This window comes from Euleptes europaea, chromosome 14 (assembly GCF_029931775.1).
Source record: "Euleptes europaea isolate rEulEur1 chromosome 14, rEulEur1.hap1, whole genome shotgun sequence".
Classification (NCBI taxonomy): Eukaryota; Metazoa; Chordata; class Lepidosauria; order Squamata; family Sphaerodactylidae; genus Euleptes; species Euleptes europaea.
In genome coordinates, this window is record NC_079325.1 from 34,811,229 (window position 1) to 34,936,815 (window position 125,587).

Here is a 125,587-nt window from a genome sequence, read left to right on the forward strand (position 1 = left end):
TACCCTCCTTCATGACTGACTGAGGATTTGAACCCATATCTCCCAGGCCTAAAAAGTACATAACACTGGCTGTCATTTAATTAGCTTATGTTTAATTCTTTGCCTTGGAAGATATAAATTATGGTAAACTCGAATGTATGCTTTTCTTAGGGAATGAGACGTTTAGGGTCCTGAAATCTGAGGCTTTTCTCCCCTGTTCCTCTGGTAGGTGAGAGCTGAGTGTTATGTTCCACTCCATAAAGCTGCCTGCCTGCCTGCACTATGTCTGTTACCTGCTTGTGCTTCCAGGGTTAAGTTTCCTTAAGTGCATATTGAAAATGCCTCATGAGAACTCTAATAAGCAACAGTAATTATGATGTTGCCTTTGAAAGTCTCCATCTCTGGCTGAATGCCATGATCAAAACTGGCATTTCTCTAGGTGGAGGTGCCATAGCTGGCAGAAACCCATCTTCCCTGTTCAGATACTCACTGCTATGCCTGTGGGTTTTTTTTTTAATCAGCCCTTCTGGAGGTAGTGAGGCACTTTTTCCTCTTTATTTGGCTAGCAAGTACCTGGCAGGTTTGCTGTACTTTCCTATAACTTAATTCTGTGTTTGAATCATTCCCCTTGCTACCCACCTCCCATGTACGCAGACTGATACAGTTAAGGGTACCCACAGTAGTCTTTCTGCTGTTTAGCATGCAAAAGGGCTAAATAAGAAGAAGCATGCCTTCGTCAAGATTACATGCTTTTGCTAATGTAGTTATTAATTTAGTGTCAGAATGACTGTGTATCATACATAGAGGTGTGAAGACCCTGGGGAGGAAAAATTAAGGGGATAGCCTTTTCTACCCTTCCCCACCCCCAGGCCTTTTTTTCAGTGGAAAAACTGGACATTTGGGGGAATACTGAAAAAACTATGAAATATTTTGTTTTCGAATGAGTGAAATGCTTTTAAAGACTTATACAGCTCTTAAATCCAAGATGCATTTCTGCCCCTAGAAGGATACTTAATCTTCATGAGGGGAGCATGCAGGGCTTCCTCTGCTTCTCAACAGTTTTATGCCTTCTGTTGTCCTTCTGACCTGACTTGGTTGACCTTTTCACCTCTCCCTCAAACCACTGTGACACATTTACCCACAGACTGGGTAAAAAGAAGCTTACTGCCCTACCTAGCCAGAGGGACAAAAAAGATCAGAAGGAGGTGAGGCAGAAACTGCACCAAAGCCTCACAGGAACACTGAAAGTTTTGTTGAGAACTGAGCTCTCTCTAGCCAGATAGCAAAAATTAAGGTACATGTCCATGAGCTTGTATTTTTCTTTCCAGTATTGGGTATATGTGCAATTTTGCTAAGGGATTTATAACTTTTCTATTGATTAATATGTCAGATATTGCAATTTTATATGCTCAGTAAATTATAAATGATGCATTTTATGTTGTTAAAGCAGTAAAGTTAGTTTAGGTTTGAAAGGACAGTAAATATCACATACGGTATATTTTAAATTTTCCCAATATTTCTGTTTCCCCCTGAACCCCCCCCCCCCCCGGTGGCTTCAAAATTTCTGAAATTTTTACATCTCTAGTTGTACGTAGCACAAGTGGCATGCGCTTGTGTTCCCTAAACATTACAAGAGAAAGGTTGGATGTGTTTATGCCTGTCAACGTAAGTGAACCTGTTGATATCTTGTGACTGGAACTTGTCAATTCTTGATGGCTTGATTTGTGTGTTACACCTCTGCTTTTATTTTGTTCTGTTTTGGGAGGGGGAGATCAAATCCCATATGCCAAGGGCAAGTTGGGTTCACAGACCTACCAAAAATGTATTGTTTGCTGAAGCTGGTTATTTCTTTCAGACAAAGTTCCAAAAATATCTGGTTAGCCTCTGTTTGAAATAAAATGCTAGAATAGTTGTCCTTGTGTTTTCATTAAGCAGTGCTAGGTGCTGGTGGGACAGCAAATCCCAGCATCCTTTGGCCTTCTTGTGCTAGCTTTTTGGGGGTAGACAGTGTTTGTCCAAGTGTTGCTCTTTTCACTCAACCCTTCAAACAGCTCATCAACTCATTTTCAGAGAGCATCTCTGCAGCCCATCCAAGATCCTTGCTTTCCACAGCTCTCTTCCCGTAGTCAATAGATTCCTGTAAAGAGCCATCACCCACTTCTCCCCACCCACTGTGCCATTGACGTCCATGACTGTTTGCGAGTGATGCTCAGGAAAGTGCGAATGTAGTTACCATGCCGACAGTGATGGCATTTTCAAATGGGCTAAAATTGCTTTCTTGGAAATTCATATTGGTACGGAGCCTGGGTGTGTCATGAAATCCATCACCCCAGTCAGTTTATAGGGACTGAGTTTGAGAGAAAACTTCTAGGGCAGGGTTGGGGAACCTTTTTTTCTTCCAAGGGCCATTTGGATATTTATGACATCATTCGCGGGCCATATAAAATTATAATCTTAAAAATTAGCCTGCTATATTAGGTCAAACATTTAGCCAAGAGGCACGACCAGAGATGGCTCGAAGTGTCTGCCACATAGAGCGACTTGCTTTTGAGCTCTGCCGTCCCCAGCTGGGCCCAAGAGATTCCGGCAGGGCAGCATCCTTCTGAGCTAGAGATAAGCCAGGACCCATGGAGGGCCAGACCAAATGATTTCGCGGGCCTTATAGGCCCCCCGGGCCTGATGTTCCCCACCCCTGTTCTAGGGCATGTTTTATTCCATGCTTAATAACACCTATTATTGTTATTTTATTATTCCTACTATATTGGTGCATGTGGCACTTTACAGAATAGCTTAAGCAAAAGGACAGATGCCTGCCCCTAGGAAATTTCAGTCTAAATTTTGACAGAAGGGAGGCAATAGAGGGATGCAAGGAAAGGATGAAAAGGGATGAATGACAGCAAATATTCATGCATATGTAATAAGACTTGGTTCTTGTGGTGGGTGAGAACTAAAGGCTCAGGAGAAAAAGTTAGGCCTGTTTTGGAAAGTCTTAGAGGTGGTGACTGTGGGTTATGGTTTGGTTTGGTTTGGTTTGGTCTCCTGCTGTGGATTAAGTGATGTAGCCCTAGTGATGTGTAATTTGGATATGAACAGAAACGTTTCATAGATGTGTTAAGTGCCATCAAGTCACTTCCAACTCATGGTGACCCTATGAATCAGTGTCCTCCGAAATGTCCTATCCTTAACAGCCTTGCTCAGATCCTGCAAATTGAGGGCTGCGGCTTCCCCCTAGAGTCAACCCATCTCTTGTTGGGTCTTCCTCTTTTCCTGCTGCCTTCAACTTTTCCTAGCATGATCGTCTTTTCCAGCAACTCTTGTCTTCTCATAGATGTACAGGCATGGAAATTTCCCAGTGAGCCGCTGCCCTGGAGGGTCCTTGGTCGCCGGGAGCAAGTAGAACCCAGTAGCTCTAAGGCCCGCTTGGCTTGGCCCCTTCAGCAACTGCATTGCTTGGTGCCTGTTCAGCAGCTGCCTCCTTTTGAACCACTGCCAGTGTGTGTGTGTGTGGGGGGAGGGTGAGCCAGTGCACATCATTGGTCCCACTGGCTGGAACTGAGCTGAGTGGTTCCTGAGGTTCTGGTTTGTAGGCTCCTGGGCCATTTTAACTTTCTAGTCCCCCACAATTCACAGGTCTGTGATGGATCATCTGGTGCTATTTCTCTAACCACTCAAGATTCCAGGATCTTAGGGACAATAGTGTTCTAATGTGGAGGGAAATGTGAAATCTCCTGTTACTAGACTGTCCAGAAAACTTCAGCATATATTTGAAGTGTGTGTGTAGGGGGATTGTCGTAAGCACAGTCCAGCAAATGTTTTCTGTATTCCCAATAAATATATGTTCAGTTAAAGAAGTGGAATATTTCCTTCTCTGATATACAAACTGTTGGATTTATTGTAAGACTAAAGGTTTTCTTAGGTAGCTCCTTTTGCAAAACAGTCTCACAGCCATTAGGTGCTTATCTGCGGAGAGGCAGAATTGCTTCCCGATGAAATGCACTTATCTTGTGCAGCATCCATACGTCACTGAAATGGAGCTATCATAGTGCTATAGCAATAATTCCCAACTGGATTTTCTTTGTGTGGGCAATATAATTATGTGTCAGAAGGCTACAGTAGCACAATAATAGAGCCATATCCAATGGTGTGTGGATGGGCCTCTTAAATCCAGAAGACAAATGTGGAATTCTGCTTTAAAGGCCAATGTCTTTACCACCAGGAGGGTGAGACCAAACTGCTCACAAAGTGCATTTCTAAAAAGAGTTACAGAGTGTGCAGTTCCAAACAAAGTATCTGTGGATTTAGAAGTGTGTAACTCTGTTTAAGATTCCACTGACCAAGATGGGAAGTCTGTTTCTTGAAACGTTTTGCTACCTCGTTTCTAAAAAATTGTACGCCTCCAGTAAGTGGATTTTTCTGCATGGTTTTTTTAAATAATCTCTGGCCCCATACTGCTTTGGTTTATTCCCTGATTTCCGCTTGCATTTTTGTTCCTTTAATGTTCACTTTTTAAAAAATCCCTCCACTTCCCCCCAGCTCTTTTGAGACCACTTTAACCCCAAAAACATCTGGAAGCCGATTTTGAGTCGGCTTTTTCCTGGTGCATAATGTTTCTACCAGTTTTCTTTGTCCCACCCACCTCCAGTCCGCTTTCAATGATTGGACTATGGTTATTATTAAGCAACTCCCTTCCCGCCCCAGATGAATGATTTTGATTTTTTTAAAGGCCCTAAAGTAACAATATAACACTGCAGTATTACAACGATAGTTTAAGCAGGTTCTCTGCATTTCCACCTTTCATTGTAAAAAGAAAAGTCTCTATCCTCTTCCCACACGGAGATATAAGGGAAAAGGCATTTCTCTGCAAAGGGAGAGGACAGACAGTTACTTTTCAAAAAATGAAAGCTGGGAATTCAGAGAACCTGCTTAAATTATCAATGCAACACTACTGAGTTATATTGCTCTTTTAAAAAGGTAAAGGTCCCCTGTGCAAGCACTGGGTCATTTCTGACCCATGGGGTGATGTCACATCCCGACGTTTCCAAGGCGGACTTTGTTTATGGGGTGGTTTGCCAGTGCCTTCCCCAGTCATCTTCCCTTTACCCCCAGCAAGCTGGGTACTCATTTTACCGACCTCAGAAGGATGGAAGGCTGAGTCAACCTTGAGTCGGCTACCTGAAACCAACTTCCGTTGGGATCGAATTCAGGTGGTGAGCAGAGCTTGGACTGCAGTACTGCTGCTTACCACTCTGCTCCACGGGGCTCTTTTTAAGGGCTGTTTAAAAAATAAGGGGGGGTGCTCTGATGCCACCGATAACGACACTGATGACAACAGCATCCTCCCTTGAAAATCCTCATTATTTAAGCCATGTGTAGAAGAAAATAGACTCCACAACTGTAAAAATGCACAGGGGGGCAAATGTGCAGGAGACCGTGCCCAAATTGATTCCAGTGCTTGTGGATTGACTCCCAAGAAAATCAAGAGTAACTCCAGAGTGCGGAAAAGGTAACGTAATATGTGTGTGTGTGTGTGTGTGTGTGTGTAAAGTGCCGTCAAGTCACAGCCGACTTATGGCGACCCCTTTTGGGGGTTTTCATGACAAGAGACTAACAGAGGTGGTTTGCCAGTGTCTTCCTCTGCACAGCAACCCTGGTATTCCTTGGTGGTCTCCCATCCCAATACTAACCAGGGCTGACCCTGCTTAGCTTCTGAGATCTGACGAGATCAGGCTAGCCTGGGCCATCCAGGTCAGGGCTAACGTAACATAGCGCCTGTTTAAACTTTAGTTCTTTCTACACCATTGTTTTAAAACTACTGGTTTTACATCCTCTCTGAAACATACCATTTTTAAAAATCTTGTGATTTTTTTTTCCTGTTGGTTGACCGTGTCTGCAAAAGAGCTCTGTATAATTAAAAAAAAACCTTGCTTCTAGCAATTTGTCTGTGAAAAGTTCACTTGCCCCACATCTTTTGCTCAGCTGGACAACAGGGCTATAAAAGATGGGGGGGGGGGCCTTCAGCTTTGATTTTTGAATCACGTGGCTCTTTCAGTGTTGTCCTGAGTGTTGATTAAATACAAGGTGGGGAAGATTGTTAAATGCAAAATGTGTCTGTGGCTAATGGGAAGGATTTTCAGTTGTGGATACGTTTGAGGCAGGCAGGGGCCAGAGACCTCTGCAATAGAAAAGGGGGGATGGCTTTTTGTTCTAAAGGTCACTATTGATTAGAGGGGAAAAGGTGAATGGTCACTGCTTTATTTTTTCCCCAAAGGTTCACAACAGGGGTGGAGGGATCTTCAGTGTGGGACACTAGTATTCACTGACCCATGAAGACTAATTCCTCTCCCCCTTTACTCTTCTTCCAATGAGACTTTCTCATTCGCTTGCATTGAGAAGCCGATGAATGACAAATCAGTAGCTCAGCCTCAAGATGCCTTCTTTAGTTAGTGGGTGATGGTTGTTGGCCAGTTGGATCTGTGAACACTGCTGCTGCATTTTGCTGCTATTGTGTGTGGCTTTGTACGTGTGTTTAAAAAACCTAACCAGCTCCGCTAGAAGGTCATTCTTGAGTGAGATGACAATAGTCAAGTGTTTTTTGTTTTGTTGTTTGTTGTTGTTTTTGTTCAAATACCAAGAGGGCAAAGAGATTTTGGTGGTATTGCCAGATAGGTAGCTCTGTTAGTTAGTAACAGCACAATAAAAACAGGAACCCAGTGGTGTCTAAATAATTTATTTCAGCAAAATAAGAAGTGGTCCCATTTATGCTAGAATAAATTCTATTAGTTTCTACGGTGCCGCTGAAATCTTGTTTTATTTTGGGTCTGATGAGAGCTTGTCACTGGAGAAATTGGATCTGTATTTTGTATGACCAAATAATATTTATACTAACTGGTCATGTAAACTACCTGGCTGTATTTATTAATCCATAGGAACTCCAGTCAAATAGAGTGATTAACTGCACCCGAGCTGTTCCTCAATGATATTAACTTCTGTTTTTAGGATAATGGAAGTACAGTACAAAAAAATAATAGCAACTTCTCACCATTTATGTTCATTTTTGATAACCCAAAGCATTTAACATACATTCAGGTAGAAGCACAATTTTCAAATATAACCTGTTAAAATACCCAATAAATAGTAGCAAAAATAACAAAGCATTTCATAAAAGCCCTAATAATTAAAACAGTACCTTTAAGTAAATTACATAAATAAATATAAATGATGGTGGCAGCTAAAAATCCTAATCCAATTTATAGATTCCACTAATTAAAAGCTTGACCAAATTAAAACTGTCTTGGGCTGGCAATGAAAAATAAATTCAGTGCCTGGTGGACAGAGAGTGGAAAGCTATTCCAAAACTGGGGCTCCGCACTCAGGAAGAGGCTGTGAGTCAGTTGTAGAACATCTGCTTGGTGTGCAAAAAGTCCCAGGTTCAATACCTGGCATCTCCATTTGAAAGGGTCAGGTAGTAGGTGACGTGAAAGACCTCTGCCTGAGACCTTGGAGAGCTGCTGCCAGCCAGAATATATAATACTGGATAGACCAGTGCTCTGACTGGGTATAAAAAGGTCCAATCCCTTGTGACTGCCTGCCTCACTTCTGAAGATGGGGGGTGGGAGGCAGCAGGATATGAGAGTAATGTCCTGCTGTGATGAGAGTAATGCATTCATAGGCTCATACAGGAGAAGACAATCCTTCAGGTATTCTAGTCTTACAGCGTTTAGAACTTTAAGGACCAAAACTAGAACTTTGAATTGGGCCTAGACATGAGTAGGCAGTTAGTGAAACTCTTGAAGCACTTCTTTAATAATTTGCCTGTAGTGTATGCCTGATAGCAGTCCAGCTAATGCATTCAGGACTAGCTGAAATTTCCAGTTAGTCTTCAAGGGAAATGCAGTGTAGACAGCGGGGGTTACCGCACTTTGTATTCCCAGCGATTTATTAAGAGTTTGAAAATGTTGTAAAAAACATCACTTTAAAAGGGTTTTTGGATACCACGGCTTATAAAGGGTTGGAAGACGTCTTCACAGCTAAAGGGGCCAAACAAAGTGCGAACAGTATTTTTTATAAAAATTTTAACTCTTAATACATCGGTGGGAATACATAGAAAGTGCGAACAGCATTTTTTATAACATTTTCAAACTCTTAATACATCTCTGGGAATACAAGGGCGGTAACAGCCAGCATTGCAGTAAGAAGGAAAACCGAAATGCTCCTTCAGTTAAAGTGGAACTTCCCAATTTATTTGAATTATAAAATTTGTCTATTGATTTGCATAATTTATTCTGCTTCCACTAATCATTCCCAAAGGCAAAGACTGATGCAGGGCATTTAAGACTATGCTCCCGGACAGTGAGAGAAATCTTACAGAGCCCTTCATCAGGCTAAAGAGATTTTACCAGGCATTGCCCACTCACTCACTCTGGTCGCCTTCCTTATCAGTCATGAGTGCTAGAAACTTGGTTCTAAAAAAATGAAACCTGAGAGCTATGAATCTAGCGGGAGCCAGTGTGGCTGGGTGGTTACAGTGTCGTAAGTGGGGAGAGTTGCATTTGAATCCCCATTCGGCAATAAAGTTCACTGGGTGATCTTAGACCAGTTATTTTTTCTTAGCCTAACTTGTTGTGAGGATAAAATGGAGGAGGGGACGAACTGTGTGTCTTTTCCCTGAAGGAAGGGCAGAACAAAAATGTGATAGAATCAGAAAGTCCCTGATCTGAATCTCTCTTCTGTCATAAAGACTAAATCCACACCTGGAGAGCAGGAAGTCCCTGCGTTTAAAGAGAATGACCACATAAGGTTGTGCTCATTCTGAGTATGATTCGTGAGTTTCCCAGGTTTCCCCCATTTAAACTGGATCAAAAATAACCTGTTTGATCAGTTTCAAGGGGGAACTTTGAGTGGCTGCAGGACAGGGAGGGGGTATTTTCAGAATAGTGCCAAGGAGCTTGCTACCACACACCATGCCCCCTCCGCCTTAGCCCTTTAAATCAGGGGTGTCAAACATAAGGCCTGCAGGCCGGATCCGGCCCCTTGAGAGCTCTTATCCGGCCCGCGGTTTGATTCCCCACTCTTCCACATGAGCAGCGGAGGCTAATCAGGTGAACTGGATTTGTTTCCCCACTCCTCCACACGAAGCCAGTTGGGTGACCTCTTAGAGCTCTCTCAGCCCCAACTACCTCACAGGTTGTCTGTTGGGGGGAGGGGAAGGGAAGGTGATTGTAAGCCAGTTTGATTCTTCTTTAAATGGTAGAGAAAGTCGGCATATAAAAGCCAACTCTTCTTCTGCTGCTTCTGCTGACGTATCTGGCCCTCGTAACAATTCAGTTCGACACCCCTGCTTTAAACGGCACTAATCCAGCTGCATTGCAGACACATGCAGTGACTGACGGGGAGAAATGGGGATGGGAGCCAGCTGCAGCAGCAGGCGGAGTGAGAACGGGTGTGTGCAGACCCTGTTCTGACTCGTTCGTACCCGGCTTGCTGCCGCTGCCATACTAGGGGAGCATTTTTGCACTCCCGTGTATATCCCACCATAGTCTTATCAGATATCCTTGGACAAGCCACTCACTTATTCTCAGTTTCTCATCTGTAATATGGGGATAATAGTTCTGATTTACCTTGAGTGACTGTTATAAGAATTGCAGCTAGATAATGCTTGTGATATTTTCGGTCACTAGAAAGCACCATATGGCTGCTGGGGTGTATCAAAGCCACTCTATTCAGCAAAGTTTGAAACCTTCCTCCAGCCTGTGGAGACTTCCTCCAACTTAAGAGACTCTTCCTTTGAACTTAATGTGTGTGTAAAGTGCCATCAAGTAAAGTGCCATCAAGTCATAAAGTGCAATCAAGTAAAGTGCCATCAAGCCAATTTATGGCAACCCCGTAGGGTTTTCAAGACAAGAGACTAACAGAGGTGGTTTGCCATTGCCCTCCTCTGTGTTGCAACCCTGGTATTCCTTGGTGGTCTCCCATCCAAGTACTAACCAGGGCCAATTCTGTTCAGCTTCTGAGAACTGACAAGATCAGGCTAGCCTGGGCCATCCAGGTCAGGGCTGAACTTAATACACAATGCTAAATATGCTTCTTCTTGGAATACATGCAGATCTGGTGAGAACTCTCCTGGTGTACCACTGTTTTTGAAGAGGTACAAAGTAGGTAGGATGATAACTTAGTTGGTCCTTAAATTGTTGTAGGAATGTTTGTGGCTTCCTAGAGGCACCTGGTTGGCCACTGTGTGAACAGACTGCTGGACTTGATGGCCCTTGGTCTGATCCAGCAGGGCCTTTCTTATGTTCTTATGTTCTTAATGTGAAAGCTTTGGAGTTTCACAGGATTATTTTCCAGACAACTATGTCTGCCTTATATGTTGATGGCCACTGCTCCAGAGTTTCCTGTAAAACTTTCTCATCTGAGCTGAATTCAGCCTCTGGCAAACACAAACAGGTTCCACAACCAGTTGACCTGAGTCTGCCGATCCTAGCAACATGCTGGGTTATGAGATGGTGAATTCTTTTAGAGCAGGCAGCTGATTTCGATCTGGGAGTGATTTCTACAGATGATGGGACAAGTCTGAGCAAATTTTGTAGGATAGAATGTGCCTGGGTATAGAGGTTTCCCTTTATGAACACAGTGCAATGTAATTTTGAATGTCTGCCTGAATGTACCTGACAGACTGAGAGGATCCTTTGAATATGCTGAGCAAATGTGTTTGGAAGGTAGGTGCCACCCTTCCGTTTCTACTCTGTTCCTGTAGAAGTCTTTGTGCACAAAAAGGGGTGTATATTTTGGATGAGACCCTGATCCTCTTGCATTGCCTACAAAATATGCTCTGTCGTTCTGAATTCTGCTTCCTGCCCCATCATTTTACTATATGGAGCAGAATAAGTAAGAGAATAAGAAGAAGAGCAATGAGAATATTTTGTAGCATTCTTATGAATAGCTCTTTCAGGAGATAATTGTGTTACCTCCATGGATTGCAAAAGTGTGAGAGGTCAGTAAGGAACTGCAATCACTTGTCAAATTCCTCCCCACTATTTAACTGCACTCCGGTTTTTATTTGTGTGCTGCTGGAGGCAATAGATGAGATACTTTCTTTTTTTCCCTTTCCCCATGTTCTTAGACCAAGGTCTTGAATAATAAAACCATAAAACTTAAATAAGACCCATCTTTAAAAACATCTCCCTTCGTCTTCTCTGCAGCCTCCTTTTTTTTTTTTTTTTGCTAGCACCTGGAGGTTGGCAACCTTATTAAGAGAAGAGTTCTGTTAAGTTACTGTAGCTGCAACATTGGAGAGAGAAATGCCTACCTTCTGTAAATCAATGGATTTGAGAACCTTAGAACTTTATCAGTATTTGAATGCAGGCATATAGATGACAATTGTGTATTGGCACTTGTGTATGGTTTCTGTAGAAGGCACAATATTTTAAGATGTCTTCTTTTCTTAGGTCCTCCCAATCAGCTTTCTCAAAGGGCCAACATATTTATTTACTTACTTAGATATTTATTCCCTGCTTCTTCCCCCGTGTGGACTCAAAGCAGCTTACAAAATCTCCCTTCCTCTAGTTTATCTTCACAACAACCCTGCGAGGTAGGGGTAGGCTGAGACAGAGAGTAGTAATTGGCCCAAAGTCACCCAGCAAGCTTCCATGGCAGAGTGGGGATTCGAACCTGGGTGCTTCAGATCCTTGATTTGAACATGTGCTGGGGAACCACAATGGCCTCAGCACCCTGGCATGTGCTTCTTGCATAGTTGAGATGCGCATCTCTCTTTTCTCATTTGACGCATGTAACACCAGCGCAACCAGAGTAAATGCAGACACTGCAATATACGAAGTTGCCTTCCTGGGTTCTGAAAAGTGCCTTCTTGCTTGCAGTGTGCAGGCACCCCCATCCCCTGCATTTCTGCTGAAATTGACCATAGAATGTGTTCATGCAGGAGGAGAACCTAAGTCTCTTCCCCATCCGTCGCGGAAGATCCTTTTCTCCAGCTGGTGCGATGGGTCAGTAGACCAGCCTGTCTTTGGCTGCGCTCTCCGGCAGGTGAGAGCTCTGGAGAGAGGCGGCTGCAGCAGCCAGACTTCAGCCCTCCCTCTCTGCCCTCCTCCTCCTATGTGCTGCTAAGCCTGCAAGGATAGGCTTAGGCTGGGCATGCATGTCACGTCCACCCTGTTTGTTTCTTGGGGAGGGGAGGCGTGGGGGGGAGGGAGAAGGGCTGAGAGCTCAGCAGTATGATAATGACTCTAGCGTCTGGCAGAAGAAAAGCCCCTGAATGCACCAGGGTGTCTGTAACGCGGCTTCAAGTAGAATGAGGCAAGATGGCTGCTTGGTAGCCGCGATGGATTCGTGCTGGGGCTGAGGAGGGCTGGGGTTGGTCTTCTTGGGGGAGCGTGGGGGCAGCAAAGGAAGCTGGCCAGCCGAGTGGGAAGGTGCGGGAGAAAGGCTCAGACAGGTAAGAAATGGATTCCTTTGGTATGTTGATGTCCAAAGACCTTTTAAAATGCAAGGGTTCTCCCCCCCTCCCTTTCTCCTCCTCTTCGGAGAGGATTATTCTAAATGGAGGACGCACATTTAAATAACCCACTGACGAATAAAGCCTCTCTCCTCTGTACTGCTGGACAACGGAGGTCTGCAAAGAGAGTTTTGGACTCCAGCTGCTTTTTAAAACAAAAATATGTTGATAGGTTCCTTCTTTGCAGGTGGAAATAAAGGACAATAAAGAAACCAGGGAACAGGGACGGGTGCCAGCAGGAGAGGTACCATTTCTTCTCTTTTTTTTTTACGACAAAACTATTGAAGGGGATTTGGGGGAGGGGGGAACTGGACCACCCCTGAGCAAAGGACATGGCAATTTAGTATTAAATCTCTGAATGTCTGAGCCTTGCCCCCTCCTCTACACTTGTTCATGTGTTTGGTTTTTTTGCTGACTAGTGGTGGGTTTCTCTGGGTATACTTCCTCTTTTGACAAGGGGAGTGTTTCATTGAAAGATAATTTTTTTTAAATTCCGGGTTTATGACAGAGAAGCAGGGACGTGGGCTCTTCCCTCCCCCAAGTCCTGAGTATGGCTAATAAAATTAGCAAAGAGGAGCCTTGCATGCTTTGAACCAGGCATGACGACATCCTGACGTAACCATGGCAATTGTCTTAACCTTTCTGTAAGGTGGCTGGAGATGATAGATGCGCGGAGGAGGTATAAAACAGCAACTTTGGCTTACTTAATTTTCTTTTGGGGGGTGCTTGCATCGAAAGGATATTTCAAGGGGAAGGTGCATTTAGTTTCATCATTGTGCTTGTTCAAGACTGAAGCCCCTACCTTGTGTAATGCTGCTCCAAGCAGAGAGTAACTTGACAACAGAAGACCGCGCTTTCCCCACTCACCCAACGCAGTTCAGTCTCAAGGGCTCTTCCATATCTGAGAGTAGCTCCGTGGGAAAATCTCTAGGAGTAGGCAGTAGTGATGATGAAATACTACGTGCAGCATTACGACTTATGTTGGTGGGTGTTCTTGGTAAACAGAAAATGAAAGGGGGGGAATAAATCTGAGAGGCTGGTTTTTGGGAACAGTTTGTTAAAATGCAGTGCAGAACTCATAACTTGAGGACAAAAGATTTGCAGCCCTACAAACAGTGTGGGGAGAAATGAGGGTAGCATCCCTATTGTCAAGTCATACTGTGTTCCCGGGGCTTTGTCTTCAGCTAGACTGTCACTGTGCCATGCTATGAGGCTTCCATTTCTGAATGAGTAAAGACCACCCCATACTTTTTGCCACTGGAAGATTCTGTCTGATCTGTTCTTGGGACTGGAGGGGGGGAATCATTAAAGGGATGAAAGCTGGGGCATCTCCCTTGATGCTTTCAGAGTTTCTGAATATTCCTTTGTCACTGTTTTAATTCACTATGGTGATTACATCTCCATGTTTTCAGATTACTTAGTTGCATCAATAAGGTGTTTGGCGAGGCCAGTTTAAGGAGGTTTGGAAATGCTGCTTTGAAATTTTGAAAAATGGCTAATCTTGTAAATAAATAACTAAAAACATGTATGTAGCATTTCAAGAAAAGCAGCACAGAGAAGGGGGAATATGGCAGTTCCTTTTAAAATTGTGGAATTGATCGGGTGCTCCCAAAAATTTGTACAGTGCCATACAGTAGAATTGAAGACTTCTTTTTTTGGCTGAAGCCGTAAAGTAAAGTAATTTCTTATTCTCCCCTGCCCCTCCCATACTGGGCAATAGGAGTTGTAGCTGTTTGAAGAATTTGGAAATCCATCAGGGTATAATGCATATGGCTGGGCCCTGGAGCACTCATATGTGTATCCAAAATTTGGCTGTGTAAAAAAAAAAGTTTGATCTTCCTTTTTACATGGAACATGGAAAAAAGTTTGATCTTCCTCTTTAATGGTCCTATGTTTTTGTCCAAGGTTAGCTGAAATGTATTGACAACAACAATACAGTATTTAAATCATGGATTTAAAGTGTCCAAAGTTCTACATGCATGTGTTCTTAATAGCCCAATTCTAAAACCCTTCTACATCCATTGAAGTCAGTGGGCTAAGAAGGATATAACAGTTTTTAGGATTGCACTGTTAGTAAGCCTAACAATAACCTAGCTGGAATTATTATCCCATTTTACAGGTTTCAGGAGGGAGAGATGCTGGGCTTTCTAGCAGACCATCTAGTGAGTTTGTGGGTGAGGTGAGACCAGCTCTTCTGTTGTCCTGCTGAGGCAACAGTTTGCTGGGTCAGGTTCTGAGACTTGCATCTTAATTTTCCTACTGCAAGATAAGGCACCAATTATTTTTTTAAGGGGCATGAAAATTTGCAGTGAAAACTGGCAATTCGTTAGGCTGGCCAGCCCTGGACTTAATGGCTGAGAGCTGTTTCTTTGTACTGACCCAGTGGCGGATTAGAATCCACAAATGCGGTGTTACATATTGCAATGGCAAAAGTCAGACTGAGGAGTCTCATTTTGCAAATGTTCCAGTCAGAAGGGCTCTTCTGGAAGAACTGGGCCCAGCCCAGGATGTTTTTTCCTGCCCTGTGGAACTGCTTTTCATGATGAAAGACCACATCGTTCTCGGAGACCTGGTAAAGTATCCCTAGGGGTGTGATGGCTTTGTTGGTGCCCTAAAAACTTTGCTACTCTAAGCAGCTGTTTAGGTTCCTTGGGTAGCTCCAGCCCTGATAAGAATGCTTTAAACTATGTGTATTACTTTTATGTCTGATGTCAAAACAACCCCCTCCCCCCAAGAGACAAGACAAGGAAGATAAAGGAATATCATTTAAAATTGCCTCATCCAATAGAGATGGCAAAGGGGCTGAAAACAGGGGATCACTTTTATAGCATCTCTGCTGTCATGCACCGAGAGATTTGGCTATGTTGATGAAGACTTATACTGTTCTAGTGTCACAGAGGGGCAGGGCAGGCTGAAGGGTTTTTAGCTGCTATTGGCTAAATTCCATCCAGAGGAGGAAGACTTTATAAAAGGCTAAGCTTGCTGGGGGTTAAGTGTAGATGAATGGGGAAGGCAATGGCAACCCAGCCTGTAAACATAGTCTGCCTAGTAAACATCGGGATGTGAGGTCACCCCATGGGTCAGGAATTACCCGGTGCTTGCACAGGGGACTACCTTTACCTTAAGCAGAACAAGCAGTGCACCAAAAAGACAAACAGCCAAGGAAGATGGGTCTGTTGTGGGGAATGGAAGAATGGGGGGTGCACATGGGCAAGCACTGAAGAAGAGGGCAGGGATGAAGTTCACTTATTGATTTAAAATGAGTAACCAAATCTTGAACTCTCTATATAGTGATTTTGTAAAAAGGTTAACTTGCACTCCCGTTTGCATTCAGTCTGAAGAATAACCATAGGCTCTCATTATCTGTGGGTATGGGGTCCGTTTCTGGATCATTGCAAATGCAAAGTCTGTCAGTACCTGAAGGTGTGTGTGTGTAAAGTGCCGTCAAGTCGCAGCCAACTTATGGCGACCCCTTTTTGGGGTTTTCATGGCAAGAGACTAACAGAGGTGGTTTGCCAGTGCCTTCCTCTGCGCAGCAGCCCCGGTATTCCTTGGTCGTCTTCCATCCAAATACTAGCCAGGGCTGACCCTGCTTAGCTTCTGAGATCTGACGAGATCAGGCAGGGAGTGGCAAAACAAACCAAATTCCTCGCAAGATGTAACAATGCAGTAATTTCGATGATGCCTTGGTTGGAGTAAAAATAGGCTGGAGACCTCATCATGTGGTCGATCTGTGAATAAGTGCAGTCATGAGTCACGAATCAGTGAATGGCGAAGGTCGACTGTACTTTTCTGAGTTATAGGGGTGGGGAAATGATGCTACATGAATTGGTACCCTCTGGGCTGACTGACTCAAAAGCAAGCCTCACAAAGACAGAGAAGAGGAGTTGGTTCTGTTTTGACTTCGGGAGTACAGTCCTCTGCACAAAAAATAGAACTGGATCCTCCAGAACTAAACTTTTAGTTATGTGGAAGTTATACTGCAAATGATGTGATGCTATATTTTTTAAAAAAATATTTTATTAAACAAAATACTGCCAGTATTTCTTGTTGCACATTTCCATTACATCTGTTATGATTATGGTGTACAATAAACCATTTCTGTTGATCAAGTTGTGTTATCTGGTCTGATTTGTTCTTGCCCATAAATGCCTGTAATAAACCAATTTAATAATTACTATAGTTTGTCAAACTCTACATAACCATTAAAGGTAACAGATTCTTTTTCCAATACATTGCTAAAACAGTATTCACTGTTATCAACAAATTGCCCTCAAGAGCTTTATTCGGTTTGAAGTAACTCTGGAGAATTACTAAAGGGTTTAATTACATATTCTACCCACTTACATATTTCTTCTTATCTGCTACAAGCCTACCCAGTGCACAAGAAAGGAAGGAACCTTCCCAAATTGCAGTGGTCCCTTCTTGCCATTTTCTCAGCTTGAGAATCTGTGGAAATAAGCTACATTTAGTAACAGTCTAGTACACTTAACAAAGGAGAAGTGGACCAGTCATTTTAGATAAACGAATAGCCATCATTGTATCTCCTGAATTATCCCTTTTGAATACCTTTCAGAAAGATTCCTGAAAGCAGGCAGGGGAAACAAAGCAGTTGGCTTTTATCCACTGAACACCCTTCCCCTCCACCGCCAAAGTCCTATCCTAGAGCAGACCAGGCAAGAAGGAACCACTACAATTTGGTATTAAAATTTGCAGATTGATTACTAGGTAGTTTGGGTTTCAAGACAGATGTGTGTTTAGTTTTAGGAGCTTAGTTTTCCCAGGAAGTGGATGGTGGGAGTCTTGGGGCAGGCTGGTGAGGAGATGCAAGGTAAAGACATCACCTGCCCTGAGGCAGCTTCTTTACTATGGTTGCATGGAAGAGAGGAATTGTGACAACCTAAACCCATCCAATGTTTTGCCCTCTCTCAGATTTTAGCACATATTAATCCAATAGGTATCATTTTTTTCATTGTGGCAAGGTCACATGATTTATGTTGGTGGTGTAATCCTATAGAGTCAGATCATCGATCTGGCAGGGGCTCTCCCATGTCCCAAGTAGGGATCTTTCCCAATCTTTGTTCCCTGAGACCCTTTGAATTGGATGAGAGACCAGAAATTGTACCTTGGGACCTTGTGTATACACTAGCCACTGAGATAAAGCTCTTGGATATGGAGCGGTGGGAAGAAGCGGGGAACCGGTGAGGGATGAAGCCAAGCCATTGGATGCAAAACTAAACATCCAAAGTTCCTGCATGTCCAAGAGAGGGTGTGTGCATGCACTCAAGATCAAAGTGTTGTTGAAATTGCAAGTGGTCCTTTAATTCTTCAGTTCAGGGAGCTTCCCTTTTTGCAGTCCCACATGAAGCAAGTTTGTATGCATGACAAGCAAGCATGTAGGAAAATGTTCACAGGAACCAGATATCCTATTTCTACTTAAAGGGCAAGTTGGAACTCAAATGAATGTGCATATAAGATGAGCCCTCCTGCCTATGGAGCCAGACTGTCCCAAACGCAAAACTTCATCAATTTATTTATGCACGTGCTTTGATTTATAATTAGGACGGAGTATAAGCTGCCATTCTGTCTACAGAAATGGACTCCCTGAGGATCTTGGATTTCATCTTTTTAAATCTAAATTTCTAGTCTATATGTTTGAGAAGGTATACTTAAAACGTGGGCAATGCTTGGTGGACTCTTGAAAGCAAGAAGCGTTGCTGACTAAGATTTCTGGTAGCTGGGGATGAAGCTTTGGTGCCCATTGTAGCTTCTCACAGTTTCCCATCCCTTTCCTATGATTAGTAGCACAATGAATTATACAACGTATCTTGTACATTTCTGTGATTTCCTTAAACAATGCAGGTCAATGAGCCCAATTAGACAACTTTTTTAGTCCATCAATGTCAATGCAGGGTAGCAGCATTTCCTTATCTTGTGTATCTCATTTCACCAACTTTGTTCCCATTTTACAAGTAAGGAAACTGAGGCTATAGGAGTGATTTGCCTGAAAACAGATAGTTGGAGAAATATGCAGGAAGTATGCAGGAGTTATCACTGATGGGCAGCTTCTGGCTGCTGTTTCCTCTTACTGTGTTTAAATGTGTCCCATCCTATAGTCAAGTTGACTACAGTTGGCTTATGGTGAGCAGCTCCTCTGACTTTCTGGGAGTTGTTCTGGACCGAATGAGCTGGTAGCACTATTATGTTTAGTGTAGGTGTGTTGAAGGGATTAATATTTTTGAATGCCCTCCCCTAAAATGCTCCCTGTATGTAGTAAATGAGTGCATCAAAGAAGGTGTGGTGTCACTCTCCTTCTGATGAGTTTATTGCATGCAGGGTGTTTTTTTTTTTAAACCAGAGGAAGACATTCAGTAGTATGGTACCCATCACCTGCAGTCTGAAGTTAGGCAGTCCAAAATTCTGCAAGCTCAGTGTACCCTTCTAGCTGTCCTTGCATGTAAATACAGCCAGTCTCAGTAAGTGTGGAATGGTCCTGAGCCATACGTGTATCTTCTTTTAAAAAATGTTTGAAACATATCTACCTGACATTTTTAATACAGGTAATTTTACTGTGTATTTATCTTGTGTGGAACCTGTGCCTACATTTGGAAGATGCTGATGCATACATGGAGAGCAGGGTGGAGTCAGGTTCCAGTGGAGTCTCCCAGTCAGGCTATGGCCAGATCCAGCCCTGCTTAGCTTCAGCAAGCTATCTTTTAATGTTCCTTCACGGTGTACGCTATGCCCCAGAAATATTCCCTTTCCAGGTGTATATCTGGATTCAGTATTGCTACATGCAACAGTATTTGTTGTTGCAACAATATAAAATGAAAAAAAGCTGCAACTAGTATTTTGTTCACAGAATTGTCATCCACATTCCAGCCATTTTGTTAAAAGGAAAGGAGTGGGAAAGGGTTCCTTTAGAATGTTATATCTACAGCAAATCAGATTGTATGTATCAAGGGAATGGGTTTCTCTTCCTGTCTTCTCATGCCCGTTTCCTAAGGCTGCCCTTCTGATCAAATACACAGAAGGACATTGGAAGTGGCTGTACCTAATTTTAGACCATTGAACAATTGAAGGAGCACCTTTCCCTCCCCCACCCCCTGTCTGGAGATGTGGCCGCCGGATGCAGTCGGCAGCCAGAGCTCACAACTGGATGGCAGTGCCTGCTCGCACGTGGCTTTTTAGGTTTACAAACATTGCAGGCTGTGCGTACGCATCTCCATGAGTCAGCAAACCCTGGCACAGTAGTGGGGCTTGCAGATTATGGACGGGAAGCGGGAAGGTTAGGTGGAAGCAGCATTTTTTCCCTTTCCCAGGTTCATTCCCTGGGATGATGGCAGCACCCAAATCTGCCCTGATCGCAGTGTCCTTAGTTCAGTGGGCTGATTTGGAAATGCAGAAAGGGATCAATGGAAGCAGTGTTGCTACCCAATGGTGAATATGACTCCACTTCATGAAAGCGGTCTGTTGGAAGCAGACCAAGTTCATTTTTCTCCCTTTGCATGGGAAGCTGTTTACCCTCCTCTTTTTTCAACGTTAATTCCCATCGTTTTGGAACATAATTCTTGGAATATGGGAGTATATGTGGAATAATATACATTGCATAGTAGAACCTATTCAAAACATCCTTATGAGTCATTCTTTACGGCAAGAAAGGCAGACTAAAATGTTATAAAAATAAATGTTCTTAAGTTTGTGTATGCATATTTTAATTGACAGATTTTGATAACAGTGTTGGAAACTGGTAATGTTTTTTTTAATGGGATTTAATAGCTTCTGGCTATTACATATTTTGCTGTTTTTTCTTTGTTTGTTTTTGTTTTCCCCTGGAAAAGGGAAATGAGAGACTGGAAAAGGGAAGAAGCAGAGGGGGAAAGGAGAAAAATGACATGTGTAAGAAGAAGCCTGACCAGTTGGGAGTCATATTAAATTGTGTCCCTTCTTACCCTCCCTTATAGAAAAGGGAGTGAGGAGAGACGAATCCAGTTGGTGCTTAGTGCTTGAAGGACGTGGCCTGGATCTGCTGCGGGCTGCATTGTATTTTATTTGCAGCCCAAAGCTTTAGTACATCAAGCGCATGCAGAGGCCCTCGTCTCCCTCCCGCCACTGCAGCATTGGAAGAGTGCTTCTTTCGTCTGTGCTATTTTTAGACACCCGTCTCCAGGCATTAATGGCGAAAGGAGTGACGGCATCTGTCTCGTGCGTGAGCAAGATTTCCCTTGCAGCTCATAGTTGTTGCTGTGGCACGTGGGGGCAGGAGGAGAATCGGGAAAGCTAGTTCTATGGTTTAGCTGGGACCTGCCCCCCATCTCAAGGACAGACTATCTTTTTGGTTCTTTTTGCATTGGTGATGTTGACTGTTTAAATTCGTGATCTGCTTGGAGAACACAGTCACATACCAGCTTTCTCTTAGGAGGCAATATGGCTGTTTTGAGAAGGCAGAGGAATTCTGCTCACAGCCGTTTCTAAGGCCTCTTAACCATATTACTTCTTAAAATGCATTAAATGCAGGTTGCTTAGTTTCCAGCTGCATTTACAGTTGTGGCTGACCTGCACTGAACTCTTCTGCAGAGGTGACCTTAACATAAGGCAAGGTGAGGTGGTGTATTCTAGGGCTTGTTCAGGAGAATGTACTGGATGATTGTGCCCCATAAATTAGTAGTAGGAAGGGAAGGAGGTGATGTGATTTGGATTGTGCAGGCTTGGGCAACAAAATATCTTGCACCAACCCTGCCCATTATCACATGACAGCTAAAATGTGGGTTTGGAAGCTGCCAAAGAATTTCAGAATGTTTGTATCTCAATTAATTATGCCTTTTAGTAACATTAAGCATTTACAGAATGCAAATGTATGCTTCACATACATTAATCGGAACTGGGTTCCAGTTTGGAATGGTTTATACAAGCATATTTGTTGTTCATGCACATTTATTTCAGAGGCTGGTTCATACATGCATACTCCTTACTTCATGGCTGTCGTATGTCTTGAATGTGAGAATGGGCCATCACAGATCTATTGCCACTTTCATAGCACAGTGCTTTCTGTGCATTTTTCACATTCTCAGCTGCCGGTCAACTGCAAGGGTACAGCAATAAAGTGGCATTCACCTGTGTTTGAACCATACCCAGGGGAGGGCCTGACAAGGGAGGATAAAGTCTCCTTTACTTTTCAATAGTCATGGAGCAGATGGAATTTTGGGAGCAGATGGAATTTTGGCAGGAATTTCTCACTTCCACGCAGCACTGTGGCTTGACAATTTGTACCTGCTGCACTTCCTCTTCTGCACTACTGTTAAAAGGGCAAGGGAGCTGCTACATCCTCTCTTGTGTTGGGCTACCCTTTGTGATCAGGGGTTCCATGCAGGCTCAGGCTTCCCATGATGTAAAAGGGTAATAATGGGCCCCACTGCTTTTCCAAAGTAGCAAAGCAGGTGCAGCAAGACAAGAGGCTATTTCGAAGGGGAAGCCTTTTCCATCCTTCACTCAGTGCCACCTTAGGCAGCTGCAAAGGCCAATGAAGGGGAGGGGTCTTATTAAATGGGACCATAGTTGCTGTTGGTGAGGTATCTCTTGACTTGCTGATAGTCGCAAATGTGAAAGCAGCGGGTATTGGAGAAACCATGTGAAACTCATGCAAGTCACTGAATGTGGCATATCCAGAAGCTATCATGAGAGGGAAAAGGACCATCAGGGGTGTGTGTGGGATCACACTGCAACTCACCTCTTTCACTCTTTGGGGCTCTTTCCCCAAAGCTAGTGCGGCTTCTGGAGTGAATCCTGTTGTTGCATGCATGCTTGCACATGGAAAAAAAAAGTTCCATCAGGAATTGGATTCCTGAAGGTCAGGATTATCAGTGAACAAACTGTAGTGAACCATTTACATTAGACACTTTCACAGGGGTGCACCCATGCAAACCACTCCAAGACAGGTCCTTTGGATTCTAAATATTGCATCGGAACTGACCCCAGAGTGCTGCCCTGCTTAGGAGGAAACCCAGAGGATTCTCAGTCAGGGTGGATTAATTTAAATAATGATTTAAGCCTGCTTTCAAAGAACAACTTTTGATTCCTATCTGCTTCTGGCCACATTTCAACTGCTGGTGTTGTCCTTTATCTCCCTAATAGCCCAGGGTCCAAAATACTGGCTGGAGCGTTGCAAACTTCAGTGAAATATCTTCAGATCTAACCCTAGGACTGGGGAGGCACTGAATCCTAAATGGGATGGAACTGTGTGTTTCTGATCACCCCTAGTTTTTAATGCTGTAAATTGACCCAAGGACTCAGATAGTGTTGTGGTAGAATATACCGTACATTTCAAAATGAATTAATAATAATTTAAAAATCAGCATTCTTGATTCTTGCAACATTATCTATTCTAGTTTTTTTTTGGGGGGGGGTTGGGAGAGGTAAGCAGATGGTTCAGACTTGGGCACAAGTGCTTAAAGCCATCTTGGTAATTTCAATTATTGCAAAATATGGCTACTTGTCTTTAAAGAACGCTGGTATGAACGCATAATGGCAGTTCCAAAGTATATTTATTGGGTGCTTGTTTGTTTTTGAGCTCATTTTAAGGTGCTGGTTTTTACTTTTCCAAGCCCTTCATAATCTGGGGCCCACAAATCTCAAGGACCATATTTCCTGGTATGAACCCATATGCCAGCTTCATTTCTTCTGGTAGTGTCCTATCACACCACTCAGTAAGATCATTCTTGGCCTCCTTTTCCATTATAGCCTTGTCCATCTGGAATGTCTCCCAGAGGAGGTGAGACAAGCACTGCCTGTGGATATTTAGAAGAAATTGAAGAAATAGTTTTCAGAAGGCTTTTTGTTGAATGAACATGATTGTGATGGGCAGTTTCCGCTTTGTCAATGGATTTGGTGATAATATTTTTGGCAAAATTATGGTAAAAGGTATGCTTGGGGGAAGGTGTGTGTTTCTTTATTATGCTGTATGTATATATCTGTAAACCGCCGTGTCCACATTTTCGGGTAAAATTGGGCGATTCCTAATTTTATTGGCCTTGGTGTAAACATCTACTCAGTATGGTCAGTTTCTGTTTTATCTTTTATCTGGCATATTAGCCGCAAATAAAATTTATTATTTATTTACATTTTTTAGGGGAAAAGGTAGGATTTGAATAAATAAGGACTACATACAATTCCATATGTTCTCTTGGAAGGAACTCCAGCTTGGGAAATTCCTGGAAATTTGGGAGTGATAGGGAGGGAGCTCATTGGGAAAGTGTTGCCATAGAGACTGTCCCCCGAAGCTGCCATTTCCCCCAGAAGGGGGGGGTTTGATCTTTGTAGTCTGGGGATCACTTGTAATTCCAGGAGAACAGGTCCCATCTGGATGTTGGTAACACTACATGTAAGTGGATATAAGGTTACTGTGTTTCTGGAGGGGAAGGTTTGTGATAGAAATCAAAGAAACTTCTCTCTTCTTGAAGGGCTGGGAAAATAAAATAAAAAAAACTATTTGTTCACACTTTGATTCCACAGGAGTCTCTGTGTTAAAGAGGTTACACAGGTGAAGTATAAGGAAGGGTAAGTGAGAACTGAGCAGTTTTCCACATCTGTTCATTCATGTACTTCAATGGGGTTGCCAGCACAAGTCTGACAACTGGCAGGAGACTCACCGCTGGGAGGAGCCTTGCTGGCTACATAAAGATGTTGTCAGTTGTGCACTGACAGTCACTTCCGGGACAAACAGAAATTATGTCAACGTGTCAAGGCTCTGGCCATCCCTCACCCCCATTTCCCTCTCATTTCCCTCCTGCTGCCTGCCCATCCATGCACAGGAATAGCCCGCTGGGAGCAGGAAATCCCCACACACACAGTGGGAACTTGGCAACCCTTGGGGTTTCACCACTTTGGAGACCCTGTATTTATGGCATAGAAATGTTTTAAATAAAATAAACCCTATCCGGGACCTACCCAAATTACATTAGAGAACTTCCTGTATTCCTTGCTCAAAATCCCTCAGTTGTTACAATGGTTTACACTAGAAACTGTGCGCAGGATTTTGTGATGCACATGGTTTTGTGATTTTATGGACCAATGTGTCTACTTGCAGTCTTGGTCTTTCTGTTTCTCTAGCCCATTCCTTACTGAGATGCTTCCCACTTAATTTCTTAGGAGATACCAAGATGTGTGTTTCTTTTTTAACCTACACAGTTTCAGCTGAGCTTGGAGCGGGGTGAGACCCCTGGAGAGGCTGCCAGCGCCTTTCCATATACTGTTGAATATGAAAAGCAGAGGTAGTGTCACATTTCAAAATGATGTGATTTCCGCCCCCCTCAGGGTGAAAAAAGAGTTATTTTGCCAACATTATGAAACATTTAAGAGAATTACCCTTCTGTTTGAATACTTGCAAATAAAATATTTTGTTGTACCTTGTTAAGGTAAAGCAAAATTTATAATTGTAACCTGAAGAATGCAGACCTCTTACATAGTTGGTGTTCGTAATGCACGATAATAAACTGGGAGAGTACCTTAGTAGAAAACATGGGTTTTTGGATCCCATCTCAAGTCAAACTTTTGGCTGCCACTAGAGTATCATTGGCTAAGAACAGAGAAGTGTATTGCTGCCAGGACTGTTGGAACACTGAGCAACTCTTCTATGTGGTGCAACCCTAGGGCTTCCAACCTCCAGGTGGTGGCTGGAGATCTCCTACTATTACAACTGATCTCCAGGCTACAGAAATCAGTTCACCTGGAGAAAATGGCCACTTGGAACGTGGACTCTATGGCATTATATGGCCACTGAAGTCCCTCTCCTCTTCAAACCCCACCCTCCTCAGGCTCCACCCCCAAAATCTCCAGGTATTTCCCAGCTTGGAGCTGGCAACCCTGCTGGAAATGTGTGTGAAGGAAGTATATGAACAAACCCACTGTATAGACATACAAAAAGAAGGGAGATTAAAAAAATTTGTTAAAGGCTGGAGCAATTTAAGTTCTTTTTGGAATGTCTGATAACAAAATTGTTTTATTCAGGACCACATACTTGCTCTTGTGTGTGTGTGTACACGCACCTGCGCGTTTCTCTTAGTCTGTATTTCACTGAGACTCAAAGTGAAATACATGCAGCCAACAATGTAATAAAACTAGATTGCAAAGGGAATGGAACACCAAGAACAGGATAATATATACAAGAAAAGAGCGAGGTATATATAACAATGCCACAAAACTGGATTACAAAATTAGAGAAACCATGCAATGGTATAATATATATACAGCAAGCAAAGCAGTTAAAGCTGCCTAAAATTTAAAAATTATTAGCCGTTTACACCCCTGCCCAGTCCTGCCAACAAAAAGTAGTATTGAATTGCCCATTTAGAATCAGACAGTATTTCTGTTACAGGAGACAGCTGGGTTGTGTGTGAGGAAAAGGACCAACTCCAAAGTCTTTTTAATTCCCTTGGAACTGGCCCCATCAAGTTCTGACTCCAACAGCTGTTGGAAGGAGTTTGGAAAGCTGGAAAGCTTGACTTCCAGTTGGCTTTCCCCACAACACACTTACTTCTGCTGTGTGCTGTGTAGACACTATAATGGGGAGCTCGAGTTACACTTTGGGCACCGGCACGAATGACCGCGTTTTTGAGAAGATCCCTCTTCTCCCCGGCAGCTCTGTGTTTTGACATAGTGGTTTCCCTCTGTCAACAGGGGGCTTGTACACATGATAGAGTTTGTAGTAAGATAGATCAGCCACTTCCTTGCTGGGCTAGAATGAGGGCTCGGCTATCTAGCACTCTCATCTGACTGCCAGCGGCTGTCCAAAATTGTCAGCAGAGGTCTTTTTTCTTTCTCTCTCTTTTTGTGTGTGGCTCGCCTGAAGATTAGGAGCCTCACATGGGGAGCCACCAAAACATGGTTTGTTACTGCAGTGCTTCAGGTTTATGTGCTTTTCATGAGGGTTGGCAGATTATGCAGACTGAAATCTCGGCACCCATGTCAAGGCTTGCTGTAAATGTGGGGTGCTGACCTGGAAATTATCTACACATAAAAGACTTACAGGATCCTCCTGTGACAGAGTTTCAGTAAATTCATGTCCCCTTACTGCAGGCTGTGGAACCCTCTGTACCCTTTGTCCCAATTCGGAATCATCCAGAAACCCTGGGGTTGTATGGTGTGTGAAGGAGATATACTACAGCTTGACATTGTTTCATCCAGGGAGGCTGCCTAGCAGAGGTGAGATGACAACGTTTTTGAACTTAGGGATAATCTGCAGTGTGTTCCATGTGCAGATGAATAAATGCCATTCAGAGGTTGGCATCTGTTCACTCCCCGTTAAGGAGACCCTTGAGCAATCTTTGGGTAGGAAATACTCTCAGGACTATCAAAATGGATTGCCAGTAGGGTCAAGACAAAAAAGCAAAGGAAGTATTTCTTTACTGTTAACTGCGAACTTGGCTATGTCACTGTTCACTAATGACTCCATTGTTTATGAGGGACTAACAATATGGTTGCCAGGCCATCAGTGGCAACCATAGTTTTAGTTCTAGAACCACCAAGGAATGCTTGGCGCTGATATGGACTCTATTTTTAAAAAAAAAAAAAGAAAAGAAAAAAACTGCTGGCAGAATAGGAAGGCTTCTTTTAAAATGTCCTCTGGCTTTGTCTTGTACTGGGATCATAAGAACATAAGGAAGGCCATGCTGAATCAGATCAAGGTCCATCATGTCCAGCAGTCCATTCACACAGTAGCCAACCAGGTGCCTCTAGGAAGCCCACAAACAAGACAACGGTAGCAGCATTGTCCTGCCTGTGTTCCACAGCACCTAAAATAATAGGCATGCTCCTCTGATCCTGGAGAGAATAGGCATGCTCCTCTGATCCTGGAGAGAATAGGTATGCATCATGACTAGTATTCATTTTTACTAGTAGCCATGAATAGCCCTCTCCTCCACGAACATGTCCACTGTCCTCTTAAAGCCTTCCAAGTTGGCAGCTATCACCACATCCTGGGGCAGGGAGTTCAACAATTTAACTATCATTGGAGTCATGGCTTGGAGGAGGGTTTGCTGCCTGTATGCACTCACCCATCAATCCCAATCCCTCTGTGTATAAAAAGATGCTCTTTAAAATGTTTACACCCCACCTTTCCCCCTAAGAAGGGGTCTAAGGCAAGGTTGCATGCATACTTAAAAAAGTAAAACATTGAACACCTCTTAGAAAAACTCAAAACAGCTTCACAGCAAAATAAAAAAAAATATTTTGATAGTCAACAAGCATTTTGAAAGGCAGCTAGTGTGAAGCAAAGCTTCTGGGCTTTATTTCTCTAACCACCAAGTGTGGGTGTATGGATTGCTCCCTTCCCAACCTTAGCCAGGAATTCTTGTGTGGGTGATGTGCTGGGAGCACAGAAGATTGTGCTGGCTGCCAGGAGTCAACCCCCGGAGGATCTCTGCCTTCATTTTTACCGTCTGCGCTTAGAATTGCCTGCTGAAATCCCAGAGGTCAGTGCCATGGCCCTCTCACAGTTAGCAAAAACAAGAATACATTGTGCAGATGAGCAGTTTTTCTGGATTTATGCTAAATGAGAAAGAGTGCACATTTGTTCAATTTGCCGGGTTTATGTATGCCATGGAATCTGGATTTTCTTAGCACAAAGTGTGGAGTGCAGGCTCTTAAGAATGGCATAGTCCTGCCACAGGGCAGGATCAGCATAGCCTCTTCAATGGCAGGCAGGGCCCTTCTTCGCATGGGAAGAGCACAGAGGTTTTTATAGTAGCATAGGACATCCAGTATTCTCTTGCTTCCTCTGTACAGGGCTGCAATCCCGTTTTGCAGAATATTTCTAACAAGCACTGAGCAAAGGCTTAGCATGTGAATTGGGCGTAGCAGTGACTGCAATTTGTGGGGCTTGGAATGCCTGCCAGTTGCTTGTGCTGCCCTGAGCTTTCCAAGTTTTTTTTTATTTTTTAAGCCTCCAAAGCAAATTAATAACAGATGGCTTAAAATACCCTCCCTGTGTATTGGTAGTGGCAAAGGGAATGTTTCATCCAAGCCCTGCAATGTCTGTTACTAGGTTCTGGCTTTCCCTTGCTGTATCCAGAACTTTGTTGTCTGCTCCTTGAGGAGCCCTAGAATTGCTTTAAAGCTGTAGCCTTAAAAAACACGGCTTTTGGGAATTCTGGAGGGGCCAGGATAACAAGAAAGCTGGGAGATCGCAAGGGAGTATTTCTAGTTTAAAAACAGGATTGCCACTCATGGGCTTCATTCTGCTGTGCAGAAAGTAAAAACCTGGGAGAAGAAATGAAAGCAAAGGATAGAAGAGGGTATTCCTGCATTTCAGGCTTTAGAAGTAGTGATGCTTATAAATTCTGCTGACGTCATCTTTGCTTTTTGCTGAACACAAATTATCCAACAGCATAAATCCACCAAACATGTCACTAGTCCTCACACTTGTGTTAGTAGTTTGTGAACTTAAAGAACCAACTTGTGTGAAGCTCACTGGGCGCAATTCTCAAGATTGCGAGCAGAAAGTTCTACCAATAGGTGCTTTCTTTTACTCTTTCCTCCCTTGTTGTTGGTTGTTAAGATTTCTTCACAGATACAGAAACAACTGACCATTTCAGTACTTATTCTCTCCATACTCAGTAATTCCCATCACGGTAACATGATGGTCTCTATCTTATAGTATGGTCTACTCAACAAGCCTGGGAAAGGGATTGGGCTGCTAAGGTGTGAGTCCCAAGGGGCATTGAGCCTTTCCCAGGGTTCTCAAGGTAAAACGAGGCAGTAGTTTTGTCCCCCAGTGGTTTGTGAGGAGGGGAGGGTGGATCATGGTCTGCCTTAAACGAGTTCAAGCCCAAAGCCAAATTTAAACTGGAGACTTCCTGGTTGATATCTCCAACTAGCAAGTCTTGTCACTGGTGGTAATTTGCCACTTGTTCAACACTTTTTGGATGGATGAATGAAGAATATGTAGTGGTTACCCACTGGACATCTTGCTGTTCTCCTCTTGAAGCAAATTAGTACTTGGTCTCTCCTTGCCCCCCCCAATTTCATATCTTATGGTCTGTGGGAAAGGTGATAAATCTGTTTTTCGGGGGGTTTTCCTCTAAAGGGTGAAGCAATGAGATCAATATTTTTTTTGGGCAACTAATGATAACCAGAACTTTCTTTCTTATCTTCCCCACATCCATGATATAGTTACACAGTTTGAGAGTGGCGGGAAGGCTGTGGACAGCGGATGCTGGCACACAAATAGGTTAGAGAGACAGATTCAGTCTAGCTGTTCCCTGACATACTAGGGTTTCGCGGGGAGAGGGTTTTTACATAAGGAATTGTGTGTTGTTGTTTTTTCTTGTAGAGGATCATCCAGTCACACAGGCTTCAATCTTTGGCCTGTGATCCAGAAAAGTTTTACTGCTTGCCATTGTGTTTAGAAGCTGGCCCTTGAGAGAAAAAAATAAGTTGTACTAACTGCTTTTCTTAGCTTCACCAGAACAAGGGTTATACTGCCAACACTTGTGATGAAATGGTGTTAAGGGTGCCAGTTTAGAGTAACCACAGACTCAGGGTCTGGTCTGGAACAACTCAATTTTCTGTGTGTGCAGAAACCCCAGGCAAAGAGCCAAAAGGTCTCATGCCTTTTGGAAGACCGAACTGTCTCATGGTGTGCATGTCCTTCTATGTCCTTCACTGACCTCCTGAGTATCCTCTTGTGGTTAGCCAATTTCCTCCTGTTGCCAGAGTTGCAGTGCAGAATAGAACTTTGCTTCTAACCAGTCAATGCTGTTACATGAACCTTTACACTTTGCCTCTTGAACTTTTCCTGGATCTCATCTCTGTCCCTTGTCAGATGTTTTTTTAGTAAGAGAAACATTGCTTATATTGGCCATACCAAGGGACATATAAAAATATCTCCCCTTCAGGTTTGCAACCCAGTAATAGAATGAATTAAGTAAGAAAACAAACTATTGAATACAGTTTGTGTGTACGTAAAGTGCCACCAAGTTGCAGCCAACCTATACCAACCCCAGCAAGGGGCTTTCAAGGCAAGCAAGAAGCAGAGACATTTGCCATTGCCTTCCTCTGCAGAGTCTTCCTTGGTAGTCTCCCTTCCAAGTACTGACCCTGTTTAGCTTTCGAGATCTGACAAGGCTGGGATATATCAAGCCACCTTCCCTCCCATTGAATACAGTTTGCTTCTGGGGGGCGGGGAGGCAAACCAAAGATGATGTCAGACGGGCTTCAGGTTAAGGCACTGATTTAGGGCTAAATCACTCATCCATATTCATCACTTGATCACTTGCACGTATACTGTTTTAGATTTTACCTGCCTATGGCCTTATGCAATAAACTTGACTTGATACTTGCACATCATCATCAGTTCTACCACAGAACTGCAAATCCTGTTTGTTACTGCCTTACATGCTGGATTTTTGGAAACTCCATTTGCAGGAGATAAACCCGTCCTATGTGCACAAGGCAGCAACATCAGAACCTTCCCTGCCACCTTGAGCACAGTGCTTCCCTGTGGAGCCTGTTTTACATGTGCATCGGAGCCTGTGAGTCATTGAGGTGTATCATAATTATGATCATCATATATGTGTGAAGCAGCTTGGGTTGTGTATATCTGAGTCCCCCTTGTTTAAGACTCTTCTTGAGACTGGAGGAGCTGGCAGGTGGATGAAGAGAGTGTCATTCAGTAAAAAAAAGAGTTGGGCTGGATGGTGTGTTCAGGCAGACAGATGCAGACACCCCCATTCTATAGATGCCCCTACACCTTCCTTCTTGTACTCGTCGGCTGGTCCTCTTGTGTAGCTCCTGTTTGTTTCAGTGAGACTTGCACAGGAGCACAGTCTGGTAGATTGTGCCCAAAGTAGTTGACCTGACCACAGTACAGGGCTTGCCTCCTTTCTGCTTTTCTTACCCTGGCTCACTTCCATTCCCCTCCCCAGCCTCTTGCTGGCTGCTTGTCTGAGTGAGTGTAGTTATCAAAACCGGCTGGTGCAGCCCCAGCCCATTAGAATGTTTCATTTCCCTTTGTTTTCTTTTGGGGAGTTGGCAGGAATGCTCTTTGGCTCTTTAAAGACTCAAAGCTTGCTGAGGCAGCTCCAAGCTCTTTCCCTCTGTTCCACAATCTAGTGTTTGCATTTGCCTTAACAAAATAATAATAAAATAAAAATAAGTGAGCTATTAACAGACTTGGTTCAGCTTCAGAGCTGCAGTTCCAAAGTTGCTCCTGATTATAGCCTTGTGGGGAAAGGAGGGGACTGTTTCAAGGCTACAAATTCAAGCCTTTTGGCTCATCCCATAAGACGAGTCTCAAAGTTCTTGGGATGGGGTTCCTGGGGAAATGAATTCTTGCAATAACTGTTTGCAACTTTGACCTTTAGGCTGAAGACAGACTATTCTTTTCCAGAAGACTGTCAGCTTTGAGTGAGGGATCCCTACTTCTCTATGTGCCATACCCCATTTGCCTGTTGTCAGACAGGTTTGCATGTTTTCCCTGATGTTCCAAAAAGCAGCAAAACATGTTCAACCAGAGGTGTCACTGGGACAAAAGGGGTGTGTATGCATGTACACCATGGGAAGCAAAGCCTCTTTCAAGCCAACTTTCTGTAACTATTACCTGCCTTCAGTCTTACACTAATGTGCAAATGCATTGCCAAATCTATATTTTTATATTTTATTTTGTTTCATTTATACCCTAACTTTCTCCCCACTGGGACTCAGAGGCTTACATCATTCTCCCCTCCTTTTTATCCACACAACAGCCCAGTGAGGTGGGTTAGGTTGAAAGAATGTGACTAGCCCAAGGTCAACCCAGCAAGCTTCCATGGCAGAGTGGGGGTTTGAGCCTTACAACCCATTCCTGAGCTGGCAGCGTTTGGAGACGGGGAAGAGGCGCAGTCGCGCCTTCTCCTCAGCTGTTTCGCGCACGCCGCAAGAATGAAAAAAGCCTTGAGAAGGCTTTTTTTGTTTTCAACGGGGCTAAAAAGCAGGCACAGCACCGCCGTTCCCGGTGCCGGTGTAACAGGCCGAACGGGGATAGGAAGCCGCCTAACAGGCGGCTACTCCCCCCGCCCCGTGAATGCCCCCCTGTGCTGCCATGGCCATTCAACACCGTGGCCTGCGCCACGGAGAGGCCGTGCTGGCGGCGGGGCGCAGTGCAGCTCCACGGCGCTTGGGCGCCAGCGCAATTGCCCTCCCCGCCAGTGTAAGTTCGTGTAATCGCGTGATTACATGCACTTACGCTGGCTGCAAGGTCATGCTGCCTCCAAAGAAGACTCGCCCCCCCCTCAGGAATGGGCTGTTAGTCTCCCAGATTCTAGTCCGATCCTGTGACCACTACACCACATTGGCACTTGATTGTTTCACCACAGTGGTTCTCTATTGTCTATTTACTTATTTATCATTACATTTATATCCCACCTTTCTTCCATCGTGGAGCCCAAGATAGCATACATGGTGGGGTTCCCAAGAGGTCTCCCTTCCAGATGCTGACCAGACTCAGTCCTGCTTTTAGTTTCAGCAGGTTGCCCTCCAATCATGCCCCAAACGCCACCTCTGTTTTCCACCACCTTGTGAGATACACAGCATAAAATGGTAATGGCTGTCTGTTGCCCTTGTCTATTGCCAACCTACCACCAGAGACTCAATAGTATCACCATTCAGACTCCTAAAATCCCCTGGAGTGTTCTAGGAACCATCTTTATTGGTCCACCACTCTTTAGGAAGGGAGGGCTGATATCACCCAAGCCTTCAGCAGATAATGATCTAACCACAACAGAAACCCTAGTTCCAGCTCCTTAACCAGAAAGTCAGAAACTTAGTACAGAACAGTAGATTGAACACATCATGTCTAGGGGGACCAACAGAACCTGGGGCAGTCTTGTAGTTGCAATTGAGGTGATGAAATCCTCAATGTGGTCATACAAGGGGGATTCCACATTGATATTTAACTACCCAGGGACAATAAACATCAAGGTCTCTAACATCAAGGCCAGATCAGCCAGGGTACTTACTGGTGAGCCCAGGTAGCCAGCACCCTAGTAAGATCGATAGCTTGTCTCTGTATTCCAATACAAGGAGTACACAATTGATGCCTGCCACTGTCTGTACCAGTTATCATCAGAAAGCGAAAGACACTTGGGGGATTATAGCACTTTTCTTTGCCTCGGGTAGGGTTGAGGAAGGACTGTGTGAGAAGATGCTGCTGATGTAAAAACCAAATATTTTATTTATGTATACTATTTGAATACAGCTCTGGTTTCACCTGCTGTGTTCCAGTGTAATGCCTTTGTCATCAAGTAACAAGCAGGCTGTCAAGGCCTCCAGAACCCTTTTCTCAGGCTGGATGGTTGATAAAGAGTGGTTGGGGGGTGGGGGAAGCAGAGATAATAAAGATATTTCAGAGCATGGTTGAAAAATCCCAGGCCTGCCTTGGGACCATCTCCTGTATCATCTCCCTCCCTTATCCATTTTGTGTTTTGAACTAAGCATCCAGTCTGATGACGAGTTCTGGGAACTCAAATGTGTGCTCACTGTCTCACAATGTGTTAATTGGTCCTAATAAAAGGGATTATATGACTCCTGCATCTTAACCAATTGCTTTTTGCTGTGACATCTAAAATAGACTGGGGTAGAGGGTGGGATATACATCAATAAATAAATAAATAAATAAAATAACAAATTGTGGCTTGTTTCTTGTTTACACACTAGGATTCTAAACCACAAGAACTTTGGCTCATTTTTGTCACAGGCAAACTCAGGTTTGTTTGGATGTCTAAACCCAGCCTGCAGCCTTAGATGTCCATGGCAAGAAGGTTGCTTTATTGCAAAATGTACATGAGGAACTGTTCTCCAAAGAATGTCCAAAATACCAGGAAACCCCTCAGTCTTCATAGTTCTCTTGAATTCATGTGAACTAAGTCAGGTTACTAATAAAGAAATCATTTTGGCTGGCTTTATTCTCTGAGTTTCATATTTATGTACTAATTCACACGATGCAGACTTCTAGAATTCGCTTCTAGAAGATATGATGATGGCCACTTATTTGCTGACAGCAAAGTGATTAGACAATCATCTGTTGGTGATTAGTAGCCATGATTAAATAGAACATCCATATCTAGAAGCAGTCTACCGCTGAACAAAAGAGCCAGCATGGTGTAGTGGTTAGCATATCAAACTATGACTGGAAAGATGTGGGTTCAAGTCTCAGCCGTAAACGGTCACTAGTGACACAGTCCTAAGCAGAGTTACACCCGCTAAGTCCATTGAAATCAATTAGAAGGATGTAACTCTGCTTAGCACTGCAGTGTAAATGACAAGGGGCCATTTGTTGTTTATCAGCCTAGCCTACCTTAAAGGGTGGACAAAATGAAGGAGGGGAGAGCCAGGTATGGATCTCCTTGAAGGAAGGGCAGGATAAAAATGAATACATCAGATGGTCTCCCTTTTATTTATTCCCCTCATGATTTCCACATCCTCCAGATGAACTTCTGGAAACATGTCTACTGGCTATGTTTAGAAACAGAATGCTGGACTAAAGACTTCTGGCATTATTATGAATGCTTGCTGGCATTTTCTTATAACTGCATGTATGTATGTGTGCATAAAAATAGTAGTGGTGAGCAGCTATGGCAGCTGTTTTTTTTTACACCAGGGAAGGAAAAGGGGAATGGTACTGGGGGCTTAGGAGAAAAGAGCTATTCCAGGCAGGGACCCCCCCCCCCATACACACATATTTGCAGACACTTGAAAGCATCCTCAAAATATCTGCCTCTGTGCACTGCCATAACATGTATAGAGTATTTTATTTTGTTAGCTGCCCTTAGATACCTAATATAGAAAAGTGGGATAGAAATATTTTAGTAACTATTTCTATTAATATGTTTAGACCTCACTGACTGATGGAGGATCTGAAATTGTTAGGATTTTGCGGATCTAAAATGCCAAAATCTGATAAATATGTTGTCCAATTGCAAGGAAAATCAGACAGCAGGACATTCTTGTTTCTCTCTCTCTCTCCAAACGGGGAATTAAAAGGGTCAAATCGAATGTTAAAGGCAACTGCAACTATGCAGGGTCCCTGACAGAAAAGGGATTTAACCTTTCACCCTGCATGGTTTTGCAAATCAAAAATGATCCCCCACACTGTTGTTACCCTTTTCAAGGGAAAAAATATGGGCGAAGAGTGAGCCTGTCTCACCCTCAACCCCCCCCCCACACACACACTCTTTACTGAGTTGCTAAGTGCTCACTTGTGGGGGGAGGAACGGATTGGTAAAATCTTGTGGAGGCGGAAGAGTTAAACTCATTCTCTTCTCCTCCCCACCCATGGGTGCAATTGCTGTGAAGGTCTGGTTAAGATATTCCTACACTGGCACGGAAGCCAAATTTTGATTACTAGAAAACTCGAAAAGAGTGTATTTTTCACCTAATAGTCACAACGTGGGAGGTGAGCAGACCGGCATTCCAGCAGAACAAACCCAGCAGCCTGTGGGGCAGAATGCTGGAATGGGACAGGAGCGCACAAATCTGTCACCTTTTCAAATTAAGGCTTGACTTTGTGTGAGGAGGAACCTCCAGCGGCGGCAGCCGGCACATCTTCGTACTGGCAGAACGCAGGCTTCAGTTATTAGTGTTTGTATATCTGACAGCAGCCTTGAGGTGGAGACTGATAGCACGTGGGTCCTTGGAAGGGTAACAACTTGACTGCTTGATACCATGGCAGCTAACTGGCCGTAGTGGGGAGATGTCAAGCTTTGGCCTCCTGACAATTCTCGATTCCCCCACTTTCTGCAACTTAACGTACTTTGACTTTTCCCGCCAACGGTGTCAGCAACTGCGTCTGAAGTCACATGGCTCGGGACTCCTTGCCCCATGATATGTGATTGGAGGTGTAACCGTGTAGGCGTACGGGGTGGAGCGTTTCTGCAACCCAGGGATTTCCAAATTACAGTAGGGGAGGAGAGAGAGAATGAAAGAGGAGGGAATTGTGGCTGTGCTTGTATTTTCTGCATCAATCCTTGACGCGGCCCTATGCTCACCTTGGAAGGAGGTTTTCATTATGAACTGCCGCGCGGCTGCCTTAAAAAGAGCGAGCAAGTGAGGGAAAGAGAGGGCGAAACGTAATCGGCCAGTGCCATGTTACCACATTTCAGTTGTAATGAGGGCAACCGGTGCTTTGAATAGAACAGTCAGGCGGGTCATCTGAGGTAGTTCTATTAAAGTCTGCAGCAGAAAAACACAGAGTTTGCAAATACACTGGCCGTAGGATTTGATGGCTTCTTCTGGGTTTGTGTGTTGGTTGTTTTCTTTCTTGTGGTTTTAGATATTTCTAAAATTAAAAAAAAAAAAAAACCTGGAGTGATTTTTGCTGACTTTTAAAAAGACGAAGGCCTTCCTGCCCTGAGTCTCCTGGGGTGTGGCTCCCTCCTCCCCAGTTTCGAGAAGGGAAAGTGCCTTCCTGCTTCCTGCAGCAATCCAGTCCTCTGTGCAGTACTGCAGCCATCCTGGCGATGTACGTGCAATGTTCAAGAGGGATAATGGCCCCCACAGCTGTTCGGAGAGGGGAGGGGGAGGTCTGTGTAGGCTGAAGAACTGGAGCAGCTTTGCCTCCTCTGAGTTCGGTCCTTGGTTGTGGTGAATCGTGTTTTCCTCTGGATTCCTCCATGCTTCCCTTTCCTTCTGCTTCTCCGGGTTTGGTCTTTTCTTGGCAGATTCTGCAAGTGTAAGTGTGACCGTGCGGTATGCTTCTCCCTCTCCTCTTCCCTGCCTACAGTTTCCCAAGATGTCCGTCTGTCTCTTTCTTTGTGCTGCTAGAGAAGCTATTGACTGGGCTGTGCAGTATGTGGGGCAGCTAGCCAAATGTTGCTGCCTTGTGCACATAGGATGGGGTTCTCTCCTGCAAACGGAGTTCCCAAAAATCCAGTGTGTAAGGCAGTAACAAACAGAATTTGCAGTTCTGTGGCAGAACTGGTGGAGAAAATTGAGGCACTGTCGGGGGAGGCAGAGTCCACTTTGGAAACGGTGAAATGTGAACCTTTAAATGCCTCTGTCAACATTTTTGATTGCAGTTTCTGCAGTGTGGCATAGGATCACTGCAAGAAGTGTTGGGACAAGAATGTCTGTAGATAATAATTCTAAACCCAGAGAGTTAATTGTGCCAAAACAATCCAGAGTATGAGAGAAGAAAAGCAGGCATTCTGTTGTGTGAAGGTTACCCTGTCATTTTTTTAAAATGTCCCTTGCATCCACACAGTGGAGTTTTCCCATAATTACACTGAACCACAAATGGCTGCTAACTTTTTGAAGTAGATTTGTTGGATGTGGAATCTTTGCCAAAATCCTCAAGGGGTTTTTCATTTTTTATTTTTAAGTTGGCAACTCTTTAAAAAAAAATTTTTTTTTTAAGAATGTGAAGCTTTAATGTTGGGCCGGGGTATGGCTTTTTTATTTTAATGTTTTCCTTGTATTATTTCCCTCTGCGATTGACCAAGAATTCTTTTTCACAATGAACAATGGCCTGGAATGGAGAGGTTTTATTTTAGCAAATGAAGATGACTTTGTCTGTGGGTTATTGATTTCTCCAGGATCAATTAGGCAAGGGAAGGGCATGTATAATTCTTTCTCTGGGATGCACATGCTCTCCCAGTGGATTTTTGGATGCAGTTAAGAAGAGGAAACCAAAAGGTTTGTGCTGATTGTGGAGTTTTTGAGGGGGGTGGGAGTGTGTCGGGGAAGGAGATGAATGCACAAAAGCCTCCAGTCGGTTTTGCTCTGCTACGCTGGGAAAGAACAAAGAATCTGATCAGGGAAAACCATGGATGTCCAAAATTTACTGAACAAAAGAGTGTATTTGATAAGCTTTGTGTGCAAAAAACAAAGAATCCATCATTGAGGTATAAAAGACACTATGTTTATAATCAGAATTTTGGAAGCTGGCCAGCCCAAGTAAAAGTGTAGTTCTAAGGCTTTAGAAATTCTCCTCACTTTGTTACCAGGATTGGACTCCAGCTTGCAATTCTAACACAAGCTGAATATATTAGTTGTAAAACACTCTCTTTTTCTTCCTCCTCCCGTTCTCTTTCATCATGGCCTTCCGAGGACAATTTTGATTTTCCTGTTTTGAGATTTTCCCATATGAGGCTTCATTATTTATACATCTTCTGCAAAAATCCTCTGCAAAAATACTAGTTTCGTATAACATGGGTCTACAAAGCTTCTTTACATATGTGGAACTTCCTCTGCCCAGGGGCTGTGTTATCTTCTGTGCCTTGGGCACTAATCCATTGTATGTTCAACAGGGAAATCCCTCTTGCATACACAGGGGGTTCCCCCACATGGAATCATCCATGCATGCAGAGATCTGTGTGCATATTGGTGTTCCCATGTGTACATTGTCCTTGATTCAGGCCTTGGAAGGTGCTTGTTTTGGTAGATTTTAGAGAGGTTTCTGCTCTTTCCTAAGACAATATTGATCTCTCTGTGTGGCATACCAGTCACATCTAACATAGATATGATTTGGACCAGGTAATATCCTTTCAGGGGTCTTTGATGACCAGTCAGAATTTATGGTCACCAGTGAGTGTCCCAGTCTCCAGATTGCTTCCAAAGCCGACCACGAGGTCAGGATGAGGCTCTATCTTCTTCATACCAAGTGTCAAACTCAGGAGGAAGATTATGTATGGGATGCACATGTGCATGTGTGTGTGTATATGGCTTTCCTTCACAATAATTTATCACTAGGAAGATGCATCTCTCCCTCACTCCAGCTAGTACTCCAATTGTGATTTCTGTAATATTGTACAAGTGCTCTTTTGGGGTCTTTGTGACATCATTAGAAATAAGTTGCACAACCTCCCCTTCCTCCCCCAAAAAGTCTGCATTTTTTGTTTTTTCCTAAAAAAACACACCCCAAAAAACTGGTTTTAAATAGCTGTAACTATGGCAAAAAGTGATGTACATCTGAAAGTTACATCTGAAGTGTGAAACTATAAAACATTTTGATTCAAGTCCAGTTCAGCTGATTTTGTTGTGTGAGCGATTTCATTCTGGTTCATTCCAATCTAAATTTGATAACTGATTCTGCACTCCACCAGAGTCAGTTCAGTTCCAGTTTGTGTGGGGAATCTTAAAGGTAATTTGCACTACTGTGCTCCTTTGTGAAGTGGGGTGAAAGTAAGTTAATAGGCCTGATTTGATGTAACGAAGGCTTTATCCTCACTGATGTGGTGGGCCTGCATCTGAACTGTACTAATTTAGACCGCAAGTTAAGGGTCACATGAGCAAATGTTCCTCCATGCAAAAAATTTTTAAAAATAGCATTGGTAGAAGAAGGGTTCCTGACAGTCTTTCCCCTGGGAGAATAGTTTGGGTTTTTTAAAAGTGGGAGGAATGTCTTTTCTTCGTAGCCGGGCGCCACGCGGCTTCCGGATCGGCCGCCGGAGAGATCTCTGCGCCGCCGCCCTGTGGAGACCACGAGGGCCGGGTCCGGATCTCCCTCGGACAGGAGGTCCGAATCCGAGTCCCTCCTGCCGTCCGCCATCTTGCCGAGAGGCGAAGTGGGAGCGGGAGAAGGCTCGGGGGGGGGGGGAAGGTTAGAGGGTCCGGGAGGAGGAGGACGCGACCGCGTCCGGAGTTGGAGTCGGGAGGGAGGGGGGGGAAGGCTGAGGCCCCCAAGAAGGAAGAGGTCAGCGGAGGAAAAAAGGGGTTAGGAACAGAATGCCCTAAAGACGGAGCTCCCACTAAACCCTGCCACCCTAAACAAGGCAGGACAAAAAACTGGGCTTCCCGCCCAGGGAGACAGGAAACGGAAGAAGAAAAAATGTTAGTCCTGCCTCCCTGGGCACGTGATGATAATACCCGCGGTTCAAGATGCCCTTCAACCCAGAACAGAAGGAGCCGTCACGGTGACTACACAAGGCTCCGTTCTGTGGAGGTGTATTGTGTCATCTGCAGTCTGAAGAAGTACAGGCTTATGTCTTTAATGAGGGCCAAACTAGACCAGTTTGTGGGAGGTTCATGAATGGACCTCCCATGTTAGAAGGTTCAAAAAGAAGCCCCAGAAGCACTTTGTTCAGACCAGAACTTCAATACTAGGAACAGGAGGGTTAAACTTGTTCCTTCTAGGCTGTTTTCCTGATGCAAATCACCCCTGGCCTGATAGCCACCTCAAAAAGGGCCAGAACCTGTATGCAGGGCACATAGAGAGGAGAGTGGTTTGCAGTAAAAATGACTCCGGAGGAAGGTTTAAATCTCCTCCCAGTGTAAAGGCCCCAATCTGAATTATACCTTCCTAGGTGACCCCAGTAAGGGCTTTCAAGGCAAGTGAGAAGCAGAGGTAGTTTGTCATTCCCTTCCTCTGCAAGAGTCTTTCTTTCTTGGTGGTCTCCCATCCACCTTCTGAGATCTGACAATATGAGACTATACCATGCTGCCATCTTTCCCATAATGATGATTAGCACTGATATATTGTTTCTGAGTGTTCTAAGGCCTTTTCACAAATCACAAAATCACACAAGGTTGGAAGAGACCACAAGGGCCATCCAGTCCAACCCCCTGGCATGCAGGATCCCACAATCAAAGCACTCCCGACAGATGGCTATCCAACCTCTGCTTAAAGACCTCCAAAGATGGGGACTCCACCCCCACCCCCCGAGGCAGCGCATTCCCCCGTCGAACCGCCCTCACCATCAGAAAGCTCTTCCTAATGTTTAGGTGGAATCATTTTTCTCTTAGTTTAAATCCATTACTCCGTGTCCTAGTCTCTGAAGCAACAGATTTGCTCATGTGACTCTGAAGCAACAAACATGGTCTGTTTCTGCTGGATCTGCTGTTCTAACTTCACAATATTTGCAGTCGAATTCTCAAAAGCCTATGCACAGAGGCTTTTTGCCCCGAAGAAATTCCAAGTGTACCTTGTGATCAACTATGCATCCCCAGCGAAAATACGGAGCTTCTGAACCATGTGTGAATCCCTCCCCCTGAAAACACTGCTTTGTTATTGGCTGTGGTGTATTTTTTCAAAATACATCACCAGTCCCTGCCAGCCCCGCAGCGGGATTCTTTCATTTGATCTGAACCGAGTGCCCATTGATCTGAACCGAGTGTCCCATCAGCCAAAGCAGAGAAGGTTCTGGACCAACCCCTCCCCTTGACCAATTTGTTTCTGCGTAACTCAATGCAGGGGTCATAAGAACATAAAAACACTTGCATGGTCATTTGTGACATTTATTGTTCCATCAGCAGTCTTGCAAAAAAAAAAAAAAAAAAGGCTTTCATGCCTATAAGAGGATGAGTATAAGGGGAGGGCAGCAAATAAGCCTGGCTCTGTTCCATCCTATTGAGAACTGAAACTGACCCACACTCACTGTGAAACTGACCAAATAAGAAACCTCATGGTATTTCAGCATTATTCTCTTGCTAGTACACTCAATACTGGCTTTGAGGGGAAGGGTTGGATGAGGGGGACAGACCCCTGAGAGGGAGAAGCGAGAATGGGCGTGGGGAGAAATACCCAAAGTGACAAGTATGCATAGGACCGGCTTTCGATTTGGGATTGAGGCAGACTTTAAACTTGGGGTAAAACAGCATCCTGAAAACGCGGGGGGAAACATGAGGAGAGAGCGAGGTGACTTTTGAAGGTTGGAAAATAGATGCATAGTTAAAACGAAGCCTCAAAGTAGTGGGTGGGGGGGACCATGACAGGAACAACCCATGCATAAAGTGCTTTTGTGTTTCACATATATTGTCTTTTTGTAATCCTGACAGAAACTCTATAAGGTAGGTCTGCTTGACTAGTTGGTGTGGTGTAGTGGTTAGAATGTTGGACTAGGACTGGAGACCCAAGTTTTCATTCCCACTCAGCTATGAAGCTTACAGGGTGACCTTAGGCCAGTCCTTTTTTCTCAGCCTCACAAGGTTGTGTTAAGGATAAAGCGGAGGAATGAAGAATGCCACCCTTGGAGCTCCTTGGAGGAAGGATGGGATCAAAATGTAACTGATGGTAGCTCCATGTGAGCCTAGGACACTGGCTTTTATGCTGGCTCCTTATATTTGAAATTTTTTCAAGCCTGGATAGTTTTCCTAAGACATAATTTTAACTTGAGAAGGAAAAACACAAATGTTTGGCTGTATTTTTGTTTCCTTTTCAAAATGTAGTATTGTATCTCATGTCTGCCCTTTGATGTTACAGCACTGGATAAGGACAGAGTTTCTCCTGGGCCTTACCAGAGCCCCCCCCCCCTTTTTTTTTTTGATGAAATGGCTTTCTGAAGGCTCTGGGCAGTGTCTTTTGGAGATAGTAGACAACTTGTATAGCTTACACTAGAGTACAGTATGCAGTTAATAGAAGGAAGCTGCCATTTTCTTTTTCTATAGGCATGCTCACAAGATTGCTCTTTTGCTGGCTGGTCTAGGGGAGACTCAAAGATCAATCTCTTAACTGAGGTGGCATTTAGCATTCTGGAAAAGGAATTGCACAGATGTTTTTCTTTTTAGGAGGACTGTTTCTTTGGCTGGCCTGACCATAGAAGTCATGGAACTAGTCACTTGGGGCAGCAGTATTTGCAGAAGTCCTGGTGCACCAGCAACATGTAGTTGAAACATGGGTCCCTTGCCATATCACAGAGGGTGCCTGAAACATCTCTCAGATCATATGCAATTTTGACATAGATGTTTTGCTCTCTTTTGGCTTCCTTACAGCAACACTGTCTTTAGGAGTATCCACATGATGTCATCATTTGTCCTGCTTCTGTGTTTTCTCTGCTTTGCTGCGACTTTTCTAAAGCCTAGTTTCGTCCGATCTTTTGGGAAAGATCACAGTCAAAGTGCCTTTGGACACCATATGGATGGGAAGGGATGCATTAATGCAGATCCCAACTACAGTGGTACCATTTTCTGTGCCTCAGTCCCTGTGGTCACCATGTCCTCCCCCATGTTGGTTGGTTTTTCTTGGGCTTTTTTTTTTTGTACTGCTGGATCATTATAGTGTCACAACATTATAATGATCTTTTGCCACGATCTACCAGCTTTCTTTTTTTTAAAAAAATAAATCTTAAAAGGCCTCTTTTGTTGTGGAGTTATAAGGGGAAAGATAAAGGCTCGACATTTCCCCTCTAACTGTCTATAATGAAAATGCTTACCTTTTAAAAATAAATGAAAGCTGGGAACTCTGAGATCATGGCAACAATACATTATATCCTATACCCAGTCTAGCAAGTCCTGATTTTTTTTTTTAAAGCCCTCTGGTTGAGGGGAAAATGGTAACTACATGGGATGAGGCAAGGATACTGGAGATATACTTGTTCTGGACGGTGTCATACTTTCCAATAAGCCTTGATATCTAAGCTGCCATTTTTATTATTTAGGAGCATCCACATGACATTGTCCTCTAATCATCCACTTCCTGGGCATTCCCTGTCCTTGGTATGTTCTTTCTGAAACCTGGTTTGATATAGTCTTTCCAGAAACAATGTAATTTAAGTACGTTAACAAACCATCTGAATAAGAAGCTATGAATTTTAGAAGGTCCTACTCACATCAATGCCATTTTACTTTGGCCAGCCCCTCATGGCAGACATTTTGCCAGCTGCTCCACTGGAAGGCTTTGTGAGTGTTTTTTTAAAATCAGTAATTGCTATTTTGCTACAGTGTGATAACTTATGTAATGATCTATTGCCACAATCTACTTTCCTCTGAATTTTCAGCTTTCGTTTTTTTTTAAAGTATGTCTCTAGCCCTTTTTGTTGAAAAGGTTCCACAGAGGAAAGCCCCCCCCTTTTAATGAAACCTAGGAATTCAGAGGAACTAGTAAAATGTGGCAATAGATTGTTATAACGTTATTGTGCCGTATCACCATAGCAATTATCAATTTTTAAAAAGAGGCCTACCAAAAATGTCTCCAGTGGCACACTGGGGAAGACATGCAAAGGAAATGGCAGCTGATGGAAGGAAGCACGAACACAACTCCCATGTAGACACACTCTGTTGCCGGTGTTGATGACAGGGAAACAGAGAAGAATGGTCACCATGAGGATGCAGCCTTAGTGCTGGCACAAGTATCTTGGGACTCCGTCCCAAGAGAGATCTATTAGACCTCCTTGACTATACTTTTAGTGGTAAAAAGCAGCCTTTCTGCCAAGTCTTTTTCAACTCAGTTTGTGTTGCTGCTTTTAGTTTTAAATTTTATGAGTTTTAAGAATTCTGTTATGATGATTAATTTTAAATGTTTAATGGTACAGTATCATTACCTTCCAGGCTGCTTTCGGGAGTTTTTGTAGTAGAAAAGCGGCATATAAATTGAAATGTCAATCAAATAAAAAGGAGCTAAACACGGCCCTGACTTTAGTCATGAAGTCAGGGAGTGCGGTTGGAAGAGGTCATGTCAAAGCTTCTTTTTGTGTACAGTTTTATGTGGGAAATTTGCAGCAATAGAGGATGATCAGCTTGGCTGCATCCAGGCAGTGGCTGCCTGGACTGTTGGTTGGTGATTTAGTGCTGAACCACACACACGAGAGACCGTTCCGCAAAACAGAGGGGCAGTGTTGCATGGGGCTTTGTGGGTCAATTCCTCCTCCATTGGCTTATTAGGAGTACTGGCTTGAGAGTGTTGGGTGGGTTGAATTTATTGTATTTTATTTTGTTCATTTATATCCATCCTTTCTCCTCAATGGGGACCAAAGCAATTTACATTGTTCTCCTCTGTGCCCTTTTATGAGAGAGCCAGCATGGTGTAGTAGTTAAGAGCACTGGACTCTAATCTGGAGAACCGGGTTAGACTCCCTACTCCATGTGAAGTCTCCAAATGACCTTGGGCCAGTCACAATTCTCTCAGAACTCTCTCAGCCCCACTTACCTCACAAGGTGTCTGTTGTGGAGAAAGGGAGTGTGATTGTAAGCCACTCTGAGACTCCTTAAGGTGGAGAAAAGCAAGGTATAAAAACCTACTCTTATCTTATAACAACCCTATCAGGTAGGTTAAGCTGAGTGTGTGACTGGTGCAAGGTCACCCAGCAAGCTTCTATGGCAGAGTAGGAATTCACACCTGGGTCTCCTAGATCCTGCTTTGACCATGTAACCACTACACAAAACTATCTTCGTGTACCTGAGGGAATCTTCCAGCTGGGAAAGACTTCAGCACTGTGCCAGGAAGATTCTCAGGTATTTGCTGGCTGCTGTAGCTCAGATGCCTGTTAGAGCAAGTTGCCACTGAATTCCCACCAAACTAGGAGAGTCCAACAAATATTTCCAGGGAGAAAGCGGGGGATTTGGGGGGGTTGCCGTTGTCTGTATGCTTGATGTGAAGCAGTGACTTCTTCCTCTGTACTAATACACATGCTCTCTGCATGAGCAGTTGCCAAGGTTGAGAGAGCAGATAAGGCAGGTCTGGAGCTTCTTGTCTCTCCTCCAAGTCGGCCAGGGGATCCACCAGCTGCCTGGGAGTCAGCCTGGCCTTCTTCCCAAGGAGGCCTGTTAACATTCCCTAATGCGTCATGGGCGCTAGCATTGCTATTTGTAGGTGTGGCAGTGAGTTCTGGTGGACTGGGATGGCAAGGGGTGCCCCACAGCATTACAGATAATCCCTGACTGGCTAACATTTAGAAACTGTAAGCCTTGGCAAGGGTTGCTGTTTTGTTTCTGTTTTGCTGCTTGGGACATGTGAGCTGCTGTAGCTAAGAAACCAGGGGCAGCCCAAAAAACATTGATGGCTGAGGCAGAAAATCCAAATAGCTCTCCCCCTTAGCTGTGCAAATAGTGAATGAAATAATCGGAAATGGTGTGCTTTATAATAATAACTCCACAGCCTGTTGTTAGAGGTGCCTCCTTCACCCTGTCTTGTGGTACAGCGAAGTCTTCAAGAGTCTCAAATCCCTGGTTCAAGTCTCATTTCAGCCATGAACACAGTAAGATGACTTTAGGCAGCATGCTTTTTCTGTTAGAGCCCTTCTGCAGCATGGGGAGGATCACTGGCCTACCTTAATTAGTTGCTGTAAGGATTGTCAAGGTGACATATGCAAAGTGCTTTGAATGCTGGAGCGCTATATGAATGTAGGGTATCGGCTATTTTTAGTACATCTAAGTTCATTCATGCAGTCCTCACATCACAGACTTCACCCCCTCAGTAATTTGCCTGATACTGAACCTGCAAGCCGGTTGTCTCCAAGAGCAGGTTACAGAAGTAATGCCAACCATAGGGAAGGGTTTGGTGAAGCTAATGTAATGGGGCAGAACCAGAGTAAATACGTTAGACCTCTTGTGGATGTGAATGCTGCATACACTGACCAAATAACTCTTCTTGAGGAAGTGCCTTTTGGTTTTGCTTCTCCCAGTGGAAACATCTTTTGATCAAAATATTTTAGTACAACAAACTAACATGATCTTGTTCTGCTTGCAAATAGATGTAAGTTTTATAAAGGAATATATAAGGAATTGCATACATGTTATAGAATGAGCTATATATGAAGCAGTGGTCTTTCCCAGAATGGGGCAGGGGAGAGGGGGGTTTCTCTCTGGATCCCAAGCTGCTTCTTTGCAGTACTACCTTCATTCTGTTTTTATTTTTTTTAAACATTGATTAGCTGCCTTTTTCATAGCTGGCAAGCTGAAACGTTATGCCCCAAGTAGCATATAATAACCACACCCCAAAAACTGAAATGGAGCTGCTAGATACATCCCCAATCCAGTTTTTGAGATATGCTGATCATCATTTCGAGAGCTGAGTTGCACAGGCAGGAAAGCCAGAATGGGAGAAGATGAAAAGGGCAGGCAAATGTTCTTCTGCATAAGGACCAGTGAGAAAAGGTGGGATTCTAAATGATTAACCTTTGAGCTGAGAGAGAGATGGAGAGATTTCTGCTGAGGGGATCCCATGTTTATATTTGTGGGTTTAGCATCTAGATGTCATTGGTATATCAGAAATTCTTTTGCCATTTTCTGTATTAGAAATTTCAGTGGCTCACACTTCAGCCACACAAAATATGATGCCCTCCAAAGCCTCAAGAACAACTCTGACATTGTAGTCTGTAACTGCCACACATAGTGCCACAGTGGTCATGACCAAGTCAGATTACAAACAGGAGTCTGACAGCAATTCCAGCACCATCTTCTATATGTGTGTGTAAAGTGCCGTCAAGTTGCAACCGACTTAGGGCGACCCTTTTGGGGTTCATGGCAAGAGACTAACAGAGGTGGTTTGCCAGTGCCTTCCTCTGCACAGCAACCCTGGTATTCCTTGATAGTCTCCCATCCAAATACTAACCAGGGCTGACCCTGCTTAGCTTCTGAGATCTGACGAGATCAGGCTAGCCTGGGCCATCCAGGTCAGGGCCATCGTCTGTATACCACTGTCTTAATTGTTAAAGGTCCCCAAGACTCTTTATTGTGCTGCCCACAACAGGTGATAGGGCTGCCCTCTGGAATCTCAGGACCGTTTCTTCCTAAAATAAACCATTTTTTTATCAATGCCACTCTTTCTAAGAAATGTAATGTGTATCAAGAAGTAAAGGAATCAATGCTCATTTCACAAAAGCTTGTGTGGTAATCAGTTTGTTCATCTTTAAGGTGCTCTTTGTTTGTTATTATAAGAGATGAACATGGCTACCATTTTGGAACTAAATTTCTTTCTGTTTTTCTTTTCTCTTTTCAGACTGGTTTGGAGTGCAGCTCAGTTGATGGACCCAAAACAGGCCAAATGGAAGAAGGGCCATTTAACCATGTTGAAGAAAGAAGGCTGAATGAGGGCAATGGGCCTGACTTGACGAATGGTGGGAGGGAGCAAACGGCTGGAAGAGGGGCTATGATAATGGAAACAGGTACATGGCTTGGCAGCCCACACACCAAGCAAAAAGCCAACTGGGAGGGCATGCCTGCTGACCGTAGCCAGGGCGATTCTACCAATGCTAACTTGGAGGATGCTCAGAACCTGGTGGCTTTCTCCGCAGCCGCCGAAGCAGCCATGTCTTCACATGGGATTGCGCCTCCGGCTTCTTTACTGAGCATGCAGCTGTATGAGAAGTTTAATGCCGAGATGAATCGAAGTGGTGCAGGGGAGGGTCTGGCCATGCTTCCTTCCAACAGCTACCCTGGCGTTGAAGATCTGAATGCTCTGAAGGCTGCCCTTGCTCTGGCAAAACATGGTATGAAGCCGCCCAATTGCAACTGCGATGGACCTGAGTGCCCGGACTACCTGGAATGGCTGGAGAAGAAGATCAAGTCAGCCACTGGAGAGGACCAGAGTTGTACACCCCAGTTGCTCAACCAAGCTTCTGAATCCCCCTTAGACAATGGTGCTAATCAAAAGCAGGTGCCTGCTGCAGATGAGAAGCTGACTCTGTGCCCATCAGAGGCCCTCCCCTTTTCCCAAAGTGCACTGAATATTGCTAAGGAGAAGAACATCAGTCTTCAGACAGCCATCGCCATTGAAGCCCTCACACAGCTATCGTCGGTTCTTCCTGAGGCAGCCCAAGAGGCTCTACCCCCTCCCCAGAGCCCTCGGCCAGTCATGGCTTTCACCTCCAAGGAACAACAGCCTTCCACCTTCCCGGCACACATCCCTAATTCGGTGCTATCTGTGTCCAGTGCCGAGCTGTACCAGAGCCAGGCCTCGAAAGCGTATGCCAGCCACAGCCTGCTCCAGGCTCCCATGTCATTGGCTTCCTCCTGGCAGCAGGGTACAAAAGTTGCTCAGGAGTCAGCTCCCTATTGCCTTGATCGCAACAACGGCCACTTGGACACTTCAGGTCTGTTTCCCAACTGCACCTCCACCCCACAAAAGGCAGATTTCCCTGAGCAGTGGAGTGAAGAAAGTAAGCTCAAAAGCAACCTCTGGGGCCTGAACTCCAATGCACCCCCGCCATCCTTGGCAAGCGATCCCATGGCTGAACTGGAGCAGCTTTTAGGCACTGCCGGAAATTGCATCAAAACAGTGTTCAAACGACCTGACATGATGCCTGGCAAAGTGAAAGCCGTCAAAGCAAAGCAGGAGCAGCTAGCCCAGAAGGAAGAGAACCCTGGCTACCGCAAGCCAGCCTCCTCAAGCCAGCAGTTATCCCAGCTTCTGCAAGAGACAAACTTCCATAAGAAGACTCAGAAGGTTCTGCAGCAGCACCTCCACCACAAGCGTAGCCTCTTCCTTGACCAGAACCTGCCTCAGGGAGACCCTCAGGAGCAGCTGCCGAGCTGGTGGGCTCCCAAGTCACAGGCCCAGCCTCAGAAATCATCAGAGAAGTCCCCCAAGGAGAGGAAGAAGAAGATCCCAGCGGAAAAAGGTGCTCAGGTCAAACCAGCTCGTAAGCAGGTCCAGATCAAAAAATCCAAGCAGAAGGACTCTCAGCCCCTCTTCCTGCCTGTGAGACAGATCAACTTGGAAGAGTTCCGCTCAGCTACCACTCCGGAGCGCCTAAGCAAAGAGATGCAACCTGAACAGCTGGTCTCTGGGACTCCTGCCAAGCTTTTGTCTCCTTCTCCGTTTACATCCAGCCCCGGAGAGCTGTCTCCCCTGCAGAAGCTACTTGAAAACAGAAGTCCTGCTCCCAACTCTCAGGAAATGTGCCATCCCAGCCAGGAGGACAGCCACTGCTACTACCCAGAGAATGCTGCATGCAATTCTGCCTCCCTCAGCTCTCTTGTGCCAGGCTTTGCCCCATGCTCATCCACAGGTGCTTGCAGCAATGGACACGAGGAAGCTTTCCACAGGCCAATGAACTCGACAGATCACCCTCTATTTGCCCACAATCCCATCACTGTGGATGACAAGTTGGAGGAACTGATCAAACAGTTTGAGGCTGAATTTGGAGAAAATTTCAGCTTGCAGAATACTGAGCTTCCAGCTCCAGTTCTGCTTCCTGATGGGCCGTCGCCAGCCCATCCTCCTTCTCCCTCACATCCGTTGTCTTCTCTGAGCCGCTCGCCAGAGCCTCCTGGGGGCTTGGATCCAGCTCTCCAACCTTCAGCTGCTAACGATTGCACACCGCCTTTGATGGGCACTCCCAATGCGGGTTATAAAATGTTCTCCCTCTTGCCGGGCGCCGAGCAGCCTTTTGAAAACCCTTTTGCTGCCCGGTCACCCAAGCAGATAAAAATCGAATCTTCTGGTGCTATTACTGTGGTATCCACCACGTGCTTTTACTCCGATGAAAACCAAAACACAGACACTGCTTCCATGGAAGGGACCCCAACCAAGGATAAAGTGCCACTCACACCTACTCTCAGTGGATTTTTGGAATCTCCCTTGAAGTACCTGGACACACCCACCAAAAGTTTGCTGGACACACCAGCCAAGAGAGCACAAGCTGAGTTCCCAACTTGTGACTGTGTGGGTGAGTCATGGCATGCGTGAACCTCTTACATTGAAAGGGAAATTTCCTGAGAATGGGCTTTACCAGTGTGTGTTCTGCCTACATGAAATTCACTCTCCCCCCGAGAGTGTATCAGGATTTTTGATTTTTAGCCCTTTCAGCATTACTGTGCTGAAAGCAAGTGCCCTGAAATGGTGTACATTACCATTCCTGTCTAAAGAATGCCATGCATGAAGGCTGTTGCTGTGTAATTCAGCTGGGAGCACGTCTGGGAGAGGGAGTCTATTTCCTGGGCTTCCTTCCTTTAAACAGTTTCACGTTCTTAAGAATGTAAAAATGGTCTTTTTGGACCACGCCATCTAGTCCATCATTCTGTACCCACCATTGACTACCCAGCTACTTCTGGGAAGCTCTCAGGCAAGGTATGAAGACATTACTTACCGTCATCGTTGCTAACAGACCCTGATAGAACCTCTCTTAGAAAAAGCTAAGTCAGTGGCTATCATAGCATCATGTGGTCATGAGTTTAGTAAGTTAGACTTTTTTTTTTTTGTGAAGAAGTACTTTTGTCTGTCTTGCAAGCAAGGTCCTTGTTTTCTAGTGCTGTATGAGGGGTGCAGCTCCATTTCTAGCTTTGAGAAATTTTTAAAATTGTAACATTCTTCCTGGTGTGATAATCTGAAAGGGGAGTTGTGGTTTCAGTTGTGGGATTAACCTGTTGGGAGAAGGAAGTGTATTTGCTTCTATGAATAGGGAGGAGCCGTGGCTCAGTGTTAGAGCATCTGCTTTGCATGCAGAAGGTCCCAAGGTTAGTCCCTGACGCCTCCAGTTAAATCAGGCAGTAGGAGATGTGAAAGGCCTCTGCCTGAGCTGCTGCTGCTGCCAGTCTGAGTAGACAATACTGACTTTGACAGACCACGCATCTGACTCGGTAGAAGGCAATTGCTTCCTGCGTTCATGAGTACAGGAGGAGGAGAGGCTTTGTAGTTGGGGAAGGACAGGACAAATCACGCATGTGGAGTCGCCACTCTCAGTGACGGGTGCTGCCTTTGTGTCTGTTAAGCTGCACATGCAGGTAGGGCTCTAGTTTTTAAAGTGTGCAACACCTAAGAAATTTCATTTAACATGTGTTTAGGAATACATTTAATGGTTGTCACCTGAGTCTTCTTGGAAGCCGACCCTAGTGTGCGCACTGGAATTGTGGCTATTGTGCTTGAAATCCAAAACTGGGATGCAGGTTTTCCAGTCCTTGGTCCCTGCTATCTGTTCTTGGAAAGGGGACTCAAGCTGGAGGGGAAGCTTGAGCTGGACTCTTAAGTGCAGTGGACAGGAAGCACCTCTCTCTCTGTTGACTAGGTAAACGCATAAGGCAAGACTTTCCAAGCTCAGTCAGTCTAGAACAGTGATGGCGAACCTTTTAGAGACTAAGTGCCCAAACTGCAACCCAAAACCCACTTACTTATCGCAAAGTGCCAACACAGCTAGAAGTCCACATGGGGCTAGGGGTTGCCAGGTCCCTCTTTGCTACCTGCGGGAGGGTTTTGGGGCGGAGCCTGAGAAGGGTGGGGTTTGGGGAGGGACTTCAATGCCATAGTCCAATTGCCAAAGCGGCCATTTTCTCTGGGTGAACAGAAATAGCAGATCTCCTGCTACTACCTGGAGGTTGGCGGCCAAGCAGGGGAAGGAAAGCAGCTGGAGCATAGCCCCCACCCCATCAGTTTGATTCTTTTTCCAATGGTTATCTTCATACGATTAAAAAAGACTGTTATGTGGGGGGGCTGATGGTGGGGACAGCCCTCTGTACGTGCTCAGAGGCATCTTCGGTTGCATGAACAAGCAAAGTGGAAACCCGAGCTAAGTGAAGGGCTCGACTCCAGCACAAATGCCAGACGGGCCCCCATTCAGCCCTCACCGCCAATCCCCTGCGCTGCAATCACCAACCAGCCCGCCGCAGATGGCCGCCCAGGCGTCCCACTCCCGGTCCAGCCCCGTCCTGGCTCTGCCTCTTCCAGTCCTCGGCAGAAGGCTTGTCGTTGTCTTCACTTCTGGAGTGTGCAGCCGGCGACTGCAGAGAAGGTGATGGGAAGGAGTCCGGCGCTTCCCAGAGGAGCCAGGAAGGCACCGCTGGTCCCCAGCCTCCTCAGCCGGGGGAACGAACTCAGGCAAACTCTGTGCTGGGGAGACGGCACGCATGCCCACAGAGAGGGCTCTGAGTGCCACCTCTGGCACGCGTGCCATAGGTTCGCCACCACTGGTCTAGAAGCTTCATACTGGTTACAAGTTGCAGGGCTCGATACACACACCCGTTCCTTTCTTTGCCTAAAGAGGTCTCAGACACTTGAGCACACACAGTCCCAAATCACTACTGAGCCTAGATCTACACCCTCATGTCACAAGATTGCACTTCAAGCTCTCTGACAGTGTGCTGCAGTTGCTGGTTCTACTTAAAGTAGGAATGGCAATGCCTTCCCTTGAAAAGTGTGCCAGTGCCCTTGATAACCACATAGCGGGGTGGGGGAAGTTTTAGCAGCTTTATCTTTTTTGGCCTTTCCTGCTGGGGGAGGGGCAGAAGAACTCACATCTGCTTGATTACTTTCCCTGCCAAGCAACCCTCTGAAATGCATAGGCACTCTCTTTGGGTTTGAAGTTGGCAGCTCTGACTGCCCCCTTTTCACCTATGGATTATGGTCTTGGGGGACACATGTTTTTGCTATGCAGGAAAAAATTGCAGTGAATGAAGAGGGAAGGCAGCCAACGAAGAGCTGAAACTAGGGGCTTTGGCCAGTGCCTCTGCCGTCAGCTGCCGTAATAAAATCCGAGGGTGCTGCATGTCCGTTATTGATCTTTGTCTGAATGGCTGCTGTCCAGCTGAGGCTTGCTTTCTCTTTCTGTTGACACCATGCCACAAAGATGTGTCTGGAATAAAAATTAGAGTTGGGAGAGCAAAGAGGGAAATGCATTCGCCAAAGCCCAGTCCCTTCTGTTTGGGCAGAGAACGTGCCAAGTTAATTTAGAGTCGGCCGCTTCCAACCTGGAGAACACCACTGTCATTGTTTAAAGTTTCTATAGCACAAGCAATGTGGCAGGTGCTGTATGGGACAAGTTCTCAGACTTCCCCCCCAAGATTTCTGCTCCAGCAGCCACAAGTGTGAAGGGATTGGTCAGGCCTGATAGAAGTGGCTGTTGCCTCCACCATGAACAATGAATCCTGAAGGTGTCCACGGGCCTGAGCTCATTTACTGGCCCAGTGCAGACATAATGTTTATTAATTCACAGTGGGTAGCCGTGTTCATCTGTCTGCAGTAGTAGAAAAGGGCAAGAGTCCAGTAGCACCTTAAAGACTAACAAAAATATTTTCTGGCAGGGTATGAGCTTTCGTGAGCCACAGCTCACTTCTTCAGATACAGCTAGAATGTGAATCCATCTGTCTTTAAGTAGAGGAGAGTGAATTCAGACAAGCATTAGTATGTAAATGTTAACTGTATGTAAATGTGAATAGCAGGCGTGATGGGATTAGGTGTGGTATGCAGAAGAGTCTGTGATGTCCAGGGGAGAGATGAATGTGGAGAAATCAGCACTGGTAATGAGCCATGAATGCAAGGTCTTTATTCAGCCCAGGTAAATGCATTGACTTTAGTTTGAATATCAACTGTAATTCAGCAGTTTCTCTTTCCAATCTCCTTTTGAAATTCCTTTGTAAGAGAACTGCTACTCTTAAATCTGCACAGAATGTCCTGGAAGGTTGAAATGTTCTCCCACTGGTTTTTGAATATTGTGGTTTCTGATGTCAGACTTATGTCCATTTAATCTTTGTCTAAGAGACTGACCTGTTTGTCCAATGTAGATTGTGGAAGGGCATTGCTGGCATGTGATGGCATAAATCACATTAGAATATGAGCAGGAGTATGAACCTGAGATAGTATGGCTGACATTGGTGGGTCCAGAGATGATGTTCCTAGAATCTATATGAGGGCAAAGTTGGCACCTTGGTTTGTTGCAGGCCTTGGTGCCAGAGTCCATGTTCCTGTTAAGTAGTTTATCATAATGGGTGAGAAGTTGTTTTAGGTTAGCCGGCTGTCTGTAAGCAAGAAAGGGACGCCCCCACCCCCAGTGCTTCAGCGAGGGAAGTGTCACAATCCAGCATTGGTTGTAGGTCCTTAATAATACGTTGGACTGGTTTTAGTTGGGAGCTATAAGTGACAATCAGAGGTGTTCTGTTGTCATTCTCTCTGGGCTTATCTTGTAGTAAGTTGTGCCTGGGTATCATTCTGGCCTTCTCAATCATCTTTCTCACCATATCAGCAGGATATTGTAGTTGCAAAAATGTTTACTATATCTGAATTACTATACATCATGGCTTCAGATTGGCTGCCAATCAAGGTATGGAGTGATAGTTTGAAGTGGACTGTACAACAAGGCTTATTCCAATAATGTTTATTGTTTGTATTCCTAAAACATGGGTAAGTATTATATCTGAATTACTATACATCATGGCTTCAGATTGGCTGCCAATCAAGGTATGGAGTGATAGTTTGAAGTGGGCTGTACAACAAGGCTTATTCCAATAATGGCTAAGTGTTATGTCTGCACTGTGCAAACCTGGGTTAAGGCACTTCCCCCATCTCTCCAGGCTGTTGGCTTGCAAGGTGACCAGTAAGGTCTTGCCAAGCACCACTGTATATACACCCTCCAGGGGCACAGTTTAATATTTTTTTCTTTGCCACTTTGGGACTTTAACCAGAGATAAGTGCTAACAATGATGTTGTGTTTCAAGATAATGGTGAGGATATGATAGTGCAACATGTGGGACTGATTCAGCTGTATCATATCAGTGACACAAGCCCCCAGTCTAAAGTGCCTAAAGGGAAAGTTCTTCTTTTACCACCACACATCAGTTATATACATAAGTAAAAGCAATTACACATAACATCTCATTACACCCTATAATCTCATGATATGAATATAAGAAAAAAATACCTTAAATTAAAACCCCTTAATTATTTTTAAATTTGATAAAAGTTAAACACCACTACAAACAAATATAATTAAATACAGACAAAAAATACAACAAGTAAAGGTATTTAAAAAAGGATTCTTTGAAATTATTGCAGTCCACAATTGTTTTAGATCCTGAGCCTTGAAGGCAGCAAGAGGAATTGAACATAGAGGGAAGAAAGAGATTACCTTGAGTTACTGTAATCTACAAATAAAACAATATATGGTTCTTGGGTCTCCTTGCAAAAGGCAACAGTGTTATCTTCAAGATAATGTCTCCTCTTTCTTTCATAGTTACCTTCCCTTCTGGGAGAAAAAAAACAATCACTTCTCAACTGCCAGATTCCGGCTGTCACTGAGCCCAAACATTCTAAGTTCATGTTACTTCCCAATTAGAAAGAATAATGCCACACGTGCACCCAGATTCCTTGTTTGGAAGGAAACCCTGACTTCTCACAGACCTTTGCTTCAATTTGCTGCTAATGAAATAGACTACTATAAGTGGGTTGATCTTTTATGGCCTGAAATACTTGTGAGGGCATAACTTTGATGAGTTCCCTTGAGCGTGTACATGTGAAAATGCTGTTCAGATGACGATTTGCTGAACTTTTCCAAAGCTGAATCTGCAAGCATGAATATGGGAAATGGTTTGCAAAGCCATATAAGAAAAATAATGTGGATAGTCTCATGTGGTGTTTCCATTTGGTCTTGGGGTTGCCAACCTCCAGGTGGTGCTTGGAGATCTCTTGGAATTATAACTGATCTCCAGACCACAAAGATCAGATCCCCTGGAGAAAATGGCTACTTTGGAGGGTGGACTCTATGACATTATACCTGCTTGTGCTTAGCTACCAGATAGGACTGGAAGGGATCCTGTGTACAACTGAGATGTTGCATCATCAGGCCCCATCATTGTAGGAGGGCTGCTCTTGCTGATTACCTGCCCCAGGTTTGTCATTTTGCTTAGCACCTTCCCATGTCACCATCACGGTTGGATTCATGTTGTTAATTACTGCTGTCTGCTGCTATTCATTCTATCAACCCTACCTCTCCATCTCCCCTCCCTGCCATGTAGCCAGCATGCTTTATCACACCCCAGCAGCGATTGGGGTGTGGGGGGGTGAACACTCAGGAGTGTGCACCTCACTTGTGCACAACTGTGCAGACGTTAGAAGACTCTTCAACTGCCTCTAGGATTGCCAGCTCCGGGTTGGGAAATATCTGGAGATTTTAGGGGTGGAGCCTGAGGAGGGCAGAGTTTGGGAAGGAGATGGACTTCAGTGGGGTATTATGCCATAAAGTCCACCTTCCAAAGCAGCCATTTTCTCCAGGTTAATTGATCTCTGTTGCCTGGAGATCAGTTGTAATCCCAGGAGATCTCCAGGTACCACCTGGAGGTTGGCAACACTAACCACCTTCCTGTGCGAAGACAGCTTAGACTAGTAACAAATAGGAGGTGGGCCTATATCCCTACCTTATTCTAGTAATAAGAGAGAGAGCCAAGAAACAGTCCATACATTTATTGAATAGCATAGGAATTGAGTGCTTCTGAATGCAAGTCATGTGAAAGAGGTTGCCAACTTTCTTGTTCTAGCAAGGGTCATGTGCCTTTGAGAACTGCAAGTTGAACTGCAGTGGTGCAGAATGGCTAAAATAAGAGATTTGGAAACCCCACAGTGGAGCAGATCGATGTACTGTGGGCACTGCAACTTTTGGTTATGTTGTAGGCTCAGCAGATGTTTGCTCTAGACTGTGAATGGGTCCATCCTCACCTGTTGTAGGGCTGCCTAGAAATAACCAAAAGAGACACTTAGTAATGCTCAACAACAGCAACAAACAGCATGTGGGCTCAAGCACTATGCTAATAGTACAAGTTACAGAAGTGAGATAATGGCACTACTTAGGTTCCCTACACCTCCCCTTGTTTCCCATGCTTTAGGACTTATCTGTTGGCAGAGAGACAATGAATTAATTGGGAAAATATTTACCCATCCCTTGCATAGTTTTGCACTGGAACTCTGTGCAGTTTGATATGGGCCGCTCCATGAGGGTCTGCAAGACAAAAGGGGGACGTGGCTAATGGACATTTGGAGTGAGGCAGCTATTGTTCATCCAGACATGTGTTGGTGTTCCCTGGTTCCTTCACTTGAATGGGAGGTTACACTAGCATGTCATCGTTCTGACATAATGATGTTCTGCTAATGTATCTCCATAGGGAGGGCCCCTTTCTTCACTGTGCGTATTTACCATGCACTTCCTGTGTGGGAGATACTACTATCAGTTATTGATGGAGAAAGGGCTGTTGCACCAGTATGCAGTAGGTATCTGTTGCAAGGTGGTGGTGTTGGGGAGATTTGCAGCAATTAAGAGTTGGAGGTAAGGGATTCCCCCTCAATTGCTTACCTGTAGGGGAGCCATTGTCCTTGTGTACCCATTTTGAAGAGTTCTGAACAGAGCACTGTTAGTAATATGCTGTGACAACTTTTGCTGGCTGTGCAAAGTGCCCTTTCTCTAGGATTTCCATCACCAACATCCTTCCTCCTCCTGTGTGTATTTTCAATATGCACATAATCAGGTCAGAGAGACACAGCCCCATGCCATATACCCTGTAACATCATTACTAGGGTTTATATGGTGTTTAGGAGAGCTGTGATTGTTATATACTTAGTTGGTACCCTAAACAATGTCTACATAGGCATGGTAGGAGACAGGTAAGGGAGGGGATTTGTCTTTTGCTTATGCCAGTCATGTCACTGGCATAACATTATGCTGGCACTGGGGGTGGGATGTGGGGCCAGGATGCTGGCTAACTCTCGCTCTGCAGAAAAAAAAAACAATATAATTGCACATTGAACAAAGTAACAAGAAAACAACAACGTGATAGCTCATTAAACAACTTGGCTCTATTTGCCACTATGCATTCTCACATAAGCACCGCATAAGCAACTCAAGAAACAATGGAGTTCATACTACTAGTGCAACTGCTTTTGAGAGCATATAGCTTTAACTAGTTGTATGAACTCCATTGTTTCTTGAGTTGCTTATGCGGTGCTTATGTGAGAATGCATAGTGGCAAATAGAGCCAAGTTGTGTAATGAGCTATCACGTTGTTGTTTTCTTGTAACTCTCGCTCTGCCCCTGGGTGCCATGAACTTCTTTGCCAATATACCCATGCGTCTACTGGCTTTACACTGGTGCGCTGTCAGTGCAGTGCAGTGCTATATCAGTATATGCCCAGTTTGTGCAGTAGTAAAGACTTAATTGACATGCTAAGCATTTGCAGAATGGCTTCTAGATTGAATCAACTGAAATTTTAGTTGATGAGAGGGAACTCCAATCTAGTTAGTGAGGGGAAATTTCAGCTGGTAGGGCTGAAATTTATGTTTGGTTTTTGAGGCTGTTTTGGTTCTGGCTGCTGTGCTGCTTTAAAAGGAAACAGGAAATATTCTAAGGTGGAGTTTCTTTCCAACAACAAGTGGTAGCTTTTTATTAAATTACAAGTTTTTTTTATATTTCCTGCAGTATCTCAAAAAGGCACATAAGTATTGGCAATGTGCACATTGATTTAAATTTCATCCATCGATTAAGTCAGAGGCAGATGATGAATCAACAAAAACATCTTTAGTTCCTTCATAGCCCTAATTACACACAATCATGGTTTCAGGGCATGAAAACTGTTAAATGATGGACTTTTGCTTTTTTAAACAAATGGTGTATCAAGTTAGAGTGTGATGTTTTTTTCAGTTCCTGGAATTTTGGGAATTAGAAGTGAATAAAGTTGCCCTCTTGTGATTTGATGTCTATTTACTGCTACATTGGCTGGCCACAATTGTTGTATGTAAGTGTTCTCGAACAATACATAAGGCCCACTGGAGATGTTGAGATGAATGGTAGGAAGTTTGAATGCAAACTGTAGGCAGCAAAGATGCACACCAAAGAAAGTTGATTTCAGCTTTTGATTGCTTGGTTGATTCTACAAAACTGACTTTAGAAAGTTTCTTGCAAAGAGAGAACTAAACATGTCCCTTCCTGTTCTTCAGAGCCTCACATTTAGGGCCTTCTGCAGAAATGGGAAACAGAAAACTCTTTGCTTTTGGAGCTGGGATAAATAAAATAATTAGCTTTTGAAATCAAGTCAAAGAGACCCTTGGAGAGTTGGTTATGTGGCATGAAATCACTAGCATAGCAATGCTAAGAACATTTTCCTGGGAGTAAGTCCCATTGAACAAGCCTGATTCTTGGTAGACCTGGCACTGTGGACAAGCAGATTTTAAACCATGGCCAAAATCGTGCTAAGAACCTCCCTGGCATAGTGTATGGTCTCGTTTGCAGGTGCAGGTCTTGTTTGCAGTCCCCCCCCCCCCCCCGGTCACTCCTGTAATGACAAATGTAGTAGCTCTTATCAAAAGATGTGACTCCTCCCTGTCTGCTTTGTGGCTTTTTTTAAAACCTCAAGTACAGTTATGCAATCCACGTTTGTTTGCTTTATTGTTTTAAAGGTTCTCTTTCGGTGTGGTTACCCTTTAAAATCTGTATGGAGAAAGGGGAAGGTGACTTTGTGATTGACACAAAGAACAGTCAATCCAGCTTCTGGTCTAGCAGGGAAAACAGGTTCCCCCTAAAGCCGATCCTGGAGAGAAGATACTACATGTGTTGTAATTGTGGTGAATGTTTTTCTACAGCAGCCTTGCTCTTCTCACACTGTGCATGTCTGTATGTGCTCTAGGTGCGACTGTGCTTTCCGGAGCATTAAATCAAAGCCAGGGCCAAGCTTGGCATATTTGCCACCCTAAATGGTGCTTCCCTCAAGAATCTTGCACAGTGTAGCCAAGGTGGATTTAGAGCAAATCTGAGATTGTGCAATAGAGAGTTATGCCACAGCATTCTTGGGATGTTGCAAAGGATCCTAGGGCTGCCTATTAGCTTGCACACTGCTTCACTGGCGGCAGTAAAAAAATGTTAGGATGGAAAGTTTTGAGGTTTCCTGAGACTCAGACCCTGGGATCCAGTGGACAGAGCCTTGGAGGTGCATGGTGCAACAGGAGGTGGAACCTGGTAGGTAAGGAGAGGAGCCTAGTGGTACATCATGAATAAGTGCAACTAATTGCAAAAAGCTTCTTCCAGGCTAATAGGCACAGCCTTCTACTTCCTCCCCTCTTCAGATAATATCTGTACATTAAAATCAATGTATTATACAGGGAGAACAGGAATGAGCACACTAGCTTTGCCCAACCTCTACGCACAATTGGCAGATCGGGAGCACGTTATACCTGTGTGTAGGCTCTGTCCCCATGACTGGGAATTCTGCTTTTTCAAACATTGCTGATCAGGGGAATGGAGCCTATGCCCATACACGTTGTACACATGTATATTCCATGCTCAGGAAGCAGAAAGCATATGTTGGCAGGTCCAGCATGTTCATTCCCACTCCCCCTCTATGCACCTTGATTTCAACATAGAGATGTTATCTGAAGAGTGCTAGTGAAAAAGGCAGCTCAAACTCTGAAGTTTCAGGACAGACTGAGACCTGGCAATCACCACCTGACCTAACTGGCAAGGCTTCTGTGAGCCTGGCAAAGGTTGACAACATTCAACGACCAAAAGTTGCATGGAGTTGCATGCCAGGATGCTGTTGTTTTGCTTCCTTCTTTGTGTGACATTGGTGGGTCCCATAAGATCCCATTCAACAGCCCCTGTTCCTTTTAAGCATAGAGAGACTGAAATAAAATAATTGACTGTTTTTTTGTTTTTGTTTTGTTTTGTTTTAAACAGAACAAATAGTTGAGAAAGATGAGGGGCCATATTACACTCACCTGGGGTCTGGACCTACTGTGGCATCCATCAGGGAACTCATGGAGGACCGGTAAGTCACAGAATACGTGCAGTTCATTAAATATAAGGGGGGAGGTGAAAGCCACTACTGTTGCAATTCAACACAAAAGGCTTTGTCAGAATATTAACCCCCACCCCCAAGACATGGTTGTCTATTGAACCAGCCTATTCTTCATATTACAGTTAGTGAGGGCCTACCTCCACTTGTTCTGGTTAAAGCAGAGGCCTGCAACCTACAGCTCTAGAGCCAAATATCATATGGTGGAGGAAAGTGCCATTAAGTTGCAGCCGACTTATGTTGACCCTGTAGGGCAGGGGTGGGGAACGTCAGGCCCGGGGGCCGTATAAGGCCCGCGAAATCATTTGGTCTGGCCCTTCATGGGTTCTGGCAGATCTCTAGCTCAGAAGGATGCTGCCTTGCCTGAATCTCTTGGGCCCAGCTGGGGACAGCAGAGCTCAAAAGTGAGTCGCTCTATGTGGCAGACACTCGGTCATGCCTCTTGGCTAAATGTTTGGCCAAATATAGCAGGCTAATTTTTAAGTTGATAATTTTGTATGGCCCGCGAATGATGTTATAAATATCCAAATGGCCCTTGGCAGAAAAAAGGTTCCCCACCCCTGCTGTAGGGTTTTCAAGGCAAGAGAAGAACAGAGGTGGTGTGCCATTGCCTGCCTCTGCATCGCAACTCTGGACTTCCTTGGTGGTCTCCCATACTGATGAGGGCCGTTCCTGATTACCTCCCGAGATCTAACAAGATTGGGCTCTCCTGGGCCACCAAGGTCAGGACAGAGCCAAATGTGGCTCGGTACAGAACAGAATACGGCTCTTTAAAAATGAGATGTTTAGTATATTGGAGGGGTCTTTGGGATGCTAGAATAATTAGTATGTGCAGGGAATGGCAGGGAAAGATTTTTATGGGACAAAAAGGCTTCTTGAAGATGCTTTATGGAAAGGGAAACAATAGAGGCAAACAGTTTCCAGTCAACCAAGTGTGAAGCATGCGCAGATTTATGCCAGTGCATTGAAACAATTGTGCAGGGTGTGCCTGTGTATTTTTATTACTTACTGTGAGCTCTTGTGTATGCCACTGCCTAATAAAGGACTAACGTTTGGGCTGTGTAAACCTTATCAAGTATTGATCAACATGACATTTATCCGTGATGTTGCTGCATAGATTCAATTATGCAAATAGTCTGTCTTATACTGGCTTTTTGACCTCTTCCCCTGAATTTTGGTGTAGTTTATCCCTTTAAATATAAAAGATTGCAAACCCCTGGGTTAAAGGAATATTATTTCGGCTCATCACCTCTTTTGTATACCAGAACTGATCTTCACCAACCATTCTCATGAGGAAGTACCAATTCTGTACATTAAAAAAAATTCTAACAATAATATGGGAATGGTCCAGCCAGTTATAAGCATTTTGACTTCCCAGTGATTGCATAATAGAGATTTAAGTAGTTGCCTACTTCTCCATTATTGAAATAAATGGGGCTTTAAAAGTGCATAACTTTGTCTGGGTCGTGGCTATTCCATGGAAAAATATCAGTGTTAAAAAAAATTAAAACCATTTTAAACAACATTTGGGCTTAGTTTAGCCAAATATTATATTTTGAACTGAAACTTGAGATCTTCTCTTTCAGATGGTTTTTCATTCATTCATTTCTTAATAATTTCAAGAGGTATTGAGTCATATACAGAAGGGAATGTTGTTCCTGAACATTCTAATACTAGAAATGCCTTTATTGCAGCTTGTTTGAGATTAAGCTGTACATTGCTTAGATGAAGGAGGCAGCGAAGGGTTAACCTTGCAAACTATGTGCAGGTGGGCACGTCCATGAAAACCGGTGCTAATAGACCCCTGCAGTTGACTCATAGCCTCCTGAACACACTGAGTCATACCTCAAGACAGTGCTGCTGAGTCATATGCACCCCGTATCACGTGACTCAATTTCCAGGGTTGGCAAACTGTCACTGGGAGGAAAGATGTGGGTTGGAAAAGAACCTTTAACCAGCACTTGCTGTTGCTCCCAAAAGCTCCCCCACAAAGTTGATTTTGTTCACTCTGTTGCGGCACACATGCCACCTCTGCCAGTGAGAGAGTGGGCAGCACTATCCTTTTCATTTATTCCTTTGTTTTGCATAGTGCTATCAATCTACCTGGTCCCTGCCCCAAGGAGCTTACAATCAGACTTGACACAAGAGATACTACAAAGGGAGGGGAGATGAGGAGCAATGAGTCGAGACGAGAGAAGGTGTATTCATTCCAATTGCACATGCTTAGGTTTTGTTTCAGTAGGGGAGGAGGACTGTAGAGGTTGTGGCCAAAGTTTCACAGAAAAGGTGGGGTTTGTGGAGTGATCTTAAAACAGTTAGAGAGATGACATCACACCAGGTGTCCTGGGAAGCAGTTTCAGGCAAAAGGGGCAGCAGGTAAGGAAGGGCAAAGTTGTTGGAGAAAGCAAAAGATGACTGGGGTGGTGGTGGAGCTGAAGATCATAATCAGGAATGTATCAGCATAGGAGAATGGAAAGGGAAGCTGGGTGGGAGACTACAAGGCCCTGGGGGATGAGGAGTTTCTGCTGGATCCAGAAGTAGATTGGAAGGCATTGTAGGGATTCTGGGTATGAGCATTGCATGGTCAGAACAATGCCGGTTGTGTGTGTGTGAAACGAGACAGTGGAGGACCAGAGACATGGAGGCTGTAGTGATCGAAAGGAGAGATCACTGGAGTATGAATACAGACCAGTTTTTTTCCACTGAAGAAGTCGAGAGGAATGTACTTTGGCAATATTTTAAATGGAGAAACGACAGGACTTCACAGCTAAGAGAACAAGAGAGAAAGCGGTCTAGAGTAAAGCCAAGGATTTGTGCCTGTTCTACAGAGTGGGTGGCAGTTCAACAGGGTTGTTGCTAGTGGATAGGATGGGAACACAAACGGGGAAGGGAGATGAGAACTTCAACCCTGGGCATTTTTACTTTGATATGGGGACAAAACATACACAAAGAAATATCAGACAGGCACTTGCAGAGATGGCTTTGAATGGATGGAGGAAGTTCAGGTATAGAGAGGTAGAGATGGCTGTCATCAGCAATAAATCTGTCCTTGAAATTTTTTTATCAGAGGGTAGCTGTGTTAGTCTACAGTAGAATAACTAAAATCAAGTCCAGTAGGACCTTAGAGACTAACAAGATATTCAGGGTATAAGCTTTCAAGAGTCAGACCTATCTGACGAAGGGAGCTTTGGCTCTTGAAAGCTTATACCTTGAAAATATTGTTGGTCTCTAAGATGCTACTGGACTTGATTTTGCAATCAAAAGCGCTAACAACTTTTTTTTAAAAATCTGAGAATTCAGAGAACTTGATACACATATTGTTATAATGATGTTCAATTAGCAATTAAAAAAGCAAAAAGTCCCCTGGTAGTAGTGGGGGGATGGCCATCATGGGGACAGAGACAAGGGCAGGGGGAATGGCTGCCATGGGGACAGGACCTGGAAAATCCAAGCCTTCCTGCCCACATGGTAGCCATCCAGGCTTTGAGCAAGTTTGGGAAAGATCAGAGAAAAACTGGGGGGAAACCAGAGAGGTGCATGAATGCACCACAGTCCTGTGAGGAATCGGGGGGAAACCCTGCTTCCCAACAGCGTCAAACTCACGTGGAAAAGGTCCTTGGGAGGTAGGTTGCGCTGGGAAAATGTGCCTGGCCTAAGATCACCCTGTGAACTTTATAGATGAACAGGGATCCTTCACCATATTAAAGTTTTGCAGAATGTTGTAGTTATTGTTGTTTATTGAACGTCATTCGTCCGAGTACCTCTGCCCAGAGTCTGATGTGTTAACTTGAGAAAACAGCACTGTGGTGTAGAGGTGGAAGCAAGTCTGGGAGACTGGACATCAACCCACTGCTTCTAATACTTCTTCCGTCTTTTAGGAAGAGATTTTTAATTGTTTGGATAGACCTGCTGGAGCAGAGCTTTCCATTGTAGACCGCATTTTTGTTCTTCTTGTGCAAGAACTGTAATCTTTTTTTTCTTCAATCAGGTATGGTGAGAAGGGGAAAGCCATCAGAATCGAAAAGGTGATCTATACAGGGAAGGAGGGAAAGAGTTCTCGTGGTTGCCCTATTGCTAAGTGGGTAAGTGGCTTTTACCGCACAAAGTTGGTTTCTTATGTTTTGCAACCATGCAAGAAAGTTCCTGGATTCCCTCCCACCGACCCCCCTGGACCAAAAATTCAAGAACAGCTTTAGGGAGTTGATGCAAAATAAGCATTCGTTGTACTGATCTGGCTCATTTTCTTTGATTTTCATGGCAAAGCATAGGGATTGTCTTGTGTAAAAGGCTGGGTTGTGCTGCAGAGCAGACACTTGAGTAGCTTCCATGGGTGTTATGTTCTTAACCATCCAATGTCCTCTGCTACCCTCCAGGTCATCAGGAGACACAACGCAGATGAGAAGCTGTTGTGCCTGGTGCGGCACCGTGCTGGCCACCACTGCCAGAACGCTGTCATCATCATTTTGATTCTGGCTTGGGAGGGAATCCCTCGCTCCTTGGGGGACACCCTGTACCAGGAGCTCACCGACACCCTCACAAAATATGGAAACCCCACCACTCGACGATGCGGGCTGAACGATGAGTAAGTGCCTTGAATGCGTGTCCAGCGGATGGAGCCGAATTGCTGGTGGGAAGGCGCTGTGCTAGAGGTGTTACTTTGAACCCTGGCCTCCTTGTCTGGAGTCTAGAAGGAGCAACTCCGTTTTGCTTTGAGGCTGTTATTTACTGGTTTCTGCCTAATTCTGCAGTGTGAGGCTGGCCTGGTTTGCCTGACCTCTGTGGATCATTTTAGTAAAATATTCCTTGGTTTGAGGTGGCACCTTTGGGAGTGGGGGGGGGGGCACCTTAATGCCTGCTTCTTGCTTTCTGGTAATACCTTGTTAGTGATCCCTGGTTCTGAGTGTCCAGCTGTCTTCCACCAGGGCCAGGGTTTTTCCGACCCTGGCTCCAGCCAGGTGTAACTCTGCCTAATGAAACCCATGCCCTGAGGGACTTGGTCCAGTTCCGCAGGGCCTTCAAGACAGAGATGTTCCGCCAGGCTTATAGTTGAGGACAGCAACATTTGATATGGTGCCATCTATCATTGTTGCTGTAGTTACTGATAAAGTTATTAATTTTACCGTAGTTAAAATGTTTTAAAATATTTTTTAAAATATTTTTATATTAAACGTATGATGTTAGCTGCCCTGAGCCAGTCTTTGCTGGGGGAGGGCGGGTTTAAATAAAATTTCTGTTCTAATCTATTCTATTTATTGTATAAGACCTTCCTTCGCTTTCTTTCTCTCTTGATTGATTTCTGATTCTCATAAAAGAAAATGGAGCGGCTATTTGACTCTAGGATGAGGTGAAGACCAATGGATTAGAACAAGGGTGTCAAACAGAAGGACCTTTGGGACTCATGGCATCCTCAGCACACTATGTATAATGCAGTTTTCCAGCTGGCTCAGGATTGTAGTCCCCAGGCACTGCTGACTGGTAGAGCATTTGGCCCTCTTAACTTATTTGAATTTACTATCCTTGGATTAGATTGGGGTTGCTTCTGTCACAGGCCTCTTTAGGCTATTATGCCCAGTGACTTAATTGTGCTCTTTTGTACTTTTTTCCAGCCGGACCTGTGCCTGTCAGGGCAAGGACCCCAACACCTGTGGTGCTTCTTTCTCTTTCGGTTGCTCCTGGAGCATGTATTTCAATGGGTGCAAATATGCTCGAAGCAAAACTCCTAGGAAATTCAGACTAGTAGGAGACAATCCCAAGGAGGTGAGTGAGACACACACACCTGACTTGTTCATGGTGGATGAGAGAGCTTTATTCTAGCAGACAAGAAGAGAGAAACAATGCAAACTGAGACCAGTATGTTAGTTAAACAAAGACTGTTCAGACCACACCCTTCCCCTTCAGTTGAGCATTAAGTCTAGAAAGAGCATCCTGAACTGACCTTCAGACTTTATTTTTAAAACAAAACAAAACCAACTCCCTGCAAGTAGAATGCTAGCATATCAGGGATAAAGTTGATGCAAACTACACAATATGGCAGTCTCCTTTTCAAGCCATCTAAGCAGCAGCTGTCACCAGAAATATAGTCTTATTTCTGAACAGGAAGATCTGAATTCTGATCCCGGGTCTGATTTGCAACAAGCTAGGCACATTCTTTTCAGCATCTATAAAATGGGAATAATAGTGAGTTGCCAAAAAGGATTGGGGTGAGGGTTGCTTCCTGTCTTTAAAAAGGTAGCCAAGTCTTTAGCCACTGGGAGAGTCTTGGGCTGACTGCCAGCACTGTCCTAATCAGCCTGTACTACTTCTGAGCCCTGTGTACATCCTGTTTAATCTGTTTTTCTGTTATTCTGCTCCAGGAAGAAGGAGCAGAGACTCAGTGGTAGGGCCCATGCTGTGCATGCATAAAATCTAGTCCCTGGCATCTGCAGTTGAAGACAGGATCTCAGATATCAGAACTGGGGAATCCCTCTGAGCAGGAAGGCTTAGAAAGCTGCTGCCATTCTGAGCAGATAGAGGTGGGCTAGAGCACCAGCCGTCTCTTTCTTAGAAGGTAGCTTCATATTTTAATGAACAAACTTTGATTCTTATTACAGGAAGAAGTGCTCAGAAGAAGCTTCCAGGACTTGGCCACAGAGGTTTCCCCACTTTATAGGAGATTGGCACCCCATGCTTATGAAAATCAGGTGCTGGAGATTACCTTTCCATTCGTCTGCTGTGCTCTTTAACCAGAATCGGTATTGAGAAGCCAATTTCCCGAGGTTTTTTTTACAGCCTAGTATGGCCAAGAAGCAGAACTCATGATGGGGCAAAGTAAAATGAGCTGCAGTTTGTGATGCAGATGAGAGAAGGCTAAACCAGATGCTGGGACCCACAGGGACAGGGAGCAAAGCTAGCCTCTGCCCCAGAGATGTTCCTGAATACACCCTTTCATTTTCTCCCATGGAAGTAAGTGCTTGCCATTCATTCCTATGGCAAATTAAAGAGCTTCAGTGCTGTGGTGAGGAAAAAAATTCACCTCCTCCCCAATTTGACCAGGATAGCCCAGCTTCTCCCCACCCCAGCAAGCATCCCATTGGGAATTGAGGCATGTCTCTGTGTGACCCTACATCCTCCAGGAGACCTAGCAATATACAGTCTCACTGCCCATACACATCCCTTTCTGTCAAAGTAGAAATCTTCGCCTCTCACAAGCTGCAAGCATTTTCATTTTTAAAAACAAGACGAGCACATGGGAGACTTCATACAGAGAAATGTGCTGGGAAGTAGCATCTAAGAGGAGGCTTAGGGATGCTGTAGCATTTGTCGGGGTCATCTCAAACTCTCTGACTTTAGCCATTTTGTCCTATTACGCTTCTAAACACTTTGTTGTTCTCACTGTAACTAGAGCTGCTTCTGTGTGTTTTTAAAATTAGGTTAACAACGAAGATATAGCAATAGACTGCCGGCTTGGACTGAAAGAGGGGAGGCCCTTCTCTGGGGTGACGGCATGTATGGACTTCTGTGCTCATGCTCATAAGGATCAGCATAACCTCTACAATGGGTGCACTGTGGTAAGAAAGGATCCTTATATTGAGGGGGTTTTTTAGTTTGTGAAAATTGCTCATATTGGGTAGAAAAGCACCATGTTGAATATTATCATGCAATCCATCCATTCATCCATTGAGAGGGAGGGAGCGAGGGGGGAAAGAGCGCATAAGGTTAGAAATCGTGGGCAAACCCATCGTGAAGAACAGATGTGACCTGAGTTGATTTCAAGTTGTTGCAGTACCTGCTGGACTGAAATTGTCATTGTAGTACTGGAACATAGAGAGATGGACTTGAGTAGATCCATTCAAGGGGGCTTTGTGCACATGCTTGCACTTCCATGGAGTTACAGAGTGGAACTTGCCTTGGGCCTGAACCCCTGAAATGGGGCTTGGAAAAGTAAAACTGGAGTTGCCCTTTGTCTTAAGAAGAGTATGTGGCTAATCATGACCAGTTATTAAAGCTCATAGCCCAAGTAAAATGAAAGCATGTGTTCAACTCTGTAGTGAGCGATTACATCTTGAATTGGAATCTTTCTGGACCAGAAGTCCAAGAACCATGCAACTTGCTCCATTCATTCAAGGCATCTTTGGTCTTGTGTTTCTTAAACAGTAGTTTTGAAATCGAGTTGGCAAAGTAGTTTGTGTTACAGCACAAGGCACTGATTAAGCACAAGCTTTTGGGCATGCCTAACGTATTGTGGCCTTGGTTTCCCATGTTTCATATTGCATAATCTGTGCCTTCTTTGCCCACTTCTTCAGGTGTGTACCTTGACAAAAGAAGACAATCGTACCATTGGGCAGATCCCTGAGGATGAACAACTGCATGTCCTTCCACTGTATAAGATGTCCACTACAGATGAGTTTGGCAGTGAGGAAAATCAAGCTGCAAAAGTGGGCAGTGGGGCAATCCAGGTGCTCACTTCCTTTCCAAGGGAAGTCAGGAAGCTTCCTGAGCCAGCCAAGTCATGCAGGCAGAGGCAACTGGAAGCCAGGAAAGCAGCTGCCGAGAAAAAGAAAATGCAGAAAGAGAAGCTGATTACACCTGAGAAAATCAAGCAGGAAGTCCTTGAGATCCCACCACTCCAGCAGAATGCAGGTAAGGACAACAGGGTTCACAACCTGAAGGCTGACTTCTGTTGCACCCATCCCTTGTTTTTGACACATTCTTGCTAGCTTAGCTTAGCTTATGGAGAGGAGCTCCCTCTATGGATGGACTGGTGATGCAGCTGCTGTTTGGTTATGCTCTTCATTAATATCACTTTTGACTTCCTGTTTTCAGGAAATGCTTTCTGTGTCAACTCTTCTACTGATTCTGGGACATCACTTAGAGTCCCGTCGATAGGGTTGCCAAATGCCAGGTGGTGGTGGGTAAACTACCGCCAATCCATTGGGCTGCCCGCCGACCAGCTGAGGGCCGGCGGGCACCCTGTGCACGCACGCACGTGTGATGTGCCTATGTCAATTCAGGGTTTACCCTGAAGCGACGTGGACGCTCTAGCAAATTCAGCTGGAACTCTATGGTTTCCATAGAGTTTCGGCCGAGATTGAGAGAGCATCCCCATCACTTCCAAGTACAACGGAAGTGGTGTAGGCGCGTCGGTGTGCAGGCGCATCGAGCCAGGCGCGCTTCCGCACTGCGCGCCCCAGAAAACCTCCCGCCAATTGACCGATGGGACCTGGTAAGCCTACCCGTCAACTAACTTAGAATACTAGCCAGGCCTGTTTGGTCTTCTCATTGCCCTCTCTGTCCTGACATTGCAATCTAGGAGATACCCACCATGCTCTAGTGCCGTGATGGTGAACCTTTTAGAGACTGAGTGCCCAAACTGCAACCCAAAACCCACTAATTTATCGCAAAGTGCCAACACGGCAATTTAACCTGAATACGGTTGCTAACTCCAGGCTGGGAAATTCCTGGAGATCTGGGGGACAGCAGAGTTTGGGGAGGGAACTGATCTGTGTAGAGCAGCGGTCGGTTGTAATCCCGGGAGATTCCCAGGCCCCAACTGGAGGTTGGCAATCGTGTGTGTGTGTTAACTGCCTATAAATCAAACCCCTCCAAAAAGTCCTATCTTTGGCAATCGTACCAGGGGAGGAATCCCTGCGACGGTGGGAAAGCAAGGCGACATCGCCGTGTTACCTCAGGATCGCCCACTTACTGCAGCCTCGGGAAAGTTGGCCAGGCTGAGTAAGCAGCAGTAGCTCTGGATGAGAAGTGAAGGTGGAGGTTGCCCCGGCAGGACTCCTCCTCCGAGGGCAGGGCCGGGGGCGGTGCAGGCAGCTGGAGCCAGCTCCAGTCTTGCTGCTGCTTGCACCATGTGGGACAGATGATGGTGGCGCAAAGCAGGAGCAGCGTGGTGGCTCCCACTCAAGGAGAGTCTGGACACGCCGCCAGCCATCCTGGCCAGTCCCGGCACCTGGGGGGCGGCCGCAGCAAGGTTGCCCTGCACCGCCGAGGGGAAGAGAAAGGGAAGCTTGCAGGCGCCCCGGCGACAGTAAGAAGACCCGGGGAGCTCAGCTTTCTCTCCCCACCCCTCCCCTTGTGGCTGCCAAAAGGAGAGGAGAGAGGCTGCCCGGTGCAAGAGCCAGGGCTGCAGGCAGGGGTCGCCACCATGAGGCAGCTCGGGGGATCCCTCCCGCCGCCTCTCCTGCTGCTGGGGCTGCTTTTCTGTGCTGGGGTGACGGCGCGCATGCCCACAGAGAGGGCTCTCAGTGCCCCCTCTGGCACGGATGCCATAGGTTCGCCACCACTGCTCTAGTGGATGCACAGTGGAGAGGAAGATTGGTAATGGTGGACCAAGATTCTCTTCCATTGTTGATGTTCTTATTTAGGAGACTCTAAGAAGCTACCATGAGACTTAAGGATTCTCCAGAACTTGGTTGGAAAACCACTAGTGTAGATGATTCACTGTGCTGTGAATGGTCCTTGTCAGTTTCACTTCCTTGCTTTTGATGGCAGAAGTAAAATGCAGAAAAAGAATCCTTGGTATTGGGAGAGAGGCCCCTCAGTACAGGAAACGAAATCTGTTCTCCATTACCAAAGAACTGGCCCTCAAAAATTAATTGCTCAACATCAAAATGTTCTCATTTATCCCCCCCTCCCATCTTTATCCTGTGGGGATTAGAGAGTAGCACTACCCCAGTTGTTAAGGGACTGTTAGGAGGATCATGTCAAGGAAGGCATGTGGCTGGGGTGTGCTTTGCAGGATTGTGTCATTTGTCTACCAATCTGTGAGGGCATTAAAAAAATGGGGATGTTGCACAGTTGCAGCAACTCAGAACAGTGCCTCAAGTGAGATACTGGAAGAGAGAAGGCATATGGGGAAAGGGAGCAAGATTCACCAGATTTTTTTTAATAGGTGCAGAAGGTGGTGAAATTCTCCTTGCCTATTAGTACAGACAATCAGCTTATCAGCTGTTACATGCATACAGTGGTAAGTTGCCACCCGGTAAAATGGTTGCCTGTAGCCACCCTGATACTCAGGCAAGAGATGTAAGAGTCATAGACCTAGTGTGAATGTCTTTAACTGAGGGTATAGCCTGTCTTCAAATATTTGTGCTAAGGAAGTGATGCTGTTTCTGCAAACTGATGTTGACTCTGGTACTGTGCCCACAGATGCAGCCTTGAAAGGTGGATTCCCACAGCAGTCTGTCAAACCTGCCATCAAAGTGGAACCTCAGAATCATTACAACAGTTTCAAATACAATGGAAATGCTGTAGTGGAAAGCTACTCTGTGCTGGGGAACTGCAGGCCCTCTGACCCATACAGCATGAACAGTGTTTACTCTTACCATTCCTACTATGCACAACCTAATCTGCCTTCCATGAATGGGTTGCATTCAAAGTTCTCACTTCCATCTTTTGGGTACTATGGATTTTCCAGCAATCATATGTTCCACTCCCAGTTTCTGAATTACGGTGACACAAGGACCTCCCCCTGGCTGAGTAACAGCTATGAGAAAAAGCCTGATGTTCAAATGTTGCAAGACAACTTGAGCCATGCTTACAGGAATTCTGAATTGGTGGATGAAATCCCTCCCAGAGTACGAAACAAAAACCACCACCAGCGCACCTATGAGAGAGCCAGTAGGCATACAGGTAAAACAGTGGCTATGCCCCAGAGGTCTAACTCAGTCCCTGCAGAAGTCCTGCCATTTGCACAAAGTGCAAACTGTTTCAACAACCGAACAATCAAGCAAGAGCCGATGGACTCCTTTCCCCACATGGAGCCTGTTCAAAGGGCTGCTTCCGTCAGCGGACAAAATTCCAGTCTGAAGTCATCCAATTTGTCCATGCCATCTCCGAATGGAGGATCAGATCAGCGGTGGAGCCCTTATAAAGCCAACAAAAACGAGTCTTCTTTCAGCAGGACTAGTGACACTGAGAGCCCTTGGAACATGTTTACACCCAGTGACAATGCTGGTGTGCTCAATGCAAACACACAGAATAAATCGAATTTGTTCAGCTCCCACTCAAACACTACAAGGTTACCACAGTCCCATCTACTGGAGAAACAGTGGAACTTGTTTCCTGGAGAGGGGCAGCCGCTGCCACTTGGCTCTGATGTGCTGGGGAAATCATGGAGCCCTTGCAAAGCCAATGAAAACTCTTTGGCATTTTCCAGTTCAGCAAATTCAAATTTTCAGGAGAAAACTTGGAACCTCGGGCAACTGAACTTTGGTTCCACACAGGGAAGCTCGAGGCTTCAAGAGGAGCTTTGGGGTTCTGTCAAAGTGGATGACAGAACTCCAACACCTGGCACAGGATTACACAATAGACCATGGAGTCCCTTTGGTTCCTTGTCGACTATGTCATCAGGTGTGTGTGCAGAGAAGCCATTCGCTTCTTTGAAAGTAGAGGGCAGTGCGATGTTGCCAGGTGCTGGTCACCAAGAAAGGCCCCCTTGGGACCCTTTCGGTTTAGATGACAGCATGGAAGAGTCAGCTGACAAGAACATCAAGGAGGAGGAGGAAGAGGAAGGGGAGGAAGAGGGGGAAGTATGGTCAGATAGTGAACACAACTTCCTGGATGAAAACATTGGCGGGGTTGCAGTGGCTCCAGCCCATGGATCTATCCTTATTGAATGCGCGAGGCGGGAGCTGCACGCCACCACCCCTCTGAAGAAACCCAACCGGTGTCATCCCACGCGCATCTCTCTGGTATTCTACCAGCATAAGAACTTGAACCAGCCCAATCATGGACTTGCCCTTTGGGAAGCAAAAATGAAACAGCTGGCAGAGAGAGCAAGGGCAAGGCAAGAGGAGGCAGCTAGGCTTGGCCTTCAGCAGGACATCAAGGCCTTTGGCAAGAAGCGGAAATGGGGAGGCGGCTTGGCCACAGAGCCCCAACACAAGGAAAAAAAGGATTCTGTCCCAACGCGGCAGGCCCTGGCCATTCCAACCAACTCTGCTATCACTGTGTCCTCTTATGCCTATACCAAGGTAACTGGACCATACAGTCGCTGGATATGAGAAGAATACCGCTCACATATGGCCATCTTACCTCAAAGTCTGCAGCACTGGAAGACAGTGCTAGTTTGTGGTGCTTTTTCCTAGCGGATGTCAGAGATAAAACAAATGAAATCTAGCCAAGTGCGGCATTTCTGAGATCTACACTTAGAAGTCAAGTTAAAGAAACTTTATTGCTATTAATGGTTTTTTTTCCAGTAATCCAATATTTATATCTCTGCATTTTTAAGGAAAAATCTATCCTTGTTCATCACAAGAATGGAAAGAGAAATTTATAGTGTCCTTTCACACAGGAAAGCTTTTAAATTCCATTTCAAATACATATTTATTGGATTTGTAACAAAATATTATTACAGTTCTGAAACCAGTTTAAATGGCAAAAGTAAGCCCCACCCCAGACTGAACCAGCTAAATATCTGTACAGTTCACTACTGTGCGGGTGGAAATCTCAGCCTTGGAGACCACCCAAACATGCATACTTTCAGTTGGAAAAAAAAAACTTTGTAATGAAATGGGGCGTATAATTTGCTGCCTGAATGTTTCTTGCAGATACAGTAGATCTTTGCAGGGAAGTAAGAGGTTTGGTGGAGATGATCTAGTGATCCAATGAATTATATATAAGCAGTGACTTCCTGTTCAGTTGGTCTTTGCCATCTTTTAACAGAAACTTGTTACTCGTCAGAATCATTCTCTCCTTGTAAAACCAAGGAACAGAGAGACAGTCTACCTGCCCACTCCAGCCCCTTGCGCAACTGACGCCTCAGTAGGATATTTCAGAGACTGCCCTCTGTCAGGGACTGAATATTGTCATGAATGTGACTTATGCATGCTGATGCTTGAATCAAAATAGGAAATTAGCGCAAAATTATTTTGAACCAAGTTTGCTAGTGAGGCTGTGGCATTATAAGTAGTTATGGAATTAACATGGATGTGAATCTGCCTCTTTTGACCAGGCTTAGGAGTTTATTAGCTGAAAGAACAGTGAAATTTGCAAATGCGAAAAAAAGGTAGTTCTGTTTTTTCCGTCAACAGTTGAATAATAACCTAATCAGTGAATCCTGTTAAATTCGTATAAAGAACAAAGAAAGAAAGAACAGAGAAAAGGGAGCCAAAGAGAGGGAGAAAAGGCAGGTTTGGGTGGCGGGGAGATATCCATGTAGAATGCAGTCCATATCAAACAACATTTAAAGGAGTACAGCTGGTTCAGATAATGTTTCTCTTTGTCTCATTCTGTGGGAAGAATGCAGCCATAGGATACAGAAAAAATAGTCAGTCTTGTTCGTCTTCCCACAACTGCATTTACTAACTTATATATTCCTGCCGAGCCTGTAAACTAATTTCCACAGAGGAGAGAAAAGCTGGTTTGGGCCATTTCAGACTATGGTCCATATCAGTTTTGTATCCTTCTGTTCTATAGCACTAAAAGATGTAAATTAGAAAGTATAAAAACAAAAATCTCAGCATTAACTACTGTATCTTTTAGAAACTATACCAAAAATCCTTATTACAAAGTCTGGTGGGATTGTCCTAGGGTGGGGAAGCCATGGCCTGTTTTTATCATCTCTGGTGCAGAGTCCAATAGAAAAATGGACTCAGTTGTTCTTGTTTGCACTGCGTTTTCCACTGGTGCATGCTTACCAAAGGAAAATGTCCTCTCCTTACAAGTGGACATTTTCAAATGCAAAAATGAAATCAGCAGCTTCTTGTAAGTTAATTTTTTTCTGGTACCATTTTGGGTTTTTTTAACGAAAAAATCAACAATTATGTGATGACAAATTACTGCAACATAGCTGGTGCTTTTAAAACTTTGAATCACAATTTTGTAAAACAACCCTCCCTTCCCAATTAATCATGCAAGTTGTCTTAGGAATGCTGATTCAAAAAAGTGGCTAGACCTCTTTGAAGCCAGACCTCCCTCTGAGAGAAGCTTTGATTAACTAGAACAATAATAGGGAAGGTCCTCCCTAAATTATGATGGAATTTATTCCAGTTCACGTCTCATACCACCTAAACCACACCAAAACCAGTTTTGGGATCTCATTTGGTTTAAATCAGTTATGATCCTGATGGGAAAGATTGATTGATAGAAATGTACGGTAATAGGCTGACATGTGTGAGAGGGACTTTGGGTGTATACGTCTTGTGCGAATTTCACTCGTACCAGAAATATGTTGAACTAAAGAGTGGTAGTTCCTAATGTACTTAAGGTGCTCCTATTAAATCCATTGGGGAAATCGCATAGGATGGGTGGAACCTTCCAATCTGGAGATGGTCCCTTCAAAACATCTCTGCAACCTGAAACGGGTGCTATCTTCAGACTGGATGGTGGCAACTCTAGTGACAATAGGTAAGCATCTATTGCCATCTTTTTCGGCAGGTCTTTCTGCAGAAAATTGGAGGTCTGACTCCTTCAGCAGAGCAAATCCCACTGGCTTTGAGGAGCTTGTGTGTGTGTGTGTGTGTGTGTGTGTGTGTGTGTGGTTTCTCAGTAGTGCAGAAGGCCACAAGAGCAAAAACCTGTTAGAGATTTGAAACTGAATTATAAAACTCGATCACCTTCTGCACTTAACAGGTGCCTTTTGAGAAAAAGACAGCTTGCAAATGAAAACCTGTACATAGCGTTTGTTTACTAGAAAACCTTCTCAATTTTAGCGCACCGGCACAGAAAAACAGGATCTCTATACAGCATCCTGGGCGTTTTATGTGGTTCTGATTTTAAACTGTAAATAGAGAAAGATTTTTTTAAAAAAGCACTTTCATCAAGATTTAAAAGAAAAAAGATACCCAATAACTTGAAGAGCAGTATGTTTTAAAACAGATTATTGCGGGAGAAATGTAAATAGAGACAAAATATTTAACATGCTTTGTCCGTCCTTCATTTATTTTTTTCCTTTTACTGTATTCTATAAAGTTTCTTATATTTGGCAAGGAAAATAATGAATGATTATTGATTTTGTATAGATACCCATAAGCATATTGCAGCTGTAAAAATTATTCTGTCAAATTATAGGTAACATTCCTAGGTCACAGGACAATTGTGAAGGCAACCACTCAGGGCCTAATCCTCCACTGGTGCAAATCAACCACTGAATTCCAAGGTGTTCTGCAGAAGGCCCAGCTACTGTATTTAGCAAAGTCATGTGGTACAATCCTATCTAAATGGTACCACTTCAAACTGCAGGTGGAGAGGAATCACATTTTAAAGGGTTCCTTACATTTTAAAAATAATCAACAAATCTTTCTGTATGTAAAAAGCAAATGAAGACAGTTCTAGCCTAGCCTCCTGTGCTGTTGTTTTTACATGCATGGAGGTTTCTTATGTTGAGCGTTCTACAATGACACCCCCCACACCTTCAGTTAAGACTGGTAAAGTCTCAGAAGGCCTCTAACTGAACACATATGCAAGCTCTTTGGAAAATTTCCAGATTCCATTCTAGGCCAATTTCATGGTCAATTGTCATTGACAGATAAGGGATGGGTCCCTTAGCTAGCAGCAATTATCCCCCAACAAATTGGTCCTAAATTTTCCCAAGAAATGTAAGTTATTGGGGGTGGGGGGACACTGGGTGATCTTTTGTTGCTTCTCTGAATTCTTAGTTGGTGTCTCATTCGACTTCCCTATTTTGAAGATGTTGCAGGGGTGCCTTGGAAGCTTCATTTAGATTACTTTAGAGAGCAAGAAATTGTGATATATGCAGGAAGGGAGCAACTTCATTTTGGGGAATGTGACAGTACATCTGATCTTTGGAAATCCTATTGGCCTTGTCAACTTCTGTTTGAATTCTTGAATACTATTTGAATCTTTTTTTTAGAACTATCCAGTTTTGGCATGTTATTGCCCTGGGGTTACAACTTTCTGTTCAGGAGATGGTTGCCTTTAAGAGCTTTAGGAAAGGGAGGCATTTTGTAAAGGCAGACTGAAGTTTCCTCTTCTGGGGCTCTTAAAGAACCAGGTGCTATCTCAGGAGGTGGCAACAGGGTAGGACCTGTGATTGCTTCTGTGTTAGGCCTATGTCTGTTTACATTTTTTTTCACGATAGGAATAGAGGAAAGAGGAGAACCTAATTAAAAACCTTGAATTTTTACTTGTTTCACTTATACACATATTACACAGGACCAAATTTATGAGCTCCCTTTACACTGGTGTAAAGCTTAACTAGAGTCACTAATCTATGTTGAAATCATAGTCAAAAGCATAATCCTCATGTTCTTCAGCAGAGTCTGAATTTAAGAGCTTTGGTCCAAGAATATTTTTTTTAAAACTCTGGTCCTTTGACCTATTATTCTGATCCATGTATTTAATAATTAAATTGTTTGACCAAGATGTAGGCAATCTGTATACCACCTGATCCTGATAATGTCAGTATTAAATCTATAGCAATTGGTGCAATCCAATGGGTTTAATTTTTGGCTTACAACAATATGTGAATGCCATCAAAATTTGAGACAGTTTCCACAACATGTGTATTATAAACAATTACAGACAGACCCACCCACATACATGTTTGATTTAAAATAAGGCCATTGAAAGGAAAATCAAGATTCTCTGTATCCCAGATAAATTGTTGATGTTATAACAAAGAAGGCTGGAATCTGAGGTTGTTGCACTACGTATATAACCTACCTCGAATCTCAGTTGTTGGGGGGAAATCAGCATGCTTCTGATTTATTTGAAAAATACAGAACTATGCACAGGATATCTACTTCTGCTTAGTTGCTAGGTCTGTTTTTAAATTCTACATTGGCGCCGTCATTGTTCTGCTTACATCTGGATGATACTGTGTTGTGGTTAAGGTGCTCAGAAAACTAATAGTATGAAGCAGATAATATTTACAAACAGTATATGTATATGGCATCCTAAGGGCTCAAAGTTCCCCCAGCCATACTAAAGACAATGGGGGTGGCACTGGTATGCTCCGAAACATTTAAACTTTCACAGCCATGGTAGCATAGATATGCTGCTTTGGTGGTCACTGTCAACCTGGAGCAACATCGGTAGGCTAGATCATGCTGTTCATTCCTTAAAATGAAGCTTGATGAGCCATTGCCAGTTTGCACATGACCAGTGGCTGTATATCTATTGATCATCCTTTTAAGAGCTGCAGGAAACCCAAGCCAGTAACATGCCTTGAGCATTATATTGATCTTTGCATGTCAACCTAGTTGCAGCTCTTGTCTTTTGAGCTGATGTGCAAAGGCAAAGCGGCTCTCACAGCTGTAGTGAAGAGTTTCTTAAACAGTTGCTTTTGGGGCTGTGATTTGAAGCAAGTTAATACAACACCCAAACCCAATACATGGTGCTAAAACAACAACTGAATCCATAACCCCTTTAAAAAATCTTTAAAAGGGGCCAAATTTTGCTCCCAATGGAAGTCATTAACAAACAACTATTAACATCTTTAAAAACTGTGGGTCTCTTGAGGTTACTTCTTCGAATGGTTTCCTGTCTCGTCATCTGTAATGCTTGGCTTGGCTTATGGAACACTGTGGCATATGCTTCAATATCGCTGTGCTCTTCTGACCCAGAAGAGATTATGATCTGATTAAAAATTATTTACTAAGAAAATGTTCAGGGACCAAAGAGTGAAGGAGACAAATGAACAAGTGACTTCTGAATGATTATATTTTAACTGCACAGGAACAAATTAACTATATGGCCAAAATTAGTCTGTGGCCTGTGCACTGACTAAACTAAAGGTTTTCATTGCATAAAAGTCTTGTGTTAACTCCTATGAGAAAAGGACACAGAACTTTAGCCCCACTTACATCTTAAAAGGAGATTATATGCCACAATAGATGAGTGAACCCCTACTTTTTCATTATGTCATGACTGTGTTCCATTAAAAAAGGCAAAGTGAGGAATATAATAAAATAAGGTGCCTCATTTGACAATGTTTAATTTCAGAGAGTGCTTTGTAGACTAGATGTATTTTTTACCAACTGAAATCTTCTGAGGAAATGGTGCTACCTTGGTGGATTTAAAAACAAAACAAAGGGAAGGGGCTGGCCAGAGTTCATCCTGCTAAGGTGCTATTGAATATGTCAAACCAGAGAACTGTATACAATTAACTGAGAAACAAAAGTTTCAGAATTTTAAATATTTGTACAGATAGTCTCTGCTCTAGGTCTATAATATACAACTGGATCATTCTGAGCTCATGTACTTGTGTGTAGATCCAGAGGAGGGAACTCTGGCATAAATGATAACTATCTTCCTTCTAGGGCTAGTTCCTCAACTGGTAGAAATGGAGCTGCAAAGCTCAGGCTCTGGCACTGAGGTTTACCATTTTACTCCTCCACCTATTCCTGCTGGTCCTTCCTTAGACTGACTGGTTGCTGGTAAAGCTCTGTGATTGGAAAGGGCTTACGAGACCCAGCCATGATAAGTAGGTCTATGGATGAGTAAAACGGAGGAGGGGATGCTTTCTTTGATTTTCTTCAAGAAGGTGGAGGAAAGAAATACAGTGCTACAAATTGTACTCAGAATTAACACTTGTGCCAATTTAGCAAGTGTGAAATGGTGCAACAACTCATAACCCTGTGTATTGGTCATTGTTATGTAAAAATGACGGGTGCTGTCACTCCGAGACAGAGCAGCTATTTATAAAAGCAATGTAGTCGCCATTTTCTTCAGCTTGCTTGCTTTTATTGTTAATGGGTGGGTGGGTTTTGGCAGTCCTATAGGGCCCTATGTTTGCTCTCCTGATCCAGGGAATAATACTTATTGGACCATATTTGCATCTCACTGTAAACACAGATTATATAGATGTCAGTACTGAATACAGGCCCAGCCTGTAGGAAGGCTGCAGTGTGGGAGGGGTGGGGAACAGGATCTGGCTACACAAGAATTTGCTAACCTTTAGTCTACAATGCCTGCTTCATTCTGCTTCTTTATGATGGCTTCTTTGCTTTATATGTCACTATTTGTGAATAATGTCTGAAAGTTTTACAAAATGCTCTTTTGGTGCTATTTATTTTCTCTCTCTTTTTAGTTCACAAGCATTGTTGTTATAAACATGTATAGAAGCCAGGGTTTCATCATATAATAAGCTTGCTGTTATCACAATACATACAGAAAATACCTCAAAAAAAGAGTATTGTGGCAACCTGTGATTCAGTTATAGCTAATAAAATGGATACCAGTACTAGAAACAAAGGTATACATTTTATTATTTCAACACTGTACTTGACATTTTAGAAACTGTATGGCCTTTTATATATTCTTGAGCAACTTCTCGCTTAAAAAACAAACAAATGAAACATCTGGAAAATTAAATAATACAGAATGAAGCAAGAGGGGACCTGGGAGTGTTGTGTATTCATTTCAATAAACTGGGGCTTCCTGAAACACTTCCAAGTACAATGTGGCCAACATGATAAACCATTTTTTAAAATAAGATTTTAAACATACTATCATCAGTCGTTTGGGCATATATATTTTTAAAATCCACCATGCGGCACATTTGGGCGGAATGTTCCCCAATAATTTTATGACAAATTTGCAAACATTCCCAAGGGAAGAATAGCAGGGTCTTGGCTTAATTTTTAAATTTCTGAGGAAAAAGAAAGTGTGTTTTCGAACCTAGATTATTCTGCAAAATCATTATCAGAATGAAGGCAGAAACAGCTCTAGGTGAAGCTCAACTGATTCTTGGGATACAATCTGTAGCCGGGTCAAAGATGACATTTAGGTGCTGGATTCGGTCACATTCTCAAGCAGAAGATCCATTTTGTAACCAGGCCTTCATTTCTCAGCAGGTGAATTACAAAGTTTATGATGATAGCAAAGGGGACCATTCCTGCTTTCCTGTGGAATGGCATGTGGGCCTTGCCTGCCTACAAAATATTACACAGTGAAGAGCTATATTGTCAAGCTTCTGTTCTCTTGCTTTGCCCGAGAATAGTTACACAAATTGGCCAAATTCCTCATCTGTTCCAGTATCAGGGATGTTATTTTTATTTGCCTCTCTTTTTCTCTTTTTAAGCACCCATTGCTTGGAGATTACTCATTGCTATTCCATCTTTGGAAAATGTGTATTGTCTAGTTGGCTTTCAGCATTTATTTTTTAATGCATTTTTGTGTGTAAAACAAAGTATAGGTATAAACCTGTATTAAAAGCATTTTTTTTTTAATTTAAGAGAAACGAGGAAAAAACAGGTTGGATTTGGCAGACAAATTCAGTTAAGTTAATCGGAGGCTGAAACTTCTCAATGTATTTGATTTCTTGTCTCTTTGAATTCACATTTGGAAAACGAGACCTCCAGTGGAGGCCACCTTGTGGACCACACTTGAAGATTTCTTTGTTGATTTGTGACTGTGGCTACTTGAAATGAAGTTTTATCTGGGGTTGGTTGACAAATGGTAGATTTTACAATGTTTCAAGGCAATAGGACATGTGTATTAAACTGTAGATATTCTTAGTACAGTAAATTTATGCTGATAATTTTATTTTGTATAATTTCCCCTTTTGTCTGTATTTTTTTCTTACACTCTTATTTTTTCCTTCAGCGTCTCAGCAAATTTATTTTTAGGATGCCTAAAAATTGCAAGTATGGATCCTTCTTTTTTTTTAATTTGTATTTTATTATGTTACACAACCAACTGGTTTGTGAAATGTATTATTCCTGATATCTTTAAACTATTGTGGGTGTTTTAATAAATTTTATATTTATTTTTTGCACTCAAATTCAGTGTGTTTTTTCCTCCTCAATTTAGATTTAAGGATTCTTCACATATTGTGATTTGTTGCAAGCCAAGCTTCCCCTTCTTCATTCCCCTGCTACTGGACCTCAGAGAAAGTCACAGGGAGTAGCTATGGCTCAGTGGTAGTACAGCTGCTTTGCATGTAGAAGGTCCCAGGTTCAATCCCAGACAACTCTGTCTAAAAAGATCAGGTAGTAGATGGTGTGAAAGACTTCGAATTTGGACCCTGGAGAGCTGCTTCCAGTCAGAGTAGATAATGCTGACTTCAGTAGGTCAATAGTATAAGGCAGCTTCATGTACTGATAACACAACCCTTCTCTGGCAGTTCACCCCTGGCTAGGCAGTGTGAGCTAGTTGTCGCTTCTCCTTTGCATGACTGTGCTCAAAGTTCAGTTAATGCTGAGATCCTGTGAACCTGCTTCACCCTTCAGGGTTGGCACTATCATAGCTGCTGGAGTCCCTGGTGCCCCACCCCCCATTCCTCTGTGGCAGGGTTTGTGAATAGTCATAACCAAAACACATAACTATGAAGGAATCAGGCCCAGCAGCGCCAGTGCCTGTTGCTTCCTTGCCCTCAGCTCTGTACCCTTTGGGAGCAGTTGCCACTCATTGCTGGTACATCTCTGCCTTTTTTTACCTATTTAGTTATGATTAAGTTCAACACAGCGAGTATGCAGTGTGTGCACCTGTTATGGTTGAGGAAGCACCATGCACCAATGTCTGTGGACAGGCAAAAATATTATTTATATAGCACACTTCACGTTCTCTGTACCTGTTTTTGTGCTGGTCGTGGACCGTAATAAAGTTTTAATGTAAATGTAGCACACTTCACGTTTTCAAAGATTATCAGGAATGACAAGTTCTGTTTCCCCCATTTTGCAGATGTGGATGCTAAGCGCAAACTATGCCTCAGCTTGAGGGAGGAGCTTGGGGGAAGGGACTGCGCTGAAGAATTGGCAGGCAGGGCAAGGGATAACCTGCCCAGCAGAATCTTCCCCTTCCAAATCTGTTTCTGTGATTCTGTGTATCTTCAAGGGGGGAAGGTCATAATTGGAAACGAAGATTTCCATTAACACAAAAAATACTTCTCGATCTATCACAAATACTGATTGGAGTGACTTCATGACTTTATTTCTGAGAAGAAGCTACTGAAGCCACCTTTATTTCAGAAAGGCCAGGCTTTTATATAGCTCCTGAAATAAATTTTTAGGTGCCTACAGGGCAAAGGAAGAAGGGAGCTGGGGTAAAGTAAAGAAGGGGGAGTGGGGCGAGGCAGATACGGAGAACCAGAGGCTGCCCAGCAAGGACCCCTCTGGCCATTCCCAGCTGCACTCTTAGTGATAATGTATTATGAATTTAAAGATTTAGCTAGAGGGAGGGGCGAGATATGCATCTGAGAAGACAAAATTACTCCATGCTCATTGGTGGTGAAAAGTCTAATGCAACCATAGTAATTATTGAAAGTGATAGTACAGTAAGGGAAATTACAGGGAGCACATACAGTGGGGGAAACCAAGGACCTCTGGTGCCCTGTTTTGTATTGAATGAGCATCAGGCCTTGCCCTGCCAGGGATGATTACATTAGCCTTTAACATCCTAAGAACTGCTAGCAACATATAGTTATTAAAAATATGAGAATCACTTTCTCCCCATCTAATTTAGCATCCTGTTTTCCTCCCAGTAATCAGCCAGTTGCTTATAGGAAGACCGCAAATAGAACATGAGGAAAACAGCCCCACAGGCTGTCCTCCAAAAACTAGCACTCTGAGATGACATACCTCTGAACCTGGAGGTTAACAGTCTTTGATACATTGGTTCTTGTAGGTTATCCGGGCTGTGTGACCGTAGTCTTGGTATTCTCTTTCCTGACATTTCGCCAGCAGCTGTAGCAGGCATCTTCAGAGGAGTAACACTGAAGGACAGTGTCCCTCAGTGTCAAGTGTGTAGGAAGAGTAATATATAGTCAGAAAGGGGTTGCGTTTGAGCTGAGTCATTGTCCTGCAAAAAGTATCAAAGGTAATGTGCTAATCATTGTCCTGTAAGTATCAAGATAATGTGCTAATGAGGGTGTGGTATGTTAATATGGAACCAGTCTTTGATACACCTCCGTAAACATGCCTGATCCCTCTTTTATAGCCATTAGCCATCACATCAACATGAAAACAACCCAGCTACTTCCTCATAAAGGGGTGAGGTGGCCATAGCGGGGCCCGGAGTTCTCCTGGAATTACAACCGACCATCAGACTACCCTGAAAGAAATGGCATCCTTGGAGGACAATTCTTTTGCATCCCATGTTGGGTGAACTCCCTCCTCTCCCCCAAACTCTGCCTTCTGAAGGCATCTTCAAATCTCCGGGGATTTTCCAAACTTGGAGTTGGCAACCCTAGATAGGGAGTCTGTCTAATCCAGCATTCTATTTCCAGCATGGTCCAGCCAGATGCCTCCAGAAACTCCCAAGCAAAATAGGTAGAGGATGGCCTTCTGTCGGCATCTAGTATTCAGACAGACTGCCACCAGTTGCCTGGGAAATGCCTGGGAAAGTCACCAGAAAACTGAACCAGAAACTCCCAAGCAAAGTAGGTAGAGGATGGCCTTCCGTCGGCATCTAGTATTCAGACAGACTGCCACCAGGACAACTGCCACCAACAACTGCCACCAACTGGTGGCAGTCTGTCTGAATACTAGATGCCGACGGAAGGCCATCCTCTACCTACTTTGCTTGGGAGTTTCTGGTTCAGTTTTCTGGTGACTTTCCCAGGCATTTCAGTGCTTGAAGAGGCGATATGAGAATGAGAGGGAAATGATAATCGGGCTGGGCAGCACTCTGAAGCTGCCGAACATCCTACGCGATCCTCCCGAAACGCGGCGAAGCTTAGTGTGGACTTCTCGTATTGCAGTCGACGGGGTCGTGACGTCATCTCCCCTCGACGCAGACAAGCGCGCTCTCTTCTGACGCGTCGGCATGATGGCTGCCGCTGTTGCTGCCGGGCTGCCTCCCTGCAGGAAAGAGGTCAGTGGCGGCACAGCAAAAGGGCCTGGGGGCACGAGGGATTCCCCCATCGCCCAGGGAACGCTGGCAGCGAGCCCGTCTTCCGGCCTGGCTGTCAGTGCCCTTCCCCGGCGGGCTGCTTTCTCCGGCAAGGTGGTGGCAGTACTGTGCGTACCTCATTCCCTCCAGCAACCAGCTTGGTTTCCGCCGTAGGGTGCACTACCAGTAGCAGCCTGCGCTGCTAAAGGCAGTAAATTGCCTGTGGCCAGTTCACGAGGCGTTCACGCTGGATCAAATTACTTCTCCTTGGTTGAAAGCGGAGTGGAATTTAGTCTTGTTCTTGTAATTAGGGACACGTGTCGCTTTCTCTTTATTTTGTACTGAACTAACCTCTTTCTGTACATCCATTAGATCTTTTTTCTCCTGCGCAGCACATTGCGAAAGTTTGCTTCACAGACCAATGGTGAAGCCAGGGTGGCTCAAATCCTTAAAGAGAAATTCCCTCAAGCTGCAGCTATCAAAGTGGTGGATATATCAGGTAGCTTGCTACACTTCAGGCTTTGCACTAGTTTTAGTACATTATTTGCATTTTTTAGGGACTCTGAATCTTAGCAGTAACCTGGCAGGTCGCTGAAGTTTCACTATTAATTTTCAAGTTGTGTTTAATGATACAGGTTTGAGTAGTCTTTCCTTAGCCTGCAGCTAGAACTCAGTTTTTGAACCCACCTTTCCACAATGCCCAAGACAGCTTACAAAATATAAGCATATAGAATAAAACAAACAAATTAAAATGCAGCATTGTCACTACTAGCTGTCAGAGACATTCATTCATTACTTTCACTAAAAGTGTGTTGAAATAATTCCATTTAGCTCCTTTTATGGGAGGAATAGAGTATAAGAGCTTTCAGTACTATATCTGGTAGGCTGTTCCTATGTGAGCACAGCCACTGAAAACAAGCACCATGGGCTGGAGCAGAATATGCCTCCCAAATAGAGGGGACTGTCAGAAGTGAAGGTCCTTATGACCTTAATTGGCATATGGGATTTTATGGGGGAAAGTGGTCCATTATATGCAGATCCCAGGCTGTAAAGGTCTTTAATCATCAGCTTATTGATAAGATTCAACCCCTAAGCTCCAGAGAATTAAAGAGCACTGGCAACAATAGAGTGACCCTTGCAGCACCACGCAGGTCAGATCCCAAACCAATGATTTGATGTCCTGAGTAGAAACCTGTTGTGTCTTTCCAGACCAAAGAGAGGGAAACTGTCAGAGGGCCTTTGTCTCATATTTTGTTAGTGATTTCTTAATTTTCTAAATGTCTTAGCATTTGTGTCGGAGTGAAGAGCTATGAAGTCACACAGGGTACAAACTTAAAATATTTACTATATGAAAATGTGTTTGGGGAGTTGTGATGCTGATATAATTAATGAGTGATCAGTGATTGCTCTACTCAAAGTGCATTGCTGTAACCAATACATGAAGTACCAAAGAATACATAATAAGATCAGGTCCCTGCTAGAGAGAACTCAACTGGTTCATGAGGCCAAGTTGGTGAAAGGTACCCTTGGCCATCACCTCCACCTGAGAATCCAAACACAAAGTGGGGTCCAGAAGAACCCCCAAACTATGCACCTATTCATCAGGGGGATGTAAATGCATCTAGAACAGGCAAGTGTTCCATAATTTCTAATTTGTCAAGGTTAGGCTGCAACTTTTTAGCCTTTGTCTACTGCAGAAAGTTGTACAGTTCAACCTTGCAAATTGGATGTGGCCTCTGGCTCATGTTGTATGGCCTTGTTTTTCAAACAAGATGTCTGTCCTTAACTGAGTATGTTAAAGAATTACCCATCCCTATTCTTTCCATTCTTTTTAAAAGTGATATTCGAAGTCAGAGTGCATTAAGAGATTGTTAAAACTAAAATAGCTGCTTCAAAACAAGCCAGTGGGAAATGGAAATCAATTTTTTTCAAGGTGGCTGTGGAGCAATGTATGAAATTCATATAGAATCTGAAGAGTTTAAGGAAAAGAGAACTGTTCAACAGCACCAAATGGTCAATCAGGTAAGCTAGCTGCCATGTTCTGGAGTGGGGGCTCGCTTGACTGGTTCTTAATCATTTTTCTGTGTTAATGCAGTGGGAGGTAAGGCCAAATAATGGGTTAGATCCTGTCTGAACTCTGTGCATGGTACTTCCCCACCTCTGGCCTCTCAAAGCAACCCAGAATGCCCCCTGAAATGCTATTCCTGGGGGATGGGGGACCCCTGGGGCAAACTGTTGAGGAAGTTGAAAGGCTGCCATAGGAGGGGGAAGCTGACCCCACTCTTGCATGTGCAGATCTTTTTGATGGGCTCCAACCCAGTATGTTAGGCCATTCTCCTGTTTTTGTTAAACCAAATGCAGTCAGGAGAGAAGAGAAGGCACTCATTTCATTTAGGAAGTTAGGTCATTTAACCTTTTTCCTCTGTACCAGTCGTCTGGTCAACAGACTTTCTGTGATTTTTTTGTTTTGTTATGCTCCTGCAAAATTTGAACATTTCTAAGTAGTTATGTTCTGGCTTTTAACATTTGCTGCACAATCCTATGCAGAGTAATACCCTTCTAAGTCAATTCAAGTCAGCGGTCTTAGAAGGGTATAATTTACAGTCTGTTTTTATATTTTTAATCATATTTTTTTAGTTTGAGTTTAATTTTGATTTTTTTAAATTTTTATTGCTGTTTCTGCAGTTTTATGTTACTTTTTAATTTTATTGCTATTGTGCTGAAGCTGCTAATATACTGGTATTGCCACAGTTTTAACACAAAGTGATACATATTTTAAGAAGAAGACTAGCCCAAGGTCACTCCGCTGGCTTCATGTGTAGGAGTGGGGAACCAACTGGTTCAACAGATTAGAGTTTGCTGCTCATGTGGAGGAGTGGGAAATCAAACCCGGTTCTCCAGATTACAGTCCACCACTCTTAACCACTACACTACTGTTTTTAAATCGTAGTCCACCTTGAGCATTTTCGGTGGAAAGAGCAGCAGGATAGAAAACATATAAAAATAATAAAATAAATCCTCCTGCTATATGCCTATATAAACAATGTTTGACCCTTATGGATGCCTTGAGGGCAAACCTTTTAGATTCAAGCTTTTTTCAGAGCAATCTGCTCCTTTGGTGCTCAACTTCCATTCCTGCCCTTTCCCAATCTCCATTCCATTTATTAAAAAATTAATGAGCTGTTCAGGTTCCAAGTCTTAGCCAAAAGGAACTAGAATAAATGATTTACTGAATGCTTACATGCATAGGCTTGATAGTTGGTTATCTGGATGTTCATTTCAGATGGCATCGTGCTTTAAGGGATAACTAATTTATTGTGGCACAAGTTTTGGAGGCTCATTATGGCTCAATAAATATGTTTAGCACAACACAGCTGTTTTGGCTGCTTTCACAGCTGGCTCTCTGAAATGTGATATAAGAAAAAAGTTCATTTTATTTGTGCCTGGACTTAAATAACTCCTTCTAGTGCTTATTTTGGCATTGATAGTGGCTGTTTTTTATCAATCTATCTAAATCAAAACCTGCTCTATTATCCTTTATATATATTTTTTCATGCTGTATCTTGTAATAGTTACGTGTAACACTTTTCATTTCCAGGCTTTAAATGAAGAGATTAAAGCAATGCATGGGCTACGGATATTCACTTCTGTTCCTAAGCACAGAGACTAGAACTGGCGAGTGACGCACAGGATTTGTGGAAACTGGTGAGGCTGTGGGAGGATGCCCAGGGGCCCAGGATTATGCTTGAATTTGTATTAGAGTTTTTGTTTTTTTATGCCTGGGATCATATTTCAAATAAACTCATTGTGCAAGTATACACTGAAACAAACAAAAACACACAAGACTGACTTGAGAAACATTTATTTCTGATTTAGCTGTCAGATCTCGGTCGTATCAATTGAGCAGTTTTCCCAGGATGACTGATGTTGTAATAGACGTCTCTTGCTTTATAAAGTTGAATTTAGGGGCAAGTGTTATCAGTATGTGAATGATGCCCAACTCTCTCTGTCTTGTCCATCTAAATCTAGGAAAGTGGTGGAAGTGCAGAATCAATGCTTGGAGGCCATAAAGGGCTGGCTGAGAATGAACAAACTGAAACTTAAATCTAGACGAGATGGAAGGACTGTGGATTGGGAGTTATGCTGATATGGGATTGTTCTGGATGGGTTTATATTCTCCTTGAGGTTTGCTATTTGGGAATGTTCCTAGACTCTTCTGTGTTCCTTTATAATTAGCTGACAGAAGAAGCCAGGGTGCTTCTATCTGTTTAGGTTTGTCTGCCACAGTAATACACTCGTGGATAATGTTACATTACTGTAACATGCTGCATTATTCAGAATATTCAGCATGTTAACAAAATGCAGCAGCTGGGGTGCTAACTGGGATCTGCTGCAGTGAACATATTAACACCCTAATATGCCAACCACACCGATTCCCAGTTTGTTTCCAGGCCCAATTCCAAGTGGTGGTTTCAGCCCTTAAATCCCTAAATGGTGTGGGTTCCATGTACCTGATGGATCACTTCCACCCATACAAACCAGCCCAGGTCTTCAGATCATCCCTACAGAAACCAATTCTTCTAGAGACCCAGTTATCAGGGACATCTGGGACGGCTTCCGCTGCAAGACTACAGCTCTCCCTCCCTGTAAAGGTGAAGGTCTTCCAGAGGTCCCTGGCCCAAGAAGTGTCTGACTGTCCTCAACCAGGGCCAGGGCTTTCTCGGCCCTGGCCCCGGCCTGGTGGAACTCTCTCTGATGAGAACAGGGTGCTGCGGGATCTTACCCATTTCCACAGGGCCTGTAAGACAGATGTTCTGCCAGGCCTACGGTTGAGGGTAGCAATAGTTTCCATCATGGCTGGTCTCTCTTTCCTGCCCCTTCTCTATGCTTTCCATCATTTAATTGGGGAGCCTGGCTGCTCCTCTTGAGTTGGCCAAGGCCCTGTATTTCAAACTTGTGCGCCATTTGATTTTTGGCTTTGTTTTAATTGGATTTTAACTGAATTTATAGTTTTAATTAATACTGTTCAAATTGAATGTTTTATTGTTTTATGGCATGTTGATGTGACCCACCCTGAGGCCATCCATGGCTGGGATACAGCGGGATATAAATCTAATTAATAATAATAATAATAGAAGAAGGCCTTTGATGGTGCTTTAAAATGTTTTTATTCTTCTAGAGGTTAGGAATTTAATTTCACTAAATTTTTATTTGTATTCTATATTTTTATTGTAAGCTGCTTTGTGTGTATATGTAACAGAAAAGCAGGATGTAAGTTTTTTAACATAATAAAAATATAAAACTATATCAAAAACTGTATTCAAATAGAGTGTGCTGTAAGAAGGAGGTACTTGCAGGCTTGCTAGAGTTGCTGAGTTTATGTTGGATGGAGCTGCTGCAGGTGCTGAATGCCTGCTTGTTGGTTAGGGAAGGTTCCAAAATGTGTGCCCTGCAGGGATCATAGGAAGCTTTACTAAGTCTCAGGTGCTCCTTTTATCATACCAGGTGCAGCTGTGGGATATGCCTTTCTATACAAAGGCAGGTGTATGGCACTTCCTCCCAGTACCTCCCTTATACACCCTCCCACCCTTCATCGACTAAAGTCACTGGCATGTACAGAATCTGACCGTCCAACTTGTGAATTTTTGTGCTGCTTTCTTTTTCTGGCTATAGGGCTGTGAAGGGGTCTCCATCAGGTGCTGAACTCATAGACCCCAGTTTCCTGCTTTTCATCACCTAGTGCAAGGGGACACTTTTAACACCCTGGCGCAATATACAGCATGTCACTAGAAGTGGTTGCTTACCTTTCTGAAGTTCTTGCATTGAGCAAGACTTCTGAGGATGTTCAGTTCCATAAGCAGAGCCCCAGCATGGGTGGGTAGTTCAGATTTTAGCCTTTATCTTCCCAACAACCATCCTGTAAGGTAGGTGAAGCAGAGAAGGTGACTGACTGGCCCATGGTCATTCAGTGAGTTCATGGTTGAGCAGGGATTTGAACCTGGGTTTCTCTGATCCTTGTCTGACTCTTTTACCACTGTGCTACAATGGCTCTCTGTATCGCTACTGTGTCAATACTAGCCATGCAGTTCATTGTGTCCGTGCCTCATCTGACCGACATCTTACCTGCCTAGATGGAGTGTCATAATGTGGCACTAACAGCTCAGCTCCATTGTACATTTAGCATACAGTTCACTTATACTCATGTACTATTTTATTTTGTGTGTGGTAAATAGTTCATCTCTTCAAAGCCCTGTGATTTTGACTGCACATCCACAGATGCTATGCGGTACCATCCCTGTTGCGGTTCATGTAACATCACTGGGCCCTGCTCCTTGTAAATTACAAGGTGTAGGAAGCTGGGGACCCAGCAATCCATGGTTGTAGTCACCAGGGGGCACCAGAGACCAGTTCAAAAGCTGCAGTTTCATGTTCCCACTACCAGTAGTAAGTAACTGGTTGGCTGCACTTTCATTTTTTTAGCCACCAGGGGACCCCAGAGAACAGTTAAACAGCTGACTTTACAGCTCATGGCCACTAAGTCAACAATGGAAATGCTGATGGCAGAGCCTTTGACCACATGCTGTGCCAGGAAGAAAAGCAAAACAATGTGTCACTGAAGATGCTTCATTGCTCTCTTGCACCTCCTGGCGCATGTAAAGTGTAGCTGCAGCAGTTTAATCGCTCTCTGGTCTAGACTGGTGGCTGTAAAGTGCCAGTGAAACTGCTTAAGCATTCTTTCTTGCTACAGCTGTTCTCAAGCCGTGGGTCAGGTTCCCAGAAGGGAATTGTGTCTTCCTTTCAGGTGGGTTGCAAAGCCAGGAGGAAGGAAGAGGAAGAAGGTGAGCTGGGAGAAGGTAATGAATAGCAAATTTGGGTTTGCCTGGGTATAATGGGTGAAATGAGCATGAAATATAGCCTGTTGTTCAGTAATGCTATATATTTATAATTACTAAGCATGAAGAATAAAATATGAAGCTGTTCGGTGTTAACAGATATGAGAGTGGAGTTACTTTGCAGATGAGCCCTGAAAAGTATAGCAAGTTTAGAAATGGGCCTCATTTCAAAAATTTTGGATACTACTGGGGTATAGGCAGGGTGTGGCATGAAAACTTGAAAGTTGAAGCAACCCCTACATGTTGTAGTAACCCTTGGTGTGGTGCTGGTGTGCCACATGTGCTGAGTATGAACAAGGCCTTCTGTCTAAAGGTAGACCATCCTCACCTCAGTTTGGGGCATCCAGCAGCCCACTCCTTCAGCAAGCACCCAGGGCCTGGTTGCTGTCAGCAAAGGCAGGAGGGGAGAGCCTTGCAAAGGAGCTTGGTCCAAAGCATACTTGCTCAAGGCCCCTCCCTCAATGGATACCATTTGGAGGCGGCAAAAGAGAAGACAGACTGTAAACTGGTTCTGGTTGGGCCAAAAGCATCAGCCATACAAAGGGATCGCAACAGATAAATGTTTGTAGTTGGGGGGGGCATAACTAAGTGTGCCAGAAGTATAGAATGAAGGCACATGATACAACAGCCTTGCTGAAGCTAAAGTGGAATTGGATCTGCCTTGAAAAGGAAAGAGAAACTGGAGCCATGAGAAAGCTTATCATGGGCTTTGTTGCACTGGTGTTAAGAATAACAGAAGAGGGCTATGCAAAAGGCTTGTATGCTCCCTTTTCCAGGTCTGCACAGAGCAAACTCAGTTGTACTTTATGCCGGCTCTGGAGATGCTCAAGATGGTTGGGGACTGTGCCTCAAAGAGTCAAGTGATCAAGTGGCGATAATCCTACAGGGCAAAGTAAGGGTTATAATATGGGACAAGCAGTAATTTACTACTTAGAATGTATAGATGTCTGCAGTGCAGCATTACTTGGAACTTAACCCTGTTTGAATGCACATGACTTGCTTCCAAGTAAAAATAAGGAACTAGCTGAGAGGATGGCCGACAGTAGCAGGCATAAAAATAATTCCTTTCAGTACTCAAACTTGCCTGACCCAGCAGGGATATTGTTCCATATCTCTGTTGTAGTTAAGGTTGAATGGCAGCAAATACTGCTGCTACTCCCACTGGGGGAATTCTATACCCTTCGCCACATTTAATTCCTCCAGCGAAGATGGGAGTTCCCCTTTCCTCAATATTCACCTTTCAGGGGTTAATTTTCAAACCAGTACTCACATCTGTCTAGAAAGCCTCCTAGCGACTGATGGGGAAAAGGTGTCTATTCTTAACTGGTAATGGAGGAAAGCTACTCTGCACATGCTTAAGTACCCTCATCACTCCCTGTGTTCTCAGGCTAGCAAAAGGAGGACTGCAAGCAGCCAAACAGGAAACAAATGATACATTTTCCTGTTTTATCCTGTTCTCTCTGCCCAGAGCTTGTGCTTCCCCTTTTGGAGCAAGTCATGTGATTTTATGCTTTGACCAATTAGAGTTGTGAAAGACCCCCTGCTCTCTCTGTCCTTCTGCAGGAGTGAGAACAGCCACCTTCCCTTTGCAGAGAGCACTTCAGTGAATCTCTTCCCTGATCCTGTAGGTCCTCCCAAAAAGCAGTTTTGCTTAGTAGTCAATGAAAGGCACTCTAGATGCACTCAGAGGGACTTTTAACATGTTCCTGCCTGCTAGTAGAAATCATCATTGGCCACCAAGCACAAATATAGTCCCAAGGGTGTTTGGAGGAACCATGAGACATAAGGGTAGTGAGAAATGGGGAGTTCCAATTCTTTCTGGAGGAAGAAATGGGGAGTTCCAATTCTTTCTGGAGGAAGAATTGGGGGCTGAGTATTTTGGGAAGGAACACAGGGACCTAGGCAGCTAAATGCCAGGACTAAGGGAATTGTTATTACAGATGTTATCGTGAAACAAGGCTATGATATGAAAACTGCATGCCACAATAAACGTGTTAGTGTTTATGGTGTCTCAGACACTTTTTATTGCATCTACTACCTCAAATGGACTAGCACAGCTCTCCCACAGAGGCTTGTAAAACCACCAGGTTGTGTACTTATGAGGGGCAGGATCTGGATATTCCAGAGGGCAAAACCCTGAGCCAGAGTGTGGGAGATAAATTGGCAGAAGCTCCGTCCAGTGGGGAAGGGAGTTGAATACCTGCACAGGGAGGAAACGGGAGAGGGGGAGTTTCTGCTGGGATTATCCAGAGGGGGAGCAGCATTCCTCAGGGTGGAAGAGGGACATGTGGAATGTGATTAGTAAATCAAAATTATATATCCATTTTAACAAATCAGTTCAGGCAAGGGCTCACAAAATTGCTCCTTGTTTTGCAACTGCATGGTTTTGTCACCAGATGGCGAAAGTACAGCGTCTTCTTGGTGGTGTCTTGAGTCCCGGGATCCCCGAAACTTTGCCTGCAGCTCTAATTGGTCAGTGCCACGGAATAACGTGACCAATATTAAACTCAAATCCCGAGTAGGCGGATATATAGAGTTTAGGAAGAAATTAGCCCCCTTCGGAAACGGAGTCAGTGGTTTGTGCCGGGGCCTGGGTGAAATCTCCTCCTTGACTGCATCTGGGAAGGGAAAATGAACGATAGGGTTAGCCCTATCAGAGTGCCGTTGAGCATATGCAGAGTGGCTTTTCTGAGCAAAAATGGACAGCCTAGGGAGCCCCGTGGCGCAGAGTGGTAAGCTGCAGTACTGCAGTCCAGCCGGCTCAAGGTTGACTCAGCCTCCCAGCCTTCCGAGGTCGGTAAAATGAGGACCCAGCTTGCTGGGGGTAAAGGGAAGATGACTGGGGAAGGCAATAAATATAGTCTGCCTAGTAAACATTGGGATGTGACGTCACCCCATGGGTCAGGAATGATCCAGTGCTTGCACAGGGGGCCTTTACCTTTTACCTAGGGTTGTGGAGAGAATTTCTGTGTAGCATGAGCCCTGGTTCAAAAATGAAACCCAAACGATTGGATATTTGGAGGAATAGGGTATATAATCTATAGTAAACAGTCTTCTCTAGGGCAACTAAAACCAGTGCACGCTATGAGAGACGCTAGTCCGCAGCGGCGGCACCCATGTTGGCAGTTTTTGCCTTAATGAAATGCCCCGGAGTGATGTGCGGGGGCCGGGCAAGTCCTCTGATGCAACAGCAACCTAGCTGAAGAGGGCTTAGAAACAAAGCCAGCCTGCTGCTGCTGGACACGCACATCCAGGGCATGACAATAAGGGGCATTGTGGTTTGTTTCGAAGTCTTGGGATTCAGTGGCCTTAGGGTGGGGTGGAAGACTCAGCAATCCCCAGCAAGCAGTCTCAAGGCACCATTCATACTAGCATCTGTCAAAATCAAGCAAGTTCGATTTATTTTAGCTGGCTTGTATATAACTTTTGCAGGAGAAATGTATGCTGGATAAATGTGCCTCAGAGCTGGAGGGGGAGATATGTGTGTGGATTTGTTTGCATATCATGGAACCAACTAGCAGATCTAAAAGAACACATTTTCCTGGGGATATAGCTGCACTTTTCATACATGAAGTGCAATTGCTGGAAGCCCAGTGTGCATGTGTGCACATGCACACACAGCCTCATCCCTGACCCACTCTGCTTGAGGGCACGTATCTCTTTGGGCATGCAGAGTACAATGGGGGTAGTTGTTCCAAGGGCAGAAGTTTCCCCACTCTAAAGCTGTTGCTTAACACTTCCAGGGCATCAGGTTCCCAGTTTTGTATTTTATTTATTTTATTTTTGTAATATGCCATTTAAACATCAGCACTGGTATAGCCACTGTTACGAAACTGAAACCCACAACTCTGAAAAAGGGATCAATGTGAAATAGAAATGGTTTCTAAAAAAAGATGAGTGGTGTATGTACCATTTTGACTTTCTGACAGAAAAAAACCAACTGGTTGCTGAGTAGACACAAAGCAGTGATCTCTCAGGAGCAGATGGAGTGAATGAATCTTGAGATGGAGAAGAATGGGGGGAGGGGGAAGAGGAAAAGTCATCCCTAGTTACCAGGAAGGAAACCTCCCTATCAATTCAATCTTAGTGGAACAGAGACTAGCTATAACTGTCCAGTTTTGTTTATTAGGAATCTGGCAGAGCTCTCATTGGAAGAGGCATTGCTCTTACAGTGTCCATACTTGATAATTAAGGCAAAAAGATTTTAATGGAGCCAATGTGGTATAGTGGGGGTGGGTGGGTAGCCGCTGTGGAGCTGGTACTTACAGTCTGGGTAGTCGCGCATGTGGGTGGCATGGAGCCACTTGTGTAGAGGTTAAGAGTGTCAGACTAGAAGCTGGGAGACTCAGGTCTGAATCTACACTCTGCCATGGAAACTTGCCATGTGACCTTGAGGCAGTCCCCTACTCTCAGCCTTACCTAGTTCACAGGGTTGTGGGGATAAAATGCAGGAGCGGAGAAGGATGTCACCTGGTTTGGGTCCCCACTGGGAAGAAAGACTGGATAGAAATGAAGTAAATACATAAATATAATGGGTTCTTGAAGCTGAGAAAGTTCCGGACATCAATTCTAACACAGAGTGGATTACCCTATTTACCTAACTGGATCTCCTTGGGGTTTATGAATGGCACCGGTCAGCAGTAACATTCTTGGCTAGCATTACCAGTAGAAGGCCACACATACCAGTATAACCTTTGCAAATCTGATCCCAGCTGGAGAAGAAAGGGACAACGCCCAAAACATTTAAGCACCCCTTGCCTGGTCCCAAGCTCTAGTCCTTGCACCTATCCCATCTATATGAAAATAGATCATGCACCTCTATCGCCCCTGGTCATTTTCCAGGATTTGGAGAGCAGGAAACATATCCTGAAGGTGGCAATGCATCTATTTGTGTACTTCTATGCAGAGTGATACAGTGGTACCCATGTCTTCTCCATTATTTTTAAGTGGCAAATCTGGAAAAAGAACAATGGCAAAGGTGTGTCCAAGGTGTGGAGCAACGGTTGGTAGTCTAGACCTGCTGTGTTCTCTCGTTTTTTGCACAAAGGTGAGGGTGATTGGGGGGGGGGCTATCTTTCAACAGAGCTGTAAGCAGGAGCACGGTACGTTGTCAATGTAATGGATGCCAGCTACACACAAGAAAGCCCAGAGTAAAAATCACAGACACATAAAACCTAAGTTTTACCTACTCACCTTTCAATATGGCCTGTCAGGTAGCACGGATGGATCTTTTCTGCTTTCATTTGGAAGCCCAAAGAATGCCCTCCTTCCTTTCCTGCAGGTATAGGGTAATGTTAGAGCTTTCTACACCGAAGAAATGCCTTTAAAAAGACATGGTGAGGATCTTACAGTTCCCTCCTATCTCCACAGGATAGATAGGTTCTTCGGCTGCTTTAGTAACAGGGAGTAATAGTTGATATAAGTTTTATGTTGGATTGTTCATATGCTGTGCCCTTTTTTGAGGTAACCAAGTGGCATTCTGGGAAAGAAGATGGAGCCGATTTCAGGATAGAAGTGATTTTAGTTCCGACAGTGTTGCAGTTTATGTTTAACTACACTTCCTGCCTTTCCCCTGATTGGAGTGTAACATTTTGTTGAGCCAGCCAGGAGGTTTTGAAGTGAGAGGCTTTTACCTTCCAAAAGTCTAACATACAAAGCTGTGAGAGAAAAAGGCCCCGAGGGAAAGAGGCCGTATGAAGGAATTAAATGGTGAGAAACATCATCACTCACAGCAGTGAGTTTGAAAGGCTGCTTACGGAGGTGGAAGGGCTTTATATCACCTTCAAAAGGAACAGCTGAGGGAAGTTTGTGACTTTGTCACACTTTCTGGGGCAGATTACTGTAAGATATCAACTGCCTTCGCCTTGCTCAGGCATACAATACATGATCTGAAAGGAGCACATTTAAGAGAATTAGAGGATGGGGGGCTGTCTACTTAACTGCAACTAAAAAAGCAGATTGCAGAGCTCAGTGCTGCAACCAAGGAGGCAGCACTGCAGAAGCGTATACTGAGAAAGTAAAACTGCTTGAGGTCCAGTTGCAGAAAAAGGAATCTCGGCTTTGCAAAATGAAGGCACATCTTAAAATCTTATTATCAGGAAAAATGCAACTGAGCTGTTGAAAGCAGTACAGGAACCTCAAGAGTCGTCCCAGTATTTCCTGGTCAGATTGCTGGATTTCAGGCAAAAATTCCTGTTTGCCTCCTAAGAGGCAACTTCTGGCCTGAAGTATGATACTGCCTTGGTACACAACATGATGCTCTTACAAGGATTACAGAGTGATAATGTTAGGACCATGGTGTATCCTTTTTTAAATGACAACCAGGTCACAGATGATACCTTGTTTGAAAAGCTGGACTAGGGTGTCAGAGTGAAGAAAGAGACAAACAACAGAATTGGGGAAATGGTGCCCGGGCAAAGCCAGGGAAAAATCCCACTCTGCAGCATTTGTATGTAGAACCTCAGCATGAGACAAAAAGCTGCCTCTTCATCCAAGGAAAACAGCAATTCATTGTTGAAGGACCTGAGGGAACGAAAAGCCTGAACTGAAGAAATCAAGTATGTGAAAGCTGAAATTAGTCTTTTAAAACAAGCTTTTCAGAATACCAGCCAAAGTACTCTTTACAGGGGCAGAAGAGACATCAGTAGACAATTCTATGGAAGACATTGCTGGACTAATATAGGGCTGAAGGTAGTCAGAACTACTTACACCTGCCATCTCACTCCTAAGCAGAAGACCAAAACTGTCAACTTGATGGGGGGGGGGGAATGTATTATCTGATGCGTCTTAAATTGAGTCAAAACTTAAGCTTTGTGGGATACAGGTGCATAAATGTGCATGCTGTCTAATCAGTTGGTGGAAAACAACCTCCCAGGAGTACCCGAAAGAAGCTGGAAGAACTGTTACATATATTTATTTGTTAACATTATTTATAGTCCGCCTTTCTCACTTGGACTCAAGGCAGATTACAGAGTGAGTCAATACGATCGACGGATAAGACAGTCAATGAACAATGTAATAGGATTAGGGTTGTAGAACCAACCTGAAGTCTAAAAAGAGAACTGAAGCAAAGCGTAACTATTAACATGGCACATTAAATAATGCAAAATTCCATAGGCGGATTCTAGTTCCAACAAGCTATACACGGTAGTATAGACCACGGTCTCTAATAATTTTTCTAAGTAACTTGTGAATTATTTAGTACAGTGCAAGTCTTATTGCCTGTGTGGAAAAACCCTCTTGAATAATTCAGTTTTGCATAGTTTGCAGAAAGCCAGGAGAGTGGGAGCCTTCCTGACCTCCTCAGGCATTCCGTTCCACAAGGTGGGGGCCACAACAAAGAAGGCACATGTACAGGCAGTTGTTGATTTTGCCCATTTGCAGATTGGAACCTGCAGAAAAACCTGTGCCGATGAATGAAGTTGTCATGGTGGAGCATAGGAGAAGAGGTGGTTTTGCAGATATGAGGCTCCAAGGCCAGGAAGTGCTTTGTATATGGTAGCTAATATCTTAAATTGAGCCCAGTAACTGATGGGCAGCCATTGAAGTGCCTGCAGGATGGGAGTAATATGTGCACCATGTAGATATATGAGCAACTTGAATTGAAAGCAGCAAATGACAGACCAGTACCTTATAAAGGATGGATCAAAGTCGAATTTCAGTGAAGGCTCCTGCTTGCTTGACATGCATGATCCTGGCCAAAGAGCTCAAGGGGGCTAACACAAGCAAGCCAACCAAGCCATACGCCACAAGGCAGGGCAACACACACACAATACCAGTCTGGGGCCTGAAAATAACTTTTAGGGGTTGGCCAACAAACAGAACAGCTGTCCAGATGAAGGGAACTTTAAGACTTAATTCAGTGCATCTCAAGAAACCTCACAAAATAACTCCCTTCTCGGCCAGGTTGGCCTTTGCAGGAACCGGTCTCATGTGATTGCATTTGTTCTTGGCCAAGGCTCTAGCTCCTCACAGCCAAAAAGTTATTATTCGCTTCACTGCCCAAAGAACTGCAATGGCCCTGATAGGGGCCGCTGCCATCTGCTTACTGAGGAAGGCTGGCAAGGAGGTGAGTCTTCTCAGTCTGGGATTTCTTTAATTGCTCAACTCTTCAGTATTGAAACTGAAGCCTGGAATTGTGACCTTTATTTGTTTGTTTAGCTTATATCCTGCTTTTCTTGCTGGAGCGTTAAGACTCCTGTGCAAGGGTATAGGGTCTTACAGCATCATAATCCCAAATCCATCACAATTCATTATCATTACTATCTTCCCAGTTTGTAGCTACCAAATAGGCAAGAGGTTTGGAAAAGCAGGCAGGGCATGCTCCTGGGGAGAGGCAGGGCTGGCATTCAGTTCCCAGAATAGATGCCAGGCTGCAAACTGTGGACATTTAAACCCTGAAAACCCCAAAAGGGGTCGCCATATGTCGGCTGCGACTTGGGCACTTTACACACACACACATATCTTGGCATTGCTGGCATAGCCCTTTATGTATCCTGCTTAGCACCATTTACAGCAGGCTTAGATGCACTGAGATTTGCTAAGCTTGGCTGAAGCCCCTTTGACATCAAGAGGACTAGAAAGGGCAGTTTTTTCAGGGCCACATCTTCAGGCTGCTTTCATCCTTCTGTGTATACAGACAATGGCTCCCACTTACCAGTGTGCAACTGAGCTCAAGAGGTCCTAAGCAGTCTTTGGAGGAAACCAATTTAAAAAGTTTGCTTCCCACGCAAGGGGCAGAGAGAGGGTGGAGGCTGGAGAGAGTGCTTTGGGGAACAGTTAACCGTGGTCCTAAACTTTACATGTCTGCAATATTTTTTTTATGACCAACTTGATCCAGATCTGGGGCTGCACCTGTGAGTAATGAGGTATAGCACAGAGTCAGTGTGGTGTAGTGGTTAGAATTAACTAGGACTGGAGAGATTGAGGTTCAAATCCCCATTCAGCCATTACACTCACTAGATTACCTTGGGCCAATCACTGTCAGCTAAACCTACCTCACAGGGTTGTTGTGAGGATAAACTCGAGAAGGGAACCATGCATACCATCCTGTGCTCTTTGAAGGATAAAAGCAGCTTGGATGGCAGCAGATGAAAACCAAGAGGAAGAGGCTCCCTTTAGGACCATTCCTGGGTGTAATGGTCAAAGGCAATGCAGAAGGAGACTAGATACTTCTCTACAGATAATTGCAAATAAAGCATGCTTTTTACATGCTTTATTTGGAGGCTGAGGCTCGGTGTGTGCCTACTCTACAGTTCTACTCACACACATCAAAAAGCACGTGCCACAGAGAAGAGTCTGATGTCTGGTAATTTCTCTGTTGGACAGACATTCCCTGCCAAGGGATGGAAAGAAGACAACTCTGGGCTCTCTTTCTTTTCATGAAAACTTATAGGAGTAGGAGAAACTGCAACAAAAATAATCCCCAGAGATGTGTGAGGTCTTGCAGACCTTTTCCAGTCCCAATATGGAAGGTTGAAATGTGCAATCAGAAATTTCCTAATCATGATCCAGTCCAAGCAATGGCCATTTGAAAACCTTGTAAATCCTCTGAACTGGAACAGAATTCTTTGTGACATTTGAGATCAGCCAGAAACCTTCCCATTTGACAGTAACTGTGGTGCCTCGCTATCTGGTTTCATTTTCCCAGGCAGGAGGGCCAAGGAGGGGAGAAAGTGATTCAACAGATATGTGCCTGGCAGAAATGTTCCTTGGCAGTGCACCTGCTACCTGTGAGTCCGGGGCCAGCTTTGTGTACATATACTGTAATACAGGGTAATTGGGAACAGAACCAGAGGTTTGGCCTTATATTACATTTCCCCTCGCTCTCATGATAGGGAAACTTACCTACAGCAGCAGGGGAATGAGGCACCAGCTTTGCTTGCTTGCATGTGTTGGTAGGCAGGCAGGGCTTTTGTGTTGGGCGGAAATAGAGGAAGAGGCCCAGGCTTTTCCCTCCCTGGTGATAGACCACCCACCCTGGAAACTCGAGTGGGGGAAGTTGAGTCAGAGGCTTAAAACTGTGCTCCTCTACAGTAGAAAAGAGTAAAACACACAATCTTAGGAGACCTGTAAGATCAGTGATAATAAAGAATCATCCCTTCCCTTCTGTCTATGCACAAGAACTGCTGCTTCAGGATCTGACATCTTTCAGGCATCTTTATTAGATCGTTTTTGTAGCTGCCTCTCCAGAAAACTCTTTGAGGTGGCTAACAGCAATTCAAAGTAAAACAATATCATGAAATTAATCAAACATCAAAATAAAAAAACAATTATAAAAATAAAAAGCAGCAGCAATGATGAAAACTTGCTTAAAATGATAAAAATATATCTAAACATTTCCTACTTGTTTTCATGGCCACCAAAGGCTGCCGCCTTAGACAGTTGAACCCAAAGAACAGGATGGCTTAGTTATATCTGATAGAATGACAGAACTGGCATTGCATGACGGTGGATCTGAGGTAAAAAAGAATAATTTTCTTTAAATAAAACAGCTGTGTTCACATTAATTGAATTTATTTAGAAGTATAACAGGGTACCTGTTTCAGTATAGTTCATAAGCGTAATGGTTTCATATAGGTACAGTTCTTTCTTTAAAGTTCCAAAAATAGACTTAGCCAAAAAGGCTGAGTGTGTGACTGGCCCAAGGTCGCCTAGCAAGCTTCCATCACGTGAGTAGGGTTTTGAGCCTGGGTTTCCCAGGTCCTAGTCCTACACCTTAACCACTACACCACGCCGACTGTCTTTTCTTACTCTAGAGGCCTGCATTTTAAACTACAGCCGCATACATATAACCCCACATTAAATCACATAAATAAAACACGTACAAAATATTTACATAGCGAAACACGGCACAGGATGTGCTTATTTAGAAACAAAATCCAAGCAAAGGGAGCTATTCTGCTCCCACTCCACTTTAACACAATGCACTCCACTGTTTGAAGCATGTTTTCTCCTCCCCAGGCTCCAATGAGGAAAATCAGCCAGAAGGGGAGAAAAGTACATCAAGTACCAAACTACAGTGAGGTAAGACACAGGAGGGGGCAAGGATTAGCTCACCTTCATCTATGTGTTACTTTTTTATTTTAAAAAAGACTCTGTCTCCCCCACTCAATTATTCTGGAAAGAAAGGGGAAAACTCACTCACAAAGCAGTTCACCTCTCCCTATACTTGCTCTGCATGTGACAGTTTTACAGTCCACACATAAGTGGAGTGACACTGTTTTAAGCCCATTGACCATTTAGGATTGCGCTTATAATTGCCTATAGAAAAGGGAAGGTTTTTCCTACCTTCCTAAAAATTTCCACTTGTATTCTGCACATCCCTAATGGAAGCACCATACTGAGCAAAAGGTATATTGGGACACAAAAGGGCAGAGGGTCCTGCAAAGGCAATTCATAGTACAAGCAGGTTGTATCCCCCCCTCCCCACAAAAAAAACCCCTCACATCTAGCACCCAGCCAGGGATGCATGAGCAGCCATCCATGCCAGATCAGTTACATGGCCTCAGCTCCAACAGATGGACAATCACTGCTGAGGGACAAGGGAGATGGGAGTCGCACTCCGACCTTTACTCCCTAAACAGACGAGCAGGGCTTCAATGTCCAGTGGTTCACACAAGGACCTTTGAATCAGAGTCTTTTATTAAACGTCCAGTTCCAGAAAAAGCCCTGGAAAGTTTAAATCTTGAATTATACTGGGCTATGCCACAGGCTCAGGGATGGGTAGATAGGACCTACAAGCTGTCAGTTGTCTCTACCTGCCCAAAGGCAGTACTGTCCTCCTTCCCACCCCACACGGGCAAAGCTGCCAGCATAACACAAGGGTCCACCAAGCAGGGGGGGGGGGAACGTCTGTAGAACTTATCACACAAAGTCATTTGATGACGTGAGCCAAGCCACATTTTCTTTTTCTTTGCACATACTGTGTTGCCTAAAGATAATTCACAGTGGGTAGCCGTGTTAGTCTGTCTGCAGTAGTAGAAAAGAGCAAGAGTCCAGTAGCATCTTAGACTAACAAAAATATTTTCTGGCAGGGTATGAGCTTTCGTGAGCCACAGCTGCTCACAAAAGCTCATACCCTGCCAGAAAATATTTTTGTTAGTCTTTAAGGTGCTATTGGACTCTTGCTGTGTTGCCTAAAGATCACCTGCTTCAAACTGGAGATTGTCAGATCCTCCTGGACAAATTAAAAGACAGTCTAGTGGCCCTTTAAGCTCCTGCTTAATTTTGCTGCAACAGACAAACGCATCTACCCCTCTGGAAGCACTCCTTTTGGATTAATGCAAGTCTCCTTCCTTAGGCTAGGTGGAGCTCCTGATTCATGCGTGGGGGTCACCGAAGCCCCTCAGAGGGTGATTGCTAAGGAAGGCAGTGCCTTTCTTGACTCCACCCCAGGACCGACAAGGAGCAACCTTGTTTGTTTTCCCTTTGTAACTGAAGATGTTCCATGGCATTAAACTCAATCTCCAAGGGAAATTCTGCTTCCATAAATAAATGATTGCCAGCATTCACAGAGAAAGAATCAGAAACAGATGCTACTTGGCATCATGCCAGCCCAGCCTGTTTAGGATTGTGGCTTGTACCATGGGCCTGGATGCCTTGAAGATGACTCCAGGCAAGAGCAGGGAAGTGACTTGTCCAATGAGGTAGCAGTGGGCCAATTGGGCCCAGCTGCCTCATACCCCCTGTGCCTAATATTGCAGAATCATGGCCATCTCAGCCACTTCCTCCCATAAAGGGAGGGTTAGACAAAAATAGGGTTGCCAGCTCTGGGTTGGGAAATATCTGGAGATTTTGGGGGTTGAGCCTGGGGAGGGTGCAGTTTGGGAAGGTGGGGGGACCTCAGCAGGGTACAATGCTTTAGAGTCTACCCACCAAAGAAGCCATTTTCTCCAGGAGAACTGATCTCTGTTGTCTGGCAATCAGTTGTAACAGCAAGAGATCTCCAGGCCCCACCTGGAGGTTGGCAACCTATCTAACCACTGTGGTTAAAAGGTGTCTGCAAAGCAGACGAGTGATTCAACCAAGCTATTGAAGCCACAAACTGCAAGGGAACATTGCAAACAACATAGAATAGGGGTTTGCATACCCAGATGAGGCCTGCCATTTGCATGCTGCAATGTTTTTCTTGATTTTCTCCAGTCTTTTCATTATATCAAGGCATGCAGAGGAAGGCAGACAGCCTGGACTGGGCCTTCCAACTCCTGCAAACTTTCCATTCCTCCAAAGACCCTCCCCTCTTTTGTCTTGAGCTATAGCTTGTCCTAAAGTTTTGCTTTGTTTCATTGTTTAGATAAAGTGTTTTCAAGGTGCTTTGGTTCATATATGTCAATCTTTTAGAGAGATCCTGTTTCTTATTTTAGTCAGATGTGAGAGGTTTGCCTTCTGGGGCATGAGAAAGCAGCTGTGGCCAGCTTCTCCCTTTGGGATTCAGGGGACAAAGGAATGCTGAGGCTCAGCGTTTTATGGGTCTTTCAGCCCAAGTTAGCCCACAATGCTTGTGGCTCCTGCAGGCGCTAAATGTCATCATTGCTTGCTAAGCCAGCCTAGAGTCAAAGAATGCAATCCTAAACAGACCTATATTCTGCTAAATCCATCAAAATCAGTTGGTTTAGAAGGGTATAAATGTGTTTAGGGTTGCACTGAAAAACTGCCAAGGGGCGCTGTTTAATCACTTTCCTGAAAGGCACATTTTGTTCCAAGGGACTGACAAGCCAGCCCTGGGAGCACAGCTATGACTCCATGAATACACTCAGTGTGCACACACGCGTGTTGGCTTTGATGTTACTTTTCCCATGGGTGTCATGCTCTCACATATTCATTCCATAAGGTCCAGATTCAGGCTTCTGCAATTCTCTTTCCCAATGTGTCTTTGGAATGTGGACCCAGCAAGGCATGTGCCGGAACAACAGTGTCTCCAGCTTTTTAGTGACCTCCCTTTAACAACAACTTGATCTGGAGACTTTAATGAGCAATAATGCTGGTGGTGGAAAACTTCACCACCTGTCTTTGAGAAGTCAAGCTGCTATTAAAAGCACAAGAGCCAATGTGATGTAGAGGTTACTAGGATCCAGGAGGTACCCAGGTTCAAATACTCTGCCATGAAAGCTCACTGGGGTTGGTTTGGGACAGTTGCTCTCTCAGCCTAACCTACTTCACAGAGTTGATGTTGTGATAACGTGGGGGAGGGGATAATGATGTTGTAAGCCTCTTTGGGTCCTCACTGGGAAGAAAAGCAGAAAAGAACAGGCTAGGCCAGGCCAGGCATCCCAATCCTAGGTGGCCAATGCCAAGTATCTGGCAAAGGGTTCTTTCCCTCCAGCATAGTTTATTTCTTTTAAATCTTGATTCACCAGTTCCTCAGGGTTGCCAGCTCTGCTTTGGGAAATACCTGGAGATTTTGGGGGGTGGAGCCTGAGGAGGGTGGGGTTTGAGGAGGGGAGGGACTTAAATGGGGTATAATGCCATAGAGTCCACCTTTCCAAGTGGCCATCGTCTCCATGTGAACTGATCTCTGTTGCCTGGAGATCAGTTGTAATAGCAGGAGATCTCCAGCCACTACCTGGAGGTTGGCAACCCTACACACATCCTCCTACAGGATACGAACACAGAGGGTAGGATTCCTTTGAAAAGTTCTGCACATGCGGGGGGGGGGGTTCCCCCCTCCTGTGAGAGCTCTCCAGCTCCCCCATCATGTTGGTCTGGGGAGTCCCATGTCTCCGAGGAGCAGCATTTCAGGGGACATTTTGATTTGCTTTGGGAGGGGGAAGGCAGGGAAGTTGTGCTTCCATGCACAGGGTTTAGACAAGATCTAATCCAGAAGCTGTATTACCACGGCCTGAAAGATGTGTTGTGCTCTCTCTCTCTCTCAAAACATCCAGCCTAATGGAGAGTGCTGGAGAACTGGAAAACTTGCACACTGTGTTGGAGTTACTTTTGGCTTGTCTTAATGAAAGGTATTTTGTGGCATTTGGTTTTTCAGATAGACTAGTGGAAACCTTTCTGCCACAATTGTTACTGTTGCGCTGAAGATCAATTGTTGTGCAAAGTATTTAGGTGCTGTTTAGAGAGACCAGCTCTTCTGCAGTGACATACAGATTGGAAGGGCGAGCCGAGGAACATCATGCTTGTCCCTTGCAAAATGATACTGGGACTGGCCTGCAGACTATGCCCCCCTATAAAGTTCCCCATCTTTCTCCAAGAAGTGTAGGAATTAAGAACATGCTCCGCATACCGCCAGGCTCACAGTAGGGCAGGTTTCTTGTAGAAGGAAAACACGAGCAGGTGGTGCTTGGGCTGTTTGCCCAGCCTGCCCCTGTGGGCTCCACAGCCTGTGCCAAGTGACCACTTGTCTGTCGGAAAGGAAGTTTTCCCTATGACTCAACCCTCGTAGGCTTCCTAGTCAGAGAAACTCTCTCATGCTATCATGTAGGGGGCTTCTTGGGGCTTGAGGGGCTAAAAGCATGAGCTGTAACAGGAACACCTGGTCCCCCTTGCAGTTAATTTTGCATGCTTCTGCTGAGCAGATCTTTCTTCCTTGCCTTATGAAAGGATTCCAGTGCTCTAATGCATACAGAGAACACAAAGGGGCAGGTCTTGCATCTGCCCTGCATCCCTGGCAGCCCACAGTTTTAGCTAACATGTGAATTATCACCCATTGTTATAGTTCCTTTGTACTTTAGGCAAAGATTGCAAGCAGCCATTGGGGATGGAGGGAGGATCAGCTGTGTAATACCAACCAAAGTATCACAAAATTGTGAGCACAGCTTTCAGGTTCCCCAGAACTGTGAAAGTTCCATACCAAGGGAGGGGAGCCGGGGGGAGGGGAGAGATGTTTCAGTGCATGATGGAAAAGCCCCAAGTCTGCAGCTTATGACAGTCTTGAAATGGAGTTACAGGAAGTGTTGTAGACCTAACTGGATTACAGGGTGCTTCTGGGTGCAAAACAGGATTCAAGATCCTACTGGGATAGAAAGGCAACAAAATGGTGGGGGACACAATTCCCCCCTGAGAATATGCATTTGTTTACTTACTTTAGTTATAGCCCGCCTTTCTCACAGAGTCTCAAGAGGTTACAGAATAAAGCAATGTAGTCATACAGCCAGCATGGTGTAGTGGTTAAGAGTGGTGGACTAAACTGGAGAACCGGGTTCAATCCCTCATCCCTCCACATGAAGCCTGCTGGGTGACCTCGGGCCAGTCACAGTGCTCTCAGAACTCTCTCAGCCCATGCGGAGGCAGGCAATGGCAAACCACCTCCATACATCTCTTGCCTTGAAAACCCTACAGGGTCACCATAAGTCAGCTGTGACTTGACAACACACACACAGTCATACAGTAAGGCATCCAATTAACAATATTATAGTACAGAATTAAAAGACAATGTGAACAACAAACTGCCTAAGGCAAGGTATATTATAAGCAATATAGTAAGAATTACGAAGGTAGAAAGCAATGCAGTAAATGCAGCATAATGCCTAGAACAATAATTGCAATAGACTACAATCCTGTTTCATTATAAAAGTGCCCTCCTGGACTGTTTCATTTTGCTACTGTTTTAATTCTTTCATAAAAGTGCCCTCCTGAATATTACCATTTTGCACATTATGTGAAATTATAGAAGTGTGGGACCTTCCTGACCTCCTCAGGAAGGCTGTTAATTGGCTGTCCCTCCAGCATTTACTGAGGGCAGAATCTCTCTTGCATAAATAGATCTGGTCCTTCCTTGTCACTGATCTTTCACATCTTGTTTAGTGTGGTTTTTCATGGAAGTTTCTTCCTCTACCCCCCCCCCCAATTATAAAGCAGGAGAGCTGCTTGTTTTAAGAAGAGGGAAAGTCTACCTCCCCACCCCACCCCGCTCAGCCTTGCCTGCCTGCCAGCACACTCAAACAAAATGTTTGCCTCTGTGCCTATAGGCCATGCTGCATATTGTTGGGGAGCCATGGTTAGCATCTTCCTCAGCCCTTTGCCATTACTTCTTCAGGTGGGACTCAGGAGGTTATCCAAACTTCCCCATTGCTCTGGATCTGATCCTGAAGGTGGGACCAGGCAGTGCAACATTCAGACAAGAGGACATCATCCACCCCTCTGAATTAGCCATCCTAGAATACAGGGGGAGGACCTTGTGCTGACATCACTCCAGTCAACTTCATTTCTCATGGACATGCTCCAGAGGCTGCACTGCACATGGAGCAAGCCAACTGGGACACCATGCAGCATATGTCCCGTATGAAACTGAGTCCTGAATTTGCTCCAGTGTAGACACCCAACTCTCCAAGGTGACAACTGGCAGTGCTCTCTGTTGCACTAGAGGACCAAGGAAATAAGGTGAGCTGCAGCTGTCGAGCTCAGGAGCTTGTTGCTTTGACCTCCATCTGGCCTTTTCCCATGGAAGACACTCAGCTGGCCTAACTCAATCGTCCCCGTCTTGCCCACCCTCTCCATCCTGCATTTATGTGGAGCCAACTGTGGTCTCCTAAGTCATGACTCAGCCCTGAGGAAGTTGCTAGTTCTCACTCGCAGGGGGCAATTAGCTCTTCTATAATTAGAGGTTCCATACAGAAAACGACACCAGGGATTGAGAACAACAGTGGCCTATGTGTGGTGAAATGAAACCCCAGACTCTGCCGTTGGCATTGTAGACAGAAGAAAACCCTGAGTCATGGTCAAACTCATGAATGCTTTACATCCTCTTGAAACAGGAAGTTCACACACTGAACCACATCTGCAGCAAAGATGATTGGGAGACCACTGTGAACTAGGCCCTTGTGCCATCTGACCATTCGGGTTGCATCAGGTGCCCACTCAGTCCTGAGCAATGTCCTTTGAAGATGAGCCCCCAGGGCTTGAACATGTGTGATGTTGGGGGTTCTGTGAATGGAGTGTTCACTCAAAGCCAGATACGTGAGAGCCCAATCCAGATTAGGGCTGGCACGCAAGAAAGGAGAATAAAGCCTTGCACCACTTTCCTTATTTGATAATGCCCTGGAGAGCTGATATTTGGGGAAACATACAAATACTGATATGACTATTGGTATGTCACTGCAAAGAGACTGCCCCAGAAGATACTGTGTAGAGCCTGAACCCCTTCTCCTCTGGCCTCGGAAGAGTCTCTTCACAAGCCCCTGGGGGCACAAACAGGATATCACTGACCATGCGCCAAACCGCTGATGCCAAGCATCTTCAAGGGGCCCAAGCTAGCTTGGACTCACTAGCAGATTTCTTTCTCCTTCAAGCTGGTCCTGCGAGGCCTCCGTGGCCCTCTCCTCCCCCACGCTTGGTCATTCCACAGCCCTTCTGCTGAAATCCATCCATCCCATGCAGCTTTGCAAAGAGAGAGAAGCCTGTGCTTTGCCCCCCACTGATTTGCCAGCCACTCCATAACCCATTAAAAGGCAGAAGAGAGTCAGATCTGACAGCTGGGAGGCAAGTTGCTCATTCCTCACAGCAGGGCTGAGCAGAACTGCCACTCTCCCTCTTACCCAAATCTTTTTCATGCTTGACCAAACTCAATATACCGGCACCACCTCAGGTTCAGAGAACAGTTGCCTGGTGCATTAACCCCTGAGCAGCCAGTCTCTTGGATGGCAAGCATACCAGTAACCCTCAGAGCCTTTCCCCTTCCCCACCATTTCTATCCTCCAGGCTCACAATGGCTGGGGTTGACTGCCTGTTAGCAGTGTGGTAGATTTCCTGGAGATCATTTGGAGAGGGCTGTCTGGCAAAGGCCCGTTACAAAGTTCCCCAGGTGGGGTGTTCTCCAGCATACCTTTCCCCTAAAGGTCCGCGTACCTTCTCCAGTGCCAGGACTAGGAGCACCTGGGCTGAAAGCAGGACTGATGTATTGCAACGAACCAGTGTGCTCCACCGGATGACAATATGTCAGCTTGCACACCTGCTATGGCATCAGCAGCTTTGGGGAATGGTTGTTGACATTCATAAATAAATACAATACATTAACTCACAGGGAGGCTTCGGTTCCAGCTCCTTAATGCAAAAAGCAGTGCCCTGCCACTCAGGAGGGCTATGAGGAATGAAACTTTTTGCATACTAAAAGTGCCAGAGAGATTGCACATAATAGAGAAAGGATCCCAGCTGCGGAGCCCCCATCCTGCCTGTGTACAAAGGAGCCTGAGGTGAGGTTCTGTGTGAGGGCAACCCCTACTGAGAGAGAAGCTCCTGCTGTTTGCAGCATGTTTACATTGGTCAGGCTTAGCATCCGGCATCATAGGAGAATTAGAAATGATCTCACACAAACTTTATTTGTTCTTGGTAAAAGTGCATAAAACATATGGTACTAGATCTTGTAACAGGCCAGCCTTTCCTTGATGATGACCAGAACAAGGCAGGGAACCATCATCTGTAGGGTTGCCAACCTCCAGGTACTAGCTGGAGATCTGCTTTTACAACTGATCTCCAGCCGATAGAGTTCACCTGGAGAAAATGACTGCTTTGGCAATTGGACCCTCCCCTTCCCAAACCCCGCCCTCCTCAGGCTCCACCCCCCAAAATCTCCAGGTTGTTCCCAACCCGGAACTGGCAACCCTAGTCATCTGGCATGCCATGAAGCCGCTGTGTCCCTGTGAGGCTTGGACCCTGACACAGAAAGGACAGGACTTACACTCAGTAGGTTTGAAAGCCTACATCGTTTGCTGAGGCAGGACTCTTCAGGCAACAAACTAAATCCTACCTCATACGCTAATGCTCTGATCAAGATCAAAGTGTCTCTTCCAGTGTTTGCACACTCAATCAAATACATTTGCAAATTAAATCCCTCACCTGATACCAGACATCTTGAGACAGTGTGTGAACAAGTCTGCTTGTGTGTGTGCATGAATGCCTCTGTAAATGCACCTACAGGCATGATCAAGTCAATTTGCCACAAGATCATAACAAGATGGACATAATAACATACATATAAGATAGAACAGCTTGCATGCCATGTATGATTGTTTAGTAAACATACAACTATAAAGTGTACCCCGTTAACCTGCAATTTCAGAGGAGCAATCCACCCAGTCTTGTGTATCACTATCAACAACCCCCCCCCACACACACACTGCAGCATATTACATTTGCCTTTACAAATTCTGCAAACAATGTCATTCTGTGAGTGACAAGTATGGCCAAACCATTCATCCAGAACAGGGTCCTCTGTTGAGTAGATCTCCCTGAGAGTCTAAACCACAAATTGACAAAGTAGTTTCATACAGTGCAGACTGAATCAGATCCTACTTAGTATCAGCCACCTAAGTACAGGTGCTGCCATTCAGGCTGCTGCAAGGACCACCATTTTAGAAACAGCTTGAAAGCAGAGAGATGTAGAAGCCCTTCTAAGTTTGCAAGAACCCAGAACAGTCAAATATTTCCCAAGGGAGGTTGGGCCAAAGCACCTTTAACCAAGCAGAGGGGTCAGAAGCTCATCGCTACCCTGAGCTGTTGCTGGAAGGCTAAGAGGCAGAGTTGCAAAGCACCCAGCATATTAATTAAATTAGGCTGGTGGAGAGGAAGGGGGGGAAAGGAGGAGTGAGATGTCAACCACTACAGCATGAGTTTGTGGCTAGCCTTGGCTCAGCTTCCTGGAGCCCTGGGGTCTCCTGTTTGTGTGAATTAGAATCAAGAGTCAAACACTCTTCCTTGGTAACAAGCAAAAGAAAAGAAATCAATTAACCTCCTGCTAAGAATGCAGCAGGGGAACACAGGGATGGGGCCTGTTTAAGAGCTTCTCTTGAGTGCTGACAATAAGGGGATGCAATTCCATGCGAATCCCCTTCGGGAGCTCCAAGAGAGGGAAAAATTTGGAAAGGGTTTGTCCCTTGCAGTTCAGCTGTGCTTGGGAGCTGCAAGGAGCCAAGACCAGACCCCCTGGTTGCCTCTAGAATCAGGGATATTTGGGATCCAAAGTTGTAGTTCTCCTAGTAGTCTCCGCTGTAATGGTGTTGGGGCCAGCCATTATCCTTTTGAGGAGGCAGTTCAATTGTTTACATTTTTTGAGTTTTGGATCGGTTCCTAATAAACTGGTTTTCAATGTCCAGTTTTAAACTTGCCATTCTGTAAAAGCACTCCTTGCTTATGTATTTTAATGCACTAAACTGAGGGCAAATTTAAATGCCCCAGTGCTAACTGCTGAAGTTGAACTAGAAAGCAAGCAAGAACTGATGAGACAATGTAGTAGAAAGCTGTGAGGTGGAACTTGGGCAATTCTAAGGCAAGGCAATGGAACAAATCTAAGGGGCAAAGAATGGCCGGGTCATACTGTGCACCACCATCAAGTGAGAATTCCTCTCCTCCCTGTAATGGCCACTTGGTGCCTCCCTTCCCCAAGAGAAATTGAATGGGAAGGTCTGGGCTGGGACTCGCCAAAGAATGTATTGTGCTGCTTGCTAAATGCAAGGGGCCACAAGCCCTAGCCATACCAGGCCAGAAATGGGGGTTCCTGCTAAGTGGCATTACCAAGAATCCAACTGGGTGGATGTAATTCCCTTTTGCATAAAGGGAACTGGGATGGCTTTAGGACTGGCACAAAGCCCCATACTAGTAGGGGGTCCTGGAGAAACACCAAGCCATGCACAATAACCCTCATCAGAAACAATAGCCTTTTTTCATTCATTGTTAGTATTTTGCCAGAAAGGGCTCATCACAATGCTGTGGACACACAATGCTGTGGACACAAACAATGAGGATCAGAGTCAGCTGGTTGTGTTGCGTAGCATTTAGGACTAGGTCAGGGGAGAGCTGATTCAAGTCCCCCTTCAGCCATCAAAAATAACTCTCTGAGTCTAACCTGCCTCACAGCGTTGTTCTAAGGGTAACTATGTATAGTTCTAGTTATATGTATATAGTTAGATGATGCCCTGAGATCCATTAAAGAAAGGTAGGATAGACAAGTGATAATTAGACCATGCACCTCTCTGAGCCCTCAAATAATCTCACCTCACCCATTAGTTTCTCCTCCTAATCCACTGGATCTTCTGCAATTGAACCAAATCCTCAAGGTGAAGTCGCTGATCAGGTGAAGTGGCTGGAAGGTTGGGTTCAAATGGGGGGAAACCAAAAGCAAACCGGAGAGCCTTGGACAAGCCATTCTCCCAGGCTAGTTCACCTCACAGGTTTCTTGTGAGGACATCCCTCTCCCCACTGCACTGCAGGGCAGAATACATTCCGAGAACACCCTGAGATCGAACTAAAAACAGGTGGAGTCTAATCATTACATGGATGAGTGGCGGTCTGCAAAATGCTGTGCAAAAGTATCACAAGGGATGTGCAGAGCCCCTACACTTTAGAGGCTGTGGAAAACATGGACAAGCTTGGTATAGTGGTTAAGAGCGGTGGTTTGGAGTGGTGGACTCTGATCTGGAAGACCAGGTTTGATTCCCCACTCCTCCACATGAGTGGTGGACGCTTATCTGGTGAACTGGACTTGTTTCCCCACTCCTAAACATGAAGCCAGCTGGGTGAACTTGGGCTCTTAAGAGCTCTCTCAGCCCCACCAACTCACAGAGTGTCTGTTGTGGGGAAGGGAAGGTGATTGTAAGCCAGTATGATTCTTCCTTAAGTGGTAGAGAAAGTCGGCATATAAAAACCAACTCTTCTTCTGGACCCAGCTCAGCTGGATGGCTCTGTGTAAACACAACAGTGATGGTGGTGAGACCATTTTGATGCCATTTCTGACAGACATGCCACACATCCATCCTTTGCAGATGAGCCCAGCATGCCTGCTACTCTGGCCCAATGTCCCACCCACCCCCAGCTCCCTCTTATCACCTTTCCTTTGCTTATGCTCCATCTGAGGCCTTCATTCTGCCCCTTCAAGTGGTGCCTGGTGAACGTGCCCTAGGCAAGGCAATGGCCAGAGCCGTTCCATCTGGCGCCCCCAACAGCTGGCTCTCCACAGCACTCCTTTCCACAGCGCCCCCAAGCCAATTGCTCAGTCCCTACAAACATCTTTATTAGTCCAGAGGTAGCTGATCTCTTCTCTCCCCCCTCCTCCATTTTATACAAAGTTTTGATTGGCAGGTTTGAGGAAATGGGTGCAGGCGGTGATATGAGCGGTACAGAAACTCAAGACTACTAGGAAACTGCACTTTTGTTCAATATGTGAAGAGGGTGGTCATCATTGCCTATTAGGGAGAGGAAGATTCGCTGCACATACCCAGAAGCTCTCCTGTTACTTGGTTCCAGGCAGGAGCGGATGATGGCCCAGGGCTCAAGTCAGGCCGATTGGCCCCTGCAGTGCTACAGCCCAGCACTTCAAGGGCCACTCAGCTCAACCCTGGTCAGTGGTGCCAGGGGTGGATGTGGGCATGCAGGAGCTAGGGCTGCCACCAACCCCCACTGCCGCTGTGACTTGGCTCTACTTGTGCTTGTCTGCCAGTTGCCCTCCAGGGAAATGGCCCACCAAGATCTTTCCCTGTAAATTAACTGGCCAGTCCGCCTCTGCGGCTGTCCTGTCTGTTACAGCAAGAGCACAGACAGCATTACTGGGTGATTTTCCCCTCTGTTTATTTTGGCTTTTTGAGATTTTATCCGCTATTGCTCTTTTCTGGGCTTATTATCCCTCTTACTCAATGATCCGATGAGACAATGTTGTGGTTGAGTGTGGTGTTCTTTTTTAAACCACATAGTCGGTAATATATGGTTTAGATCCCTTTCTGCCATTAAACACTTAACTTTACTGGCATTTTTCTTCAACAGAAGGTATAATCTTGGCCTGGTTTGTGTTTCCCATGGAGTGGGAACAATCATATCCTGAATTAGAAAAAAGTTCAGCAAAGGGCATTCACAAGTGAGGTTATTCCTTTCCACTTATGCCTTCAGCACGAACCCTTTCTAGATGGCTTCCTTCTCTCCCTCCCTGCCACCCCACTCCTTTGGCTCGGAGAATAAGAGGCCTGATCCATTTGGGCCTCAGCCAAAAGCCTGCCACAGCTCTGACCCATGGAAAGAGAATATGCTCATGTCAAAACAAACTGGATGCTTTGATTCCATTTTCATCTGTTTCCCCCATTGCTTCACAGTACCAGGGCACCAGGCATTCCCAGCAGAGGAACACAATGACAAAGCAGGCTGCCAGAAGACAGCTGTGGGCAGTTGACTGTGTATTTCTGCTGTTCAGAACTATTTTTTTTCCATCTGAGCATGATTTTGTGATATGTTCGTGAGTGATTTTCCTGCTGAAAGTTATGTTTTCTGCCGTTTAATAATCCGAAACATTTCTTGGATTATTCACCCAGATAAAAAGTAATAATTACTCAGACTCCTGAGCAGCCTGGTTTGTTAAACTTCCTAGGACCTAGTGCAAGAATGACTGCCTCTGACCCAAATGAGACAAGGCTCTTTCACCAAATTGGCATCTGAATCCATCTGAGAGGTTTCATCAGCAAAGAACCATGAAAAATATTACATCCAATAGCAAAATTACTATCATTTCGGGGGACTCTGGTCTTAGAACATCAAGTTAGCCCAACTAATTGTGCTGGTTGTGATTCAACTGCTGTGATAGTAAAGGTATCCCCCGCCCCCGGGTGAATGCCTTCCAAGTGCACTGTATAGCTCTGTAGCATATTTTGACAGATTTGGCATGTTTTCCACCAACAAACTCAGCATGTTTCCTGTAATTTCATGTATTATTGTAGTTCCAGGATACCAGAATATGGAGTAGTTCCAGCCCAGGTTTTACTTATTGCTCTGGGTAAGCTAGCTAGGCAAACTGCTAGGAAGGACTCTATTAGGATTTGGTTCCTTTCTTTGTTTATTCCAAATAAAATTACATTTTGTTTACTCAAGAAGACCCTCATATGAGTGATTATGAGTGATTATGGCAACTTACATTTCCAAGCTTTCTTTAATACCCCCAGTTCTGATGTAAACCATGAAAATGAGCATGTGAAACTGCATTACTCTGAATCAAACCACTGGTCTATCAAGGTCAGTTTTGTCCACTCTGACCTGCAGCAGCTCTCCAGGGTCCTTTTAACTGGAGATGCCAGGGGTTGAACCTGGAACCTTCTGTCTGCACACCAGGTGCTCTACTACTGGGCCATTATCCTGCCCTGTTCAAGATAATGTTCAGAAGAGGAGGAAGAGTGGAGAGCAACCATGTCTATTGGTTCTTGTAGGTTATCCGGGCTGTGTAACCGTGGTCTTGGTATTTTCTTTCCTGACGTTTCGCCAGCAGCTGTGGCAGGCATCTTCAGAGGAGTATTAGCTTTGGATTTCACACATTAACAAATCACTTCAGGATACAATGGTTCCATATTAACATACCACACCCTCATTAGCACATTATCTTGATACTTAGAGGACAATGGTTAGCACATTACCTTTGTTACTTTTTGCAGGACAATGATTCAGCTCAAACCCAACCCCTTTCTGACTATATATTCCTACACACTTGACACTGAGAGACACTGTCCTTCAGTGTTACTCCTCTGAAGATGCCTGCCACAGCTGCTGGAGAAACATCAGGAAAGAAAATACCAAGACCACGGTTACACAGCCCGGATAACCTACAAGAACCAATGAACTCTGACCATGAAAGCCTTCGACAACCATGTCTATTGTCCCCAGAAACCTAGCATCCAAGCTCCCACCAAGGCTTCAGCAGAATTGCAATCTTGAAAATCTCCCAGAGCATTTTGGAAATCACCTGGACCTCTCAGTCTCCAAGGTCATCTCTGGTATACCCAGGGCTCTCCCACTCTGTGCTCCTTCTGGAGGCAGGTGATTTAATGCCTTGATGTAGAAGGCAAGCAGTGGTGAAGAGGAAGATGCCTTCAATGTTGTAGTCTATTTTTTTATTTTAAACCAGTATACAAGATTTGGAATGCTGATGAGAAAATATTGGTAACTTTATCCAAAACGTTCATTGTCCACAAGAACTAAAAAGAGGGGATTGGGATGGCATGTGCCCTTTGGTGTCTGCCAAACCCTCATGTTCCTCTGTCCTTTACAGCAAGACGCAGAGCTGTTCAGCCAGCCACTTGAGAGGTCTGTAGTGAATGTATCCTTTAGCAAACGGGAGCTGGTTGGCTGGCCTCTGCACCAAGGAAGGGAGGAGACTCATTGTCTGGGGCTGAGATCCTCTTACAAGCACGCAAGTTCTTGCTGTTCAATTGAAGTTCTGTCCATTCAGCCACCTCACTAGGGTTGCCAACCTCCAGGTACTAGCTGGAGGTCTCCTGCTATTACAACCGATCTCCTGCTGATAGAGATCAGTTCCCCTGGAGAAAAAGGCAGCTTTGGAAATTGAACACTATGGCACTGAAGTCCCTTCCCTCCCCAAACCCCACCCTCCTCAGGCTCCACAGTCAAAACCTCCCACTGGTGGTGAAGAGGTACCTGGCAACCCTATACCTCACTAATTTACTGAGACCCACCAGTGAGTTCCGCCACTGCCTGGATGTTTCCTCAGAAGGGCAAAAGAATGGACATGTGGCACTAGCAGCGAGGCTGGTGTACTTTCTAGGAAGGAGCTAGGCCGGAAGTACACTGGGGTGGGGTGGGGTGGGGAGAGGGCATCTCAGCCCCTGCTGCCTTACAAGCCAGTGGTGAAGGCTGAGCAGCCACAGGCAGGGATCAGAACCTTCTAGATAAAAAAAAAAGTTAGGCAGCCACTTAAATTGTGGCACTCCAAGTGTTGGGGGTGGTCTATTTTGCAGGTAAAGGTAAAGGTCCCCTGTGCAAGCACCAGGTCATTCCTGACCCATGGGGTGACATCACATCCCGACGTTTACTAGGCAGACTTTGATTGCTCCATTATAATTCCAGGGTTAACCCTAACTATACCATGGAAAACCTTCCAAAGGTGATTAGGACTAGGATGTACTGAGGCAGGGTTCCCCAGCCTCATAAGCCTGTGGAACACATTGGGAATTTTGTGAACATTAAAAAGGTGTTCCACCACAAAATGTCTCCCATGAAGGGGGAAGCCAAGCACCAAATGGTTGCCTGGATATGGGGGCAATCACAAAACACAAAACAAAAAAGTTTCAAGCCATGAGTTCTACCACGACGGAGACAACTGTTTCTGAATGGGTGCTCCCAGCATACATATAGGTGGTGCTTCCTGGGTTCTTTTGAAGCACCTGCAAAAAAGGCTTTCTACCAACTCAGCCTAGCCCATAAGATGGCCCCTTACCTTGATATGGCTGACCTGGCCACCTGGATCCATGCCACAGTAACATAGAGAATAGACTACCTTGGAAATTCCAACTAGTCCAGAATGCCGTGGCTCAGCAATTAACCACAGCTAGATGGAGCATGCATGTTACTCCCATTCTGCAGATGCTCCATTGGCTGCCCATCTGTTACTGGGCTCAGCTTAAAGCATTGGCTATTACATAACCCTTCGTATGGCCCCTCGTATCTGTGGGACCATCTCTCTCCCTATGTTCCACCACGACAACTTCACTTAAGTCAGCAGAGGCTTCTGCAGGTAGTAAGGTAAAGGTAAAGGTCCCCTGTGCAAGCACCGGGTCATTCCTGACCCATGGGGTGACATCACATACTGACATTTCCTAGGCAGACTTTATGGGGTGGTTTGCCAGTGCCTTCCCCAGTCATCTTCCCTTTATCCCCAGCAAGCTGGGTACTCATTTGACCGACCTCGGAAGGATGGATGGCTGAGTCATCCTTGAGCCGGCTACCTGAAACCGACTTCCGGGGGATTGAACTCAGGTCGTGAGCAGAGCTTGGACTGCAGTACTGCAGCTTACACCTCTGCACCACGGGGCTCCTCCATATTTTGCAGAGGGGGGCTTTATCCCCTATATGCCCCTTATCAAAACTATAGGCTTGCATGTTATTGAGACATTTTTTTTAAAGGCATTACGTTGTATTTTGAGAGAGCAAATGATCTTCATCAACAGTAGAAAAGAGCAAGAGTCCAGTAGCACCTTAAAGACTAACAAAATTTCTGGCATGTTATGAGCTTCCGTGAGCCACAGCTCACTTCTTCAGATACAGCTAGAATGTGAGTCCATCTATCCTTAAGTAGAGAAGAGTGAATTAGACACCCAATGGCAATAGCATGTAAATGTCAAAAGCAAGTAAATGATATTAGCAGGCGTGATTGGATTAGGTGTGATATGCAGAGGGGTAGTAGGCGTGGAGACATTAGCATTTGTAATGAGACAGGAAGCCCAGATCTCTATTCAGTCCAAGATAATGCATTGTCTTCATCATTGATCTTCATCACGAAATCTCAGGATGGAAAAGTACCACAGACCATAGTGAGTGCTTCCCAGAGAGAAGCAAAAACAACAAAGGCCCTCAGCTAGATGGGGCAAATCAAGACCTGGCCAGTGCAGTAGACCCTGCAAAGCCACTTTCAGGGAGAAGCCATGGAATAGACCAGCTCTGCTATTCCTGGGGGCATCCAGAGGCTCAAAGCCTTTCCAGCCCCTTGAAGGAAAGGCAAGATATATGTTTCCATATATCTCTGTATGCAATGAGCATGAGCCCTTACCCATCATACCACACCTTTATGCTGTGATGAAAATTGGACTGCAGTCTTTGTAAATTACATTTTGATTGTAACTGATTTACAGCAGATTACTACTTAAGTCATATCTTGCTTCTTTTGTTTCCACAATGATGAGAGCTTTTCTTTGATTCAACAACTTGGCTTCTGCAGAACTTATTTTAATAGGAGGTTCTGAGGTCTTGAAGAGTGCTTTGCTTTAAGCTGAGGAATTCAGCTGAAGAACACCTTATTTTAGTGTAACTGCTACTTATCTGATGTTGTAAACTTAACAGAGAGCAAAATGTATCACTATAGATCAGTGATGGCGAACCTTTTAGAGATCGAGTGCCCAAACTGCCACCCAAAACCCTCTCTGATGCAACCCAAAATCGCCAAGTGCCAACACGGCAATTTAACCTGAATACTGAGGTTTTAGTTTAGAAAAAACAACTCATACATTAACATCTTTTGTCTTAAAAGAAAAACACAATAACAGAGCTTTCAATGATACAAACAACTTTTTATGGAAAGGTAAAAGTTTGCATTTGGCATGCTTTTGAACAATCTAGTCCAGCTCCTGTATCTCACAGTGGCCCACATCTATAATAAGGAGGTAGCACATACCCATCAGGGCTAGTAACCCGTGATGGACTTTTCCTCCAGAAATTAGTCCAATCCCCTCTTAAAGGCATCTAGGCTAGATGCCATCACCACATCCTGTGGCAAGGAGTTCCACAGGTTAATTACATGCGGGTAATGTGAGAAATGCCCTCAGGCTCGCGTGGAGAGGGGGAGGGGAGCAGCCTGGCCCCGCGTCCCTCTGGCTTTCTAGTAACAAACTCAGGCGAACTCTGTGGTGGGGCGACGGTGTGCGTACCCACAGAGAGGGCTCTGAGTGCCCAATCTGGCACGCGTGCCATAGGTTCGCCACCACAGCTATAGATAAACCCAATGACAAGATAAGCCATTTTGGAGGGGACAGATCTCAGCCTTTGTTAGAAACTGAATCTGTTCGCAGGATTTGCAGACATGGGGAGTACAGAGCTACTCTGTTGTGTGCAGAAGGTCCCAGATTAAATCCCTGCATCTCCAGTTAAAGGAACTCAGCTGTTGGGAAAGACCTTTCTCTGCTCGAGAGCCTGGTGAGCTGCTACCACTCAGAGGGAACAAGACTAAGCTAGATGGGCCAATGGTCTCCCCCAGTAAAAGGTCACTCCATACATGTTGCTATTCTGGGGTGACGGCTGTGCTGTGCTTGTGAAGCATTTTATATGAAGAGCATCTTGGTTCTTATGAATCTGCTGTGTGGTTTCTCTCCTGTTCATAGCGCTCGCTCGCTCGCTCTCTCTCTCTCTCTCTCTCTCTCTCTCTCTCTCTCTCTCTCTCTCTCTCTCTCTCTCTCTGTGTGTGTGTGTGTGTGTGTGTGTGTGTGTGTGTGTGTGTGTGTGTGTGTGTGAAGTGCCGTCAAGTCGTTTCCAACTCATGGCGACCCTATGAATCAGTGTCCTCCAAAGTGTCCTATCCTTAACAGCCCTGCTCAGATCCTGCAAATTGAGGGCTGTGGCTTCTTTTATAGAGTCAATCCATCTCTTGTTGGATCTTCCTCTTTTCCTGCTGCCTTCAACTTTTCTAGCATGATTGTCTTTTCCAGTGACTTTTGTCTTCTCATAATATGTCCAAAGTACGACAGCCTCAGTTTAGTCATTTTAGCTTCTAGGGTCAGTTCGGGTTTGATTTGATCTAAAACCCACTGATTTGTTTTTGTTTTTTTTGGCGGTCCAGGGTATCCGTAACACTCTTCTCCAACACCACCTTTCAAAGGAATCTACTTTCATAGCTTTCTAGCCTCATGAATTTTGGTAGCCATCACTCAGAGCTACTTTAACTTCACATGCTGCTGGGGCAGCCTCTCCATTTTGGGGAACAGCATTTTCCTCCTCTCGCTATCCTGTGGTCTTGCTGCCAAGCATCAGGAGTGGCGCAGAGGAGGAGGAGGAGGAGGAGCAACAGGATTCTTCAGAGTCCAGATGCATTCTACAGGGCGGAGGACATGTGTATGTGTGCCATGAGAAGGGCTGATTGTACCATACACAAAGGAAACTTCCCAAGGCCCCGCACACCCTCTGACAACATCTGTGGTCGAGACAACAAAAGGGCTGCTGTGAGAGTTAATACCCAGGCAGAAGCCAATCCCCTCCCCTTTTCTGAGGGGGGAATGATCTGAGAGGTCTCCAATTAAAAGATTCTAATTGGAAGATATGAGGTCATTCCTAAGCAGGGTAGTTATGCTCTTGGTTGCTGCAACTGAACAAGCTTTTGAGCATCCTGATGGGAGAAGCACATAAAGGAACAGGACAAACAGACCAGATTCTATGACAGCCCATTGCTAGGCAGATCCTCCTAGAAAGAGGAGACCAGTGCAAAGGGCCTTGCTGTTGACCCTGCAATGATCTTGCTCAGCAAGTTGACATCAGTCGCAGGAGCCCAAGTCTGCAACCAGCTCTTAAATTGCTACTGGAGCAAAGCACAGGCACCATCACGGTACAGTGCATTTCAATAAAAAGCTAATGTTCCTAGCAGTGCCTCCAACATAGATGGAACTGCAGCACTGGGCAGCTGGCTGTGTCCCTTCCTGCTGCAGTGCCAGGGTCTGCACCAAGGGACTCTCCAAAATGGTAGCTGGCACGAGGCATCAGGAAAGGCAGAGCAGCCACTGGCACTTGCAGGATGAACGACCAAACTTTTCAGATCTATAGAGCTGCCCACTTTCTGCTCCTGATTGGCTGCCAGCTTGGGTTCCTGACTGGCTAGGAGGGATATATAAAGCCACTATCTCTGGATCACATGCAGTTCTGGTCATTGAGTGAGTAAAATGTTGTAAGCAAGTTTCCTTGTTTCATTTTTTTTAGCCCACTTTTCATCCAAGGCGCACACGCATGATTCTCCCTGCCTCCAATTTATCTTCATACCAAACCTGTTAGGTGGTTAGGCTAAGAGAGAGTGATTGGCCCAAGGCACACATTGAGTTTAATGGCTGAGAGGGGAATTTGAACCTGGGCCTAGTCCTAGCCTGTGACTCTAACCAGTACACTACATTGGCTGTCATCTTTGCACTGTCCTCAAGACTTGAAATGGAATAACGTTCTTGGGGAAGAGGTCTTGAGCCAACAGCAGAACAAAATGGCATTCTCCCCTCTCCCTCCCAGGTTACATCTAGCCTCACATTGATCCAAGCAATCCTTCCTTGAACCAAGGAGAGCAGATGAGGACTTTGTATTTTCTCCTGGGAAGGCAAGTCAGAGAGAGGTGTTATCCCTCTCTCCACTTCAGGGCAACTAGTACTGGAGAAAGAAATGTGCTAAGTGGTTGGCCTCTGCTGGGATTCAGCCACTACAGAGAAAGAAGTAGCTCCCATATAATTCCATTCAGTGCTACAGTTGGCAAACAACATGGATGTATGTTGGAGGGGTGGGAGGTAAGTGAAGCTTTGAATGTGATTTCCATATCTATGAGTACAATCCCATCCAGAGTTACTCCATTCTAAGGCATGACATTGCACTGTAAGAATCTTTTAAATGTCTTCTGTGAAAACATGTGTGTGTCCTGGTGTGTGTGTTTGTAGAGGAGGGTGTTTTGCCATTTATTTATCTGCAGCTGGTGTGTGCTTAGGGTTGCCAACCTCAAGGTAATAGCTGGTAATCTCCTGGTATTACAACTGATCTCCAGCCGATATAGATCACTTCACCTGGAGAAAATAGCCGCATTTGGCAATTGGACTCTATGGCATTGAAGTCCCTCCCCTCCCAAAACCCCACCCTCCTCAGGCTCCGCCCCAAAAACCTCCCACGGTTGCCAAGAGGAACC

General features: G+C 44.7%; 2 protein-coding genes across 3 annotated transcripts; both read left to right on the forward strand.

The window, feature by feature from the left end:
• The first annotated feature begins 12,663 nt into the window (after positions 1-12,663).
• TET3 (tet methylcytosine dioxygenase 3) lies at positions 12,664-74,792 on the forward strand. 2 transcript variants are annotated; one of them, XM_056860544.1, is made up of 10 exons: positions 12,664-12,731; positions 48,102-50,772; positions 61,519-61,609; positions 65,625-65,718; positions 66,010-66,218; positions 67,243-67,393; positions 68,227-68,316; positions 69,046-69,183; positions 69,919-70,255; positions 72,776-74,792. In XM_056860544.1, exons 2-10 carry the CDS (start codon positions 48,147-48,149, stop codon positions 74,629-74,631), a joined length of 5,592 nt encoding a protein of 1,863 aa, XP_056716522.1. In that variant the 5' UTR covers positions 12,664-12,731; positions 48,102-48,146; the 3' UTR covers positions 74,632-74,792. The 2 variants fall into 2 exon arrangements, with proteins under 2 accessions (XP_056716522.1, XP_056716523.1); XM_056860545.1 differs by lacking the exon at positions 12,664-12,731 and adding an exon at positions 36,944-37,184.
• An 11,504-nt stretch (positions 74,793-86,296) lies between these two features.
• Positions 86,297-90,072, forward strand: BOLA3 (bolA family member 3). Its single transcript, XM_056860107.1, has 4 exons — positions 86,297-86,485; positions 86,735-86,861; positions 88,296-88,384; positions 89,961-90,072. Exons 1-4 carry the CDS (start codon positions 86,297-86,299, stop codon positions 90,030-90,032), a joined length of 477 nt encoding a protein of 158 aa, XP_056716085.1. The 3' UTR covers positions 90,033-90,072.
• Positions 90,073-125,587: the final 35,515 nt, after the last annotated feature.

Bases quoted from the DNA above. Each gene is read 5' to 3' on its own strand.
- TET3 (XM_056860544.1), top strand. From the start codon at position 48,147: ATGGAAGAAGGGCCATTTAACCATGTTGAAGAAAGAAGGCTGAATGAG. The intron at 68,317-69,045 runs GTGCTGGAGATT...TTTTAAAATTAG, and splicing joins CCCATGCTTATGAAAATCAG to GTTAACAACGAAGATATAGC. The intron at 70,256-72,775 runs GTAAGGACAACA...CTGTGCCCACAG, and splicing joins ACCACTCCAGCAGAATGCAG to ATGCAGCCTTGAAAGGTGGA.
- BOLA3 (XM_056860107.1), top strand. From the start codon at position 86,297: ATGATGGCTGCCGCTGTTGCTGCCGGGCTGCCTCCCTGCAGGAAAGAG. The intron at 86,862-88,295 runs GTAGCTTGCTAC...ATTTTTTTCAAG, and splicing joins CAAAGTGGTGGATATATCAG to GTGGCTGTGGAGCAATGTAT. The intron at 88,385-89,960 runs GTAAGCTAGCTG...TTTCATTTCCAG, and splicing joins AGCACCAAATGGTCAATCAG to GCTTTAAATGAAGAGATTAA.